The 106,199-nt window shown below is 40.4% G+C and overlaps 4 protein-coding genes and 1 long non-coding RNA gene across 14 annotated transcripts in view; 2 read left to right on the forward strand and 3 right to left on the reverse strand.

Annotated features, from left to right (window-relative positions):
* Positions 1 to 706: 706 nt before the first annotated feature.
* ACACB (acetyl-CoA carboxylase beta) lies at positions 707 to 68,765 on the reverse strand. 6 transcript variants are annotated; one of them, XM_072147479.1, is made up of 54 exons: positions 68,641 to 68,765; positions 61,721 to 62,249; positions 47,047 to 47,179; positions 46,495 to 46,633; positions 46,176 to 46,285; positions 43,680 to 43,761; positions 39,716 to 39,814; positions 39,535 to 39,644; positions 36,278 to 36,388; positions 35,849 to 36,058; positions 35,216 to 35,386; positions 34,202 to 34,363; positions 33,269 to 33,432; positions 32,617 to 32,767; positions 31,275 to 31,378; positions 31,019 to 31,100; positions 30,454 to 30,599; positions 29,518 to 29,668; positions 28,904 to 29,038; positions 25,652 to 25,798; positions 25,360 to 25,548; positions 24,952 to 25,052; positions 23,526 to 23,614; positions 21,410 to 21,534; positions 21,041 to 21,154; positions 20,433 to 20,546; positions 20,122 to 20,211; positions 19,426 to 19,544; positions 18,325 to 18,348; positions 15,924 to 16,061; positions 15,610 to 15,700; positions 14,094 to 14,201; positions 13,398 to 13,454; positions 12,892 to 12,933; positions 12,554 to 12,769; positions 12,105 to 12,260; positions 11,453 to 11,656; positions 11,005 to 11,160; positions 10,773 to 10,895; positions 8,740 to 9,009; positions 8,416 to 8,513; positions 8,208 to 8,328; positions 8,019 to 8,129; positions 7,425 to 7,568; positions 7,050 to 7,170; positions 6,867 to 6,963; positions 6,677 to 6,773; positions 6,410 to 6,545; positions 6,022 to 6,199; positions 5,262 to 5,374; positions 3,167 to 3,321; positions 2,234 to 2,404; positions 1,527 to 1,663; positions 707 to 1,416 (listed from the first exon to the last, which is right to left on the reverse strand). In XM_072147479.1, exons 2-54 carry the CDS (start codon positions 62,239 to 62,241, stop codon positions 1,290 to 1,292), a joined length of 7,260 nt encoding a protein of 2,419 aa, XP_072003580.1. In that variant the 5' UTR covers positions 62,242 to 62,249; positions 68,641 to 68,765; the 3' UTR covers positions 707 to 1,289. The 6 variants fall into 6 exon arrangements, with proteins under 6 accessions (XP_072003580.1, XP_072003588.1, XP_072003597.1 ...); XM_072147487.1 differs by lacking the exon at positions 68,641 to 68,765 and adding an exon at positions 62,856 to 62,874; XM_072147496.1 differs by lacking the exon at positions 18,325 to 18,348.
* Positions 50,160 to 57,801, forward strand: LOC140127168 (uncharacterized). Its single transcript, XR_011854960.1, has 3 exons — positions 50,160 to 50,363; positions 56,884 to 56,975; positions 57,512 to 57,801. It is a non-coding gene; the product is annotated as an uncharacterized lncRNA (long non-coding RNA).
* Positions 68,766 to 76,554: 7,789 nt separating the features above from the next.
* Positions 76,555 to 85,912, reverse strand: UNG (uracil DNA glycosylase). Its single transcript, XM_072147543.1, has 7 exons — positions 85,720 to 85,912; positions 84,995 to 85,207; positions 83,749 to 83,844; positions 81,159 to 81,256; positions 79,265 to 79,353; positions 77,667 to 77,845; positions 76,555 to 77,247 (listed from the first exon to the last, which is right to left on the reverse strand). The coding sequence occupies exons 1-7, from the start codon at positions 85,801 to 85,803 to the stop codon at positions 77,107 to 77,109; spliced, it is 900 nt and encodes a 299-aa protein (XP_072003644.1). The 5' UTR covers positions 85,804 to 85,912; the 3' UTR covers positions 76,555 to 77,106.
* Positions 85,421 to 93,976, forward strand: ALKBH2 (alkB homolog 2, alpha-ketoglutarate dependent dioxygenase). Of its 5 annotated transcripts, none has more exons than XM_072147556.1 (4): positions 85,421 to 85,530; positions 87,015 to 87,325; positions 90,121 to 90,319; positions 93,662 to 93,976. In XM_072147556.1, coding segments are annotated over exons 1-4 (810 nt in total). In that variant the 5' UTR covers positions 85,421 to 85,528; the 3' UTR covers positions 93,960 to 93,976. The 5 variants fall into 5 exon arrangements, with proteins under 5 accessions (XP_072003657.1, XP_072003674.1, XP_072003692.1 ...); XM_072147573.1 differs by lacking the exon at positions 85,421 to 85,530 and adding an exon at positions 85,541 to 85,629; XM_072147591.1 differs by lacking the exon at positions 85,421 to 85,530 and adding an exon at positions 85,643 to 85,936.
* A 2,006-nt stretch (positions 93,977 to 95,982) lies between these two features.
* The window catches only part of USP30 (ubiquitin specific peptidase 30), a 20,432-nt gene continuing 10,215 nt past the window's right edge, over positions 95,983 to 106,199 (reverse strand). Inside the window, exons 10-13 of the mRNA XM_072147604.1 lie at positions 105,636 to 105,716; positions 101,507 to 101,705; positions 100,698 to 100,827; positions 95,983 to 97,240 (exon numbers count right to left, since the gene is read on the reverse strand). Coding sequence (XP_072003705.1) covers positions 96,985 to 97,240; positions 100,698 to 100,827; positions 101,507 to 101,705; positions 105,636 to 105,716 — 666 coding nt within the window. The 3' untranslated portion in view covers positions 95,983 to 96,984. The remainder of the gene's footprint in view (positions 97,241 to 100,697; positions 100,828 to 101,506; positions 101,706 to 105,635; positions 105,717 to 106,199) is intronic.

Consider the following 106,199-nt stretch of genomic DNA (forward strand, 5'->3'; position numbering starts at 1 on the left):
CGCCCCAATTCCAGTTACGCCTGGAAGTGTGGCAGTTGTGCTGTATTGGCATCGGAGCCAGCTGAAATTTTCCATCACGCCGAGCCCCAGGACCCGCTCCACACCCAAGACTTCTACCACTCAGCTCCTGCAGTATATGGCACTCCCTACAGACTTCCAATGATCAGTCATACTGCCAGTGAGGCTGAAGGTAGGCAAGACTAGTGTCCCCATCCATCTAATGGTGTACGGAGCATCCGAGAGCCTCTCTAGGGTCTCCCAGGGACAGGAAACCACTGAGGCATGTGAAGAGGTGTGGAGCTTTAAGGGTTTTCAGTCCCTGGGGGTGGACCCCTCTCTCTAGTAACGGTGCTGTAGTGGGAAAAGTGGGAAATAGGTGTGACACTGCGAGAAAGTGGCGTGGCCTGTGGGAAATCGCCCGTGACTTGTATTGTCTCAATGCAAGACACCAGGGGGTGGTTATCGATAGAAACACGTGACCGGCCATGACTCTTTTTGTATCCCAAGCAGGTGATATATTCAAATCCCAAAAATTATTGATTTAAAATAGGTCTAGATTTTGGGTCCTAGAATTGAAGATACATTACAGTGATTTCTTTAGATACAAACTATATCCATGCTACAATGTAAGAGCACCGGCCGTACCTTCAGACCAAAGGACAATACAACAGCTTCTTTCTGGAGTCGTTTTCACACTAATACACAATTAAACAAGCAGAAAATGAGGCTTTTAATAGAGTTGTGTAAGGTGACATAATTTTCCTGAGATCGGTATTGTTCACAATATTAAGAATTAAACAGAATATTAATCCTCATTTAAGTCCATCTTTGTACTAGTGGTTCCTATAGTGACACTAATGTAGCACCGTTACACGATTACAACTGTGCGTATATAAATGTGTTGTGGAATTGTTATTACCAACTCAGAATGAATTCTATCACTGATCGTGGGGAGGTGGAAGGAAACAAAATTACATTATTTTGGAACAAAGTGCATTGTGGGAAACATCAGTTTTTGTGAACCATTAGCTTCAATGCACATGTATTATGAAAAAAGGTTTAAAACACAAACACATATTAATAAACCTATGAGTATAAAAGTGATAGGATAAATTCCCAGAATCATTTGTTCAGGATAAAGCACATCATGTCAGTAACTTTTCCCCTTCAGCAGATCAATATTTTGAGGATTCTTGAAAGGCACGTATTGGTAGTAGTAGTTGTAAAGAATAAAATGGACGGTAACTGAAATGTCATTTGGTATTAGCTAATGTCTCCAAAATGTAATGTCAGCTGGCTGGTGTGTTGTCCATAGTTGATAAAAGTCTTGTTAGCTGGGCTCGCTGTGCGGGTGTTATCTGCTGGGTCATATGCACAATACAGTCCATTGTTATTTCCGGGTTAGCTAGGACCAAGCTGTAGAAAGTAAAAAAAAAAAATATATACATATATATTTTAGTATTTGCATATTTAGAAATCCCAATTTACCACAAATTCACTGTAATCTGTATTTGTCTGATACACACCCTCGGATATGCTTAAGGGCATAGTCTCTCTTTAGGTATTTGATGTTCTCCTGGATTGCAGATCTTGCACCATCTTCCTCTTGTAAATGCTTTTCCAGCCACTCCACCACTACTTGGTTATTATCCCACAAGTATGCCTTTAAAAAAAACAAAAACAACATAAAAAGCTTTAGCTTGCCTTTAGGAATTAAAAAAACCCAAGTCCTTTATGCTGCAAAGTATATGTGCATCAATGCATCTGCAAAAAAGAAAACAACTGAAGCGCCTTTGCAAACCGTTTTAAAGGGGTTGTCCTAAGTATATGCGTTATTCCCTATCTACAGAGAAAGGGATACGTAGGTAGGTAGGGGTACCAGCAGTTGGACCCTCACCAAACTTGTGAGTGGGACACACAGCTCTATAAAGAATGGAGATTACGTTCTCACTAATGGATCGACAGGATGGGCATACTAACTATATAGGAGTGGTCAGAGTTAGCAGAGCGCTGTGCTCAGCTACTTACATCAATGCTCGTCTTGCAGCTGCATGCATTAGTGAGAACAGGATCCCCATTCTCTGGAGAGCTGGGGGCCTCCTTTTTGTGATTGGTGGGGGTCCCAGCAGTCAGACCCTTTATTAAACACCTTTGTTATCCCCAAACCTGAGGGAAGGTGGTAAATTACTCAGAACAACCCCTTTAACTGTGACATTCCCAATAAAAAAGGCACCTTAACAGCTCCTTCTGTCTCCATGAACCAGCGGCGAAGCATGGACTGGATGTGTATATCACTAAGCTCATTATTTGCATGAAGGATTTCCCTCTTCACCACTTCCTCCAGGAGGAGGCGTCGTAATCTCCAATACATAAAAGTCCTTGCCTCCTTCCATTCCAGAATATCCTAAAATTTAGAACAAGTTCTAATGTTAAAACTGTATCACAAATAAAACATTTAACAGGTTAAAACGCAGTGCAATGAAAGCTTTTCTGCAAATTTGACATTACTTTGCTACATGCTTTAAAGGGGTATTCTCATCTGGGCACTTACATTCAGTTTCATTAATCTGCCATATATAAACATTTCTTCAATTTGATGTTATTAAAAAAAATGTTCCTGTGTGAAGATAATTTCTCATAAATGTAACCATGTTGTCCCTTAGAAACGAGATAGCTTCCTCGGATACGGCCACGTCTGATAGATTGAGTGCACAAAGAAACAAAAGGTTATTGTATATAAAACGTCCGGGAGTTACTACATGTCGCACAGCCGTCCTGTGGTAATGATCGCTGAATCCTGGTGGTTTGGCAGGACTCTATAGCGCAAGTCTGGCCACCGCTGCCAGAGTATGACGTGGTCGTATCCGAGGAAAGTATCTCGTTTCTAAGGGACAGAATAACTACATTTATGAGAAATTATCTTCACACAGGAACATTTTTTTAATAACATCCAATTGAAGAAATGTTTATATATGGAAAATGAATTTAATTAAATGTAAATGCCCAGATGGGAATACCCCTTTAAATCCTGAAAAATTAAAAAAAAAAAAAAATTCCAGATAAATGAAAAAATTGTAAACTTTTCTGCATGTAAATCTTTACCCCACTGCTGCATAATTCCATTTCACAAAAACTGCTAGAAATGTAAACTTAATGTATTCTTAACTGTAATGACTCCTTTCTCTTGCATTCGTCCTGGGGTATCATGCAGGTCTGCAAACTTCACAGCAATCTGGTGGTAAATGGGGAGGAGCTGTTCCTCTCTTGCTTTAAGCTTTTTTTCTAAGTTCTTCCGCTCCAACTCTGACAGCTCAGGAGTACCTAAGGAAAAAGAAGGAAGGTGGGAAAATTACATGAACCTCCGTATTTTCCACAACATGGTAATCCAAGTGCTGGACTTCTATAGAAGGGATTTGCCCATGAATGAAAGTTCTCAAATTTCAATCCCCTAGTGATGTTTACACAATAAAGATAACTTTTTAAAGATAATTTTAACCCCTTACAATTTTATGGCCGTTTTAGTTCCTATAATTCAGTAATAGTCAAGTAAAAGCCAAGAGTATGGGCAAGGTCTCACTAAGTAGGACTTTATGATCTCTCTAATGCTGTAAGAAGCTGTGTGCTGACAATGTGCTTAGATTATCAGGGCACAGGGTTAATCTACAATTTTATCTAGCTTCTGCACATTATACTAGCATTTGACAGAAAAAAAAGAGATGAGACAGAACAGAGATGATGAAATGCATGACATGGATATAATACACAATAACACACTCTCAGCTCTGCTATCTCACCTATAACACACACAGTCAGCTTAGCTATATGCTTCCCTCCCCTAGGATAAAAACTTTATCTTGCTTGGAGCTAGTAGAGCAAGTCTCTGCACACTGCTGCTTGCCGTAAGGAAGTGCCTGTGTCTGAGCTGGTCTTGTAATGCTTGTCTTGGGGAAGGGGCAGAAGGCAGAGAGCTGATGTGCAGAGAACAGAAGCTATTCATGAGAAGAATCCGTCCATAGTCAGAAGATTTACGGTCAGTTACAAATTTGTAAACACCAGGACTGATAGTGACAGGTTGGAATTATATCTGTGAAATGCTGTACTTTTGTTAATAACAGTGTATTAGAGCAGTGATTTTCAACCAGTGTGCCGCGACACATGGTTGGGTGTGCCGCGGGGAAAGTTCCCCAAACTATGGTGCCCCCTGTGTTTTGTTTCCCGGCAATGCGCAGCGATGCACAGTCACGGCTTCCTGCAATGTAGGAGACGTGTACAATAACACATGCGCAAGCTTTGAACATTGCGTGACAAAAAATGACGTCACGAGGCCGGCGCATCATCCTGAGAGCGGAGAGACCCTCGCATTTGCCCACCGCCAAGGTAATGCCCACCAATAATGCTGACTATATGAGCTTTTGCCTGAGTATATGAACTGTTGGCAGAATACTCAGCATATGAGCTGGTACTTTTAGTACTCCAGCGGTATACTGCATATAACAATGAGAAATGTAAAATGAGAAATACTATAGTCATGAGGCTGGAGTACTACAAGTACCAGCTCATATGCGGAGTATATGAGCTGGCACTTGTACTCTGGCTTGGGGAAGGGGCAGAAGGGGCATAATAATCAGCACCATATACTAAAAACAGGGAGAAACTGAGAACTGTTGAGGAAGAGCTTCGTGTGTGTCTTTCCACCATTCCTGCCAGGATATCCCTTTTGTGTTTATCGAAACAGGCCCAGGTTTCACAATGAGTGAGTAAAATGAATTTAGAATCTATATTATTAACTATATGTATAATATGACTGTTTTAGTGTCATTTTGTGCTATTTTGGTTGGTGGTGTGCCCCAGGATTTTCTAAGTATAAAAAGTGTGCCATGGCTCAAAAAAGGTTGAAAATCACTGTATTAGACTACATTCACACTGCCGTATGGGGGACGTATATATGGCCGACGTATATACAGCTGATATACACGTGCGGCACCGTACTGCTCCGTACCCCGGAAAAAGATAGGACATGTCCTATCTTTGTCCGTAGTACGGCGCCGTGCGCCATAACTTCCTATGGAGAGGGGCGGGGGCGAGCTGCGCTCACCTCCTCCTCCTCTCCCCGTACACTGCCGTTGCCCGCTACGGTACGGTACGGGCGGGCAACGGCAGTGTGAATATAGCTTTAGAGAATGTGTTATTTGTTATTCTAAGTATTTTTAAGAATGTTGTCTTTGTGGGAATACCCCTTTAAATCTAAACTCTGTACTCACCAAGCTGTTCTACAATTTGGGTATAAATTGGGTCTAGCCTTCTCATTGTCTTAATGAGGTCTTTTCTTCTGAAGCGTATTTCCACTGTGCCTTCTGCCTCCAATACACCACCTCTATTAGGACGCAAAATATGGTTGAAAAGTTATTTACTACGTATTCAGACTTAATTAGCATGCATGTATTTGTACAAAACAATGGGCATATAAGGGCATATGTGTTTCTTTCACAGTCTGGTAAAGTGGAGTGTAAATTGGATAACTAAAGTAATGGTGCACAGCACTGATGTCCAGCTCTCCCTGGTCCTGAATACAGCCTCCCTGTGGCTGTGATTGGCATAATCCATAAAAATTCAGAAGAGCATTATGATTTACATGGATGCAAGAGGGTTAATTACAGTGATGTGGGCATTCAGAGGCAGGGTTAGCTTGACTTCACTGCTGAGCCTCTGCCTCTCTGGCATTATACAACCAGATTACATCTCACTTCAAAGTAAATTTAGATGATGCCTCCACACTGATTCATGAAAGGGACATGATCTGCAAGGCGTTTTAACAAAATGTGCACCTGTGGGAATTAACATGACCATGGACTGTTTTTTATATTCATAGGAAGTAAACAATTAAGCTTCCAATAGAATGAAAGCAAGCACAGATCTTTGAAAACTGTGAGGACTTGTACTTCACAACATCATAATATTCTGATAAAAACTCAAAGGTATTCAACTATTGCATATTTTGCTCATAAATGTAGGTTTACCCACCTGCTGTCTTTGTCTGCATAAAGCTCCATGTAGAGAGGGTTGATTGTAGGATCAATGACAACCCATGATCCTCCTCTTAGCTCAGCATATGGTGGAATGTAAACCAAAACAGGCTGCTTAAATTCCCTTAGGCCGTCCACAATGTATGCCCCAAATTTTAGCACCTGATCATACATATCTGCAAAAAGAAACATATGCTTAATTTCTTTGCAAATATGGTATAAAGACAAAGCAAGGAAAAAGTCAAAATTATAGACACACCAGTTTGTTACTGGTTTATCAGAATATGCATACAGTACTTGTAATAGTTCACCTACATTTTTAGTAAACAGATTATGGTTTTTATGAACATGGTGGTAGCGAAAGATACAAATAGCTTCAAACTTACCCTTCATACCACCAGAGAATCCCCTCCAGTTGGCAAAGATTATTAGCGGCAGCCCCTCGCGGTTGAAATCTTTTATGGCCTGAGCAGTTTTGAAAGCAGAGTCTGGGAACCAAACCTGCCCAGCCTGCTGGATTATCTGAAAAACACCACATTTACACATGAAATACTGTTTGCCAGTTTATAAAAAAAAAAAAAAAAAGAAAAAGGGAAGGTACATAAAGGGGAAATGTATGCGTCTATGAAGGGATCACAAAAGACTGTAAGCACCTTGGCTTCAGATTCAGGGTTTGCTGGATCGGCTGGTACTGCCATCTCTACAGTCCGGGTCTCCACAGCGATAACTCCCAATGGAATTCCTCCTAATCTAACAATCAAAAATAAAATTTTAAGATATTAGCCCTAAAATGACATGGGTCACTGTAACATATGTTAAATGAAAGAACTGCTGCTGTTATACCTTGCCCGTCCCACTACTGCAGTTTGTGCCCAACGCTGCATAACCTCCTTGAAACTTCCATGATCAAAGAACCCACTCTGCCATGTGCCTTTGACAGCTGCAGAGATTAAAATTAGTTGTTTTATACAGTAAGAACAAATAAGCACAATAAGATCACAAGAAAGATATTAACAATGGACGTACTAGGATGAGGTCTTCCAGCAAGCATCCATCGGGGATCATAGGGGGCCTTTGTTGGAATAAACTCAATGTGACGGTCAATTGGGTCAGAAGGTGAGATGACAGGGACGGGACTTTGTTTGTCCTGGAAATATTGGTAAACATACGCATGTAAGAAGATGTATTATATTTGACATTGTATGAAAAGGTACTGCCAATTTTGCAAAGTACAACTGCTGTGTTGCAAAAACAATTTAGAAGTTTATGTACAGTGAAACCTCTATCTCCATCGAAAATGTATTTAAACATGGTCTCTAAGAGGGGTTTTTTCTATTTTTCTATTTTTCTCTATAAAATAGTATAAAATCTATTTATACACAAACATAGACTGTATCCTACCTTTGGCATATAGGAGAGCCACTGAAGAATGGTATACACTCCCTCAAAATCATCAGGGACCATAGTGTGAGACACGCCATTATTACACATGATCTGCACGCCTCCCAACTGGTTGTTAGAGGCATATACTTCACGGCCAAGCACCTAAAACAGAAATGAGTCCCCCTCTTTTTATGTTAGGAATATTAGGATTAGCTTTATAAAAGGAATAATAAAAGAGGAGATCTCCATTAGGTGGAAAGACAACTATAGTTTCTTTTTAACATAACTAAGGCTACATTCAAACTGCCGTATGGAGGACGTATATACGGCCGGCGTATATATGGCCGATATACGTCCACCATAGACGGCAATGGGCGCACAGCACCCTACGGGAGCGGTACGGTGCTATGACCTGTCCTATCTTTTCCCGTAATACGGCGCCGTGCGCCATGTATCTCTATGGAGAGGGGCGGGGGTGAGCTGCGCTCACCTCCTCCTCCTCTCCCTGTGCACTGCCGTTGCCCGCTACGGTACGGTACAGGTGGGCAACGGCAGTGTGAATGTAGCCTAAGAATTCCAATAACAATTGAGTGGATAAAAACCTCGACTTACCTTGTTCAGGGCTCCAGCACCAGTCAATATAATATGGGAATTCTCTACTTGTATTACGCGCTGACCAAGTCTCACCAAGTAGGCGCCAATCCCAATTGCACGACAAGTGACCTTTAGCAAAGCAGAGAATGTTAATTCTGAGAGTCAATCCGTCTACACAAAAATATTACTATGGAAGTGCGCACATACCATGCTGATGGTTATAATTTCATCATATGCCAGAGATGACTCTCCAGCAATGGTTCCCGATCCTCTCAGATTCTCTACTCCGATTCCTTCTTCTTTTCCAATGATGTCAGTCAGCACGTACCTGTGGAACACATGGGATTTCTATGTGAGAAGTGTCTAATTGCAAACAATCCAATAGGGTTCAAAAATAGTTACAAGACCCAAGTACCTGGATTCACCTTCATCTTCCACATGCTCACAATGTACAGAATTTAGGGAGCTAATCCGTGTATAATCCTGAGGTGTCAAATACAAATATTTGAAGCCCTGAAGAGAGAAAATTCCTGTTATTTCAATTGAAACCGGTTCAATTAACAAATTTCAAAGGGGCAAAAATGTAATGCATGTATTTCCTCATGTCCTATAACAAAAGCAATAACTCATTGGTTGACAGGCCAAATCAATAGAAGTGCCTGAAGTAAGGTAAGAAACAGTCACTTCGGGTCTCTTAGGGAAGGTTAGATCTAACTTAATTCAAGTCCCTTGAACTCACTTTGTAAGGGTCAGAGGGATCAATCCAAGCTACGTGAAACATGTGTCTGAGTTCCTCTGCCAGTCCTATCCTGGCACCACTGTTTGCTGCAATATAAATTCGAGGAATCCCTTCTTTCCTGGCAAGCTCTGAAGCTCGCAGAAAGAGCATATCTTCCTGTGGGCCAAAGGAACCGATCTTGTAGGTAATATCATTGCAAATTACAATGATGTCACGTCCTTTTGGATACTCAGGGGTTTTCATGTTCATCTTGAAAGCAACCATTCCAACCTAATACAGAGGAAGATACGAAAATGACATCATACAACACAGTAATAATATCAAAATTAACAGATTCTCACTGTTTGTTAGTATATTTCAATTATCATGTACTCGAAGTTTCTTTGCACTACTTTTTATGGCCCGATATGCACAATTACAAATCACGTTAAAGGGGTTGGCCAGAGTTTGAAAAAAAATGGCTGTTTTGTTCCAAAAACAGTGCCCCACCCTGTGTAGTGAATTGTATTACAACTAGGATACTTTAACCCCTTAACGCCACAGCCCTTTTTGGTTTTTGCGTTTTCATTTTCCACTCCCCACCTTCAAAAATCTATAACTTTTTTATTTTTCCATGTACAGAGCTGTGTTATGGTTGATTTTCTGCGTAACAAATTATACTTCAAAATGGTGGTATTTAATATTCCATGCCATGTACTGGCAAGCGAGAAAAAAATTCTAAATGCAGTGAAATTGGTAAAAAAACGCATTCGTGCCGTATTCTTGTGGGCTTGGATTTTACAGATTTCACTGCATGCCCCAAATGACATGTCTACTTTATTCTTTGGGTCAGTACGATTAAGGGGATAACACATTTATATAGGTTTTATAATGTTTTCATACATTTAAAAAAAATTAAAACCTCCTGTACACATTTTGTTGGGGGGATTTTGCCATCTTCTGGCGCTTATTACCTTTTTTTATACTTTGGTGTATGGAGCTGTAGGTGGTGTCATTTTTTGCGGATTTTGATGACTTTTGCAATGTTATCATTTTTAGGACTGTGCGACCTTTTGATCACTTTTTATAGTATTTTTAATTTTTTTTTAAATGGCAAAAAAGTGCCATTTTCGACTCTGGGCGTGAAAACACAGTGAAAAACCGTTATCATATTTTGATAGATTGGATATTTTCAGACGCGGTGATACCTAATGTGTTTATGATTTTTACTGTTTATTTATATTTATATCAGGTCTGGGAAAGGGGGGTGATTTGAGTTTGTTAATAATATAAATATATTTTTAACTTTATTTTTACTATTTTTCAGACTCCCTAGGGTACTTTAACCCTAGGTTGTCTGTAAGATCCTACCATATACTGCCATACTACAGTATGGCAGTATATGGGGATTTTATTCCTCATACATTACAATGTGCTAATAGCTGAAGTAGGGAAGACCCGAGGCTACCATGACGACGGATCGCCACTCCCTAATGACGTCACGGGGAGCAACGATCCTCAGAAAGATGGCGGCGCCCATGTGCCGCCATCTTTTTGAAGCCGTCGCCGGCGATCAGCAGGAAAACACTCACGATTAGTGCTGGCACCGATCGCGGGTGTTGCCGGTAAGCCTTTGCTGCAATATGCAGCAAAGACTTACAGGCTATGGAGAGGGCTCAGCCCGTGAGCCCTCTCCATGCACCCGCACCTGGCATGTGACGTGATACTACGTCACATGTCGGTAAGGGTTTAATATCTATACGGGGGTGCTGCCATACCAACATTATTCACGGTCAATTCAGTTGCAAATGAAAAGAGACATTGTCATTCTAATACTAATACTTAATACAGAGATGATATATTTTATGTAGAGCTGGTTAGACATTTAAAAAGGAAATCCATATGACACAAGTAACAGTACAGGTATAGGGGAGACACATTTGTCAGACATGCTTATTTTTTTCTGACTGCAACATATTCAATATGTGTATCCTGAATGTACTGTGGTCTAACTATATGGATTAATACATAAAAAGGCCAAAACTTTTGGTTACCTCATTTCCACCAGGTAATCTGTTAAGCTGAACTAACTGACCCTGGGTGTCGAGAACCAATTCCGTATAGGTGAGAGTATCTGAGGCACGAGCTTCTCCTGGTCCCCACAGCTTAAACAATGCCTGAAACCAAATAGTACAAAACTTAATGCAACTACAAGAAATAAGCCACAAATTACTTTTAGAAGGCTTTGTGTTATTAAAAAAAAAAGCTGTATCACCAGTAATGTACCTGTCTGAACATCTCTGGGAAATCATAGACATATGTTGTGCCTAGTGACTGTGCTTGGAATCTCTTAGACTGTAAAAGGTCCTTGGTCACATAGGGGGTGTTGATCAGCATCCCATGCATATGTCCATGCTTATCACCATATGAATGAAACATGATCTGTTTCAGAAACAAAAAGAACAATTTTTTTGTAAAAATGATCCTGCTTTGGCATTTCTCTATGAACAAAAGGAAAACTAAAGCAGAAAGTAAAGTAAATTTTACAAAGATCTCTCAAGGATCCAATATAAGGTAATTCCTTATTTTGATACCTATAAAAGCATCTCAAACTGCTTAGTCCCCAGCTTACAGAATTTATTTTACTCACCTATCTATGTTTTAGCTGAAAAGTTCATTGCTCCTGACAGAAGGTAGAAAAGAATGCATGCCACAAGAAAAGACTGATACTCACTTGTCCAGTGCTGGGTTCTGTCACCTCTTTATAAAGGCTAATGTCCAAATAGTAGCCTGACTCATTGGTTATAAAGAGACGGATGGGGATGGCTTTGCCTGTGGGGGATAACCGGATGTTAATCTTCACTTCAGCTTGAAGTACTCGAAGTTTCCATAAACGGCTTCCATATCTCATAACCATGGAGCGGACCGATTCTTCAATCTAATGAATCAGAGAAGATAACAGAGCTATGGGGAACCATCAAAACTCTGTCACAGCATATTATGCTGGTTATGCTTATCAGACTAATCTATAACATAAGCTTCTCAAAAAGTGCCCATATACATCGGTTAATATTTTTTTACACAATTTCTGAACATTTGTAAATTAAATCTTTAGATCAAAGACAATAAATAAAGGAATCGAAATGAGCAAATTAGCAAATTTCACTGTTATGTCTTGGTGTCAAGGTATTACTGTTATGGTCTTGGTGTCACTGAATAATTTACCCAGAAAAAAAAAATCTACTTTTATTCCCTCTGGTCATCCTCAGCATAAAGTCATTGAGGGCAATTTATCACGACTGGGCACAGCGTGTGCCAATTGTTACACTCACAGTGTCGGTGTACATGGGGAGTATAAACCAATAAGTTAAATAAACATTACTCACCTTTGAAGGGTCCATGATAACAGTGGGAACAAAATTAAGGAATATATGATTGCAGTCGGTGCGGACACTGGTGTTATTAAATGCAACTTCTAGTTCATCCATTGCCTCAAGGAGCAAACGTTCACCTTCATTTTGTAAGTACTCGAAAGAGGCTTCCTGAAAACGGATAAATCAAAGTGTGTATTTTCATGACAAATATATTTTGATGTTTCCTAACCTTTCCCAATTAACTCAATTATTATTCATAGTGTTATTTTATACTTAAAGTGATACTGTAAATGGACATTTTACAACAAAGTTGCTAAACAAAAAACCCAAAACCTCAGGATGACAGTTGAAACCATATACAGTTCTAAAGGATCAATATACTATATAATTATCAATCCTAACAAGATGTTCTAGTTTATCTACTTCCAAATAGTTTAGGTAATAGTGAAACAAAAGAATACCTTTGTAACAAGGTCAGAATGTCGGATAATCGCACGGACAAAGAATCTGTAATCGGTAACCTCTATACCCGCTGCTACTTTGGCTGCTCCAAGGTAAAGGTGCATTTTGTGGTTGGCACAAGGGACAGCAGTCAGGTCAAAGTTCCTCATTCTATTCAGCTCCAGTTGGAAGGCCAGGGCAGGCTCTAAATGTCTGTAAATTCGATCCTCAGCAAACTAAGGAAAGAAAAACCATTCTTTTAAAATGGTTCTAAAACACAATATAAATCATTATTCTAAAAAAATATATACATATAAATTGGTTGAAGTGGCTACATAATATTGTGCACAAGCCAAACCTCATCTCGAGCTCTGAACGTGAAGAACTTCGGAAACTCTCTCTACAAGAGAACAAACAACAATGAAACGAGATGTTAAACAATTAACACATAACTCCCACATTTAGGGATCACAATTAGAGTTGACTACATTCATGTCATAACTACATGTCATAAACGTCCACAATGCTACACCCCCCTTTTAGGCTTAAAACAAGCACAAACTACCATCTACCTAATGTGACATGCAAATAATTCTGTTATTCAGTGACTGACCTGGTGTATTCAAGTCTTTTATTAAGAAAATAAATAAAATTTCAGATTTTTGGTTAAGAATTATCAAAAATCTGAAACATATGTTAGCAGGTGTGTGTGATATACTAGATGATACCCACATCCTTACATGCCTGGATGGACATACAAGAGGCACTTTACCATCAGTTTTCTTTCTTTTGTAGAATAATTATTTGTCAATTTGCCACTAGTTACCAAATATTTGACAATACGGTAGTAGCATGTCCACTAACCTGCTGGGCTATCAAGAAGGTAATTCTCCGAAGACCATAGTCCACCAAGATAGTTTTCTGCAGAAAAAAAACGGTAGTTAATTACCAATACTCACTGAGGAACATGTATCAAACTTTAAAAGTCTCGAAAATCCGCCTTTTTCTTTAACTTTCGAGACTTAATTTTGTCTGGCTTATTTGTGACTTTTTTTGCGCCCAAGACAGCCTCCCTTCAAAGTTCACCATTGTCTATTTTTCTGTTACCACCTGAATCCATTGAAGTAATTTTTAAAAAAAAGTCGCTGACCAGGCATTGCTTACAGTCAAATGGAACTTTTGGAGACTTTTGTTTTAGAAAGTTGCAAATTTATAAAAGCCCAATTAATAAGAAACTGCTATGATACATCGGACAAGAAGTAAAGCCAAGAAAATCTACCACCAGGATGAAGAATTGTAAAGCAAGCAAGCTTACATGATGGTGTGCGTCCCCTCTGGCAGGATCTTCTCTTCTTTTAGCTTCTTATCCCCTTTTTTTTCTTAAAAACTAGAGCATAAGAAGCTGAAAGAAGAGTGGATCCTACCAGAGGGGACACACACCAGTATGTCAGTGGCCCTGGATTATGATCCTTGATCCTGGTGGTAGATGTCCTTTAAACAATTCATATGGGCAAAAAAAAAAAAGAAGTTATAGTTAAAATTAACTATTATAGTGCACACCTTTGACTGGGAAAAAGTCCTGAACATTGTCACCAGCTCTTCATCCTCCATACGATCAGCAGACTTTATAGCCACATTTAGAATGTGGATGGGTTCTTCCCGGATGCTCTGAGGACATAAAAGGCAAAAACTGATTCACTGCTATAGTTTCAAAGTATTTTGAGGGAACCTCTCTTCACAAACCACACACAGTAAAAGCATCATCCAAAGATTACATAGTTGCGTCTGTATACGTATATACCGTTATGCCATGTCGTTTCAAACGCTATGTGTGTCCTTACTCATGGACCATGAGTTACGATGCACACAGCATTCGAAAAGCGTTGGCCGAACATTATATACATATACAGGCGCAACTATGTAATCTTTGAATGATGCTTTTACTTCAGTTCTAATATAATATCCTGGATCGTAAACACCTTCCTGCTGGTGCTGGATCCACTTCTTAAACCCCTTAAGCCACCATGATGTTCCTCCCAAAAAATTTTTGCAGACATATGGTGAATGTTATTTATTAAGTCATTTTTGTGGTATGACTATTTGTCAAAAATTTCAAAGAGTTCAAAGTTTAAAAAAAGAGCACATTTTTAAAAATATTTGCTATTTTTCATTTTTTTCATAAATGAATTCAACTTATTTCAACTAACATGAAGTACAATGGGTCACAAAAAAATCTCAAAATCAACTTTGTATATTAAAATGTTCCAAAGTTATTTAAAGTTAGTTAAATTTAAATTGACACATATCAGATTTGAAAAATCTGGCTGTGTCCACAAGGTCAAAATAGGCTTAGTCCTTAAGGGGTTAAGCAATAAGGACATCTAAAAATGAGTCCAATATGCAACAATAAAAATGTTTTACCGATTCCAAGGAAATAGAATGTGGCTGAACAGAAAGAAGAAACAAAAATTGCTTTTGTAATTAACTAGATGTACTAACATCTTCCTAACAAGGCACTAATCACTTGTGATCGCTAGCTCTATAATCCAGTCATCTCTGTGCTCTGAAGAGACCTCATCATTTAACCAAAATATTAAAACAGAATAAAAAGAACTCTTGCCTCCACTGAAAACAGTTTATGTCAAACAATAAAAAATATTGGGCCAGATTTATCAAAAGTAGTGTAATCTGCAGTATGCAGTGGGCCAGAGTATGCAGTGGGCCAGATAATAGAATACTGGCACAGCTGCTGTATTAAGTGTGTCGAAAACTACAACTAAGCACTAACACGCCCCATTAGGTGCACATTTTTCTGTCTTGCCGGACGAAGTGCAGCTTGAAGACAAAACTGAAGCAGGCACTTCTAATATACATGTCCAAGCTCCAAATACATTCTTTTCAATGCAATGGTAGACAGAAAACTGGCTCAGCCAGTTTAATAGTGCTGGCCATAATGACCACAACCATAAAATTAAAACATTATCTAACCCACATGGCAAAGTAATTAAAAAACACAGTAAAAAGTGATTGTTGTATGTATCCTTAAATGGTACCAATGGCAGGATGTAGCACCAACCTTGTTGTCTTCTTCATCATAAAAAGTGGATCGGGCCTCGCTAAACAATGGAGGAGGGTCTGCAAAGCAGGAAATTACCTCATCAAAGTTCCTATGAAAAGAGAGATACCCGTCCGAGTTGTATCATTGGGGAAACAAGCTTCATTTTCTTTTCAGTTACTACAAGACTAACATTTTTAACAAAAGTACAACGATATATAAAAAGTTACCCGATTAAAAAAGAAAAATAGTTTAAAATAAAGCAAATTGCTGTAGCACAGTGATATACATTCAACATGTGATGAAAAAGGCTACATAGACACATTAAAAACTACCTTGTAAAATCTTCAAACTTGTCAAAAGCTACCATTACTCCCATCCTCTGGCACAAAGGAGAAAACCCATTGTCCATAAAGAGTTCGCTGCTCTGGCGGTTTAGCTCTAGGTGAGTGGCACTGATTGGCAAAGACATCCTGCAGATAAAGACGTGGAAAAACTTAAAAACAGACAGACATACCGTCTTTTGGCCGAGCCAACTCTAATAAAGTGATGGAAATATTCCAAACTATTTGGTCACAGAAGACAGAAATGCAAAACTAAATAAGACACACAAAATGGGGAAACAGAAAATATTGTCAGATAAAATAAGTTAGTAATCTGAAGCAAAATAACATACATACAAATCATGTCTAATAGAAAGTACACCAGGTAAATATACATAAAGCCCCACCCTTACTACAATTTACCTGATATTATTGCTTAGTTAAATATTTTACTGGGAAAGCATGGATACAGGTTATATGGCCACTATTAAAACCTCCAAAAGTGTTAAGCCATAAAGATCAGCACATAATCGTCCATCTAAGTCAGCCCCATTGAAATGAATGCAGCAGCTGGCGGATGTGCAATTGGCTGCTCTGTTCATCTGGGTTCAATGGATCCTGTGGATAGGGGCTAACTTGTTGTCACTGGAGAACTCCTTTAAGGATTTTTCAAAGGCAAAGTCTTCACTTCATGCTTAGTCTTCCATGATTAAAGATTTATAGTTCAATTATCTTTATTAAGTAACAAAGTTAACAGAAAAAGAGAAGAGGAACCACAAGGCGGTCACATGTTCGGGTCACAGCCCCATACTTAGTTATTGCAAGGATTTATACTCAAGTAGGCCTCTGGCTCACATGATTAAAGATTTAATTGAGGGTTCCTCTACACTAGCAATATTTTTGCCAGTAGTAATATGCTCCAATTGGCTATATAACAAGGTGGCACATACACTTTCATACTTGTAGGTAGCATATCCTTGTTTCCATAGGGAGATATGCTGTTGACAACCATCAATTTTAAGGTATGCATAAAAGCCATAAGCCAAGAAGCGAGCCTATGCTCATGTGTCAGTAGATCACTGGACCACAGGCCACAGATTATAATGGGATTACATGGATAAATGGATTACATGGGCCACGGATTATAAATAATTGTTTCCAAAATGTTTTAATCATTCAACTATTGGTTCAAGCACAAAGAATGGAACTTACACTGGGACAAAATGTTGATGTCATAATGTCTAATGTCTTTACTATACCTATTATTGGACACAAGACATAGCCTTCTATGATCCTGCAGGAATGATTTATTATCAGAAAGAAGAATGTCATGAGAGCACAGTGTGGACTAATAATAATCTGTAAAAACATGACAGGGCAGCCAAAATACTGCTAATGTCTGACCAAAAACTGCATCACCTCCCAGCAATCTATTCACTGTGCAAAGCAGACAATTACACTCTTAGAGTATGTTCACATGGAGAAAAAGTATTCAGCCGTTTACTTTTGGACACAGATTATATATGGCACGTCCTATATTTCAATAAGAAACTTCCTAGATTCTATTTGGAATATTGTACATTTTTCTTCATTGATTGTAAAGAAAAGAGGAATTTTGGAATGGATTTTCCCAACTCATAATCTGTTCCAAAGTCTGCATTGCGAACATAACCTAGGGAGACAGCAGTTTATTTTAGGAATTAATAATCAATTAAATTTACGGAAGTTTCACAATGCTTGGGTTGCTCAGCAAATCACAGACCATTTCAGCTGACACAGCTGGAGATAGGATTCCTTGAATCATCATAATGATATACAAGGTTAGGAGTCCTTTCTTCCCCTCTAAACATTATTACAGTTTGGCACTGCTGTTTAGCAGGGACTCCTTGCATCATATATCATTATGATGCAAGCAATCCCATCCCCAGCAGTATGGGTGGTCTATTAAACAGGACACTGTTGTGTCTGTGATTCATGGGACGGCCATAGCACCGTGAAACTGCCCTTAGAGTTTTGAGGATACTGAGATATTCAGTGGATCCATAATGTAATACACCATGGTACAAGACAACAATCCAAATTTGGTAATAAATTACAGGTTACTGGCAATTTTAGGACTAATTTCAGGTGGTTGCAAAGTTTGTTTAACCACCTGACTCCCAGAAGTTCTCAGTGAAGAGCCTGTATCTGGCAAAATAGAAATTAATTTTATTAGCAGGTGAAGGCAACAGCATTAGCATCACATTGTCCTCACAACAGACTAATAGGTCATTAGGAGATGCGTTGTTAAAAGACTCCCACTACTGCTGAGGAGAACTTTAAAGCAGGAGCTGAAAGCACAAAGCAGTATTGAAAGAGAGGGAGCTATGGAATGTATTTCCCATGCTATGAAAGTAGAATTCTGCACTCATACCTGCTCAGTGTTGGGCAGATCTCTCTGTAATCAAATGGGCAAATAACAGGAGAATGAGTGTTACAAGTCTAATCAGTAAAGCTACATTGCTAACATCCAATCACAGTTTCATTATTTCTGTTGAATACATGTTGAATATCACTTTTAATTAAAGAAAACCCCACTTTTGAATAAATAAACATATTTTATTATACCATTTACATTTGAAGTTTAGTAACTTCCATGTATATGTTTTGCAATACAAAACATAGATGTGCCAAGTCACCTTTTATCTAAAGAATATAATGTTTTGCACAAAAAAAACTCCTCTCCCCCACCCAGTTAATTTTGAATGTGATGATGTGAGTGTTCACTTTTCTATCGAGAGTTATAAGATGAATGACTGACTGCTTTTCCCATGGGTCATGGTGTGAGGGATGAGAAAGATGTGACTGATCAGCAGCAATCACAAATAAAAGAATGTAAAAAATAAGGTTATTGAGGACCTTGACAGATTGGAAGGAACTGAAATCTCATTGCATTTGAATGATGTTTGCATAATCTGATTCACATATATTGTAACATCACTTTCAGCAGATTTGTGCTCCATAGTCTACAATGTCCAAATATACAGTGAAGTCCAAACTACACTGATTAAAGGACTTGATCATTTTAAATTTGTTAGTTTCTAAAAATTATTTCCACGTCAATAAAACTGAATGCTTTGTATGGCTATGTATAGATTTAGGTAGGGAGAAAAGAATTTGAATGTTGAGATAAATAGTATGTACATTTAATAATGCTAATCTAAGGTTATATGTAGTATATACAAACACTGCATCTGCTAAAAATCCTATGCACCCCTCCATCACCCACCAATCAGCAGCCTAAGCTATTTAACTTCCCTTCAACAGATATAAACTTTCAGAGATTAATAGTTTCTGCGGAAAGAAAGAATGGCACTGTGTAACTGCAGATTACCTTTACGCCTAAAAAAAGGGTGACATTTAGGTTTTTAAACACATGCAAACTGAAGTCATGATACTTCAAGCAGAAATTCATGCTCTCACATACATGCTGCCATACTCTAATCTTTACAGTCACATAGACAAATTACTATACCTGTTTGGATGAGAAGATGGTAGCATGAACTGAAATTCAACTACACATGTGCCATCAGGGAGCTGATGGTGTTGCAAGCTGTTTAATTCATAGGCAATGTACCCCCTCCTAACATACACCTAAAATAATACATATGAATCAGAAATAAGAAGAAAACAACATATTGACTGTAACTCAATACCTAGAGACTTTGGGTAAGAGACAGTTGCCTACTGAGAATCATCACAGACCGTATATACTCGTGTTCTTCAGCACAAAAAATTTGCTGAAAAACCTCACCTCAGCTTATACTTGAGTCAATAAAAAAATAAACTTACATACTCACCTTCCAGCACCCCTGATGCTCGGCTCCTCTTCTTTATTCTGTCTGCTTAAACAGCGGCCATGTGCTATGCTGGCAGGAGCACACTATGATGCGGACGCTGATGACGTCATAGTATGCGTCGGCCGGCACATGGCTGCGTCTCTGCCGGCTGATACAGCAGAGAGAAGACAGTAGGGGAGCCGTGGGGACGGGAGCATCGGGACCACCCGAAGGTGAGTATGTAAGTTGATTTTTTTTTAAGTGCTGGGCAAACAGGGGGCTGGCTGGCTACCTACTAAAGGGGGCTGGCTACTAAAGGGGCTGGTTGGCTGGCTACGGTAGCTGCCTTTCAAATTTACATTCATGGAAACATCAATCGAGAAAGTCCTTACCTCCAATGCAGCCATGCGGACCACTTGGTTCACATGGTAGAAAAAATTTGGAAGTACATCAAAGATTGAGGTCTCAGATAGAATCAGTTTCTGGAAACAGAATACAACAATGATCATATATTTTGGTGAATATTTTCAAAGAATCCTGAAAACAGTTTTGTCAAATTCTTATTGAAGTTATTGCCATTATTTTTTACTATTACCCTTCCCGTGTTAACTTTTTATTTGTTATAAGCACAAAGTTTTTGAGACACCATCACAAGCCATCAATGTTCACCATGTTCATAGAAAACAATGTTAAGATGACTGACCTTCAAGTTTTCTGGGCAGAATTGATGTCCATACAGATCTATAGCAGAAAGGAAAATAGATTCTACTTGATTATGCCTCAATTCATAGGAGGGAAGGTGAGATGCAATCAGAACCTAGAGAGAGATAATAAAAAATTACTTCTTTTTAAGTTTTCAAGGCAAAAACATAATAGACATATTCATAACTAGATATCAATGATTGAATCAAATCAGTAAAGCAAGTCTGAATAAACTGATAAATAGTATGCAGTCAAAACTTAAGCATATATGTCTGACATATCTTCTATAAAGAATGGTCTCTTACAATTAATGCCAAGTTTGTTGAAAAGTAAAAACAAATAAAACCTCAATAGAGCAAGTCCTTCGCTTTCCACTAACTATGACTCTTCTTACTCTCCCTTTACCCCTTCCTAATCGGTCATTCTCAATGTACAGTACAGGACAGTAAAAGATAATGAATTGACTGCCACCACCTTCATTGTCAATTTATCTATATTATTACTAGGATAGATAACACATCATAAGAAAAGATGCATGTTATTTTATAGGAAATATGGGTATACATAGAAAACAGAAACTTCAAGGGAGGTAATATTTTAAGATCCTACCTGACGAGCCCTTAATGCAACCTTTGAGTGCTCAGTCTTGCTCAGTTGAGTTAGTTCATTTAGAATGGTCATCAACTCGTCTGTAAGTGTTGGATCTCGTCCACAAAGCTGATCCTGCATATACAATACAAAATGCATTAAAGGGGTTGGCCACTTTACCTCATGTTTTTTTAATGTGTGTGTGTGTGTGTGTAAGTGTGCGTGTGTGTGTAAGTGTGCATGTAAGTAAGTGTGCCAGTGCCATGCTGCCAGTGCCAAACCCCAGAAGCAAAGGCGCAACACAGAATTGGGATTTTTCTTTTTATTCTTTGGCATCTCTGCCCCAGGCCCCAAGGAGTTCTCAGGCAGCTCAGCAGATGAAATACTTACAATAAGCATAGTAACAAGAATATTCTTCTCGGCCACCTGAGCATGTGAGAAAATGCATTCTAACACAGGAGTCATATCTGGTTTGTATTGTTCTCGCAGGTTTATCACACACTTGTCATAATGTGCTGGAGAGAAAAGATAATAGCGATGGACTTTGGAACACTGTTTTTATAATTTAATTAGAATTTAAAAATTGATAAATCTGGTGATGTCTGTTGAACTTTGCTTATCTACAAATGGTACGGTCAGCAGGATTTTAGTCGTCAAACCTAATCTGACGTCTTAAGCAATGCTCTTTTTTCCTTTATTAACGTGATGGCCCTAAGCGGTAGAAAATAACTTATCTACAGTCATGGCCATAAGTTTTGAGAATGACAAAAATATTATATTTTCACATGATCTGTTGCCCTCTGGTTTTTATGTGTGTTTGTCAGATGATTTTATCACATACAGAAATACAAGTGCAATCATATTATGAGTAACAAAAGCTTTTATTGACCGTTAGAATGAGTTACTGCAGCAAGTCAATATTTGCAGTGTTGACCCTTCTTCTTCAGGACCTCTGCAATTCTCCCTGGCAGCTCTCAATCAACTTCTGGACCGAATCCTGACTGATAGCCGTCCATTCTCGCACAATCAATGCTTGCATTGTGTCACAATTTGTTGGTTTTTGTTTGTCCACCCGTCTCTTGATGATTGACTAAGTTCTCAATGGGATTAAGATCTGGGGAGTTTCCAGGCCATGGACCCAAAATCTCTAGGATTTGTTCCCTGAGCCATTTAGTTACCACCTTTTCTTTATGGCAAGGTGTTCCATCATGCTGGAAAAGGCATTGTTGTTCACCAAACTGCTCTTGGACGGTTGGGAGAAGTTGCTCTTGGAGGACATTCTGGTCGCATGCTTTATTCATGGATGTGTTTTTAGGCAAGACTGTGAGAGTGCCGATTACCTTGGCTGAGAAGCAACCCCACACATGAATGGTTGCAGGATGCTTTACAGTTGGCTCACCTTGTCTTCTCCGAACAAGCTTTTTTCCAGTTGTTCCAAACAATCGGTAAGGGGAATCTCCGCCTCACAGTGCATGCAGATGCACTCACACCTGCCTGCTGCCATTCCTGAGCAAGCTCTGCACTACTGGTAGCCCGATCCCGAAGCTGAAACACTTTTAAGAGACGGTCCTGGCGCTTGCTGGTCCTTCTTGGGACCCTGGAGCCTTTTTTGACAACAATGGAACCTCTCTCCTTGAATTCCTTGATGATGCGATAGATTGTTGCCTGAGGTTTAATCTTTCTAGCTGCGATACTCTTCCCTGTTAGACCAGTTTTGTGCAGTGCAATGATGACGTGCACGTGTTTCTTTAGAGATAACCATGGTTAACAGAAGAGAAACAATGATGCCAAGCACCAGCCTCCTTTTAAAGTGTCCAGGGGTATGATTCTTACTTAATCATGACAGATTGCTCCAGTAACACAGGTGTGGGTGTTGATGAGGACAGGGCTGGAGATCAATCACTGAAACAATGTTAGCTGCTCCTTTTAAGGCAGGCCTGCAATGAAGTTGAAATGTGCTTTGGGGGTAAAAGTTCATTTTCTAGGCAAATATTTACTTTGCAATTAATTGCTGTTAAGCTGATCACTCTTTATAACATTCTGGAGTATATGCAAATTGCCATAAAAAACCTGATGCAGTAGACTTTGTAAAAATTAACTTTTGTATCCTTCTCAAAACTTTTGGCCATGACTGTAATGTGTAAATAATCTATATAAAGTTTGGAAGACGGAGAGCTTGTGGATGAAATAAAATTTTATATGCCCTTCTTATTCCTGACAGCACATAGTTTCGCCGGGACACATGTCATGTCAATTTATAGTTATTTTAAACACTATGTTTTACTACTTGCAGCCATCACTTCAGGTAAAAAATAGACACAAATCTTGACTGTGCAAAGAAATAGTAGATATTGGAAATGTGCTAATAAACTGCATCTTACAGACACTGAATGTGGAAAGGTAGTAGCAGCTCAAAAGCATTTGGCATCAATGGACGGGATCAGTTTAATGACAGTACATAGGTCTTGATTATTACTAGAAAAAATGAAGAAATGTATTTATTTACCGTGTTGGAATTGCGTTTCAACCTGTAGATATCGCCTTAGTAGATCAAGCACTACAGACTTCATATACCCACGAATTCCACTACGGTACCTAATTTAAAAAGAAACATTGGTACATGCTAAGGCTATGCTACATCTGGCACTCTACTATGGAAGTATGAGAGTGTTTTTCATGAAATCTACCATCAAAATCAAGCAAGATAAACCAGGGGACACTTACTCATAGACCCTGGCACTGTGACTGTGGTAATCTTCCTATCTTTGTTATCCACGGCCTCCTTCCTTCTAAACTCTACTTTTAAAATTATTTTAAAACAGTAAGTTTCATAACACAGTGCTCCTGTAAAGTGTAACAGCTTGTAAATCTGCAACATGGAGGGGCTCTGGTTACACACCTCAGAACCCTAGGAGCTCATACAAGATGACTACAACAGTCACAGTGCCTGGATCTACGAGTGCCCCTGGTTTACTATGCTTGAGTTTAAAGGGAACCCGTCACCAGGAGACCCCTTTTTTAGCACCCCCCTGTCCCTATAGAGCATTGTACATACACTGCTAAACATTTTTTAAATGAAAAATCTGTTTTACAGAACAAAAGATAAGTTATATAACCTTACAGGTTAAAAGACTAATACCACCCACTACCTGCCCTTCTCCCGTCATTTTCACGCCCCCTGGCAACCCCCCCAGCAGATGTCCACCAACCGTGTCCTGCTCGTTGTCCGGAACTCTCGCTGACCGCGTCAGGCATTCTAGCTTCTGCTCGGTCAGCATTTTTCGCAACGTGCTCACGGACATGCGGAGATGAAGCGGGAGCAGGGAGACTAGACAGTGAGGCCCCGGGAGCTACGAGGGTGGGAGTTGGGGAGCCAGGGGGCGTTAAAATGATGAGAAAAGGGCGAGATTAGTCATTTGAAAATCACACAAGGAGCGGTTTCCCGAGGGTGGGGGGACTACTCCTTTTCAGCCCTGCTGAAGGGGTGGCTTGACTAGACACAGAGCATGCATGTTTGTAAGGTAATATATAACTATTGTTCTGTAAAACTGAGGTTCCCTTTAATGGTAAATTTCTTAACAAAAATCTGACTCTCTGTGCATAGAGCTGGTTATTTTTGTCTATTTTTGGCAATAAATCACTTCATTATAGTTTCAGCAAGTTATGGAACATTTTTACAAAACAGCAAAAACATGACTATTTTAACAGGTGAATATAAGACTATGGGGGAGATGTATCATACACCAGCGCTCCTGAGACTAAGGCTTCTTGATGTATTTGGTGGGCGTCAATGCCGTGGGGCATAACTGGCGTAGTTTTGTGTGAAAACCAGCAAGCGAAATAACGCATAAAGCAAACTGAAGTAGAAGCAGTGATACGTCTCCCCCCATGTCTCCTGACTTGGTAAAGTTTATGTATAAAAATAAACTTGCCTTTGAACAAGCTGCACAATACTTTGTGTGTTCATAAAAAACACCTCCCTGTCCGCTTTTCTCTGCAGAGTGGCGGCATAGCTATCAAGAATATTGGCAATCTAGAAACAGCAGAAATACTTCATTAGACAGTACACACACAGTTGAATGGTCATTAACTTTTCAACAAACTTTGCATAATTCAATAGTTCAAGTGCATACAAGAAACTAACAGTTTATCAGAGCACAGTGGCCCTAATCTTTGACTCTTTGTGAACTTTCATGCCAATATATATATACAACATACTCATCCAAGCATGTTTCAGACAAACATTCATAAATATGTCTACGGCAGTATTAAGGTTGTGTGATATGTGCTTAACCGGGTTAGATTATAAATTATACGGGTAGATGTCGGCCCATCCATACCTGCTGGCTAGGGAACTGGCACAAAACGGAGGTGATATTGCTGGCATATTGGGCCATCACTTTCCGTATAGCTTTCTCTACAGTAGGTGGAATTCTCGTGGATACACTGGTCATAATCTCCTGCAGCTCTAAGAGAGGAAGAGAAGGATCTCGCAGCGTCTTCATCAGCTTGTGCACCCACTCTTTTACCTTACATTGGAAAATACATTAAATGTAGAAGTGGAACAGACAACACAAGACTAATAACATAATACATTGAATTCAGCCCCCTAAAGTAAAATGGAAGACTAACTTTGGTAGTAAAGTATGGCTCTGGCAAACAGTATCCATTCATCACATTGTTCAGATTCTCAAGCACATTGTGGAACACCTGATGAAGTTTCTCTCCAATGATGGGCAGAGTCTGCTGAGGAAGGAGGTCTCCAGTGTACAGCTCTGCCTATATAGCAAACAGAATGATACAATATGTTTAAAGCATACTAAAAAATGAACATATTTGTTAGAAAGCTTAATTACCGCATATACTCGAGTATAAGCAGAGTTTTTCAGCACACAAATATGCTGAAAAACGTTAGCTTGGCTTATACTTGAGTCCATGAAAAAAACAACAACTCTGTACTCACCATGCACTGGCTATATACAAAGGGACTGCTGGTTATATACTAGGGGGCTGGTTATACACTAGGGAGGCTGTGACCAATGCATTTCCCACACTAGGCTTATACTCCAGTCAATAGGTTTTCCCATTTTTTTGTGTTGTGCCTCGGTTTATACTCTGGTTGGCTTATATACGGTAATAAAAAAAATTATACAGATTTATATATAGTTAAAACCAGGTGGTTAAATACATTATATAAAAAGAAACACCTGTTTTAGGTCAGTTAGAATTAACAAAATTATTTTTTACTTGCCAAATGCCAGAATAATGAGAGAGATAATATAAGGTGATTTCATTATTACTTACATTTTATAAGTATTTGGTACCATTGCCCTTAAACTGTATGACTTGGGTCAGACATTTTGGATATCCTTTCACAATATATACACTCACCGGCCACTTTATTAGGTACACCATGCTAGTAACGGGTTGGACCCCCTTTTGCCTTCAGAACTGCCTCAATTCTTCGTGGCATAGATTCAACAAGGTGCTGGAAGCATTCCTCAGAGATTTTGGTCCACATTGACATGATGGCATCACACAGTTGCCGCAGATTTGTCGGCTGCACATCCATGATGCGAATCTCCCGTTCCACCACATCCCAAAGATGCTCTATTGGATTGAGATCTGGTGACTGTGGAGGCCATTTGAGTACAGTGAACTCATTGTCATGTTCAAGAAACCAGTCTGAGATGATTCCAGCTTTATGACATGGCGCATTATCCTGCTGAAAGTAGCCATCAGATGTTGGGTACATTGTGGTCATAAAGGGATGGACATGGTCAGCAACAATACTCAGGTAGGCTGTGGCGTTGCAACGATGCTCAATTGGTACCAAGGGGCCCAAAGAGTGCCAAGAAAATATTCCCCACACCATGACACCACCACCACCAGCCTGAACCGTTGATACAAGGCAGGATGGATCCATGATTTCATGTTGTTGACTCCAAATTCTGACCCTACCATCCGAATGTCGCAGCAGAAATCGAGACTCATCAGACCAGGCAACGTTTTTCCAATCTTCTACTGTCCAATTTCGCTGAGCTTATGCAAATTGTAGCCTTAGTTTCCTGTTCTTAGCTGAAAGGAGTGGCACCCGGTGTGGTCTTCTGCTGCTGTAGCCCATCTGCCTCAAAGTTCGAAGTACTGTGCGTTCAGAGATGCTCTTCTGCCTACCTTGGTTGTAACGGGTGGCGATTTGAGTCACTGTTGCCTTTCTATCAGCTCAAACCAGTCTGCCCATTCTCCTCTGACCTCTGGCATCAACAAGGCATTTCCGCCCACAGAACTGCCGCTCACTGGATGTTTTTTCTTTTTCGGACCATTCGCTGTAAACCCTAGAGATGGTTGTGCGTGAAAATCCCAGTAGATCAGCAGTTTCTGAAATACTCAGACCTGCCCTTCTGGCACCAACAACCATGCCACGTTCAAAGGCACTCAAATCACCTTTCTTCCCCATACTGATGCTCGGTTTGAACTGCAGGAGATTGTCTTGACCATGTCTACATGCCAAAATGCACTGAGTTGCCGCCATGTGATTGGCTGATTAGAAATTAAGTGTTAACGAGCAGTTGGACAGGTGTATCTAATAAAGTGGCTTGTGAGTGTATAATATAACAATAGTTGGAAGGAATTTGGGCCTGTTTCTCCTGGCAGAACTAGTGTACCTGAACCATGTTTATAGCTGCCTTGTTCGGGCCTGATTTTTTTACGACTTTCTGCAAAGTCAAAAGTTTACATAAATTTAGATTACTATGCCTTTGTGACATCATGTGACATCATGTCATTGAAAGCTTCTGATAGGCTGGCAACATCTAAGTAAGTTAGAAACACCTGAAAGGCACATCTGAAACACACGGCTTCTTCATGAAAAAGTCTAAAGAAATCAGCAATGATATCAGAAAGAGAATTGTAGACCTGCACAAGTCTGGTTCATCCTTGGGGGCATTTTCCAAAAACCTGAGGGTGTGTTCACATGTGGCCGTAACACATGTGTTTTTAAACGCATCAAAGCAGCTGAGAAGAGGAGTTTTGGCTGAATACATAGCCTTTAATACTGTCAGTATCAGTTACTCCAAATGAAACATAAAAAAGCAAGATTAATGTTTCATTAATGCACACAGGGACAGAAGCCTTTATTTCTGGAGACATGACCTTTGGTCAGACGAAACCTAAATTGAACGGTTTGGCCATAATGGCCGTCGTTACATCTGGAGGAAACAAGGAGAAGATTGCAGCCTGAGAAGACCCAACTGTGAGCCATGGAATGGTAGCATAATGTGGTAGGGTTGTTTTACTGCAGGAGGGACGTCACAAAATAGATGCATAATGAGGAAATAACATTATGTGGCAATACTGAACCGACATCTCAAGACATCAGCCAGGATGTCAAAGCTTGGGTGCAAATGGGTTTTCCAAATGGACAATGCCCAAAGAATACTGCCAAACTGGTTACAAACTTTAAGGAAAACAAAGTCAATGGCAAAGCGAGCAAAGCAGCTACAAACATGGCTCAGTTATACTAGTTCTATCAGGAGGAATCGACCCAAATTCCTACCAATTGTACCAAATACTAATGAAATGTATGTGAACTTATGGCTTTGCAGAAAGTAAAAAAGATCTTTAAAAAATTTTCTCCCTCTCATTGGTCGGGCATTTGGAAAATATAAAATAATTTTGGTAATACTATTTGACCTAAAAGGTTTGACTTATTGGACCTAGGTTTATTTTAATTTCATGTCAGATAAAAAAAAACACTACTGTATATTCGTTCAGCATGGTTTTTCTTTAAATAAGACACCAAGAAACCTCTAAAGCAATATTAGTATAGGAGCAATGCAGTAAACATATCCAAACACATAACTTGACACTACATTTATTACTTACTTGATGAACTTTGGATGGATCATCCAAGTCAATACGAGCCACCACACAACCAGATTCTAGAACAGCACCAGGACGTTTCACGTAGTGAATGTGACCAGACTCTTGTACTTGTAATGTCATCACCATCTTCATAACCTGCAAGTTCATTACAAAACAAGTTGAATTTCTGAATGCCAACATTTTGTGGTATGTGTGGCGTAAATAAAATTTTAACCTAATTCTGCAAGACTGTGTAATCACTACAATTTTCATTGGCACAATGGACATTTTCTATAAGGGAAATCTGCCATCAAAATCAAGCATGGATAAACCAAGGACACTTGCTCATAGATCCAGGGACATGGGCTGTGGTAATCTATATATATATTTGTAAAATAAATTTTTACAAGTATGCTAATGAGCCTGAGGGGCTCTGGTGGGTGTTTCCAGAGACCCTCAGTGATGTCTTTTCATAGGCTGTTACAATGAGCAAAAAATGTCTCTCCCTCCTCCCTCTGCCTGTGTTATGTAGCTAAAGCAGGAAGTGAAGGACAAGGGGAAACCTGGTCTGCTCATTGAAACTTCAAATAGACAGATGTAAGGGCTGTCAAATGCAGTCAAATGTAGATATATACCTCTATTTCTGCAAAGCAATCTCCAGCATTGACATGTGACCCATCCTCTACTGTGTACTGTAGTAATTTTCCAGTAGAAGGGGATCGCAGTACAGTGGGGTCATTTTCCTTTTCAAAAACACAGGTCTTGTTACCAATCGTGACACGATAGCTGCAAAATCACAGAAATTTTATAATTTAATTACAAATTTAAGGGAATTGATTATCTGTTTTGATTATACAAAGCTGTTGTCAGTGTTAGATAGCAGCTCCCCGGGACAGGTTAAGCAATTCTTTATCTGGAATTTAGCTGGACTTGGCGCAGTTGGGTGCAATACTGTGTGATATCACTGAAAGGCTCCACAGCCCATCCTTTTAGCTATAAGTAAAAATTAGAGCAGGCTTCTGTAAGAATACACAGCAGTTACTCAGAGCAGAAAAAGGGGGGGGGGTTAGCAGCTTATTTAAGAGATCTGACATGTGTGCACCATTGTACTACAGGTCCAACTACAATCCTGGAATACAAATTAATTTTTCACAATCATTACAGATTCTGTTACTGGAATAAGTACTCCTTATATTGGTCTTCCTCCAATTTTATACACAATCCCTTCCTAAAACATTGAGAGAGAGAAAGACAGACAGAGGCTGTGTGCGTCTCATCACATGACCCTCCATCTCCAGTCATTTATGGATAGGAATAGCTGCTGCTGATGAAGTAGAAGACATTTGACTTTAATTTATTAAGAAAGCTGAACAGATTTATATTGGCAAGTTACCCAACATCCCGCACATTAACGTAGAAAACGTAAGTAAAAAAGTAAAGTGACCAACCCCTTTAATACATTATTTGTAAAAATGAATTAACCCACTAAAAATGTAACCTGCCCTGCAAAAACAAGCCTTCATTTGGCTAATCCAATGTAACAGATAACCAAAAGAACGTAATATGCTTACCGATCTACTTCTTCCTTCATGTATGTGGTGTAGCTGTTCCCATCATAAGACAGTAACAAACCACCATCACTCAAACGATGTACGTCTATTTCTATGTGAGAGTTATTCATGATAATGACATAGGTAGTTAGAGATTGTCTGGCAACCTGCATTATGGAAACACATTAATAAAAGCAGAATATAAATGCCTTGCATTCAACATTATGCACCATGCATACAAATTAAACTAGCACTAGAGTTGTATCTTATGTATATGCCTTTTGCTGGATTTATTTAGGGTTTTAGACAATATTTACTCCTAAGAGAGCTTGGATTTTTGGAACAGATGCAGTTCAATTATGCCAATTGCACCAAATTATTGGTATAAAAGATGTTAACCTAGATAAGGCATAATGAAGACTACCAGTCTTCAAATCCATAAGCACAAGAAAACTACAAAAACTATAAAATTATTACTCTGGGTGAAGGGTTTCACTTTCATCTAGAACTCTGGGTGATACAGCTTCTTTCTTTGTAAAATACAAAACACAGGACACGCACAAGAGCAAAAACTAAAGAATTTTACCTTTAGAGTGTATTTTACACTTTCAGAAATAAGCTCTACATCCACAATGTTAAGTAGTGTTGCTGCAGGAAGGACTTGACCTCTTAAAAATAAAAAATAAATATTATATAATATACAAGAATACAAGGACAAATTCAACAGAATTATATACAATCCACAACTCAGAAAACTATTGAATATAAAGCTAGTGGTGACTTAATTGGAACGGTAAGGTTTCCAGTGAAACTGGAACAAATACATATAAACAATAGCTTACCTTTCTAATGAGTGCAGAAACTCATTCATACAGGTTTGAAACAAGGCATCTGCAACATTCAGAGCACCACAGACCACTCCAAGCATAGTATCTGGTTTCTCAGCCTAGAAACAAAAAAAAACAAGCTTTACTTTGTGACTTCCAGGTGTGAAGAACTGAGGTCACAAGCTTTTGTGGAACACCTTGTTCATTTAGGATAGTCCATGCACTGGCTTGGACTTCACAGAGTGACCACAGTACAGAGGATGCGTCATAATAGTAATATATGATGCAAGGAGTCCCTATATCCCACAGAACAGCAGTGTTGTTCTGTTCCATGTAGAAGAAGGGACACATTACCTTATATTCTGCTATGATGTTTGGAGTTATTTCCTTAGCACTGTGGCTGGTCTCTGAACTCTGGCCATCCCATGATCTTTGATTAATCGACCACAGCCATGTGCTTCTAGCCTTAAAAGGGTTTTCCCACGAATTAGGCCCTATGCACGGGATAGGGCTTAACTTGCTGATCAGTGGGGGACTCAGTGCTGAGACCCCTACAGATCACGAAAATGAGGGGTCCGGAGGAACCCTTGCTGCTCCGTCAGATTAATGGAGCAAACAGAGGTTGGCGAGCGCTGCGCTCTGCAATTTCTAATGTTTTTCGCGATCTGTGGGGGTCTCAGCACTGAGACCCGCAGTGATCAGAAAGTTAGGGTAGGGCATAACTTTAGTTTGTGGGAAAACCCCTTTAAAAGGACATCTACCACCAGGATTAAATACTTATGCAAATGAGCATGAGGGGCTCCATGCTCCATTAACACCTATGGAACCTGGAGCCCCTCAAGCTCATTTGCATACAGTGCTTCATCCTGGTGGTAGATGCTCTTTAAGCCAACCATAAACATTAGATGTCCATTAGCTGAACGTGTGATTTTGAAGACACCAGGCGACAAGCTATGTGGAGTTCAATTATATAATCATTTGTTAAAGGGTGTCTAAAAGAGGGTTTTCATCTTTCATCTATAAACCAGAAGCACATGTGTATGGGGAAGTCAGCACAGAAAGCTGCCTTAAGGCTCAATGCATATGTCCCCTCCTCCTCCAGCTGGAGAAGGCCTGGTAGACCCTGCTGACCCCTCCCCTCTTCATAGGGAGCTGAGCAGCCATGCTTCAAATCAGGACTGGAATAGGACCTATAGGAAAGCCCTATATTTTGTTATGTGGCTGTAAATGATAAAATGATAATCCACAGCTATTGAAACTTTAAATTTAGCCATTAAGACTATTCCTCTAGTTTGACTAACATTTATCCATTGGGTATAACCAGCTTGAGTGCATTAAAAAAAAAGTTGTTTGTTACCCGGACTTTGTCAGCAATCAGGTGATCCAGCCACCCAGTGTCAATTTCATTATTTTGGAAGCTCTCGGTCTCCAGTAATTTAATGAGGTATTCTACTGTTGTCCTGAAATCTCCTCTTATAGATAGCTCTTTAAGAGCCACAACCATGTTCCTGTAAAATGGAAAGAATATGATGGGTTATGCCACAAATAGTTAATAATAGAGGAGAACTAAATTATTAAAACCACATCATAATATAAATATTAAAAATATAATATTTTTTATATTTTTGTAACTTCACAATCAAGTCTTTTCCTCCCTCCATGTTATACTTGTGGGTTACCTATGGGTCCTGAGTCCAGACATGCACTAAAAAAAGATAACAACCCTCCTGGGCTCTACTAGCTGTCCACCTCAGGGGGATAAGCACACTTAATCATCATTTTGCAGCTTTTAAGATAAGATGACTGACAGCAAGGCAACTACACCTACTCCTTCCAGATTTCTACAGCTTTATAACCATGCAATAAATAAATGGCACAAGTTTCATCATGTTAATGATCTGCACCAAGTCAGATTAAGTTATTACCAAGTCCAAGTTATATCTAATTCAATGATTTTTTTTTAAGTTGCAAAGCCCTTGGCAGGATTGTACATTAAGTGAACTCCTTACGAGATCGCCTCTTCACGGTTTTCTCCCCAGGAAAAGCAATGGCCAAACTGGGAATCAGCAAATTCATGCAGGCCACCAGCAGCTGCTACACTGAAGTATCCCCACACATTCTTGCTGCTCCGAAAATTCAGTTCTTGAACAGTTCCTGAACTGGGCTTGAAACCCTGTAAATAAAATAAAAAGTTAAAAGGGTTGTACCATTGTTTTATGTTTTTCTCCCATCATCTATTTATGTGTCCAGTGGGAGCTCCAGTAGGAACTTAAAGGTGATGCCAGGTGAAATTATCGATATAGGGCATAACAGAACATATAACAATCTGATAGCGTGAATGTTCATTGAAGGTTTTAGCCAGTTTGTAACCATACAGCTGCATTATAAGCATCAGATGCCTTCTTTGTCAAAATCTGTAAAGTTATTGGGGGAGATTTATTAATCTGTCCAGGACAGAATTATGTCATAGTTTGCACAAAAAAAACTGTCCGCACCACATTTATAAAGGGTTTTAGATAGTTCTCTTTCTAAAACCTGTCTAGTTTGACAAAGGGAGTAGCCTGGGAAAAGGGGTGTGGTCTCACGGCAAAAAAGGTCCATGCACCAAAAATACTGCTGACCCGACAGAATTGTGTTCCAATTTTCTCTCATAAACTAAGCCGACTAATAGGAGGTGCAGAGTACGACTAGACAGTCTTATACTTCACCACATTTATCTGCCAGCACCAGACACTTACACTAGATATATGAATCTGGTGCAAAATAAGTCTAACTGCACTAACCATAGGACACTTTTTATAAATGTGCCACTTTGTGTCCTCATCCCAAACAGCACCACTGTGAAAAATATTTTCATCAAAACTTTTACCTAGCACAGTCATCCTCACCTTATGTAAATTGTAAGCCCTTTAAACCTATTGGTTTAACGCTATAAATCTTACCTCATCAGGATTCTCGCTGGTTATTCTGGCAGCAATAACATGACCTCTTGGGTTTGGTGCATTGTTGGGGTTTTCAAAGCATATAGGGAAATCTCCCCAAGGAGTTTCTCCATACAAGACTCTTATATCTTTTATCCTGTACAAGGGAACCCCCATTGAGATCTGGGTAAGAACATGAGAAAACATAATGTTACCTTCAAACGGCAAGACAGTTTTCCAGGCAAAATGAAGATTTGACTCCTAACAGTCCACTTAAAAGAAATCTCCCATCAAAATCAAGCAATAACCCAGGGGCATTTACTCATAGATATGAGCACTATGACAATCTTCCTATATTTGTTATCCATGGCCTCCTTGCTTCTAAAATCAAATCTTAAACTTATGCTAATGAGCATAAAGTCTCAGAGGGTGTTACTAAAGCTCCTCCCTAATTTACAGGCCATTACACAACTTCACAGGTTGTAACACTCTCTCCCACCTCCATTCTGCTCCCTTAGCACCCACTTTGTGACATTACAACAGTCCTTCTGGATCATTAGCATAATTTTAAACATTGATTTTAGAAGAAAGGAGGCCAAGGATAACAAATTTGTTAAGACTACCACAGTCTTGGAGCCTGGATCTATGAGTAAGTGTCCCTGGTTTATCATGCTTAATTTTTATGGTATATTTCCTTTAAGAAGTAGTAACCTTAGCTTTTTATGGCCATAGTGAGCCTGGATTTTATAGTAAATATAAGATAAAAAATATATAAACGGGAATTATATTTGGATTTAAAAGAAGAAAGGGAACAGATGAATATAGGAAATACCGTATATATGAACCGTACTTAGAGACAACACGTACTGTATAAAGTTTAAGAGTGTTTAAGAGCTCTGTGCCAGCAATATCCTGCACCAGCTAACACTGTACACTGGGCACATTACCCCACACTGACAGGGCCGGCAGTACCACCAGCGCCATAGTGCCGACCACGCAGCTTATTTTTGGGGAAAAGAATTGACTATTTTATACCTGCAATTGAGCAGCAGGGAGGTTGACGTCACAGATCATTTCAGTACATGGATGTTCCACCTGCAGTCTAGGATTCAGTTCCAGAAAGTGGAAGCTCCCATCTTCACTGTAAAGATATTCGACAGTGCCTGCACTAACATAGCCTACCATCTTAGCCAGGCGAACTGCACACTGAGGAAAAGAATAGAAAACACGTATCTCAGTTGTTAAATGTGCAATTACATAGTGCTATGCTTTCAGGAGGGTCAGTGTGTCCGAGTACACTCAAAATAAAACAATTCTTGCAATAAGTTTTGTGTAATCAAAAATTTACTTATATTTCCTTTAATATTTCTTGGATTAAGCTACCATCTGCAAGGTATGCCCTTATTTTTCAAAAAAGAAAAAGCCTTTAAAAATTATGTATAACGAGTCTGATGGGCTCCAGCTGTGAATAGAGCCTGGAGCCCCTGAGGCTTTTATGCATAATACTTAAAGATGGCTTTTGGTAAAACCAAGGGTATAAGAAACTAAAAAAAGAGTGAATTCTGCCAGAGGGTGGTCACAACAGCATGTAAGTGTACTTGGATTACAATCTGTGAACCTGGTGGTAGGTTTCATTCAACAATGAATCAAGTACATATAAAAACAAACCTGTTCCATGTACTCAAAGACAGATGGAGTAGCAACAGTAGGTGGGGCTTCTTCAATGATCTTTTGGTGACGTCGCTGTATGGAGCAATCACGACCAAAGAGAGATACAGCATTTCCAAATTGATCGGCCAATATTTGGACTTCCAAGTGTCTGGCATGCTGAGCTAACTTCATCACAAAGATAGGGGATCCTGGGACTTCGGTTTGCACCTAAAAGTAAAAGAAAAATACAGCAGTACAAATAAAATGTGATTCATTCAGTTTCGGGCTACAAAAATCTTGTACAACACAGACAAGCTCAGAAAATAGCGTTGCTGTGCCATACAATTTAATTCAAGGCTACAATGACATGTGTGCAATTTGTATCTACCGTCCCCCAAAACTAGAACAAATAAAAGTTGCAATGGTTGTTCTTTTGAAATGTCTTACCTGTCTAAAAAGATTTGGAAAATCTTCAGCTCGCTCAGCCATTCGGATGCCTTTACCCCCACCACCCTCAGATGCCTTTATCATGACTGGGTAACCAATTCTTTCTGCAGACTGGATAAAATAAAGTAAAAGCAACTTCAGTTTATTAAATATACAATGCGATTAGAAATTGCTACGCATGAATTCCGACAGGTTAACAGCATGAATCGTCAAAATTTTAACTTTGAGTGTACCTTTGAAGGTCTTTGCATTCTAGATGTAGGGGCTGCTACACAGATCCAGGTGCACTTTAAATTTTCTTTCTAGTCCCCATGGTTGTGGAGATATCAGTTCCATTATCTGACCAGTAATTTGTGTTGTATTAGAAAGGAGGTGCTGGGAGAATGTGTTATGTTAATCTTCTCTCATACTGTCCAATCAGCAGCAGGCAATGTTAGAGAAGCTACTACGAACAGTAGTCAGTTGTGATTTCTCTATGCTCATCTGTACTATTGTGTTTAACTCGTCTGGCACAGGTCCCGAGTCTACTGCTCCTGCGCTAGCCGGGACCCTTGGGAGAAGTGAGGTGCAGTTCGTTACCGCTTATCCCTTCTCAGCTCCTCCCAGCATCGCCCTGAAGGAGCACAATGCACGAATAGACTTAGCGGTCACGTGACCCCGGGTCTAGATAGGGTTAACAGAGCTGCTGGGTCTAATAAGACCCGATAGAGCTCTGATCAGAATACCCGGTCACAGGTGGTCATTTCAAAACTTGTAAAAGAAAGTAAAAACTTATACAAGAAAAAAAAATAAAGTAAAATAATAATAAAAAAAAAAAAAAACAACTGTGAAAATGTTCCCCAGGGGTCTTTTATAATACAGTAAAAACACACACCAAAAATACTAATAAATATTCATAAAAATACAATGACATTTCCACATATAATTAAAAAAAAACCACGACACTACAAAAAGCATCGCCAGTCGCCCCGTTTGCTTGAGACTATACATATTATATTTCAAAACGACCAAAACAAAATAGGAAATTCATAATGTTCATTTTCAGTTGATTTGAAAATTTTAAAAAAGAACTATAAATTACAGTATATGAGTATAAGTCGACCCAAGTATAAGCAGGGGCCCCTGATTTTATTACTAAAAAATTGGGAAAACCTATTGACTCGAGTATAAGCCGAGGGTGGGAAATGCATTGGTCACATGCCCCCTAGTATATAGCCAGCAAGCCCCCAGTAGTAAATAGCCAGCCCCCTTTAGTAGCTAGCCAGCCACCCAGCCCCCTTTAGTAGACAGTGCCCTTCAGTAGCCAGCCAGCCCCCTTTAGTCGCTAGCCTGACAACCCCCTTTAGTATACAGACAGTGTCCTTAAGTAGCCAGCCAGCCCCTAGTTTGCCCAGCACTTATAAAAAAAAAACAAAAAAACTACATATTCTCCTTCGGACGGTAACAATACTCGTCGCGGCTCCCCGATGCTCCAGTTCCCGTGGCTCCTCTTCGGTCTTCTCTCTGCTGTAACAGCCTGCGTAGACGCTGCCATGTGCTCATGGCTTATACAGAGTAGATGAGCAGAGCACATGGCTATACACAAGTATACACGGTACAAAAAAAGCCATTTTTCCACTTTCAGCTCCAAATGAAAATAAAAATGAAAAAAAAAATGTTTAAACTTTTATTACCTCTTTAACTAGCTCTATGCGTACCAAAAAAACACTGCAAAAAAAATTAAGGTAGCATGCAAAGAAAAAAAAATAAGTTATGGCCCTTAAACCGTCGCTTACGAAAATTCTTTAAAAATGCCTGTTCTAAATTGTTACATTACATAAATATAACCCCCCCCCCCCCATTTTTACCCTCCCCTCCGCTACCCCAAACGGATGCATATCGGTGCTTAATTTTGTTTCCTCCCTTGTCCCCCTTTTTCCCTTTGTTTTGTATTGTTGCGCTTTATTATGAAAATTAATAAAAACTTAAATATGAAAAAAAATGCCTGTTCTCTAGAGCCTTTTCAGGCCGCATCACTAAGGGGTTGATTAAACACAATTAAACAGAATGTACATGCAAATGGGTTGTGAAAGCAAACGCAACGTTACCGCCACAGCAATGTCAATGCAAATATGACAACATGATGTAAATGTGGTGCAAATGCACAGACACTGGGGCAGATTTATCAAGTTGTCAGAATATTTCTAGTTGCCTATGGCAACCAATCACAGCTCCCCTTTAAAATATTCATGAGCACTGGTAAAAGGAAAGCTAAGCTGTAATTGGTTGCCATGGGCAACTAGAAATATTCTGACTCTCAGACAGCTTGATAAATCTGCCCCACTGTGTAAGCTCAAATGCAGTATTACTGCAAAAGAGATTTAAACATAAAATGTGATGTAAAAGTACATTTAGGCCAACGTGACGTGGTAGGGCAGATTTACTTTCCCGGTCCATTCGCGATCAAGCGGCGCGTTCGCTGTGGAAGATTTGAGGCTTCCGGCGATTTACTAATGTAAATGTGATGTAAATTACATTTAGGCCAACGTGACGTGGTAGGGCAGATTTACTTTCCCGGTCCATTCGCGATCAAGCGGCGCGTTCGCTGTGGAAGATTTGAGGCTTCCGGCGATTCACTAAGGTAGTTCCCCCGATGTCCACTTAGTGTCGCTGCTGCGCTGATTTCCGTAGGAATGCACTGAAGTTCACCAAGCCAGGCCAGGTGCAGGTGAGCGCGTCAAGCGACACTTTTTTTTTTTTTTTTTTTTGAATGCGGTGGTTTTTCCGAAACAGTTGGGTTTTCGTACGGCCAAGGCCCCCGATTTCCGTCGCGTGCACGCTGGCGCCGATGCGCCACAATCCAATCGCATGCGCCAAAAACCATACATGAACACAGCATCTAGATGAGCATAGAGATTGGACAGTGTGAGAGAAGATTAGCATAACAATCACCTCAAGCCCCAGCACCTCTTCTCTGATAGAACAGATTATAATGGGACTGATATCTCTACAACTGTGGCGGCTAGAAAGAAAATTCTAAGTGCTCCTCAATCTGTGTAGCAGCCCCTACAGAACTTTAAACTGCAATCCTTTTCTGCTGCAACCCATAATGGTTATAGATTAGCTTTTTGAAGAATGCAAGATTCAGCAAATCTATCGAGAGGTGGTCACTACTTAAGACATCTGATACATCCTACTGGAGCTCCTGCCTGTATTAAATGCAAGTCGTAAAAGTTTGCCTTAAATGTCCTCAATGTATGTACTTTCCAAACAATTACCTCTAAGCCTTCATCTACATCTTTTAGACAACCTCGTTGATAAACTTCAGAAGGGACCCCAATAATGCTTGGCTTCTGCTCGTCTTCCAAGTCACATTCTAATGTAAGTCCTGAAGAAGGAAACCTAATTAGTAAATTACAATAAGATTCAGGTTTATTTAAATAATTCTAAACTTCTTACCATCTCCGCTCCAAGGCAGTGTCGGGATTCCTACGGTCTGTGCAACAATTGTAGAGGCCACTTTATCTCCCAGTGCCCACATTGCTTGACTGGGGGGTCCTACATCAAAAACAGCTTTTATTTCTGCAATATCTAGGCTTAAATGATTGCTACCAGCATAAGAAAAAGCTAGACCTTCAGGTCGCTAGGACAATTGAAAAAATTAAAAACTTTGCATAAACAGCAAACACATTAATTCCACTGTACCATTATTTAACACAAAGTAGTCCATAATGTAGAAGTAATGTGTGAAAAACTAACTACCCTTTTACTGCTTCAATAGGAATTAACCCCTTCCCGCCAATGCCCTTTTTCGTTTTTGCGTTTTCATTTTTCACTCCCCACCTTCAAAAATCTATAACTTTTTTATTTTTCCATGTACAGAGCTGCGTTGTGGCTTATTTTCTGTGTAACAATTACACTTAAATATGGTGGTATTTAATATTCCATGCCCTGTACTGGGAAGCGGGAAAAGAAAATCCAAATGCAGTGAAATTGGTAAAAAAAAACGGCATTTGCGCCGTATTTATGTGGGCTTGGATTTTATGGATTTCACTGTATGCCCCAAATGACATGTCTACTTTATTATTTGGGTCGGTACAGTTACGGGGATACCCATAATTTGTATAGGTTTTATAATGTTTTCATACATTTACAAAAATCTTCTGGCGCTAATAACTTTTTTATACTTTGGTAAAAAGAGCTGTGGATGGTGTAATTTTTTTGCAACTTTTGATGACATTTTCAATGTTATAATTTTTAGGACTGTATGACCTATTGATCACTTTTTATAGAATTTTAGATTTTTTTAAAAATGGCAAAAAAGTGGCATTTTTGACTTTCGATTTTCTGTTACGGGGTTAAACGCAGTGAAAAACCATTATTATATTTTTATAGATCGGGCATTTTCGGACGCGGCGATATGTGTTTATGATTTTTACTTTAACCCTAGGTTGTATGATTGATCCTATCATATACTTCTATACTACAGTATGGCAGTATATGGGGATTTTCCTCCTCATTCATCACAATGTGCTGATAGCACATTGTAATGAATGGGTTAAACCAAGTCAGCTTCGGGTCTTTGGAAGACCCGAGGCTGTCATGGCGACGGATCGCTGCTCCCCAATGACGTCACGGGGAGCGACAATCCCTGGCAAAATGTCGACGCCCATGCGCCGCCATCTTTTTGAAGCTGCCGGCGATCAGCGGGTGCTGGCACCAACCGCAAGTGTTACCGGTAAGCCTTTGCTGCAATATGCTATGTTACCGGCAATGGAGAGGGCTAACGGGCTGAGCTCTCTCCATAGCCGCACCCGGTACATGATGTAAGGGGTTAAAGGAGGTAAAAGCAGCAGCCAACCCATGATAAATGTAATCATTAGGAAGTGTGATTGCTTCTACGAGAGTGTGGTCACATGTTCCGCTAGTACTGCATTTACAAACGCATTTCTACAGTACAGGGGTGGGCCTCTGCCCGATCACATATGCGTTACAATGGATAGGCACGCGATCGGTAACCAGAGCCCAGTGTCTTGCATTAAAACAACGCAAGATGACGGATTCTGGTTATCGATCGCGTGCATTTACATAGGGTCGCGGCATGCCTCTGTACCTTGGAGCTGCGTAACCTCTACAAGATTGCAGACAATCTGTCACCATATTTGCACATATACAGCAAGTGACAGATTCCTATAAAGCTCTATTAACTGACTGACACCCTCCTTTTAGCTAAAAATAGTTTCTCTTCCATCCACATAAATCGCCTTTTATCTTCTATTACTTGGCATCAGATGGGGGCGTGCCCTTCTCGGCCGGCCCCTCCAATCTAATCCTGCCCATGCATTATGCGTCCTTACTGTCACAGTTCATGTCATGTGACCAGAGTGACATTATCTCAGGTCCTTTAGCATCTTAACAATAAAAACTCACAGAAATATCGTAAACACCAAAAAACATAACTTTTATTAATTCCCTTTTAAAAAAGAAAAAACGAAAGTTTTTCCTTGGACTTTTGTCCCATTTATAATAACAACATACAATAGTAGTGTCCTGGTAGGTTCAATATTTGTTGGGCCAAGGTCAGACCCAGGACTCTATTTATTCCATGAATATGGTTACACTTGTGGTGTATGTCTATATGACATGAATCACCTAGACCCACTAACCCTACGCGTTTCGCCGCTGGGGTATTGCGGCTCCTCAGGGGTCTCACTGTGGGAAAGCGGAAGTAGTCTCCTCACAGAGTTAAATCTTTACAGCAAAATAATGAAAGTGTATCAAGATGTCGTTCGTCCGATATATACGTATATGTATAAGAAGTTCTTATATGCAGTATTGCACTTGCCCATATGATTAGTTATAAATAGTGCCACATCGTTTATACCATTATGTGTTGATAATTACAAAATGGTACCACATGGTTAGCAGACACCAAAACCAAAGGAAACAATCATAAAGTGCATCTGTGTCTCTATTAATCTCATATACGTATCAGTACAAGATAACCATCTATTTTCGGACCCAGCATAAAGCAAGCTCAAATAATTTTATATCCTCCAATGCATAACCATCAATTGCACCCTTGTCTATATAGTACATACATTCAATTCATAATACATACATTTAATTCATGGTATGGAATTTTATAGGGAACAGATATATACAAGGAAAAGAAGGATTTCAAATCATCCATAGGTATTGCACTAGCCACAGTGTTTCAAAGTGCTATTGCGCAGAGGATTAGATACTATATCAATGTGCTATATTGCACATGTCCCTTAACCTCTAGCACCATCCCCAAAGAAGTGTTACATTTTATATCTTCATAGTAACACCTAAAAAGTAACGGGTGGCAGGATACTTAGCTTATGTGTGGATACCGACGCCTGGGCAGGATTGTTTGGACGCATTTTAACAATAGCAAGCTATGCTCCATGCATTTATCTGATCACATGAAGTCACAGCTGCCTCCATAGACTTCTACTGATCTCCATCCTCCATGGAGGCTGCTGTGATTTCATGTAATCACATACATGGAGTACAGTTTGCTATTATTAGAAGGCTGAAAGACCTGCGATGATGTCACTCTGGTCACATGTCATGAATGTAACACAAGGCACCGTAAATTGGCACAATATTTCACATCTGTACTTAGGGACCGTCCGCTAATATTCAATTAAAGCTCAAGTACAAGGAGGCAGAGCAGGGATTTGAAGAGACACAGAGCTGTCAGTCAAAATAATGGGGCGTGGCTAACTGTCAGCCTGAGAGAGAGAAGAGTCACAGATACCAGACATCACAAAAGTGAATTTGCATATAAGAAAAACCTTTGTAATTAAGGTACAGTGCTTCACTAGCAGCTAATTTTAGGTGATATGGGGAGGACTTGTAACCCTTTATCAGCAGGCACGGTTACTCAGGGGGGGTCAAAATCTAGTGACAGGTCCTCTTTAAATACTAGTCAGATAAGTTCACAATAGAAGATAATACCTCTTATGAAAATATAATTACATTTACTAATGATAACATCACAACTTATTTAACTATGTATATGTATGGAGCCAACGGCATAGACCTCCATGATCTGACTCCAGACCACTGCCACCTATGGTCATGATGCTACCCTACAGTGGTAGAGGGTGGTGATGTAATGTGTGGTTGTCATCTAAAGTTGTATTTACCTAATTTTGTGGCCCCTCAAGATCTGATTATTTAATGGAAAAAAGTTGGATTTTTATTTTCACTTCAATGTAAATAAATAACAAAATAAAATACCACTGTGTCTGTAGAATTGACACAACATTTCTTGAAAATGTTTCTTTAAAAATCTAAGCTTTTTAATAAAAATAAAAAAAAAACCATAGTGCCACAGGAAATATGTTTATGTCTCCAACATTCTCTAGTTTAATTTATGGGAAATTACCCATGAATGCAATGTTCTGTTTCTGCAGAAGTTCTGGAAGTTTGGGATTTTCTGAGGCATGACCCCATCCAGCCCACACAGCCTGTAAGAAAGATTTATAACACATGAAAGAAAGCTGCATAGCATATTAAAAATGGAAACAATTAGATCATTCCAAATATGTGTTGCCCAGGAACACAGCACAGAAATTATGTAATATACAGTGGGTAAAAAAGTATTCAGACTTTATATTTTTCAAGCTGTGTTTCATTGCAGCCAATTTTATTGCTAATTTATTGAAAAAAAAAAACTGAAATAACACATGGTCATAAGTATTCAGACCCTTTGCTGCGACACTCTGCTGCTGTTTAACACACATGCTGTACATTTCCTTCTGATCCTCTTTGAGATGGTTCTAATTCTTCATTAAAGTCCAGTTGTGTTTAAACTGATTGGACCTCACAGCTCACAGTGCATTTCAGAGCACATGAGAATCATGAGGTCTAAGGAACTGCCCATGGAGCACAAGGACAGACTTGTGGCACAGTACACATCTGGCCAAGGTTACAAACAAATTTCTGCATCATTCAAGGTTCCTAAGAGCCTCCATAATCCTTAAAGGACACCTGTCATCAGGTCTCTGCCACTAGTCCTGTCACCTCTACCTGTTGGAGCAGCTCACATGGATCCCAGCCTTTATCTAGTTATTTCATACATTAATCATTGTAAAATCATCTTTTCTTTATTATGTAAATGAGGCTGGTCACATGGTCAGAGGCAGTGATGTCACCCCTGTTATCCCCCCCCCTGCTCATGTCTGAGTGTAATGTATAGTAAAGCATAGTTAGTGTGAATGCTGCATCTGCTGACATGCTGCATCCTCCTAATATACAGGTGAGAGACACAGACATCAGCTACACATGAATCTGACATGTTCTGCTGTAACATGGCTGCCTGGAGCTGTTATATCTCTCCTATACACACACACAGGCTGCAGGGGGCAGAATAGAGTGGACAGCTTGAATATGCTAATGCTTCATTGGACATTTCACAGGTCATTTGCATACAGCTTTAGGGCCTCATTGCTTAGGTTTACAGCCATGTAGAGGGACAATAAAGGGATAGAGGCAATGCTTTCTAATGGAAGTTTATGAAAATACATTTAGTTTAGGGGGGTTATTTTGCATGACGGGTTCTCTTTAACTGGAACAAGTTTAGGACATCCACAACTTTTCCTCAAACTAAGCATTCAAGGGAGAAGAGCCTTAGTGAGAGAAGTAAAGAGGAACCGCAGTAACACTGTGGCCAAGCTCCAGAGACGCAGTAGGGGGATGGGAGAAAGTTCCACAAAATCAACTATCACTGCAGCCCTCCACCAGCCGGGGTTTTACGGAGTGTAATAACGAAAGCCTCATCTCTGTGCAAGACATATGAAAGCCTACATACAGTTTGCAAAAAAAAAAAAAAAAAACACATGAAGGACATGAAGGAAATAAGATTCCCTGGTCTGATAGGATTAACAACAAGCAATTCTTTTCAAGTGGCAAGCATGGAGAGAACCAGGCACTGCTCATCAATGCCAACTACAATCCCAACAATGAAACATGGAGGTGTCAGCATCATGCTATGGGGGCAATTTTTAGCTGTACAGGAAGACTTGTTGCAATTTATGGAAAGAAGAATGCGGCAAAGTACAGACATATCCTGGATGAAAACCTCTTCCAGAGTGCTCTGGACCTCAGACTGGGATGAAGGTTCAACAAGACAATGACCCTGAGCACACAGCTACCATCCAACCTGAGGGAACTGGAGGGGATCCCCAAATCTAGGTGTGAAAAACTTGCTGAATCATTCCCAAGAAGACTCATGGCTGTACTAGCTCAAAAGGAGCTTCTACTCAATACTAAGAAAATGGTCTAAATACCATGACCATGTGATTTTCAGTTTTTCTTGTTTAATAAATTAATAAAAATATCTACATTTCTGTTTTTTTTCTGTCAAGATGGGGTGCAGAGTGTACATTAATGAGCAAAAAAAGGACTTTTTAGATCTCCCACTTGGCTGCAATGAAACAAATAGTGCAACATTTCAAGGGAAATGAATACTTTCTGTACTCAATGTATCTTCATATCTCAGTTGCAACAATGAAACTTTTATAAAGAGCTAAAGAAACTTGCGGGCTTTCCAATTTTCTCAAAAAACAAAAACAACCTGGTGTGTTGGGGCAGGATGGAGAAAAAGTGTACTTCGCCAGGACCAGTTCCACATGTTGCAGCTCCTATTTGGTTCAGTGTCTATGATCATGGGACAACTACAGACAATCTAGCTGGCAATGTCCACCAACCAACTGTGAGGTGTGATGCAGAAATGGGGAAAATAAGGTGGGCTTTATCTATACCTTATTGCTTTTACCCCTTTCCAACTGGGGGTTTGCCAAGAAAAACAATATGAATGAATACCCATATTATCTACATATAGCTACATTTTGTGGATACTTGCTTAACCATGCACATTTACCTGAACTGGAATCCTTTTAGCAATATCAACAATTAGCTCAACATTGGCATAGTTGTTATTATTTGGTCCTCCGGGGACTGGGACATAGTGATCAGCCATCTTGATGTATTCTGTAGAAGATATATGTGAACGAGGAAGAAGAAATTGTCATAAACCAAATATTAAAATGATCGTGGAATAATTACAATACCTTTGGTGATTTAAGGAAAATGGAATTGCAAATGACATTGGCTTTATTGGATTTCACAATATTTGGGCTGTGATGTATTTAGTATGGACAGCTCTCCCAGTTTTCCCTGTTGTACAGTGGTGTAAATACCTGCATTGGCTTTAAGATCTTCTGGGGTAACCATAACCACAAAGCGTATTGCCCGCTCATTGCGGAACATTTCATAAGACCATCTTCGAATAGATCGCATACATTTGACAGCAGCAATGCCATTGTTGGCAATAAGTACCTGGAAGAACAAGGTATGTGAGAGGGCATTGTAGGTAGAAAGACCAAACATAGAACCTGAAGGTCATGTGTGTCATTTCTTTATTAGCAAACCACACTGCATTCTTAGAAATGTTCCCATCTAGGATTTGCCCTTCATTTGCTGCTGAAGTTCAAAACCACAAACATCTTATCTCAACTTTACTATGTATGAGCATACATTTCGGTATGCCCCAGAAATGAGCAAGTCTTTAAAGAACACTGAACTTGTACTATATAAATGACATACAATAAAATTTTTCTTCCACAATTACAGGATTCAAAAAATAAACATTACATCACTAGTGAATAACTTACGGATCATCCCATACTTTACACCAAGAAAATGTACTGAAGCATACAGTGACATTTCCCACAAAAAAAAAAACCACACACCTTTTCAATAATGCGGTTACCACCAAATCGTGTCACAAACTCAGCTGGGGAAGCAACTGTGAAGTCACGTTGTAGATCCAGTTTCTTGTGCTCTCTGCCCTTCTTCACAAGGTGTAATCCAGACATGCTGGACCTAGCAAAACCAAACAAATTACAGTATAACATTTTGTTTGGGAACTGATTTTTACATGTTATTTGCAGTTACGAATTTGTGTCTCTCCCCCCATAAAATTTTTTTCTTCCCCCTTTCAAAATTCGATAATAATAATCGATTCTTGAGGAATTTATGTCACACTGAATATGTACAATATCCAAACACTGTTACATATGCATATTTATAATCACCAAGGTGGAAAACGATACATAGTGATGGCGTGGCCACATTCTGGTGCAGAGAAGCCACAGCTCGGAAAAACCATCATCATACATTCCCTGGCAGTGATAAGCAAGTCACACAACACATTACACAGCGCTGGCCTTGGACAACAGCAAAGGCTCATGTGCAAAGGATAAATTGAGCTACAAGAATATGCACCGCAAGACAGCTGCAACAAGGTATAAATCTAGAGATATATGGTGACTGGGCAATTACAGCAACCTCTAGGTTTTAGATTTTTCTATAGGCAAACAAACAGCACATAGTTTATCAGATGCTCACCAAACTCTTAGGTTATACATCTGGATTAATCACCTTTAAGAAAGCATCTCTGACAACAGTCAACTTCTGTTATATGGCGCCTACTGGAGTCTTTCAATTACCATGTAAGCCTTGGCTGCATTGGGTTATCTAGAGCAAAAGTTTCCCTATGAATGGGCAACTCCTTGTGGGCAGCCTACATGCATAAACAGGCGGTCCCCTACATAAGGACACCTGACCCCTAGTTACAGACGGACATCTCCAACAACTGTGACCTCTGGCAGCTTTAGTTTTGTCCTAGGCTGCGATGATCAGCTGTAGGGTGTCTGTAATGAAGCTTTTATGGGAAAAAATTATAGCACCCAGCAGATAGCTTGAAACGTGAATCCATTTTATTTAATCACTTTAAACTAGTAGTTCCAGAATGTCTAGTGCAAAAATGGAGTGATGGAGTGACGACAGAGGGACGTGGGGACCCTCACCAATCCTGTGGATAGGGCCTAACTTGGTTTGTGGGACAACCCCCTTAAGCCTTTTAGGCTATCTGGTGGACTTTAATTTCTTTTCACAGGGGACGATTTATCAGAAGGGTCAGAGTGAAACTGTTTTAGTTACTCATGGCAACCAGAACAGTTTTGCTCTCAGACACATCTAATAAATCTCCCTTGTGTAAGTCTATGCTTCAGTGGAAGAATCTAATGGTACTGGTGATGCTTCATAATTTGCTACAATGAGTTGTGTTTCAGGAAACCCTTTGTCTTGCAGTAGCAGCAATTATGTAAGAGCAACGGTTGAAAAACAACATTGATGTATAAACCTGATCCCTTACAGAAAAAACACCAAGCAGGCAAGTCTTGTCTTTTGTTCTGTCTTCCAGACATCCAGAAAGTGATGAGTCACCGGAGCTCTTCAGTATAATGTACCAGGTCTTTACAGCCGGCTACTTAGGAATGTGCTATTTTACAGCTAATGTCGCAATAAAGTTAAAACTCAACTGTAGGTCACCTAATGACCTGTGTGTCAAGTCATCGTAACGCATGACAAAATCTACCATGGATCTGCAGTGGAACATGGAAATTCTGAGGAGGCCGTAGATTTCCCCCATAGATTCTCTTGCGGTTCTTACCCTCCATTTGACTACCGGCCGGGATTAATATTTTACTTATAGGTGGAAACCATATTAAGATAATGACAGCTTTGTTTTATACAGTAGCTGGCTATGTATCACTCTGAATTTACTTCTGTGAGTTCCCCCTGCGAGGGGCATATGTTGCGCCGTGACCTATTTTAAGGCACTTTTATGCTTTTGATTCAATAAGATTTTGTTGAAACTAAAATAATGACAGATTCTTTTTATTCACCCCAGAAGAAGAAAGTAACAAATGTGACAGGTTTTCCAGGAGGTTTTAAGAATAATAATATTATGCATAACAATTTGGTAACCAACCACAGCAGGCAGATCGATATTGTACGATCTGGCAGGAAGGTCCTCACTTTGTTTCATAATAAATTATTATGTTTTATGTCTATATATGTACCCCATCATTCTGAAATATGATGGTGTTATACTATATAAAGATTTATTATCATACATAATGCAAATTGCAGGGATGCACACAGGACACGGCGTTACCTGCAGCGACAAAGCAGACAGGTTTTTACCAAAACAAATCCACATGCTGCTGCTAAGCCTGCAGGTACTTTTATCGGTCCAGAAGATAAAATTCACATATCTTGACTTACAAGTTATTCAAGAAACACTATGCAGCTACATTATTACAGGATTGGAGAGAGCGTGTGGCACACCTACACCTACTGTCCAGTGAAAAGTGTCCGCAAAGTGTTTCTTGTTGAACTTGTAAGTCAAGATAAGTGAATTATAATTTATGCACTGATGCAGGTACACCAAGGACACAGTTTTTTAAATCTTACTGCAATTGTATAGATGAATATTGAGTACAGAATATTATGTGCAAAAACATTTCCTCTGCATCATATTTATCTACTAAGGTCGGCGGCACATGTGGCGTTTTGAACCCGTTTTTGGGCCTTTTTTAAGCAGTCCCTTAAAAAACGCATGCCTGAAGGGGTTAAATCGGCCCCAACACAGGTCCGTGTAGGTTTGGGTCTAAATGATATATAAAAGGCTGACGGCGTAAATCGCCACACATTACCCGCTGGCTATTTTACCGTGTCTGTGCTTAGAAGAAGATGCACTGTTATTCCTGCAAAACACAAAGCACCTGACTCCACTCCTGTGATGGCTTATGGATGTTTATATACATGTGTCAACAGGAGTACAAAGTGCAGTGTGAACACAGCCTTATTCATACAACCTTCTGGGCTCTAGGGAAAAAAATATTTCTAGCCAAACTCTTTATATTCCAGAGGAGTTGGTCTGAAGCATTATAAAACGTGGATGCTTTATTTAAGACCATATTGCTGCTGGTAAGGGGGAGATTTGTCAGTACTTTACCAACAATCACCCCGTCCCCACATTTTGGGAATGAGAATCCATACCCTCGTCCTGAGGTCCGCAGTATGTATGTCTAGGTGTCCTGGCCCTGTGGCTGTGCACAGCTCCTGCAGCTAATCCTGTGCCCCGGAAGATATTGCCCTCAGTGTCATTGCCTTGCAGTGGGAAGACTACACAGTACCGGAGCAGCAGCTGTGTACGGAGGTGAGAATACAGAGACCTGTACGTGTGTGCGCCCCCACATGCTAGAATAAACTACCACTGACCTCTTTATACAGGGAGCCCAGCGGCTGCTCTCCTGACTGTCCATCCTGAAACATGGCTTTCTATCCACAGGCTGCCCCCTCCCCCATTCTCCGCTAACTTTACACACAGCCCGTGCAAGTCTTCTCTCCCCACCAACTATTTCCTCTACAACGCCGCTCATTACCCGCTCATTAGCGCCATCAAGTGGTCACTGGTGGAATAGCACAGGGAAACGCGGCCAGCACTAACAGCAGAGCGGGGAGAGCGCCGCCTAGTGGGGAAGCAGCGGTTCCCGATGCATGGTCCTTAGTAAGGTCCTAAACTAGCATGGTACAGAGAAGCCACACAGGTAACTATGCCAGCATAGGGGAGCAATTATATGAGCGTGAAAAACACTCTCTATAAGTCTATGGGCACACATCATAAACAAAAGTAGTGCAAACTGCACCCTAACGTGCAGAGTTTGCCAGATTATTGCATACTGGTGCATGGTCTTCATTAATATGACGCACCCCAGTGTGCACCAACTTTTTTTTTTGGTAAAGCTTTAACATAGAGCGTGCGACAAAATTCAGTTAAGTTGCAGTAATAAATGTGGTGTACGGTCCGAATTGGCACCAGAACTCTGCATAAATTTGTGGCGCAACCATGACAAAATACTGGCACAAACACATAAATACATGTGCAAGCAGTTTGTATGTTCTTTTCGGTGCCAAGTCAGACAGAGAACTGTTTAATAATTGGGGGCCAGTGTGTTTTCCACTTATTCATTGTCATAGGGAAGATAGACCACAGTAATCAGTCTTTTTTCAAGAGCAAGAAAAACAGAGAAAACTGCTCAAAAACACACTTGAAAAACGGAAACACTGAGCTAACTCTGAGGGCCCATTCACTCGTTCCGCTAGCAATCAGTTCATAACGTGACGCTAGTGCACAGGGGGCCCGCCCTTTTCCCGGGAAACGCATATGCGATCGGCCTGAGCCCCGCCCCCTGTGGGATAGCGTCGCGTTATTAACGTGACACTAGCGGAACGTGTGAACGCGCCATAACAGAAAAAGTGAACTGTGAGGCCGCATTCACACGTTCATAATGGGGGAACATTTACTTATAAGGTCACTCAAGTTCACTGAAAGTGCATTGTCCGCCTATAATGCAGCGTGTGGCAATTCACTAAGATTGTGCGCCTGAAATCAAAAATGTATTGCTTTCCCGCACTGGCCTGACAGAATTCACCATCTTTTTTGTGGTGCACCAATAATATGGTGCGTGCGACACAGTTTGAAAGTTAAATACGGCGCTCGGTCCGAATCAGTCGGACCATCCAACGGCACGCCCCCTAATTTGTGTTGCATGGAAGCTGGCGCAGCTGCGCCACAAAGGGGTTGTTTTTGTGGAGCAGGTTAGTTTTTGCTAGGATTTATTAGCATTTTGGGGTTTTCAGACTCATGGACGTGGTCTATCTTTTCTATGGCAATTGATCAATAAATGCAGCTCTCAGTGCCAAATGCCACTTGACCTCCAACACTGTTGTTATTTTGCTGATCAATGGGCATAGGTCATCAATGTCCTATCTTGTAAAACCCTTTTTATGTTGGTGCCACTTTTAGAAAGCAGCATTCTGGTGTGGCATCGACCGCCGCCGGGATGCCATTGCCGTCTGTGGGGACGTTTATGCGGCCGCATGTACGTCCCCCCAGGCGGCCATGTGAATGAACCCTTACACTATCTATCTGAAAAAACAATCATGGTTTAGGTTTCCAAATACTGATACAAAATAATGATAAAACGCCATGTAATACTTGCCATAAGCAAGAACCGCTGCTGTTTCTTTATGTAACTCGTGTGTGTATAATAATAATTGAAGGGCAGCTTAATGTCACACTGATTTCTCCTTCAAAGTGTAATGTAAAGCAGGGGCAGTCCTGGGAAATGCCTCTCAAGCCGCTCTCATTGTATGTACTGCAAGGTGAAATTTTTATACTGATTCTCATTTCAAAAAAGCCTTGGGGACACAATAGAGCTCAAGCCCAAAATGGTCATCTGCTAACCAGGCTGATATATATTTGGCAGCATGGACCATACATTTCACTTCTTCAGTCCAGGACCAACCTACATATGAAGGACAGAGGCTTAGCACCAAGTTTCAGAGAGTTGTAATGCACACAAGATGCTAATCCCGCACAGCGCCAGAATGCCCTAATCTTTATGACCTGCCTGCCTGTAAGTGTCTTACAAGTAATGTGCCACTCATCATGTATTCAGTGTCCACGGTTTGCATTTAGGTTATGTGAACTGTTGAGAACTGATGAATCCTGCAATGATCAGGGCCAATGCATTAGTGACAGTGGGGCAGATTTACTTACCTGTCCCTGGGAGTTCCCCGAGGTACGTTCCCCAACAAGAATGCACAGCTACCGCAATTCACTAGGAGCATGTGCCCGATATCCTGCATCTGTCGCTTCCCCGATCAGGTCCGCCGGAGTTCACCTTCCTCTTCCCGGTGCATGTAAGTGCTTAATCTTGCAACACAAATTTAAAGATAAATTCTGCGGTTGGTCCGAATCCGTTGCATCATCCAACACCCCCCCCCCCCCCGAATTATGTTGTATGAAAGCCGGCGCAATGCGATTGCGTGCACCAAAAAACCTAAATCTATCCTTGTATGGTCTATGGCCCGCTTAGGTTAGACAACTAGCCTATTATACTACATTCAGTCCCCGACTTTAAGAACATCTACCATCATCTACTCTTCTTTTAATTTCACTCCCCCGTTTTGATACAAGTGCCTCCCATCCACAGTGCATAGAGCAGGTGACCAGGTGGGACTTGTATCGTCACAGGGGAGTGAATAAAGGATGAGTCACTCTGGGGCGATGTAGCCGGCACACCCCAGACTGATTACCCTAATTTATTGAATAATATGTCATCAATAGTGATATAAACATACAAGAGCATAATAATGCCAGTAACAGTGCAATTGCCTTGGGAGGCATATGCGTAACACAGATTATGGGTATTCCAACCAAACAAGTGAGCTGGATACAGATAACCAAACTGAGGATACAATAATTAGCACAAACAAGACCTAGGAATCAGACATTGCCCAGCAATGTAGGTAGTTGGAATATCAGCAAAAGATCAGATAACATAAACAGAACAGCGAACCAGTGGTTAGGAGAAGGGGAGAGCATAGACAGGGCTATTTCACTAATCGTGGGTGGAGAAACAGATTTCTATTTGCGTGGAATGACCATCTTAGCTGCTTGTAGGAGGTGTCTGGTCACTGATTTCTTGTAGGTAGATATAGTCATGTCAAACATGTAGAGGAGAGTTGCCTCTGGGGTGTTGGGGATCACACTGTATGGATCACTTGTATTACCATACACCAGTAGTGTCAGAGGCGAGGACAGTGCCACCAAATATGGGACATGGTGCCCCCAGTGGATCCACAATACCAGCACATGTCACGTACCTAAGGGAACCATTTATGCAAAAGGGAGGGTTCTCTATACCACCTAGTGAGAACTTTGTAACTGGTCTCCTGCTGTTTGGAAGCTATCACTGCACATTGAGATGAAGCATTTCATCCACTGGCCAGTATAGAAACTCTTTTCCAGCCAGACACAAACATGGGCCAATCACAGCTGACCAAAGTCAAAATCATTAATGTTAAGGGTCTGGACAGATCTGACCAGAGTTTTTATACTGACAACCTATCCTAAGACACACAAGAAGAGATATTACTTTATAGCCAATCTATAAAGGATTGAGAGCCAACAGTACAAGTCGACACATAGGAAACATAAAGTGGTCTGACTTACCCCAGAACATAATGTGGATCCATAGCTGAAGACTTAGTAACTAAAGAGCTGATACATCCTGGGAAATATGAACAGAAGTCTTCTTCTATCTGTCACCTTCGTACTGCAGTTATCAGTACTTACTTGGTAAGTTATAAAACATAGATAAAAAGTCACGGGTACAGCACTCTTCCTACAATTACGTAAAGAACGTCTGCCATGTACTGCATTTACTTTAAAATGAGGTAATAGCTACTCTAACCCACAAGAACATACAGTGTGCCATAGGTAAATATGGAGACGATCCGGTGAAGGTAGCGATGAGGCATTACAGGATTATAGAGAGAAAAATAAATCCTGTAAATGAAGCAGATAAAGGCCGCAAAAATAGACACTGAGAGAAATATTGCCAGGGAGAGCAAAAATAATCCAAAATTATTTTTCAAGTATATAAATGATAAGAAACTAAAAACAGAGAGTGTGGGTCCCCTTAGAAATAACATGGGGGTCATGGTGGAAGGAGATGAGGAAAGGGCCACTGAATGTCGCCTTCTCAACTGTCTTTACCCAGGAAAATCCCCTGGTGGAAGACACAATGAGGAATAATGTAAATTCTTTTTGGAATGTCAACAGTTTAACCCAGGAAGAGGTACGGCGCCGCCTCGCAACCACTAAGATAGATAAATCACCGGGGCCAGATGGCATACACCCCCGGGTTCTGCATGAACTATGTACTGTGATAGACAGACCGTTATTTTTAATATTTGAAGATTCACTGAGGACTGGTTATGTTCCACAGGACTGGCGCATAGCAAATGTGGTACCAATATACAAAAAAAGATCAAAAAGCGATCCTGGAAACTACAGACCCGTAAGTCTAACTTCTGTGGTGGGGAAAATATTTGAGGGGTTTGTTAGAGATGCTATCCTGGAGTATCTCACTGTGCACAACCTTATAACCCAGCGTCAGCATGGGTTTTTATGAGAGATCGGTCCTGTCAGACTAATCTGATTGGTTTCTACGAGGAGGTAAGTTCAAGACTGGATCTGGGGGACGCTGTGGATGTTGTATATCTGGACTTTTCAAAGGCATTTGACACCGTGCCACATAAAAGGTTGGTATATAAAATGAGACTGCTGGGAATAGGGGAAAATCTGTGTATTTGGGTAAGTGATTGGCTTAGTGATAGAAAACAGAGGGTCATCATTAATGGCATATTCTCAGATTGGGTTGACGTTACCAGTGGAGTGCCACAGGGGTCAGTATTGGGGCCACTTCTTTTTAATATTTTTATTAATGACCTTGTAGTGGGTTTACACAGTCAAGTTTCAATATTTGCAGATGATACTAAGCTGTGTAAAGTAATAAATACTGAGGTCGATAGTTTAGCATTACAGAGGGATTTATGGAAGCTTGAGGATTGGGCAGAGAAATGTTTGATGAGGTTTAATGTAGATAAATGTAAAGTTATGCACTTGGGCCATAATTAAACAAAAAGTTTAATTATGTTCTAAACAATCAATTACTTGGTAAAACTGGAGCTGGAAAGGACTTGGGGGTATTATTAGATGGTAAACATAATTTTAGTGACCAGAGCCAGGCGGCTGCTGCTAAAGAAAATTAAATTATGGGATGTATCAAGAGAGGAATAGATTCTCATGATAAAGACATAGTTTTGCCCTTATACAAATCCCTGGTCAGACCACACATGGAATATTGTGTACAGTTTTGGGCACCAGTATATAAAAAGGATATAGTAGAGCTGGAACGGGTGCAGAGGAGAGCAACCAGGATTATTAGGGGAATGGGGGGATTAGAATACACTGACAGATTACAAAATTTGGGATTATTCAGTTTAGAAAAAAGACGACTGAGGGGAGACCTCATTACAATGTACAAGTACCTGAACGGACAGTACAAGGATCTCTCCAAAGATCTTTTTATACCTAGGCCTGTGACCAGGACAAGGGGGCATCCTCTACGCCTAGAGGACAGGCGATTTTACCATCACCATAGACAAAGGTTCTTTACTGTAAGAGCAGTGAGACTATGGAACTCTCTGCAGCAGGAGGTTGTTATGGTGGACTCTATGTACATGTTCAAGAGAGGCCTGGATGCCTTTCTGGAGAGAAAAAATATCACGGGTTATGGGGATAAAACATTTATTTAATTCTTAAAGGTTGGACTTGATGGACTTGCGTCTTTTTTCAGCCTTATATACTATGATACAGATTTTAGGGTAAACTCTGTTTACATCACTGTTCTCGTCAGTAGACGCTATCACAGAACAGCCACGTGTACTGTATACCTACATGTTTACACATGTTCAGGCTTACATAATATGCTGTCCAGTACTCGTGTGAAAGTAGTCTCCATGGGACAATGAATAGATATGCAAGCTTTAATGTATGCTGCTCTGGGAACAATATGCAAATAAGGCTTTTGTAAAGAAGAAGGGATTTCTGGATAAATGCCCAGTGGGAATGGCTGCTTTTTACATCCCTCAAAATGTCCCTTTTTGCCGATTAAAGCACTTATTTGCATAAAAATAACAATTGGTACACGGTGGGCGAATTATTCCGGATCCTTCTCCCTGGATTAAAAGTTTTTTTTTTTTTAAATCATAAATCCAGAGATTTCAGACGAGAAGCTGACTAAATCTTTTCTAATGTTTAGGTATGTGTCAAGCAAGGTAACGCTGTGAGAAATATTGTGCAATGCAGGCAACACGCTGGAGAATATCAGAGCTTCTCTTTCCAGACGTCAAGGTCAATATGTTATTTTCGCACTTAAGGAAACAGGACACCCTGGTCACACACATGAAGTGTAGAACCGTGTGATTTATTTAAGATGTATTCTGACATTCACGTGTTGTGTTGGAAGCTGTTCTAGCTTGTTTTAGTATCATGGTGTTACCACAATGAACTCTGCTCCCGTTACTAAAATAAAGGTAAATAAGCTGAATAGGAAAAACACTAGCTGAGAGCTTTCTAAAATAATAGAAAAACCAAAGCACACATTAATATTTTCAATCTGTTCAGTTAGTTTTGCTATTATTTCGTAGAATATGTCTTTATTTTTGGCTAGTTTTAAAACTTCATATATAATATATACCTTATTATTATGTAACTAGGCAGGTTTGCTATTAGGAGATTTAGAAAGTGACCGTAAATTGTGGCTTCAAAGACAAAGGGTATTTTAGTGTTCTCTCCATATAAAAGCTGTTTTTAATATTGTAAATTAAATGTCCAACGCAAAAAAATGCAGTTTAATTCTACATGGTGTTAAAACACTATTTGCCTAGATGGGGCTTCAGAAGACAAGCCATTTGAGGACAATTCAAAGATAGAGCTAATCCCAGTATTTAATGACTTCAGCCGAATGCAGATGCCAGTATCGGGCTGCCCATTCTTGTGTGAAGGCCTTGGGTGAAAGAGGTTTTCCCACAAAGGACATTTATCATCTATCCACAGATAAAAAAAAATATGATTGCTGAGACCCCCAGTGCCCCCTAGGATGGGAGTCCATCTACATCCTTTACTTCAGGCAGCTTGGACGCTCTACCAGAGCTCTAATTGAACTCTTTGTTACAGCCATCATACATTTATCACCTAACCATATGAGACTGGCAATTGTCCAACTCCACAACCCACTTGATTACCTTGTATCTCTATCTACATGCCCATATAGATTGTAAGCTCTCATGGGTAGGGTCCTCCTGCCACTTTTTCCAGTTCCATGTAGTTTTGTATCTTTTGTACTTCTATTTGTCCTCTTCTTAATGTGATGTATGTGAACCTCTTATTTAATGTACAGCACAAAAGAATTAATGCTGCTCCATAAATTAATGATAACAATAACCACTTGGATGAACAGTGTGACCTTTTTATTATTTACATCAATCTATACACCAGAACATCATACAATGGGGCACATTTGATATGCAGAATATGCCAGAATTCTGACGTAAACTGCACATAAATACATGTGCTAACTAGTTGCATATGTATTTATGAAGTGTTGAATTAAAAGGCAAATGTGAAGGATTTCATCAACAATATAACTGCGCAAGTAGCAGATGTTCTTGGTAGTGCAGCTTCTGTTAAACAGAAGGAGAGCTAAATGTGGAAATGCAAGTAGTTACAACCCAACCAGTCAGTTAATGATGGCCTATAGCAGGGCTCAGACTGATTCCCCAGTCCTTGTTTCCTTGCCACTGTTGCAGTGTTGAGATAAATGTGGAAATACTTTCCAAGTGCCTTATTCCTCTAATCTATAGCAAAGGAGATTCATTACTGAGCATGTACATAAAGTGCAGCACTATTCATCTCAACTAAAAGGGGGCTCAGGCATGCACAAGCCACACCGACAGGCCACATGAAGCCTTTTAAATTATGAGTAACGATCCACACCCTGCTGACTGTCAGCGTCCAATGAGCATTTCCATAACTGAACCAACATAACTAATGGAAGTGTTTATTGGAGTAGGAGGTCGGATAGTGGTGAGTGCAGATATGAAGTCCTTACTGCTAGGGTGCTAGTTACTGATGCCGGCCCTTAAAGTTGAACAGTATGACAATTTTGCTCTTGGACCAATAAATGTTGCTGACCCCTGGCCTAAATCTTTAGATCAGGAATAAAACAGACATTTAAAAAATATTTATTATATGTTTGTGGAGTCAGTCCATTTCACCCGACTCCAACTCCACAACTCCGCCTCCACAGTCCTGACCTATACTAGGCATAAGCTAGCAAGATTTTAACCTGGGAAAACCTTTTAACATAAAAATAAAATGTAATCAAAAATACCAAGGAAAATTACAACTCGTCATACAATAAGCAGGCTCTCTGAAAGGAGTTAAAGTGAAGCTGTATTTAAACCAGAAGGTCATTCAGTACAAGTCTGTTTATGTTTTCAGATATGTAGAATTCTTTTTTTTCGTAGATAAGTCTTTTGTGTCCACAGAAAAGATCAACAGTTGCAGAGTTTACATTTAGTTTATATGTCACTGCAATGAATATGTCAATGAAGCCATAAACCACACCAATGTACTTTTAATGGAAATTGGCTTTTGAAATTGATTGAATGTTTCTGTTTATAGAGTTGTATGCACTGTACTTCCTTGTGACAGCATTTCATATTTCATGCCAGTTACTGGGAAGCACTAAAAAAATTCCAAAGGCAATGAAAAAAATGTATTTGCAGTATTTTAACATTTTGTTTAAAGAAGTTTTTTATTCACTTTGCCCTGTTAGGACACTAACAACTTTTTCATAGTTCAATCTACAGAGAGCTGTGTAAGGTGTCATTTTTTTGCAGGACGAGATGACGTCATACTTTTTGCCAACATTTTGGTGACTATATGACCTTTTGCCAACTTTTTATCAATTTTTTTTGTGTTGAATAATCACAAAAAAGTGGCAGAAATATCTGGTTTTATACAAAAAAAACTATATTGGGAATTTTGGGATGCGGCAATGTTTATGATTTTATTTGTTTCATTATTTTTATAGGAATTTTTAGTTTTTTTTTTTTTTTTTAAAAAATTCACCTTTTTTTTAAACTACTTTTTAGACCTCAGGGGTACTTTAACCATAGAGGTCTGATCGCTTTTTGTTGTTGTGTATGGGATATATGAAAATCCTGTACACACACTGAAGAAAGAATTTTGTGTAAATGAATTGTGAAGACAATAAAAATGTAATATTTTATTAAAGAAACATGTTCCAGTGTCCATCTTTATCCCCTACTTTACTAACACCTTTCTGAACAGGCCTAAAAAGGCTTTAATGATTGGGCATGTTTAACAAATTTTTATACTTATTGGTTTAAAGAGAACCTGTCATGCAAAATAACCCCCCTAAACTAAATATATTTTCATAAACTGCCATTAGAGAGCATTGCCTCTATCCCTTCATTGTCCCTCTACATGCCTGTAAACCTAAGCAATGAGGTCCTAAAGCTGTATGCAAATGACATGAGAAATGTCCAATGAAGCATTAGCATATTCAAGCTGTCCACTCTATTCATGAGTGGGAGGTACAGCCACACCCCCAGTGCTTGACTGACAGCCTGTATAATGATGTGAGGCTGTATAATGATGTGCTTCCTGGTGCTGGTGGCCACGCCCCCTGCAGCCTGTGTGTGCATGTGTGTGTGTTTAGGAGAGATACAGCAGCTCCAGGCAGTCATGTTATAGCAGAACATGTCAGATTCATGTGTAGCTGATGTCTGTGTCTCTCACCTGTATATTAGGAGGATGCAGCATGTCAGCAGATGCAGCACAGACACTAGCCATGCTTTACTATACATTACACACAGACATGAGCAGGGGGAGGAGAGGGGAGGGGGAACAGGGGTGACATCACTGCCTCTGACCATGTGACCAGCCTCATTTACATGATAAAAAATAGATGATTTTACAATGAATAATGTATGAAATAACTAGATAAAGGCTGGGATGGATCCTTGTGAGCTGCTCCAACAGGTAGTAGTGACAGGACTAGTGACACAGACCTGATGACAGGTGTCCTTTAAGGGCCATATCTTACTTTTTTTTGCAATATTGTAAAAAAAAAAAAAAATTTGATGCCGTAGGGATAGTTAAACATTTAAAAAAAAATGTTAAAGGGCAGTTATTTAATTTTAGGTGTTTTTGGAGGTTAAAGTTACAAAACTGGTTAAAATATTTTTTTCTTCAGTTTTCCCTAGTGTGTGACGGTCATTTTAATATAGAAATGTTTGGGGCAAATGGTGCTACTATGGGGATGCTTAGTATAGTGTTTAATTTTCTTTTTTTTCTAATTGTTTGATTTTCTTTAATTATTAATGTTTATTTTTAAAAATGTAGTAATATGTGATGTGTGTGTATGTGTGTTTTAGGTTTATATGTCCCCAGTGAGGTCATAAGACCCATGGTAGACATTTCCATATTTTTGTTTTTCTATTTTAGTTTTTACAGTTTTTTTTATTACTTACATTATTTAGTACAGCATGTAATTTATATTTAGATAAACATGCAGAATTAAACTTTTGAAATGCAAAGGTATAGCTTCGCCCCTGCTGAGACAAAATTTCAGGATAAAACATATCAGAAACCACAGGTTTTTTATGTCTGGTTGCTTAATTACTGGTTCCAATTCTGCAGCTATTCCAATGTGTGCGCAGTTAGCCTTAAGGAGATTAGGTGTGCCTAGGAATACTTGATCCTGACAATTGTTCCAACTGGGTTATAGTTTCTGATGTAAAGGTAACTTGAGGGCAGCTTCCCTAAAACTAAACTCAATTTCCTGAGATTGTAATGCAAACCTATGCTGTGAATGGCAGATCCACTCGTATGGCTGCAGCGTGTGGCTGTGCTCTTACATCACTACCCCAGGAAGTTGCGTTGAGCTAGTGTTTGTGAAGCTGTCCTTGGTCACCTTCACATCAAAAACTATAATCTTTGGTTATATATGAAATATAATTTTCTACTATTATTCATGACATCACTTGATCGAATACTTTGCTTACCTTATTGTGGTGGTCAATGGCTCTGTTTCTGGTAGTGAAGATAGTGATGGAGTTTGTGATCCACTACTAGTGAGACTACTTTTTCTTGTGTTCTTAAAGGAGCCAACGGAACACTCATCATCAGAAGAGTTGTCCTCAGAAGAACCTAGGATAAACCTTGAAAGAAGGGGTTTCCTTTCTTTTTTTTGCCTCTGTTCAGAAACACTTCCTTTAATGGGGGCGAATCTCAACTGTTTTTGATCTGGTTTTGCAGAAAGTGATGGAACAGCTGGTGGTAAAGCTGGACCCACATTTTGTGCGTCACTGGATGAGTTAGTTCCTATTTGTGTTTTGGGACCTTCTTCTGGTACTGATGGGCCAGAAGCTTCATCCTGCTGTAAAGTCTCTGTACCAAACTTGTCTGTATCCATGACTGTATCCACTGTATCAGAACATACTCTGCATTTTTTACACTGAAAGCCCCATGTTTTCCAAATGACCCACAATGCAGCTAGTAATGCAGATGTAGCCAATAGCACCATTCAGAAATCTAGAACAAAGAAACACATACATAATCCATATGGATAGTAAAGCTCCAAGTATAATACAATAATGTGTGTTACATGAGAGAATTATATTACTTACCTCATATTGCCAATTTAAGAAATAAAAGTATGTTAAAGAGGACCTGCCAGGGTGGTGTGGGACACTAAACTACCCATTGGGCCTTATGAACTGGTAGTTTAGTGTCCCAAATTGCCCTTTACCAAGTCCCTCCGTGGCCGCTATAAAACATATTTTTATGCTACCCAGAGATGAGTCTGATGAGACAGATCAGACTTATCTCTTGTAGCGCTTGCGTCTGTGAAGTTCTTCAATGAAATCGGAGCTGTACACCATGGCTTCATTGCGGAACTATAGCACATGCTCAGTGAGGCCGAGTGTAGCACGCCGGAGCACTGGATCAAGGTAAGTAAAAAAGTTTTTTAAATTTTACTAGCGCCCACATAGGGAATTGGTAAATGGGGCTTTGAGACACTAAACCACTCCATTAGACCTCTGGGTGGTTTAGTGTTCCAACTTGCCCTGGCAGGTCCTCTCTAAAGTAAAATTTTTATAAATTGAACCTGTCATATGCAATAAAAAATAAGCATACCTCTATTGCTGGAGCTTTCCTGCTTCTTATAAAATGACAGTATCAAGTGGTCAAGGCAGCCTCTAGACTTTCTGATTGCTAGCCACCTTTTCAATAGTCAAGCTGTCCCTTATCTATGTTCCCCTCTATGATAGGAGCATTAGGTTTTGGAAGCCAATATGACAATTAATAAATAACCTAAAAAGTGGGTGGTCACCGAGTATCAAAGATCATGAACCTGAACTTCTTTAACACTGTCCAGTCTCCATAGCAGTGTGATTCATTTATTGCACACGTTACTCACAATGAAGCAGATAGAAGGTGTAAATAATTTTATGTGATGTAATCTAGATGCACAAAAATTCCCTACAAAATCAGCAAGTGTGGGTCTATTACGCCCACTGTCTAGACTAATATTGCAGAATACATTATAAGAGCCCAGGTGCAATACCACACATAACCTGTAAAGTGATGAGGTGCTGTTTCTAGAAGATAGCCATGCATTCAATGCAGCCATGTATACAATATCTGTGAGTCCAATGATTCAAGGAAACAAGCAGACAAATGTCTTCCAATACACAAATACCAGAGATAAAGTCTAGACACATGATTTAACGTACTAACACTTTCACATGGTCCTGTCACACTACAAATGTGATAATTGTGAAAGGATCAAGAACTGAAGCAAAACTACATTACATAAAGTCGAGGGAAGACATGTCATTCCCAATGCTGCATATTTCCATTAACCGAATAATCGCTGCATTATTCAGAGTGGACTATCCGCATCCTGAATAAAACTGTTTGTACGAACTACATTTGTCACTGTGCTGAGAAGTTCTCATATAGTACATATGGCTTCTGATCATGCCGCAATGCATTCAGAATATGATAGAAGAAAAAGAATCGTGGGGTAGATTTATCACTGCTTCTATGCCAGTTTTCTGGCTAGTGCTTTTTTATGGTGACAGGTCTTTTTTAATAGATTGATCATTAAAAAAGTCTCCCTGAACTGATCTGTTGTCTTTTTTCTACTCCTTTTGCTGTAGCCTTGTACTTTCTGTTGAAAGATGGAAAGCATATTACCTAAATTCACCTAAGGATTATGTGAACAAGGTCTCACTCGGACTGTGCAAGACTGCTCTATGAAAGCGCTTTCACAATGATGCATAGTTTAAATTAAGATCCATTTGTTCAATTTTATTTAGTGAGAAGGATAATGCATTATTATTTATGAGGCCTATACAAATATAGAATAAGGCAGCACCATGTTGGTATCACCCCATAACAGGAGGTACATTTATGTTTTGGTACAAGAAGTCCATTTTCTATTTGTTCTGACAGGCAGACTCCCTTTCACTCTCTCCCTTTGCTCACATAGCATTTGGATCAACATTACAGAGGTAGTGCCAAAATGGGAACTTATTCCTGGGGACCCAACTGCTGGTAGTTCCAAATGAAGAACAGGTTGGCATGCTCAACTGGGCAAGGGGAAAGGTACCCTGCACCTTCTCCCAATTTCATCATCACATCGGTCTTTAGTTCCCTCAGCGCTGATGGCTGGGCTGCTAGTGCTGGGGTCATAATACCTGATGCGGTCAATCAGAGGCCTCAGTATTGTGCAAGTGACGTCAACGGGGCCCCTGCTTGGCTGATGCTGGATCCATGATAAGATCCGGAGCCAGAGGATCTGAAGATTGCTGGAGCACTAGATTCGGGAGCATACGGTTTTCCCAGAAAACATCTTTTAACGACATCTACCACCAGAATCAAGAATAATTAACAAAGCACATTGACATAGGTGTGTGCCCCCATCTGGTAGGATCTTCTCTTCTTCTAGCTTTTTATGTCCTGTTTTTTTTTATTTTAACAAAAAAAAGCCTTTACAAATTATGCAATTGAGTCTTAGTGGCTCCAGGCTCCATAGAAGTTAATGGAGCCTGAAGCCCCTGAGTTTCATTTGCAAAATTTTCTAACGCCTTTTAAAAAAAAAAAAAAACAGGGACATAAGAATCTAAAAGAAGAGCGGATCCTTCGAGAGGGAGCACACACCAGTATGTCAGTGTGCTTGCTTTACAATCCTTCATCCTGGTGGTATTTGTCTTGTATGTCTTTTAAGATGGTCCCATGGAAGAGACTGAGGTTTCAGTCAAGCATACGCATCTGCACTACATATGCTATGGGTATCTACAGGCACTACTCATCAGCCTATGCATTGTAATTGTTGTACTTTTTCATACAATGGAAACTATGGAAGAATCATTTTGGCCCTACCTATATAACACTTTGTCCCTTAAAAATAAGGTGGAGAACAGTCATATTAGGATCGGCTCTCCAATTGTCCAGGTGCATCATTAAAGCCAGGTGGGCTCAGAGCGACCATGTGACTCATTTGAAAAGATGTTCAAAAGTTCCCAAAATATCAAAGTACATCAGCGGTATTCCCACGAGGACTAAATCCTTTTGGTTTCCTTTTCCATAGTCCACAGGAATCCTGTTCTCAAGAATGTTATCCACTGTTAAATGGAGCACTTAACCCATTAGTGAGAACAGGACCCCTTTTCTTTGCCGGTGGTCAGTTTTTCAAGGTCAATGGGTGTTCCATCATTCAGACCCTCCTAAATCAGCTTGTTATCCCCTATAGTGTGGAAACATTTTTAAATATACACTAACTATATAACTTTCTTTATACTGCAGTTTTCTATTGCACGTAGGTTTTGATAGAATCCACAAATGTAGACATAAATGGTCTCCTAATGGGGACAGCAGCCCCTGACCAGATGAGGTCTCTCAAGCTGCAGAATAAGTCTAATAGAGGAAGTGGCACTGAAAGTGTTTAATTGACCTACTGTACTAGACTGAATTTAACATACAGCCATATAGTAACAATAGTGTCCGACAGTTACATGCACAAGACATGAACTCCAAAGCAAAAACTGATGATGCTTGTACAGAGCTGAAGGACCACTGTGACATTACAGTCATGACCATAAGTTATGAGAATGATACAAATGTTATTTTTTACAAAGTCTACCGCATCAGGTTTTATAATACAATTTGCATATACTCCAGAATATGCAAAACTTTCTAGGAAATATTTGCCTAGAAAATGAACTTTTCCCACAAAACACATTTCAACTTCATTGCAGGCCTGCCTTAAAAGGAGCAGCTAACATTGTTTCAGTGATTGCTCCAGTAACACAGGTGTGGGTGTTGATGAGGACAGGGCTGGAGATCAATCTGTCATTATTAAGTAAGAATCCCATCACTGGACACTTTAAAAGGAGGCTGGTGCTTGGCATCATTGTTTCTCTTCTGTTAACCATGGTTATCTCCAAAGAAACATGTGCAGTCATCATTGCACTGCACAAAACTGGCCTAACAGGGAAGAGTATCGAAGCTAGAAAGATTGCACCTCAGTCAACAATCTATTGCATCATCAAGGAATTCAAGGAGAGAGGTTCCATTGTTGCCAAAAAGGCTCCAGGGCGCCCAAGAAGGACCAGCAAGCGCCAGGACCGTCTCTTAAAAGTGTTTCAGCTTCGGGATTGGGCTACCAGCAGTGCAGAGCTTGCTCAGGAATGGCAGCAGGAAGGTGTGAGTGCATCTGCATGCACTGTGAGGAGGAGACTCTTGGAGCAAAAGTCATTTTCTCTGATGAATCCTCTTTCCCAGGGGTCAGGAACCTTTTTGGCTGAGAGAGCCATGAACGCCACATATTTTAAAATGTTATACCATAAGAGCCGTACCATATGCACATGACCCCCCCAGTAGATAGATAGTCCCAGTGTCACGGGTTCCCTTGCGCTCTAGGTCTCGGATCGCAGGCACACCTGTGCCCCTCTCCAGGGGCGGCGCCCCTTTCCGAGCTCACTCAACTCACCACTTTCCGGCTCCCGTCCCGTCCCGGCTGGCCAGCCTGCGTGCGACGGCACCTGCAGATTTAGAGGGCCAGTGTGCCACTGATTGGCGCTGCCCACTTCCCGGGTTCCTATAAAGACTGGCAGCTCCCAGCATTCCCCGTCCGATCTTAGTGCTTTATGCCTATAAGGAAGCTTTCCACAGTGTTTCCTTCCCAAGTGTTTACCTCCCATTGTGACCCCGGACCTGTTCCTGATTCTGTTCCTTTGCTGCCAGTCCCGATCTCTTGCTCCGTCCCGACCTCCCATCATTGCCGCCTGACTTGAGCGTCTGCCTGTTCCTGACCACAAGACTGCCTAGTGATCCTGAACCTCAACCCTGGCTGCCACAAAGGACGTAGGCAGCGGTAACATTTGCTTCCTTTGTCAAGTGATCAGTCTAAGAGACACACAGCAGCCATCACTATTTATTAAAGATCTGTCTAAGAGCCAGATGCAGCCAACAGAAGAGCCATATCTGGCTCCCGAGCCATAGGTTCCCTACCCCTGCTCTTTCCGATTGTTTGGAACATCTGGAAAACAGCTTGTTCGGAGAAGACAAGGTGAGCGATACCACCAGTCTTGTCTCATGCCAACTGTAAAGCATCCTGCAACCATTCATGTGTGGGGTTGCTTCTCAGCCAAGGGAATCGACTTTCTCACAGTCTAGCCCAAAACCACATCCATGAATAAAGAATGGTACCAGAATGTCCTCCAAGAGCAACTTCTCCCAACTGTCCAAGAGCAGTTTGGTGATCAACAATGCCTTTTCCAGCATGATGGAGCACCTTGCCATAAAGTTGGGTCCATGGCCTGGAAACTCCCCAGATCTTAATCCCATTGAGAACATGTGGTCAATCATCAAGAGACGGGTGGACAAACAAAAACCAACAAATTATGACAAAATGCAAGCATTGATTGTGCAAGAATGGACGGCTATCAGTCAGGATTCGGTCCAGAAGTTGATTGAGAGCTGCCAGGGAGAATTGCAAAGGTCCTGAAGAAGAAGGGTCAACACTGCAAATATTGACTTGCTGCATTAACTCATTCTAACTGTCAATAAAAGCTTTTGTTACTCATAATATGATTGCACTTGTATTTCTGCATGTGATAAAAACATCTGACAAACACACATAAAAACCAGAGGGCAACAGATCATGTGAAAATATAATATTTGTGTCATTCTCAAAACTTATAGCCATGACTGTATATTCACATGACCATTAGCAGAGGTCCTATGTTAGTAGATTCTTCAGGTAAACCACAAAAGCAGTCAGATGAGTGTGGAAAGCTCTCCCCCCAGCATCATACAACCTCAGCTCTTTAAAGTTGGAGTCCTGCCATCCTGGGAGAGCTGGTACTGATCAAGGTGTTGTTGCCAGAGCTGGTATTACAATAAAAATCCTATTACATATTGAAAATTGTTGAGGATCAGCTTCTTTATGTAACTAATTGGGGACGCCTAAAAGTTCCAAAATATTCTCACTGTCTTGGAACTATACAGAAGGCGAGGCCCAGCAATTGTGCCAAGTTCTGAAAACAAAACAAGCTGGGCAGGACTACAGTACCCAGCCAGGAATCGTTTGCCTCCAGGCTCTCCGTTCTCTTCCTCAATTTCCAAAATCCAGGCCTCTCTTTGAGCAAGTGGGATTATGTGTGCTAAAGGTCATCCTGCCACATAGCTGCTCTGTACTGGTGTGGCCTCTCCTGTGAGGGAAGGGGCACATAATAAAAGTAAATAGGGAACTAGAGGCTGATGTGAAGGGTTAATAGAGCACATGCAGAGCCCTGGTCAGACAGGTACACAGGGGATGTGTCATCAATGCCATGTGCTGAGCCCATGATAATACATACACAAGTATACATACACAATGCTATAAGCAGTCTCTGACCACTACACATCTTACCATCCATCCCCGTGTTGTCACTTGTTGTCAGCTCCTGTTCTGTATGGACACATAGCCCAGGCAGCGCTAACTGACAGCAGCCGGCTCCGCCCACCAGCCTCCAGCGTCACAGGGGAGGCGGGGCTACGCCGTGTTACCATCAACACACGGCCACTACAGGAACGCGCTCCGGGCGCTAGAGGGGCTTCTCCTCTCTGATACAACTTTATGGGGACGTACAGCCATTTTGGGGAGGCAGAAGGCAGCAGCTTATTTCTGGTCTATGAGAAAATGGCCGCATTTTCACGCAAACTGCAGACATTCAGATGATGGAAAGCTTTACTGTATCACATTACACTGCACTTTATATACAAGACTGCTGTCAGTGTGGAGGGAATGAGCAGATCACAGTATGACCCTATATAGTAACCTGCAGAGATTACTGGCTCAGATGTGTATGATGCACATCTATGGTAAAGACCTAAATGCCCCCTAGTGGACAGGTCTTGAACAGACATGGGGGGAAGGGGGGGGAGATTTATCAAAAGTATCTTAGAGCAGAACTGTTCTAGTTGCCTATGGCAACCAATCAGAGCTCAGCTTTCATTCTCCCACAGCCTTTTATAAAATTAAAACTGAGCTCTGATTGGCTTCTATTGGAAACTAGAACAGTTTTACCTTAGAAACTTGATGATAAATCCCCCTTCATATGTGTAGCTACTATCAATCACTGGTACTTCTTCAGTATGGAATATAGCCAAATCCCTTACCTGATGGGAGATGACTATTATTTACCTCCCCATCCTGTCCCTGTGTGGCCCAAGATTAATTTGTTGCATCTTTGCATTCCTGTAAAAAATATGTTTCTAAGATATGCAATTTAATCCAATGCAGGGCACAATCAGGTTCCACCGTAATATAATTGACGCACACCCCGGGGCCATGGCAGCTGCGCTCTGAGAGCCGGTGATGTGATCAGCTCTCTTTTCAAATCTCGCGCTGGGCAGGACCTGGCAGCGCAGGGGATGTTATCTTTCCTGCGCTGCCGGCTTCCTTCCCAATTTGAGTTTTGTATTAGTTTTTCAAGGAAAGGCAAAGTTTTTCAGAGTTTGGGTTATTAGAGAGCATAACCCATCAGTAGCAGATTACAATATAGAAATTAAAATGTATAAATGGGGAAAGGAAGGTTGGGGAGAGGAACACAGGAAGGGATAGGACTCTAAGGGTGATTTTTTTTGGGCCATTTTTAGTTGTACTGTTTTTGAAAATGCATTTTTTTTAATTAAGATAATTGGCATGCGTTTTTTAAGACCTGAAAACGCACAACTAAAAACGGCCCAAAAACGGCCTAAAAACGCCACGTGTGCCATCACCTTAAGAAGGACTGTGGAGTAGAGTTTTCTAAACTCTAGATTGGTAAGTAACGGTTGCCACATGTCGTTAAACATGGTCACCTTGTCATTAACAAGACATTGATGATTGTTGTTCCCCAAAATCCACATTAATTTAGATTCAATCAGATCTAATGGTACAATAGTTTTCTTCCAAGAAGTGGCAACTGCTATTTTGGCTGCAAGAAAGAAAAAGGACACAAATCTTCTCAAAGGGGCATTAATATCTGGAATAAGGGCATAGTGATTGAATAAAGCATAAGGTAAACCCTTCTTTATGGATCTTGGGGAATTCCCACCAAATATGAAAATGAGTACCTCTTCCATCACAGTCTCTGAAACATAGCGGGAAATACAGAGGAACCGTCTGCGCTATACGTGCAGGGACCATATACCACCTCAGAAGGACCTTATAATTAGCCTCCTCCAAAGCTGTACTTTGCTGTATTTTTAGCCATATCCTGACATTCTTGTAATGATAAGGTCATTCCTAGGTCTCTTTCTCAAACCGGCATATGGCTCAACTTCCCTGTGCTGCTGTTAATGAAAGAGTATATTGTAGACAGGACATTGGTCAAGTAGTATTGGTCAAGTTAAAGCAGTGGCCCTCAAAGGGCTTACGAGTAATATCTGGTTAGTCATTCTTGAGAATGAATGGTGTTTCTGATGAAACCTGAACACTTTAGTGTCTAGCAATGTGTATTTATAAGTGGATTTAAAAAAAAAAAAATCACAATATCAGAGACCCAGCCTATTGCAGAAGTCTCCAATTCGGTATACTCTTATCAATCCACCAACAAAACTGACAAGCATGCAGTGCAGGAAGAAATTTGGGGTTATTAAAAAGTCAGGCCACTGGGGTATGCAGGGATTGTACCAGGTATATCAAGTAATCTAATGGTAGATGTCCTTTAACACATAGCAAAGGTCATTATATGAGTATAGGAAAAGGTATATAGCATACTTGCAAAGAAAGACTACAACTTAAAAGAACTTCACAGTACAAAGCCCACACATTACATAATACACTGCTTCAAGAAATAAAGGAAGCGCTTTACTACGGATGCAATATGTCATATATCAGATGAAACAGCACCTAACCCTAGAGAGGTTAGAGACAGAAAGGAATAAGAGCACAAAGGTAAAGAAATTCTTTGGTAAATGGAGAAAATGGGTCATAATTTATTTAAATGCGGGAGAAATAAATACCTTGATGCAAGCCTTCACCCTTAGGGTGAAGACACACATGGCGTTTTAGGCCGTTTTTGGGCCGTTTTTAGTTAGTGTGTTTTCAGATCGTTAAAAACGCATGCGTTTTTTAACGCATGTGTTTTTAACAATCTGAAAACGCACTAACTAAAAACGGCCCAAAAACGGCCTAAAACGCCATGTGTGTCTTCACCCTTAAGCCGGCACCACACGTGGCGCTTTTGTCTGCGCTTGCAAACACAGACAAAGTCGCGCCCACTGGGGCGGGCCTCGGCCCGATCGCATCGGCGTTTCTATGGAAACGCATGCGATCGGGAACGAGCTGCCGGTGTTTCGCGTTAAATTAACGCAAAACACCGGCGGCTCGTTCCCGATCGCAGGCGTTTACATAGAAACGCCGATGCGACCGGGCCGAGGCCCGCCCCAGTGGGCGCGACTTTGTCTGCTTTTGCGTTTGCAAGCGCAGACAAAAGCGTCACGTGTGGCGCCGGCCTTAGGGTGAGTTCACACATTGCAGTTAAAACTGCATCGCAATCAGCTTTGAGGTGGTTTTAGGTGAAGTTTTGTCAATTGAACAGGTGAAAGACATGAACTGAACGGGTGAATAACATTTGTGGAGTAGGTTTCCCCTTCCAAATCGAATTCACTCGTCAGTTCATGTCTTTCAACTGTTCGATTGACAAAACTGTACCTAAAACCACCTCAAAGCTGATTGCGATGCAGTTTTAACTGCAACGTGTGAACGCACCCTCACCCAATGGTATGTTCTAGAGAACGTAAAGGGCACACAGACAAATCTTTAAAGGAAACCCTCCGCAATGCACCCCAGGTTACCTGTCCTGCTCTGTAAATCACTGCAAACTTGTAATGTTATATATTGTTATATGGGGCCTGTAAACCCCTAACTGTATTGTCTTGTTTATTGTGAAAAATGATGAAAACCAAATAAAAGATTGAATAAAAAAAAAAGAAAAGAAACAAAGAAAGGAAACTCTAAAATACCACATCCTAGATCTCAATGAACGTTATAGTCCAGTTGCAACTCATTATTCATTAAATATTGGTATGCTTAGAAAACAACAAAACATTAAAATTATCAATGAAAATCAAATTACAACCCCTTGGTCTGGATTTCGAATAATACTCAAAATCTAAGTGGAAAATCATATTTAAAAAGAACCTGTCACCAGGTGAATTGCTATTAAACCACAAAGTACCTTATAAGGCCATTTGCCTGTGTGCTGGACATGTCTAAAATGAGAATGCTGCCTGCAGCCAGAAAAATCAACTTGCCGTATATACTCGAGTATAAGCCGAGTTTTGCAGCACAACCCTAACTTGGCTTATACTCTGGCCTATAAAAAAATAATTAACACTGTACTACTTACCTTTCCAACGCCACCTGCAGGTCCTCTATACTGTGGGGCCTGTGCTAGTTCGGCCTGTCAGGGGCAGCGGCTGACAGGCCGAAGTAGTCAAGTAGGCGCGGGCCCGCACAGCCGCATCTTTAAATAAGCATGTCTCCTTATCTCCCTCTAATCTCGGTCTCATCTCAATTTTCGCACATGCACTGGTCATCTCCACTGATTTTTGGGGGAGCTTGAGTGTGAGAAAGGGCAGTGTGTGTTGTCAATGGGGGATGTGGGAGTTAGAATTGCCATTAAGACCTGCCTCATGTCCACTCATCCTTTTCCCTATTCAGAATGGCACACTACAGGGTTGTCAACTTTCCCCATTACCCGAGTATAGAGCCCTTGGCGGTCTACATTACGGCAAACCCCAATATCATGGAAATAACAGTAAGAAATACCCAATTAAAAATTTCAATATTTGTAGACGACGTTCTACTTACACTGTCTAACCCAGCCATTAGTTTACCAAATTTGTGTGTGACCCAAAAACACTATAGCACCTGGATACAAAATTAATAGAACTAAAACAAAAGCTTTGCCAATTAATTTAGCCTAAAGAGAGCTTATGGCCCTACAGTCATGGCCATAAGTTTTGAGAATGATACAAATGTTAATTTTTACAAAGTCTACTGCATCAGGTTTTATAATGGCAATTTGCATATACTCCATTGTGTTATAAAGTGATCAGCAATTAATTGCAAGGTCAATATTTGCCTAGAAAATGAACTTTTCCGCCAAAACACATTTCAATTTCATTGCAGGCCTGCCTTAAAAGGAGCAGCTAACATCGTTTCACTGATTGCTCCAGTAACACAGGTGTGGGTGTTGATGAGGACAGGGCTGGAGATCAATCTGTCATGATTAAGTAAGAATCACACCACTGGACACCAAAGGAGGCTGGTGCTTGGCATCATTGCTTCTCTTCTGTTAACCATGGTTATCTCTAAAGAAACACGTGCAGTCATCATTGCACTGCACAAAACTGGCCTAACGGAAGAGTATCGCAACTAGAAAGATTGCACCTCAGTCACCAATCTATCACATCATCAAGGAATTCAAGGAGAGGTGTTCCATTGTTGCCAAAAAGGCTCCACTGCGCCCAAGAAGGAGCAGCAAGCACCAATACCGTCTCTTAAAAGTGTTTCAGCTTCGGGATCGGGCTACCAGCAGTGCAGAGCTTGCTCAGGAATGGCAGCAGACAGGTGTGAGTGCATCTGCACGCACTGTGAGGCTGAGACTCTTGGAGCAAGGCCTGGGGTCAAGGAGGGCAGCAAAGAAGCCATTTCTCTCCAGAAAAAACATCAGGGACACACTGATATTCTGCAAAAGGTACATGGAGTGGACTGCTGAGTACTGGGGTAAAGTCTTTTTCTCTGATGAATCCCCTTTCCGATTTTTTGGAACATCTGGAAAACAGCTTGTTTGGAGAAGACAAGGTAAGTGATACCACCAGTCTTGTCTCATGCCAACTGTAAAGTATCCTGCAACCATTCATGTGTGGGGTTGCTTCTCAGCCAAGGGAATCGGCTCTCTCACAGTCTTGCCTAAAAACACATCCATGAATATAGAATGGTACCAGAATGTCCTCCAACAGCCACTTCTCCTAAACGTCCAAGAGCAGTTTGGTGATCAACAATGGCTTTTCCAGCATGATGGTGCACCTTGCCATAAAGAAAAGGTGATAACTAAATGGCTCAGGGAACAAAACAGAGATTTTGGGTCCATCGCCTGGAAACTCTCCAGATCTTAATCCCATTGAGAACTTGTGGTCAATCATCAAGAGACGGTGGACAAACAAAAACCAACAAATTGTGACAACATGCAAGAATTGATTGTGCAAGAATGGACGGCTATCAGTCAGGATTTAGTGCAGAAGTTGATTGAGAGCTGCCAGGGAGAACTGCAGAGGTCCTGAAGAAGAAGGGTCAACACTGCAAATATTGACTTGCTGCATTAACTCATTCTAACTGTCAATAAAAGCTTTTGTTACTCATAATATGATTGCACTTGTATTTCTGTATGTGATAAAAACATCTGACAAACACATAAAAACCAGAGGGCAACAGATCATGTGAAAATATAATATTTGTGTCATTCTAAAAACTTTTTGTTTGATTTATAGTATGGTTAAAGGGAACCTGTCACCACTATTTTCACAAATACAGGTAGTGGCAGGTTCCTATAGAGCTCTAGTAACTGACACGCTGCTTGTAGCTAAAAGTAGTTCCCCTCAGATCCCCATAAAATCAGAGTTATAATATTGCCTGGTATCTATGCAGCTTTGGAGCGAGTCCACAGGGCGTGGCCTAATGTCATGTGACCAGGGTGACATCAAAGGTCTTTGAGCTACTTAATATGAAAACTATACCCCATGTACATATCTGACCACATAAAACCATCACAGCAGCCTCCATGGACTTCTACTCCTCTCCATGCAGGCTGCTGTGATTTCATGTGGTAAAATATGCTGTGATTTCATGACATATATGCTTAGTGTACAGTTCCTAATGCAACAAAAGCTATAGGACCTGTGATGAAGTCCCCCTGGTCACATGACATTATAGCAGCATACAGAGATAGGATGGGGAGGAGCTCAGCCTGAGGAGGCCAGGCCCACCTGGACACGCTGTAGCCATGCTTAGTTACCAGATAAAACTATAAAGTTGAATATATGGGGATCTCAGAATATATGGGGAATATTTTTTTAGCTACAAGCAGGGTGTCAAATAGTTACTAGAGCTCTATAGGAACCTATCACTACCTGTATTTGTGAAAATAGTGGTGACGGGTTCCCTTTAACTCCCCCACTGTGCCCTACCTGGTGTCACATGAGTATATGACTAGGTGGGAATCTTGGCTCGGTAAGCAATTTTCGATGGAACAATGGGCAGATTATTTGGGCTAGGGCAAAGAAGGCCTCTGTTAACATGAATATTCCGTAACAGAGCTGGCAGCTCTTTGATACATATATTCTGGAGCTGGCCATACAGAATTACTGGGATTCCGGTAGGAAACTTCTCGGGATTACGATACTCAACTTACTACCTAGGAATGAACAAGGTTCAGGTCCCATGCTGCTCCTTCATGTTCTCACCACAACCAACTGTCTAATCTTCCTATTCTGGAACAAACCTGTTCCACCCGCACCTATGGATCTGTATGTACGCATCAAGGATACAAGGTCAATGGAGCACTTAACTGCTCAAATGAATAATAAAATGAACAAATTTGATGCTGTTTGGTCTTCTCGGGATCTTTACTATACAGCACACAGGCTTTAATTGTAGTGTCCACTAATTTTTTACCTTTCCTCCACTTCGTACTAAATGAGAGACAGGATTTTCTGTTCTGTGTTTCATATGTTATTTCTGTACTTTATCTCGGTTGACTGGTTTTGATGTAACCAACTTGGATGCACTGACATAGGCCTCCTTTTTGCATGTGCCTGGGCTGATGTATATGTGAAATAAAAAAAAAATAAAAAAAATATTTTGGATGCCTGCCATCAGGGGGTTAGAGGGCGTGTGTTTTCACTGGGGGAGGGTAGTTTGTGTGTTGTCTGTAAGGAAAGGGGCAATTGGATGTCAGTGGGGAAGGTAATTAGAATTTTGTCACTAAAGGGGGAGCTTGTGTGTTGTCAGTGGGAGCTTTTTTTAAGCTCTAAACATGTTTCCACAGACAAAGAAATGGCTATATACCATCACTGAAAAGGATGTGACCAATATGAGAACATGAAGGTATAGCATGTTGCAAAGGTCCTTATGAAGTATAGGAAATGGTCACTTCTATGTGAGTGAGCTATACACTATTCCCTATAGTTTAGGCTGTGCCATTTTTGGGCCGGTAACTTGGAGTTATGCTTTAATGATGCCCTCCGGTTCATTCCATTATCAACTTTGTTTTGAAAGAAAAAGACAAAAAACTTAACCAAAATTGTATTTAATTACACAAACTAAGAACAGATTTTACATTCAACCATTCACCTCAAAAAATGCTAGTCACAAACTAAAAACACGTTTTAATACAAATTATTTACAAAGGTATACAAATATATGTATAAAACAACAGTATTAGAAAATACCCATTGCTTCACATGTACGTTTGTGCGTTCTGACCTGACCAAGAAGCACATTATTGATCCATAAATATTATGGGCTAGGTTGGTAGAGTAACCCTCTACCACCTATTTAGCCACCATACTAGATGTTCATGCAGTGTGTTACTTGCACTTAATTGTGTTTAACACAAAAATATATTACTATTTGAGTTCTTCCGGTGGATTGCCTAAAGGTGCAGTCTGTGAAGGTAGTGTATTAAGTTAATAGCTTCATTTTATAATTAAGCAATTTGAATATATAGGAAAACTAATTTAACTCAGAAATAGTAACTTCACAAGAAACTGATCCATCATGAACACTTGATAGCTGCAAGTATAACAATCCATTGAAATGTTGTAAAATGTTTAGTGCTCCAAATTATAAGGCTTTCCAGTTAATGGTTTTTTTACCCAGGTTTTCCAAATAGGAGTTTGTCTTGGAGAAATGACGGCAGCCAAAAAATCCTCTATGTACCGAGAGCGGAGAAGGATGAACTGTCTGCAGTACAAGATGACGTTTCTAGAAGAGGAAAATGGATAACTTACTTTATGTGATTCAACTAGGAATAACAATCTCAGAAATTCCATATCCAGTGAGAAACCAGGAGATATTATTCTGATACAAAACCATTTGTTGTTAAAACTAGCCACACTAAGGATACTTTTTAAATATTTTGAATCAGTTTTTGTAAGCCAAAACCAGGAGGGGGCGCAAAACAAGATGATTCAGGGTACAACAGAAGAGACACGGAGCTTTCCATTATACATTTTCTCTTTATAGGTTTATCCTTTGGTTTTGGCTTCATACACTGATGCAAAATACTGACTGCGTGAAAGTGGCATCAATGCATCATATATAACATCTAACATTAGTTCAATTATAAAAAAAGAAGAAGAAAAAAAAAAATTTGTGAGGTCTTTTTTTGACCAAAAACTTACTCTGTCTATACTGATGCCCTTCTTCTGAGCATAGGCACCCCAGAGCATAAAAACCAAGCCATCCAGGTTCTTGTTTAGCCACGTCACTACAGAGTCTGTAAACTGTTCCCAGCCTCTGTCCTTGTGGGAATTTGCATTGTGTGCACGAACTGTTAAAACAGCATTTAAGAGGAGAACACCTAAGGAAAAAGAAGTTTTTATATAAATTATTTTTACCCAACTGTTTAAAAGACATCTACCACCAGGATCAAGGCCTGTAAACCAAGCTCACTTCTATACTGGTTTATGCATCCTCTGGCAGGATCTGCTCTTCTTTTAGCTTTTTATGCCCTAGTTTTTACAAAAATGGCTTTTTAAAATTATGTAAATGAGCCTGGTCGTAGAGCACTGAGCCCCTTGGGTTCATTTGCATATTTTTAAAGCTTTTCTTCTTAAAAATCAGGGAAGAAGAAGAAGAGCTTAAACAGACCTGCTACCAGGCAGGGAAAAAAAAGTCAGCAATGCTAAAGTCTACAGCAGCTCAATGACACACAACCCAACCAAGAGGCAATCAAATTAATTTGATTAATAACCTATGGAAGCACCAGTAACCTGCACCGTAGATGCACAATCACAGTACAGCACAATATGTTCCCCCAGAATACACATACCACAGCAATAAAAAGCATCCCAGAAACCAAATACTGCATTCAGAGAAGAAAATAGGGGTGACCTATGGCTCTTCTGCTCCCTACAACACACACAGCAGTTTCTTCTCTCCTCCATGTGCTGCTCAGCTCTGTGGACATAAGAGCAGTACAGTACAGCTAACAAGTACTTACGACTCCATGGTCCCCTCCTGCTCAAGCATACACAAAGTCAGGACACGGGGGGGAGTGGCAGCAGAGGACCCAGGAGCGGCGAGGACTTCTCATGTGCACTCACCGTTACCCAATCTCCTGCATCGGTTATGAAAGTGCTCATTGGACTCTGTCAGTAGGGTGCAAGCCACAATTTGAGGTTTGACAGGCTGCATGTGAACCATTGGATGCAGGATGTGTACCTCGGGTGAGGCTTTTAGTTTAGAGTAAGAACAGACTGCAAAGAAATTCCTACACTCATGATAAAACTGCCAGAGTGACCAGGAAACCAGGGCTGTGGAACATGAGAACATTTTGCTGGAGCTAGGGAAATTGAGGTGGTAGTTAGGCTTACAGAATCCACAGCTGTGCTTTATAGTCATACATTTCAAGGTCATGCCTGCTGGAGCATCAGTATTCTTTTAAGGCTTTAAAGCACCAAGTAACACCACAACTTTACACAATGGTTCACAAGCTTTTGCAGAAAAAGTAGACACAACCTACCGTATCCTGCTGCACAGAGAATGTTAGGTTGGAATTCTCTCAAATTACAAAGTATGAAACAGGAGAGCTACAAAACACAGTGCCCTACACAACACCGTTTACTTGGAGACTTATTTGGAGTATTATTTATATACCACACCAGCTTTAATACATTAGCTGACTAAAATATTGCATGGCCTTCTGCCAAATATGAACTTTAATGATACATTAAAATAAATTCATATGACAATACATACATGTGCACTGGAGCATTACCTTGTTTAGCCCACCCTGTTAGATCTCCATGTCCTGGGTGGACAAAGCCCTCAATATCGGTCTGAAGCTCCTTGTACATATTTTCCAAGCTGAAAAAATAGTGAACAGAATTTCATTGGTAAGTATCATACTTGTATGTATGAATGAAGATCTTCAGGTTACAAATGTATTAATAACTTTGTAGAACTGGCCACTCACAGGTATTTAATCATATAGTGGATCTTTTTAAAGTAACACCATTACCAGATTCTGCTACATTAACTCCTTGCCGTGAAGAACGTTTTCCATTATACATTTGTTTGCCACTCCCCACTTCACAAATTCATGAATTTTATTTTTCCAGCGTACAGAGCTGCGTGAGTGCTTATTTTCTGTACTTAATAGTGGTCATACTTTATGCCATGTACTGGAAAAAGATTCAGAACGCGCAGAAAAATTAACAAAAAAAACGTAATGACATCTACTTTATTCTTGGATGTGCACCCAGACATTCTGATACCTTAAGAGTGCTGCTACTATATCTTTGAGAGATGGAGATATATATTTAATTTTTTTTAAACCTTTTGTACAGTGTTTTTTTTTTAATTCTTGGTGACACCCTATTGATAACACTCTTTGATACTTTGGTGAACTGACCTGCTAAAGATATCACTTTTTCAGGGACAAGCTGACATTTCTGCCATTCGTGGGACTGCAAGACCTTTTGACCACTTTTTATTAAAATTTATATGTGTTGTGAAAAAGTGGCGATTTGGACACCATTTTCCGTTGTGGAGTTCACAGCCGATAATAACCATTTTAATACAGAATGCCTTTGATTTTTGTAAACTATATTTCTAGACCCCCTATAGTACTTAAACCCCAAGGGACACGATCACTTATACAATATACTATAATACTACCGTTTAGGCTCCTTTTCAGATCTTGCCATGACAGGCATGGGACTTTTGCTGAGGGTCCGCGCTGTCATAGCAACTGGTAGATGTCCCCATATGGCATCATAGGGGGCACCTACCAGATCCAAGATGGCAGCTCCCATGCAACACCGCCATTTATGTGCTGCCATTGTGTTTGATGGTGTGATCTAAGGAGTTAATATTAATGCCAGAAGTGATTGCAGCTATCAGCGGTGGTAGTTAGCTGCATAATGTGTATGGTGCGGGGGTCAGCTGGTGAACCTGCTTCATACAACCCTGGCAAGTAACATACAGATATGTCACATGTCGTTAAAGGACATCAACCACCAGGATGAAGGATTGTAAACCAAGTACACTAACATCTGTTTTTCTTTAAGCTCCCTATGCCCTTGTTTTTTTTTTTAAAATCTTAAAAAATGATGCAAATGAGCCAGAGGGGCTCAAGGATTCATTAACATCTAAGAAGCTAGGAACCCCCCAGGCTCATTTAAACAATATTGTAAGACTTTCTTTTTGTAAAAACCAGGATATAACAAGCTAAATAAGAGCAGATACTTTCCATAGCAAGTCTTTTCTATAAACCTCACTGTTTATTAATTTAAAAAAAATCTCCTGCAAAATCCTTTAAAATGAGCAGAGCAGAGTCCTATTGCCGAGTAGAAGGAATCTAGTGGCTGCAGGGCAAGCGACATTTTTGATATCCATAATTTCAGTTCTAAAAGTAGCTATAACCAGGTGTCATATTAATGATGCAAGTCATCTTTCAGATCTCATCAGGCCAGTTAAAGACATAGTTGGAAATGCAAGCTCCAAATAAAGATCCAATTCACACCCATGTCTTTAAAAGCATAATGTGACAGCTCCCCCGTTGAGGTGCATGTAAAAACTTCTAGATATATGTGATGTAAAGGACTCCAAATTATATGAAACAGGAGTGTGAAATGGCCTTAAATTTAGTATGCAAGATGTCTTGTTACCTGGGTGGAGGTGGTACAGGTTTTTGAACACTAAAACACAGCCCATGAGCTTGGTTGGGGCCATGGTATGGATCCTGTCCCAAAATTACAACTTTGACCTAAAAGAAAAAAAAAAAAAAAAAGAAAAAAGAAAATGAAAGCATTTGCAAGCTTTGCATTTGCAAAATCTGAAATATCTCGCATTATTACAGTTTATGAATACTAGGTTGAAAGGGGGTTGGAAAAGCCAACACCATAACCAGAATAATCTTACAAATGAATTATCAGTACTACAAATTCATGAATAGAGCAGCATGGTATATGCTTGGGATATCTATAGCGAGTCGAGGAGGGGCGTGGCCTGCCCGGGCTGAATCCAACGGCTCCTCCTCATGCAACAGTAATGCCATGTGGCCAGAGTGACATCTCAAAGGATAATAACCATGCAGACAAAATAACTTCTTATTCTTTAGAGAAATAAATGCAATAAAATACAATCTTTACGTTTCTTTTATTTTCCATATCCGTATTCCGTGAATAGTATTTTTTATAACAGCAGTCCACTATTCTTTAAGAGTCATACCTTCTGAAGGAAAATGCTTTTAAACTGCTTTTCAATGGGTAAAATAACTTCTTTAAACTTCCCTTTCGTGATATATCAGAGTCCTCCTATGTATTGGGTATTGCAGCTCGTAGTGGATAGCGGGCAGAGACGTTACACCAGACAACAAAGTCTATAGTGCGAGCTGTATCAGGTGGCGTTTCAGACTGAGGAAGTCAAAAGATATAGCTTACGACTCTTGGTCTTGTATGGTGTAACGTCTCCACCCGCTTTACCAAATACATAGGAAGACAGTGATATGGAAAGGGGAAAGAAGATATTTACCTATCCCAACAGTTTAAAATCATTTTCCTCCAGAAGGTATGACTTCTCTGGAGGAAAATGCTATTATGAAAAATACCATTTACGGAATATGAAATATGAATATGGAACATTGATAAAGTAAAGATAACATTTTATTGCATTTTTTCACTAAAAAACAAGAAAAAGTAATTTTGTCTGCATGGTCATTATCCTTTGAGTTTGTTGATGAATATGGAATAGGAGATTCGAAATCCATGCGTTCTTAATATTAATATAATGCCACATATACCCAAGATTTGTGATTTGATTGAGGCCACCCTCCATGGACTTCTACTCCTCTCCATGCAGGCTGCTGTGATTTCCTGTGATCAGATATATGCGTGGTGTGCACTTTGCTACTGTTAGGAGGCTAAAGGATGATGTCACTCTGGCAACATGACATTACTGCTGCAAGCTGAGAAAGCATGCGGAGGAGCTGCTGAATTCAGCCCACCTGAACTCACAGATATCCCTGGATACCAGATAAAATTATAAAAACTATTATATGGGGAACTGAGGAAAACTATTTTTAGCTAAAAGAAGGGTGTTCGTTAATAGGGCTCTATGGGAACCTGCCACTAGCTGTACTTGTTAAAAATGTAGCTAGACCTGGCGATGAGGGAGGGAGGAGGTGGGAGCCTACCTAAACTCTTATGCTATATGCCTTACTGTCACTTCCCTCTCTGTGACCATTGTAGTATTCAACCAGAAAGGTCCATTTTGGTGCTGGTAGATTCCTATTAAATTGCATTTTAATCTGAATATGAACTCACATGTTAAAGTGTTAAAGCTTGTTCAGATCTCAATTATTTAATCAGTTTTGTTAGCTAAAACTAGGTGTGGAGACTACACAGAGATAAAATATAACACAATGATTTGCATCTGTTCTGTGTAATCGTCCTCTCCCGGGACTATTAGGCTACATTCACACGAACGTATGGAGGACGTATATACGGCCGGCGTATATACGGCCGATATACGTCCCCCATACACTTCTATGGGCGCACGGCACCCTACGGGAGCGGTACGGTGCCGCACACGTGCGGCACCGTACCGTTCCGTACCCGGGAAAAAGATAGGACCTGTCCTATCTTTTCCCGTAATACGGGGCCGTGCGTAATGTATCGCTATGGAGAGGGGCGGAGGTGAGCTGCGCTCACCTCCTCCTCCTCTCCCCGTACACTGCCGTTGCCCGCTACGGTACGGTACGGGCGGGCAACGGCAGTGTGAATGTAGCCTTAACCAACACAAAAAACAAATTGTCATTCATTTGCACAGAACTAGATTTATTGGTTGCAGTTAGGCCGCGGTCACACGTGTTATGACGGACGCCTAGCGCACAGGGGGAGGTCCTCGGCCTGAACGCACATGCGTTTCCAGGGAAATGCATGCGACTGTTAAGCCTATCGCATGCGTTTCTCTGGAAACGCATGTGCGTTCGGGCCGAGGACCTCCCCCTGTGCGCTAGCGTCGCGTTATGAACGGACGTCTAGTGGTACGTGTGACCACGGCCTTAAACAAACCACCCCAATAGATTTTACAACTTTAGCTTTATGGTACCACTGCCAGGAATGGGCTCTATTCTTACATTTTCTTTGCAAATATCTAATAGAAGATAAAAAACTAAAATCAATACAGGACTTCTTTTACCCAAGCATACTGACAAATACACTAACATCTGTATTTTATAATTGATTTATAACTTACATCTCTTATGTCACACATCTGAGTCCAGGTAAACACCTGATGTGGAGGAGGGTACACTGTGTATCGCTTGCGTTCTTCAGTAATGAAAGTAGATAGCTTAAAGAAAAAAAAAAGTCAAGAAAAGCTTAGCAAAAAAATCTAAATATTTCAACTATAGCAATAGTGGACTTTTATCCTCTAACGTCCTTTTTTTTTAACCCCAAAAAGATTAGAACATTTTTTTTTTAAAGTTACTTAAAAGTAACAGCTATATTCATTTGGTGACTCCATAATCATACTAACCGAAAGGTAGAGAGGAAAAAAAAAAAAAAGAAAAAGGGATGTATCATTTGGACTGCAAAGTAAAAGACATGATTTTTATTTGGAATTGGGTGGGTGGTAGAGGGTTTTATTGATACGCAGTATAAAATGTTTAAAGGGAACCTGTCTGCAGAAACCGACCTTGTAAACCACTACAAGTATGTCATCAAGCAGCTGAACACCTTCTACATCAGAGGTGGGCAACCTAAGGTACGGGTGCTGAGACCGCACGGATAGCAATATCGAGGGGTCTCACCAACCCTCGCCGCTCCTCTGACTAATGGAGCAGACGGGCGTGCATGACCGTTCTGCTCCATAAATCTCTATGGAGCTGACAGCGATTGCCAAGCGCTCTGCTCGACGGTCGTGACACAGTGCATTGTGTGAAAATGGCCTTACATAACGGTAACCCAAATTTAAAAAACTACATATCCATAAACCAAACTAATTAGATAGCAAAGGCCACTTTTAGGTAGGTGGGTGTTATGTGTGTGCAAAACATTAGCTGCAGAATAACATAAGCTTCAGCGGTTTATAAGACATTTTTGTAAGAACACCATAACATAGGTATCAATAACGGAGTATGGTGTGGAATAAAAACTATTCAGGAGTGTGTTTTTATGATACATGCAAGTGTTATTCTCACCTGCATTTTGTAAAAAAAAAATAAAATAAAAAAAAAATAAAAATAAATAAATATAAGGTAATAATTATAATAAACAAAAATTTGCTCTCTGATTGCCCTCTTCCAAAAAATAGCTCCTCTCTTGACCATTGGTATAGCAATTTGCAACTAAACTCCATTCAGTTCAATACAGCTATGCTGCAATACCATCAGAAACCATAGTCAAGTGTAGCACTGTGGTGGAAGAAACCAGCAGTGTATTTCAAACTATGGATAATCCCTTTAAGCGAAATACTGGAGGTAGCAATACTGTCATCTTACCCTCATAAAGTAAGGTTTGGTAAATTCCGCCAACAGCTCCTGCTTCCAGCTCTCTCCAAACCCCTCAGGTACATGGCGAGCCGCAAGCTTTTGTAGGGCTGCAGCTTTGTTCCTTTGGATCCGATCCAGCTGCTCAGGGCTGAGAGGAGGTGATGGGACTTTTTGGGCTTGTTCATCCTCTTCTGGTTGTTTGGGCCTTTTGACTGGAGTGACCTGAGGAGAATGACAGCATGCTCGCGTTACACAGCGCAGCCTGGTGACACTGTACAAACATCTCCTTGTGCTATGCAGCAGGCTCATAGTAATGTATATGATGCTGAAGCCCATACAGTATGTATGTATGTATGTATGTATGTATGTATGTATACAAGCCCCGCCCCCCGCTCACACGTGCTCATACAATTCCGGGGGCTGCACACGCTGAATTTTCGCGGAAAAAAAAGTCAGCCTAAACACCGCCCCCCGCCCTGATTCCGCACAGCGATTGGCTGTCCAGCTACTCAATCAGAGATCCGGCCTATAGGAAGTTAATTCATGTCAGTATTCCCATTAGCTTCATTCATTTAGCTCTTCATGATTGTAATGCAGTAATAGACACCGCAAGCCTTCACCTCAGCAGTTCAGAGGGAGAAGAGGTAACCGCACTTTACACACCCGCAGTCTTTGCACAGGGCATGCTTGTATCGCGCGTTACCGCATGCACCTAGAACACACGCACGTCTCACCTCCGCTTCTATAAACGCCTCTGTGGAAGACCTCTTCTTAGGGACGGCTGTGAAAAAGGAATTGATGGTTTTCTGGCCGATCATGTTTAACCCGCGGGAGTTCAGTTTGTCAGACACCAGGAGGACGAGGACTGCAGGGTTTTGGCGCCAGACTCCGTTCTAGATCTGGTACCTGCCCACTAGGAGGAGGGTCTTGTCATTACCATGGATACACGAGGTGAAGGTTCTCAACCTGGGGTGCGTTCCCACTTTCCGTTTTTTTAGATTCCGTTTTGGTGTCCGAACTAGAAGTGAAGGGGGATTGGCTTCTCTCAGTGATTGTCTTGTCATTATTCAAGCTTCAAAAATCGGAAAAACTGAAGGTGTGAACGAACCCAGACTGCTTATCATATGTCACAGGGGATGTCCAGGACCTTTATTATTAATCACTATTGGGTGGTCGAATACTATACAAGGGACCACCCCAATGCAGCCCCACTGCTGCTAAGACCCAGGCCATAACTCCGCCATAATTAAGGCGCTGAGTCAGAAGGGAGTAAACTGTCCATTATGGATGGCTTTTACTTGTTATGAATAATAGGAAGTTATTTTTGGGGAAATCCGTGAAAATGTGTGTGCATGGATCCTGGTGGTAGATAGCGCATTCTCTTTTTAGGGGAGGGCAATTTTTGTGTGTTAGTGGTTTTTTTTAGTTTTTTTTTTTATAACAAACTATATAAAATAATAGGCTTTATATTAAATGGAATGGCCTCAGTGGACCCCCAGGCTGCCTGGACATTTTCAGTACCTCATCATCATTGTATTGGGGTGTCAATTCACGTGGAGGCGAGGCTCACTTCCTCTGCACACGGCGTAGAGTAGCCGGAACTGAGGCTACACGGTGCGACTACTCCACGCCCCAGTAGCCTCTTCGATCTTCCTACCAAAAATCTTCAGCGCGCAGATCTTCGTAAAAAAAAAAAGTCTGATGTGTGAATATACCTATTCAGTTTTAATGTGCCAGTCAAATGCACAGGAAAAACTGTCCTTAGGATCCTTACTATTGAATCCTACCACAGGCACGCTTCAATTCTATAAAAAAGGGAGACTGTCATAGAAATTCATCTTTGGAGAGCCATTCCATTACTTGCACATTAGGGTCATCAGGAAATGGTTAAGCCTGTTTCACCTTTACAACTCACGTAGTTGAAGACTTCAATGGAGCAGTTTTTTTTTGGTGGTTACACTACATGACCACATGTATGTTTTTATTATATGTTGACATATGTGTAATTGTGATCATTGTGCTGTTCCAGGTGCCACTGGAGAGGCCAGTCTGCCGGGCGACAGTATGAGAAAATAATGGATAAGTATGTGATTAAAAAAGGCCTTACTAAAAGTAAAAGGACACATGTAGATGAAAGTGCTGGATGCTCAGACACTGGGAGTCTTACAGAAGAACTATCTGGGAAGAAGTGTAAGAAGACTGGGTCTCTGCTGGAACCTACCTATACATGGAAGAGAATTTGTGCAGAAAACCTGAGCTGTGATTATACTTCTCTATTCAACAGGGCAGAAGCCAATGAAATATTTCAACAGCTTGAAAAGGATATTGTATATTTTACAGGTGATCTCTTTGGTATGGCTGTATGTGACCGTATTACTGTGTGCTAGAAGGATTTTTTTATTAATGTAATCTGGTTAATGACAAGGCATTTAATCAGTCATGATGCAGCCAAAACTGCAACATCATAGGCCAAATTTGTCAAGTAGCCAAAGCAATTGTGATTAGACTGTCTCGAGAGCTCTACTGCTGGTCAGATTTGACAACTGTCACAAGGAGCCTGCCTAAAAATAAATCCCCCATTGTATCTATTCATGGCTAAAACAGTTTTCCAAAAGATTTATGAAAATGTGCTCACTTTGTCTTCCACAAGCAGCTGTTTGATGTAGCTCACACAGCTCAGCCCAGTTTTCAAAGACTATTTAATAGAATTTACCCCTTTTCTCTTGAGTGATTTCATAAAAAAGAAATTTAAGCTGTACTATAACTGGCTTGATACGAATTCGGCTTTTATGACCATCAGGAGAACAAAGATTTGAGATACTGAATAAGGCTCAGTTTACAACTCCCATTGACTTCAATGTACTGAAGGTTTCTTTCCTGTTATAATAGTGGAAAAAATATAGTGCAGCAGCTATTTCATAATGGAAAAGAGAACAGCACCCGACAAACGCAGGTGTGAACTGACCCTCAGTTGTCAAACAGCTCCTCTGACAGATCTGACCGAGAGGGTATAATCAACAGCCATTGTATGAGGAAAAAATATAGGATATAGAACACAATCTGAGAGAAAAATAAAATGTAAAAAAATGTATCAAAATGTACCGTATATACTCGAGTATAAGCTGACCCGAGTATAAGCCGAGACCCCCAATTTTACCATCAAAACTGGGAAAACCTATTGACTCGAGTATAAGCCGAGGTAGGGAAATGCATTGGTCACAGACCCCCCCAGTAGTATACAGCACAGCCCCCAGTAGTATACAGCACAGCCCCCAGTAGTATACAGCACTGCCCCCAGTAGTATACAGCACTGCCCCCAGTAGTATACAGCACTGCCCCCAGTAGTATACAGCACAGCCCCCAGTAGTATACAGCACTGCCCAGTCTGCCCCCAGTAGTATACAGCACAGCCCCCAGTAGTATACAGCACTGCCCAGTCTGCCCCCAGTAGTATATAGCACTGCCCAGTCTGCCCCCAGTAGTATACAGCTTGCCCAGCGTTAAAAAAACAAAACAAAAAACTTATATACTCACCCTCCGGTGGCCCCGACGTGCAGCACTGCTCCCCTGATGTCCGCGCGGGTCCTCTTCTGGCTTCCGCGGCCGTCTTCTTGCTTCTCTAACTTCGTGCCGGGCGCCGCCATTGCTCTCCCGCGGATGGCGCCTAGTATGATGCGCCGCTGCTGACGTCATACTAGGCGCCGCCTGGAAGAAAAACAATGGCGGCGCTCGGCACGAAGTTAGAGAAGCAAGAAGAGGACCCGCGCGGACATCGGGGGAGCAGCGGCCACCGGAGTGTGACTCGTGTATAAGCCGAGGGGACGTTTTTCAACACATTTTTTGTGCTGAAAAAAATCAGCTTATACACGAGTATATATGGTACTTCAAACGAAATAGGTGCAGTGGAACTAAAAAGGGAAATTTTGCTGATAAAAAAGACAAGGGAGAGCATCTATCGCCTCTCAACTGCAATAAAAAGTAATACAACCAAAATTTTACAAACGTTCTTTTTTTTTACGTATATTTTCTTGTGTCATTTGGGCACTCCATAACCTTGGAATAACTGCTGCTACTAGGAGGTATAAACTGGTATAAAGTGTTAGATCTAAGGGGAAACACGGATGTGATTGGGCCGAGGCCCAAAATGCAGCGCTAGCGGCACGTGTGATTGCAGTCTAAAACTTCACTACAGTCAGGGGAGAATGAGCTAATCCGTTAAAACAAGTCTGTGGACGGCAGACCTCTCTCTACCTCAAGTCTGCAGTGGGGAGGACAAACATAATCTGTGTTAGAACAAAGCAGCCCACCTGCTCTATTACAGCAATGGAGTCACCCATAGCTCATGGTCGCTACCCCTCTACAGCGCACTCTCATATCACCTTTACAGTCAGCGGAGGGCTGACTCTGGTAGCGACGATAAGGAAATTTGCAGTCATCATTCTTTGTAATGGGACCTATCCTATTGGGGATTTGCTATTCAGGTATACAAAACAGCTACATGGTTGTGTCATGTATTCACTTCTCTGGGTAGAAAGGGAACTCTTGCAGGCTGCAGTAAAATAGTTATTTTGGTGGTGTCTGCCCTGGATGTACCAAGGTCTCTGTGTCGACCTCAACGAGACGAAAAGCAATTGTTGCAACATGCGCCAGTAAAAATCCTTTTCATGTTAATGGTAACAGTTATACCAAGATCTTTGTTTTCCCCAGTTACATTAGCTGAAAAAAAAATTAACAGGTGTGTGTTTAATATTTATACTATTGTCTAGTGCAGTGATGGCGAACCTTTTAGAGACCGAGTGCACAAACGACAACAAAGACCCGCTTATTTATCGCAAAATGCCAACACGGAAATTTAATTTGTGATTTATACTCCCTTCTCTGTCACAGTTTTCATTGATACCAGCACCTGAGGACACCAATATAGCAGAAAATAGTCCCAGGTAGAGCTGTCACTTTAAAATATCTCTGTGCACAGCAAGTCCTGGGCTGTCTGGGACTGCAGGAATATACCTGGAGTCATCTCTGGTGATGGCCTGAGTGCCCACAGAAAGGGCTCCGAGTGCCACCTCTGGCACCAGTGCCATAGGTTAGCCATCACTGGTCTAGTGTAATAAGATTTTCCCTTTCATTTGCAGGAGACCTGAGTAAAGTCAAAGTGTATGGAAAATGGCATAATGTCCCAAGGAAGCAGGTGACTTTTGGTGATGCTGGATTAACCTATACATTTTCTGGTATCACTTTGACTCCCAAACCATGGATTCCTGTGCTGAACCGTATAAGAGAAAGAATACAATTGGCAACTGAACATTCTTTCAACTTTGTTCTTATTAACAGGTATAGTGAAATATATGTAGATTTTTTGTTAGTTATTTTTTTCTTATTTAATAAATTATCACATGGTCATAAGTATTCGGACCCTTTGCTGTGACACTCATATTTAACTCGCATGCAGTCCATTTCCTTCTGATCCTCCTTGAGATGGTTATACTCCTTCATTGGAGTTCAGCTGCATTTAATTAAACTGATTGGACTTTATTAGGAAAGATACTTACCTGTCTATAGAAGACCTCACAGTGCATGCAAGAGCACATGAGAATCATGAGGTCTAAGGAACTGCCCAAGGAGCTCAGAGAAAGAATTGTGGTAAGGCATAAATCTGGCAAAGGTTACAATTTCTGCAGCACTTAAGGTTCCTAAGAGAACAGTGGCCTCCACCAGAGTTGAGAGTGGCAGAGTGTGCTGACAGAAGCCTCTTCTCAGTGCAAGACGTATAAAAGCCTACTTACAGCTTGCAAAAAAAAAAAAAAAAACGCATGAAGAACTCCCAGATTATGAGAAATAAGATTCTCTGGTCTGATGAGACAAAGACTGAACTTTTTGGTGTTAATTCTAAGCAGTATGTGTGGAGAATAGCAAGAACTTCTCATCTATCAAATTCAATCCCAACAGTGAAACATGGTGGTGGCAGCATCGTGCTATGGAGGTGTTTTTTAGCTGCAGGGATAGGATGTCAGACCGTTTAAAAAAAAAAAAAAATGCCAGGAGGGCACTGCTTGAAAAAAATAAACATGTACTTAGCTTTGCGGTCCCTCCTGGATTCACGCTGCCATCTCTCCGGTCTGTGCCCTTGTAAACAAACCGGGGCATAAAGTTTGCTACGTTCAGCTTCCAGATGACCACCGATCCCTATTACCAGCGCTGTATAATGTGGGACGGGTGGGCATGACTGGTCACATCGGTCAGGGTCACAGACCGGAGAGATGGCAGTGCGGGATGCCAGAAGGGGCCACGGGGGTAAGTACATGTTTATTTTTTTTTTTATGATCCCAGACAACCCCCTTTAATTTCCCCTAAAACCTCTTTAAGTGGTATGTGTGGAGAGAACTATGCACTGCTCACTACCTGCCAAAAATCAACAGTGAAACCTGGTGGTGGCAGCATCATACACTCACCGGCCACTTTATTAGTTACACCGTGCTAGTAATGGGTTGGACCCCCTTTTGCCTTCAGAACTGCCTCAATTCTTCGTGGCATAGATTCAACAAGGTGCTGGAAGCATTCCTCAGAGATTTTGGTCCATACTGACATGATGGCATCACACAGTTGCCGCAGATTTGTTGGCTGCACATCCATGATGCGAATCTCCCATTCCACCACATACCAAAGATGCTCTATTGGATTGAGATCTGGTGACTGTGGAGGCCATTTGAGTACAGTGAACTCATTGTCATGTTCAAGAAACCAGTCTGAGATGATTCCAGCTTTATGACATGGCGCATTATCCTGCTGAAAGTAGCCATCAGATGTTGGGTACATTGTGGTCATAAAGGGATGGACATGGTCAGCAACGATGCTCAATTGGTACCAAGGGGCCCAAAGAGTGCCAAGAAAATATTCCCCACACCATGACACCACCACCACCAGCCTGAACCGTTGATACAAGGCAGGATGGATCCATGCTTTCATGTTGTTGATGCCAAATTCTGACCCTACCATCCGAATGTCGCAGCAGAAATCAAGACTCATCAGACCAGGCAACATTTTTCCAATCTTCTACTGTCCAATTTCGATGAGCTTGTGCAAATTGTAGCCTCAGTTTCCTGTTCTTAGCTGAAAGGAGTGGCACCCGGTGTGGTCTTCTGCTGCTGTAGCCCATCTGCCTCAAAGTTCGACGTACTGTGCGTTCAGAGATGCTCTTCTGCCTACCTAGAGATGGTTGTGCGTGAAAATCCCAGTAGATCAGCAGTTTCTGAAATACTTAGACCAGCCCTTCTGGCACCAACAACCATGCCACGTTCAAAGGCACTCAAATCACCTTTCTTCCCCATACTGATGCTCGGTTTGAACTGCAGGAGATTGTCTTGACCATGTCTACATGCCTAAATGCACTGAGTTGCCGCCATGTGATTGGCTGATTAGAAATTAAATGTTAACGAGCAGTTGGACAGGTGTACCTAATAAGGTGGCCGCTGAGTGTATATTGGCTATAGGGTGTTTTGCAGCTGCAGGGACAGGGCAACTGATTGTAATTGAAGGAAAGATTAATGTTGTCTAGCACAGAGATATCCTGGATGAAAACCTCTTACAGAGTGATTTGAACCTCAGACTTGAAAATGGCTTCCACCAATGTTCACCACCCAACCTGAGGGAATTTGAGAGGATCTGCAAGGAAGAATGTCAGAGGATCCCCAAATCCAGCAGTGAGGAACTTGTTGTATCATTCCCAATAAGACTCATGGCTGTACTAGCTCAAAAGGTGCTTCTACTCACTACTGAGCAAATGGTCTGAATACTTATGACCATGTGATATTTCAGTTTTTCTTGCTTAAATTAAGATATTTTTGCTATTTTATTATGTATTTGAGATGGGGTGCAGAGTGTACATTATTGAGCAATAAAAGAACATTTTTGATTTTAACAATTGTTTGCAATAAAACAAAGTGAAACATTTAAAGTGGTCTGAATACTTTCCGAACCCAATGTAAATTTTCTTTGAGTGATAAGAAAAGCTACACGGGCGTGGAGTATCCTTTACTTGTGGCCACTCCACACTTTACCTGGAAAATTTACATTTTACATATTAGGTAAAGCTTAGTTTGGTTTAGAAAGCATTATACGATTAGGTAAAAATAGATTAGGATTTAGTTGGTTAATAGGAACCTAGCATTACCTTAATAGGTAGATCTCTGATGGTAAGTTTCCTTTAATACAATATTCATATTTCACTGTGTATTTGCAAAATGCAAATCCCTTTGTGGACTTGCCATGCATCTTTAACCTTTGCACATCAGTTGATAGTCACTTGGCACTTTTCTTTTTCCTCAAGTGTAAATATTTCCACAATAAAGCTTTGTGCATAGAAACACTGCTCCGTTGAAAATAAATTGGGCTAAATTGCAATGCCACATCAGACTGGTAGAAAGACGCTGCCCTAATTTTGTAAGAAGGTGTTCTGGAAACCCCATTTTAAGATGTACAAATACCATTGTTCCAGCAGAACATATGTTTCAATAAAGTATTTTCTAACTCTCGGCCAACCCCCCCCCCCCCTTCCGCACCGGACTTCCCTAGAACATATCCAAAAGGTTCTAGCGTCCTAATGAAATAACACCAATTATTTGTATTGATATTTAATTTGAAAGTGTTCCTACCTGTGTTTTTATCTTCATTTCTTAGATATAAAGATGGTAATGATCACATTGGAGACCACAGAGATGATGAAAAGGAGCTGGTTCCACAAAGTCCCATTGCTTCTGTGTCATTTGGAGCTTGTAGAGATTTCATCTTTCGACACAGAGATTCACGAAGTAAAAATTCAGTGCGCAAAATTGAACCTGTGAGGCTGGAGCTAGAGCATGGCAGCTTACTTGTAATGAACTTCCCGACCAATGTCTACTGGTACCACAGCCTCCCAGTCAGAAGAAAAGTGCTCACTCCAAGGGTAAATTTAACATTTCGTAAAATTATACAGTAAAACCAAAGGTGACCTGACATGCAGGAGAGAATCCTTTGTTTTTTTTAAAGGAAATTACCAGTACTTGACCTAAAGGAGTTGTTTCTAATAACATTTTGCCTAATTGGCGGCCAAACAGCCAATCCGGCAAATTGGACACCCTCTGGCCAATCATAGCGATGGCTAGTTGTTAGAGGTGTCAATAGGTGGCTATTTGTCCAGCACTATGCCTGGGTCAGGCGGCTGAACCCAACCATGAGGTCCGTTCATCGCTACTCACCACCCCACACCTTTTCTTTATTGCTAAACCCATAGGTCAGAATGTTCCTTTTGTGTTGCCACAATTAAAGACTTAAAGGGGTTGTATAAAGTATATAAGCTAGCCACAGGATAGGGGATAACTGGTTGATTGGAGAGGGTCTGACTGCTGGGACCCCCACTGATCCAGAGAACAAGGATCTCATTCTCGCCAATAGGTGGAGCAACAGGCCGAGCAAGTAGTTTGGGAATAAGAGATGGTTGAACCCGCCCCCATAGGCAATGAATGGAGCAGCGGGACGGATGTTTGTCCTGCAGCTCCGCCCATAAGTGAGAACAGGTGCAGCAGTCAGACCCTCAACGTTCTTCTAGTTATCTAATAAACTGCAAATAGGAGATAACATAAACCGTATATATACTCAAGTATAAGCCGACTTTTTCCGCGCAAGAAAATGTGCTGAAAACCCCTTACTCTGCTTATACTCGAGACTATGGGGAAAAAACTCTGTACTCACGTTTAGCACCCCCCAACCCTACAGGTCTTCTTCTGTGTATAACGCCATCAGCACACACTATGAATGTCAGCATTGGTACAGTACAGAGGTTTTTTTTTTCTTAATAGGCTGGGCATAGGAGGCTGCTGACTATATACTGGGGGACGTGAGCTGGCGGGCTATATACTAGGCATAGGCTGTGACCAATGCATCCCAGTTTTTTGTGTTAAAATTAGGTACCCCGGCTTATACTTAGATACGGTACTTGTGTTTTTATGATTGCCTTTTTCCACACGGCAAAAATAATGTGTACCTTGGTCTGTGGACAAGTATTATAACATATTTGGAATCAACTAATTTTATCAATGTTTAACTGTTTTTACCCGATGATTATTTTTTTGCCAATAAAAATAGTTTTCAGTTTTGCCGTTTCTCACACACACAGACACATACACAGACACACACACACAAAGCTATGGTTCCATAGCTCAAACTTAACACTGCTCTCTCCAAAGTCAGAAAACTAAGTAGGTAAGTGATACAGTGTTTTCAATCATGAGCAGAGGTTGCAGTTACACTTGTGTGCACATCTATGACATTGCACAGGAAATTTTACTCCATCAAAAAAACTATCTGGAAAATAAATCTGCCTGAGAGCTTTCTCTCTCCCATGTCCTGATACAAGGTCATGTGACCAGAGCAATGCCTTTCAATATTTGGCACCGATGCTCTGGGTCACAGGACCTTGCATAGATGATGGCAGCTTTAGCAGGGAAGAGCCCCACCTGTCCCCATGGCATTGTGCACAGATGCACACAGAGCCATTGTCAGGATCTGGGCGGTCACACTAAACAAGGGGTGCACAACCTTTTTGTCGTCTCCTCAGAAACTTCGACCTACAGAATGAGTGGCTTTGCTGCAGCTGCCCACCCCCTTGAGAATAGAATATGGCCACTGCCACAAAGAACACACATACTCTCACTCTGCAGTGCTAGGTCAACATCAGTGGAGATCTTCTGCCTTTTTTTTTTTTTTTTTTAAATCCTATTGGCCGATGCTGAGTGATAAATTTTGTGTAGCGATTTGAAACCAGTACTGAAAAGATCTGTAGACTTCCACAATCTTGCAGACTTTGTCGTTTCTGGTAGATGGTCAGCGGGAAGCTATGGTAGAAGCCAGAGCTCTCACAATTGTTCTTTAGAAGGTTTTTTCTCTATTAATAATTGCAAATATTAACCTCATCATTTATAGAATTAAAAAAATAAATAAAAGCCCCAAAATGGTAATAGTCATAATTTTTCAACAAAAACTTTTTTTTATTACCGTTGATTTAACATATTAAAACTATTCAGGTACGTCAAGTAATTTAATACAATTTGCCCAGATAAGAATAAATATCTCTTATATACAGCTATATACACACAAAATGCAATTATTACAGCAATAAAATGATCTTTAGTGGCACTTTTCAAGGGGAAAGAAATATAAACATGGCAAATGGAAGCAATCTCATTTTGTAAGCGGAACACAAAAAGTGACATCCAGTTGATTGGCAGTTTCAGGAACATATCTCATGGATATCAAATTATAGGATAATAAATTGTCTGATACAAGGAGAAATAGAAGCTAAGATAATGGTAATCAAAATAAATTATGTCCATCGTTACAAAGGAAATGTGATCAAAACCACATGTCTTGATTAACATTACTGCTTGGCAGTGATGCAGCTATGGTGTATAATTACTGGTGGAGGACCAGTTAACATCAGTGAAGTAGGGGATTGGAGAGATGACTAGTGATTGTATGTTATTTTAAAATCTGAATAACAGAGATATGCTATATTATAACCGTACACAAAAGATCCGCTCCTTATTATGGCTATTGTCTGGATCCAACTTTTGAAATGTATTGGTAATTATAATACTGCTAAAAGTTGATTACATCTCAGATTATGTATAGTAAATGTACATTTTATCTACACCTTGAAGGGTCACTAGTCAGATAGTTGATCGATCATCTCTAGGAGGAATTCTGCTAGTAATCCTACAGCTGGACTATGTACTGTATAATAATATAAGATTTAAAAGGCAACCCACATTTATATATCCATCTGAGAAAGCGGACCTCGCTGAATGTACACGTTAACACCCTAGCCAGGGGGCACCCGACTCTCCAGTATAGTCTTGTTTACGCTTCTTGTAGAATTATCCTTTTAATTAGAATCCAAAATTAAACATATATGTTGACAAGAGTATAAGAAATGTACAAATCATTTTTTTCACTTGCTGTCCCAATTATTCCTCTGCTGGCGTCTCACGTCCGTGGTTGTGCGACTTGGAGCGAACTCGCTCATAGAATAGCAGATAAGCGTTAGAAGAGAGAACCTCTTGAATGTTTGCCCTGCGAACAGAATCATCAGAAACCCATAGCCACTGCTGACTTGGATACTTTGGGGTCCTAGCTGCTGGAGGGGAACGTCGATAAGTAACAAAATGCCCTGAATGCATATCCCCATGATGAACGATGACTGCCATAAGATGGAAAAGATAACTGCAGGTAACAAAAATGAAACGTATATTTTTTTTCAGTATCTTCACAATGTGGAAACATAGGTTAAAAAAACAGATACATATAGAAAAGATGGAACCCAATAGCAGAAATCCGAATGTTTCTGTCATGCTTTACCAGTTTTCAGCTGAGGTATTGAATGTTGATTTTGGCATTAAAGTTGCTTTTTTTTCCCCCTTAAAGCACAATTGTAAAGTTAATAAAGTTTTTTTTCTATAGCTGTAATAGTTGAAAACATTTTTTCCGATATACTTTCATTACTTTATCATCCTGCCTCAGCTCTCTCCCATCAGCCTGGTAATCTGGTTGCTAAGAACGATCTGTAGAGTGAAAGAGGAGGGAACAGGAGATGCTGTGTACTGAATGAGGGTCACAGTTGAAGTGGGGCTATGCTATGGGCTTGTTCTGGACTCTGCTCAGTAACTATAGGAAGCAGCAGCTCTATCATCTCTGCTCTGGTTAAACTCTGCCCCTATGTTCCCACACACAGACCACCTCCTCCCCTGAAGCTACTAGTTTAATAAATAATATAATTTCATCCACATGCCTTTCCTGAACACCCCCAATGTCTCTCTGGGTTTTGACAAGGCTATAGTCGAGTCAGTGACGAGAAGAGGGTAGGATGAGCACAGCAGTATGAAACAGGGATGTGTGTGCTATGTCTCCAGTGTTCTCTGTACTCCACATGTCGTGGGAAGAAGGGGGAGTGTGTTAGCATCTGCTGAACAACCTGGCTGACACATCCATCTAAGAAGGTACTGTGTATAGTAATCATAAAGCAGGATTAGATTATGGGTCTGGGTAACAGTTCTGGAAGTGAGGGAAAGTTGCTCCGGCCTCAGTGCACTTAGCCGATGTCATAACCAGGAAATGCCCTCTGACTTCAGGAGAAGCTGAATATAACTTTATAAGTAAGGCTGATACACATACCAGGATGCATCTCATGCTAGGAATTATTTTATAAGTATTGTTGTTGGAAAAGCCTCTCCGATTTTTGGCCAGGTAACTTCGGAGTTACACTTTACGCATAATTGTCAAAGCAACGCTTTTAATGACGATATTTCAGCCATGTAATAATTTATGCAAAAATCCATTTGATCAGACGGTATAATATGGTTAATAGTTGTTCTTTTCTAATCTATTAAGTATTAGAAAGGGAGTATTTAACCCCTTCCAGACGATTTTACGTTTTTATTTTTCACTCCCCACATTGAAAAACATTTTTATTTTCCCATGAAAAGACCTGTATGAGGACTTGTTTTCTGCATAACAAACTGCACTTTGCAGTGAAGGTATTTATTATTCCATGCCTTGTACTGGGAAGCAGAAAAATTTTTAACTACAGTGACATTGGTGAAAACCGCATTTGCGCCATTTTCTTGTGGACTTGGTTTTTACGGCTTTCTCTGTGCACCCCATATGTCTCCTTTATTGTTTAGGCAAATACAATCACAAGAATACAAAATTCTTTGTTTTAAGGTGGTATAATACATCTTAAAATATTAAAACTTCTGTACAAAAAAAAAATGTAAATATTCATTTTCCCATCTTCTGCCGCTAATAACTTTATCATACTTTTGTGTATGGAGCTGTGTAACATGTAATTTTTTTTAGATGAGATGACATTTACATTGCTACCATTTTGAGGACTGAACAGCCTTTGGATCAATGGTTATAAAATTTTTTATATGTTGCAAAATGGCGAAAAAATGGCGTTTGAGCGCTATTTTCCATTACAGGGTTAAATGCAGGGAATAACTTATATTTTTTTTTAAACTTTTTAATTTTTTTAAATAAATTTTTCAGACCACCCCTAGGGTACTTTAACCCCAGGTTGTCGGATTGATCCTAGCATATACTGCCATATTACACACTAGCACATTGTAACAAATGAATAGGGAGCATACAGCTTTAGGTCTTACAAAGAACAAAAATGAAACTAAAGCTAAGCTAAAATGCCATCGGTGTTCAAATGGTTTACGCCTGTAATCGATGCTAGCGCATTTAAAACGGTATTTGTGGCAGTTTTCTGTCAGACTTTGCAAGTTCTTTCTAGTACAAACTGCTTGCACAGGTATTTAAGAAGTGTCTGCACTACAAATGTGTTGCTCTTTAGGTGCTATTTATCAGTAGGCTTTTCACCACTTTCGGCGCTCCTGGGCCTTTGACACGGGGTGCTTTGTACCGATCATAACAATGCACGCGCCTAATGTGCTTGAAACTTCACACCCTCTACTAGCGCATTCATTATTTCACACGGCCGCACATGAAGATACAGTGCGCATGTGCCAATGCTCCCGAGAGCTCGGTGACGTCAACGGCTCTCAGGAGAGAGGGGGGAGAAGTTTCAAGGCGCATGCATTGTTACGATTGTGCCCGAGCGCCAAGTGCCCTGTGTCAGGCGCCCAGGAGCGCCAAATGGGGGTCGATAAACCGATTTTTCCTCGAAACTGCGGATTTCCGTGCCTTATCATAAGCACCTCCAGCATCTGCTTACCTAGCGCTGTGTAACGGTATGTTTAGGTCACAATGACCATTTTAAAATGGTTGATTTCCTTTAAAGATAGACAAGTAAAAATACGATGCACTCTGTCGGGCCAGTTCAGGGGGCGCCAGATTCATGAACGGGTGCCAGAAATCATGAATCTGGCGCACCCCGTATTATACACAGGCAAGCCACACTTTGCAGTTTGAACCATTCTTAGTAAATGTGCCTCAATGTTCCCTTTTTTGCATTTTATTTTAATGGCTCTAACTTTTGAATTTGGGGGGGGGGGAGGGTTAGACAAGCTCTTAAAATAATTTTTAAAAATTATATATTTTTTTTTATAGTTCAGCTACTTTTTTTCAAACTGTAACAAAGTATTAGCCTAAAACATCTTAATAGTGATTTGCACTTTGATTATGATGATTAAAGGTTTGTTATAGGGTAATGTGACAGGTGTTTTTTTAAATTATTTTTTTAATCTTTTTTATTAAGATCAAAATAGACCCCTGGGAACTTTATTTTTACAGTTCCTTTTTTTTTTTTTTTTTTTTTTAATAACTTTTCCACAGTTACAGGTGAAATACACCTGTAAATGCAGGTACATATCTCCAGTGACCTAAGGAGCAGTAGCCTTTTAGCACCTGCATCCTGGTGATCTTGTGCTCAGTCATGTGATCAACAGGAAGAGAGCGCTGCAGAAAAAAAAATAGAAAAAAAATTGGAAAAGTGGAAAATACTGCTTCTGTTTTCTCCCCAGGGTCCACAACATACGGTAGCCTGATGGCTTGGGCAGCCTCCTAAAAACCTGTGCCATGAATATGCTATGGCACAGGCTTAAGAGACCCAAACCACATGCTGTAAATCTACAGGGGGGGAGGGAGGTTCAAAACCAGTTAACTTGAGATCATGATAAATATATATATCCTTAACTGTGAACCAATAAACACTTACGTGCACTCTGCGCTGGAGAATCTTGTATTTATGCAAGGAGATGATGGGGATGACAATAAAGATGTAGAACAAGATGTAGAACAAGTTCCATTCAGCAGCTGTACCTTACTATTCTGAGGCCCTTCAGAAGCTGAAATAAAAGAGAAATTAGAATAATACATCACCAGTAGGCAAAAAATTGATTTCCTGAGATTCCAGTGTCAGATTAAAGCATTCTCGAAATTAAAAAAAAAAAAAAATCAATAGTTAACATATTTCCGTAAATAACCTTCCTTAGGCTACATTCACACTGCCGTATGAGGGACGTATATATATATACGGCCCATATACATCCCCCATGGACGGCAATGGCCGCACGGTGCAGGTCCTATCTTTCTCTGGAACACAGTGCAGTGCGCCATATATTCCTATGGAGAGTGGCCCTCTCCCCCGGCACTGCCGTGTGCCCGCCGTGCTACGGTACGGCGGGCAACTGCAGTGTGAATGTAGCCTTAGGATAAGTTATCTCAGGCTACTTGGGCAGCAGATTGACTTGTTCATGATGCATCTAGTGGGGATTCTATATAACAACTAGTTAGATTTATTTATTTCCTGACTCAGGGGTACAATACAATATAGTGTATAGTGCTTTTTCTTTCTCTAATTTCAGAGCCGGTAACAGCAGCCATACACGAGTTACTGAGGCACCTGCCTTAATGTAAATCCCATGGTTGCAGTCTGAGCCTTTCCATACATTAAAAAAAGGGTAAGATATGGTTCATCTCCAAACCAATCCATGTACAACAAGCTTATCTAGTTACTCACTATACCTGCTGATGCATCAGTTGTTGCCTGTGTTCCACTTTGAGTAACACATTGCCGCTGGCGATGTACATTTCCATTAAGTCGATACTTATATTTATCCAGGGCCAGGAATTCAGTAAATTGGACATGTTCATTGCGTTTCAGAGGGCTACCCTGATTGGACCAGCTCAGGCGCTGCAAGTGGATGCACAAACACTGAGGAAGCTAAGAACAAAATGACAATGTCAAATGAAGCAATCCTTTATAAATATAAACAATAATACAGTTTTGTAAAGAATATCTGTATTCATATGTATATTTCCTAAAGTAAAGGAAAATTTTCATAGTAAAATTGAGCTGCTCAGGAAATGTTACATATTAGAATCATGAATTCTCTCTATTGACCATTAAAGGCTGTGCTAGGTATTTAAGCTGTCCTTTATCCTGTGGGCTAGTATAAGGTCTGACTGCTAAGAACGGGAAACCCCAGACATAGAGCAGCCCATTCTGAAATTCTGGCACCATTTTGTACCAAATTTAATAAGCTCTTTAGGCACCTGCTCTTATCATCTTCCTCAATTTTGAAAAGTGTGGGGAAAGGAAGTGTAACTAAACAGATACTTAAAATCTGCCTAACTAAACCTTGTGTAAAGTCTTGTGAAAAACGCAGTAAGGCATCAAAAGACAGTAGTAATACATTTACAAATACTTAGAGCCAATATGTTAACCCCTTAGTGACCCCTTGATGACCAAGGCCTATTTTTCAAAACCAGCATGTGTCACTTTATCCGGTTATAACTTTTCCGTGACATTTTGTACTTCAAGTTAGTGGGAAATTTTGGTTGATATATTTTGAATTTATTTATGAAAAAAAGTTGCATTTGGTAAACATTATGAAGAAATTAGCTATTTTCAAACTTCAAAATATTCTATTTTTCAAACTGTCTTACTACCCAAATTAGTTACTAACATTCACCATATCTCACCTTTGTGTTGGCGTCATTTTATAAGTGTCCTTTTGTTTTTTTACGACGCTAGAAAAATCACAAATCGAACAGCATTCTCTCAAATTTTTAAAAAAATTATTTTAGGGACCATTTCATTTCAGGTTTTTGGAACTTCTGTTAATAGAACCCCCCGTTCTATTTACTTCACCCCTAAAACTATTCAAAACAGCAGGTAGGAAGCTCGTTAACCCTTTATGTAATTTACAGAAATTCAAAACAAAATGAAGGCTTGATTTTGAATTCACTAATATTTATCATTAATACATTCATTTGGCTCTGAAATTTACCCACATTACCTAAATAAAAGCAGAAAATGCATCTAAGACTAAGAGGACACCACACATATGGATGTAACCCACTGTCAAGGCACAAGACGGGACGTGTTTGAAGAGCCTGAGGCCACACAATGTTACCAAAATGTGAGTGGAAGTGATAGTCATAATAGTGAGCTCACCGGTTTGATGCATGCAGGTGTAGTACGCACAAGGGATCCCTCCTGGACACGATGTAAAACTCCAGCACTTTCTATTTTATGATCCAGCGACAGGACAAAACTTCACCAGGCTTGTTAAAAACAATTCTTCATGCTTTATTAAGGGACTATTGTTCCAAAAATTCAATATCGCAAAAGTTTGAAAAATAAAAGCAACACGTTTCAAATGCACAATGCTTCCTTCATCATGCTACCTGAGTAATATGTGCACTACACAGTTATATCCATTAAAACAGAGCCGCCCTAATCATGGCACCTGTAATCTGGAGCCAAAACCCAGACCGGGAGGCAATCGCATTTGTTGTTCGCTCTGATATCCAATTACACATAAAAACAAAATGCAACACATGGAACAAGTAATCAACTATACGTATTCTACTATACTATACTATATAATAAAAACCAAAAATACTATCCCTCAGACAGCTCTTATTGGAGCAATCTGCATGAAAAAAAATGGACTCCATGTAATGGACTTCCCATTAGATGTCCATGCCTAGATTTTCCACGGTACATGGAAGTCCTTCTGTATATGTAGATCATTTTAAACAGGAGCAGTCTTAAAGATAACATTTATGTTTTTATTCGCGGCTGAACGTGTGAAATTGAGACCAGTAAGTGTGCGCTGGGTTTTTGCAACCATCACAACATGGACTCTATGCGCATGCTTACTGATTGTCGCTTACTGCGTTGCGATGCGCCTTCAGACATAGGTCTACGTTCAAACACGGTCCAGTATTATACCGTGGAAAAGCTAGGCATGGACAGCTAACAGGAAGTCCGTTACATGGAGTCCATTTATTCATGCAGATTGCTCCAATAAGAGCTGTCTAAGGGATAGAATTTTGGGGTTTTCATTACAACACAAGATGAATTGATGACAAGATTATAATTACTCTCTATAGTAGGATACGTATAGTTGATTACTTGTTCCATGTGTTGCATTTTGTTTGTATGTGTAATTGGACATAAGAGCGAACAACAAATGGGATTGCCTCCCGGTCTGGGTTTTGGCTCCGGATTACAGGTGCCATGATTAGGGCGGCTCTGTTTTAATGGATATAATTGTGTAGTGCACATATTACTCAGGTAGCATGATGAAGAACGCATTGTGCATTTGAAACGCGTTGGTTTTATTTTTCAAACTGTCGCGATATCGAATTTTTTGGGACAATAGTCCCTTAATAAAGCATGAAGCATTGTTTTTAACAAGCCTGATTACGAGTGGAGACTTTGGATTGTGTTTCCAAATGCAACCAAATGCCACGTGTGAACATGGCCTCAGGTACCACAAACCTTTATTGAGGAAAATTTGTAAACTTTTTATCATGTGGTATAGGGGGCATTTTTACTTTCTGCTTATCGTCCCCTACTTTAAAAAATCAATAACTCTTTTTTATTTTTCCTTGTACAAAGCTGTATGAGAGCTTGTTTTCTGTGTAACAAATGGTATTTTCCATGCCATGTAGTGGGAAGTGGAAATATAATTCAAAATGCGGTAATATTGACAAGAAACTGCATTTGCGCCATTTTCTTGTGGGCTCCCTTTTAATGTTTTTCACTGTACATTCCAAATGGCATCTCTAATATATTCTTTGGTTCGGTATCTTCACAGGGATACCAAACTTATATAGGTTTTATTAGGTGTTAATAGATTTTACTAAAAATTAAAAAACTTATGTACCCCCCAAAAATTATTACCTTTACCATATTTTGACTCCAATAACTTTTTCATACTTAGGAGGATGGAGTTGGCCAAGGTGTAATTTTTTCCCGGGACAAGCTGACATTTGCATTGCTACCATTTCGGGGACTGTGCAACCTGTGCAAAAAGTGATTTAACTTTTTATTATGTTTTTTTAATGTGTTGCGAAACCACAAAAAAGTGATGATTCAGAGATTTGAGCACATTTTTCTGTTACAGAGGTTCACTGCTGGGAATAACTGTTTTTATATCTTTATAAATTGGACATTTTTGGACGCGGTGATACCTAACATGGTGCTTTTTTTTTTTTTTTACTTTTTTCCATTTTTTTATTATTTGTTTTATATGTGTTAGGGGCTTTTGGGACATTTTTATGAATTTTATTTTTCATTTTTATATATTAAAAATAAATTCCTTTTTTTAAATTTTCACATTACTATCATATGAACTAGTGACCATGTGATCACTATTTCATACCAATGCACGAGAATATTTATGCTAGAATACTAATGCATTAGAAGTGTCAGCCTATGCATCTGCATGGGCTTACAGGCATCTGCTCGGTCCAGCTGCACTGAGCAGGCACATGCCAATGGCAGACCAGGGGACCTTCATTAGGATAGGGAGGGAGCTTCCTCCCTCTACAGATATGAAGATCCTGCGGTAACTCCATTCCGGACTGTTAGAGCAGGGTCCCGTCTGTCTTTCTGCATGGGGGAGCCTGTGCAGACCTTAGGTTAGGGCGACGGAGAAACCCGTCGACCTAGCCTAAGGCCCCTTAGTGACCAACGGAGAAATTTGTATGAGCGGTAACTACAGGGTTAAATATGCTGGACTTTTTTTTATACGATTTTAATATAAGACACTAATAGCAACTTAAAAGTAGCAAGAAAAATAAAAGCAACTTAAAAGTAATTTTATTCTATTGAATACACCCATTAACAACTCACTTTTCCTAGCTTCAGCTGTTTAACAAATGTAGTTTTCTGGTCTTCCACCAACTGCCCGTTTGGTCTTTCTTGAGCTTGAAGCTGGAAATATTGAATACATTGGTTATAGCCTTTCAATGGCACCTTGATTTGTGATAGTATTTTTGCCAATTTAGTTGGTACTATAACATTAAATGGGTTGCCCAGGTTACAAATATAGCAGCATAAATAAATATAAACGTAACCGGCAACTACCAAAGATTGTCTAGGTCTGTGCGGGCCAGTCACAGTGGGAGCCAATAAGCCTTGCCACTGACCTCTGCAACCATATCATGTCACTAACTGATCTCATAAGTGATGTGTCGTTTGTGACTTCAAAATAAATCTCTATATTTATATACTGTAGCTAGTATTAAACTCAGTTAGTATGCTGTGATGGGATCAGCAGGGAAAGCAGCCTTCCTCCATGCTTCTACAATGGGTACGCCGCTGTGTGCCCACTGGGAACAGCAAATGATGTGAGTGAATACATTTGGTGCTACACAATAAGCTTGCGCTACATTATTCCCTAAATATCAGTTAAAA

This window comes from Engystomops pustulosus, chromosome 1 (genome assembly GCF_040894005.1).
Source record: "Engystomops pustulosus chromosome 1, aEngPut4.maternal, whole genome shotgun sequence".
Lineage (NCBI taxonomy): Eukaryota > Metazoa > Chordata > Amphibia > Anura > Leptodactylidae > Engystomops > Engystomops pustulosus.

Coding starts and splice junctions, on each gene's coding strand:
- ACACB (XM_072147479.1), bottom strand. CDS start 62,241: ATGGTGCTATTGGCTACATCTGCATTACTAGCTGCATTGTGGGTCATT. Junction 31,101..31,274: donor TTTCTGCACTCATTAGAAAG/GTAAGCTATTGT, acceptor TTTATTTTTAAG/AGGTCAAGTCCTTCCTGCAG. Junction 16,062..18,324: donor ATCTGCCCAACACTGAGCAG/GTATGAGTGCAG, acceptor CTTTATCTGCAG/GATGTCTTTGCCAATCAGTG.
- ALKBH2 (XM_072147556.1), top strand. Junction 87,326..90,120: donor GGATATTGTATATTTTACAG/GTGATCTCTTTG, acceptor TTTCATTTGCAG/GAGACCTGAGTAAAGTCAAA. Junction 90,320..93,661: donor AACTTTGTTCTTATTAACAG/GTATAGTGAAAT, acceptor TTCATTTCTTAG/ATATAAAGATGGTAATGATC.
- UNG (XM_072147543.1), bottom strand. CDS start 85,803: ATGATCGGCCAGAAAACCATCAATTCCTTTTTCACAGCCGTCCCTAAG. Junction 79,354..81,158: donor CCTGTACCACCTCCACCCAG/GTAACAAGACAT, acceptor CTATTTTTTCAG/CTTGGAAAATATGTACAAGG. Junction 77,248..77,666: donor AGGGCATCAGTATAGACAGA/GTAAGTTTTTGG, acceptor TTCCTCTTCTAG/AAACGTCATCTTGTACTGCA.